This window comes from Primulina eburnea, chromosome 1, assembly GCF_022965805.1.
Source record: "Primulina eburnea isolate SZY01 chromosome 1, ASM2296580v1, whole genome shotgun sequence".
NCBI classification, from domain to species: domain Eukaryota; kingdom Viridiplantae; phylum Streptophyta; class Magnoliopsida; order Lamiales; family Gesneriaceae; genus Primulina; species Primulina eburnea.
The window spans coordinates 48,978,085-49,122,263 of record NC_133101.1 but is presented as its reverse complement, the minus strand read 5'-3'; the positions used below and the strand labels follow the sequence as shown (position 1 = coordinate 49,122,263).

General features: G+C 37.2%; 1 protein-coding gene, 2 long non-coding RNA genes and 1 pseudogene across 3 annotated transcripts; all 4 read right to left on the bottom strand.

The window, feature by feature from the left end:
• Positions 1-47,461: 47,461 nt before the first annotated feature.
• LOC140830233 (phospholipase D zeta 1-like) lies at positions 47,462-78,158 on the bottom strand. The gene is given in 21 exon segments (XM_073193518.1): positions 47,462-47,924; positions 47,997-48,058; positions 49,173-49,238; positions 49,419-49,550; positions 50,815-50,916; positions 51,419-51,616; positions 51,695-51,841; positions 57,192-57,302; positions 60,237-60,425; positions 60,428-60,757; positions 60,837-60,993; positions 61,323-61,472; positions 61,571-61,710; positions 62,185-62,301; positions 62,407-62,649; positions 63,211-63,384; positions 69,187-69,357; positions 70,513-70,654; positions 70,737-70,852; positions 71,028-71,129; positions 77,700-78,158. Coding segments are annotated over 21 exon segments (3,297 nt in total). The 5' UTR covers positions 77,895-78,158; the 3' UTR covers positions 47,462-47,671.
• Positions 78,159-108,174: 30,016 nt separating this feature from the next.
• On the bottom strand, positions 108,175-127,865 carry LOC140807606 (uncharacterized; annotated as a pseudogene).
• A 6,426-nt stretch (positions 127,866-134,291) lies between these two features.
• LOC140812291 (uncharacterized) lies at positions 134,292-134,945 on the bottom strand. Its single transcript, XR_012113639.1, has 3 exons — positions 134,909-134,945; positions 134,556-134,826; positions 134,292-134,478 (listed from the first exon to the last, which is right to left on the bottom strand). It is a non-coding gene; the product is annotated as an uncharacterized lncRNA (long non-coding RNA).
• A 213-nt stretch (positions 134,946-135,158) lies between these two features.
• Positions 135,159-136,107, bottom strand: LOC140812285 (uncharacterized). The gene is made up of 3 exons (XR_012113638.1): positions 136,032-136,107; positions 135,391-135,952; positions 135,159-135,300 (listed from the first exon to the last, which is right to left on the bottom strand). It is a non-coding gene; the product is annotated as an uncharacterized lncRNA (long non-coding RNA).
• Positions 136,108-144,179: the final 8,072 nt, after the last annotated feature.

The window sequence follows — 144,179 nt, the reverse complement described above, 5'->3', positions numbered from 1 at the left end:
GCATGTCATGATATGTAACGACCTCGACTTTTTTTCCCTGATCATAAATCATAAACTCGAAAATACTAAATAAATAAAATAACTTAACATTTCTAACAATCATAATAAAATAACATATGAAATCTCAAGTGCATAAAATAAATCATAAATCCTCAACTAATCAAAACTCCTAAATCACCTTTAAAAGATCAACTAACCATAAAACAAAGTATAACAATATCTCTAATAAAAATCATTAACATAATCTTTTAAATCATTTATCTATCTAGCTGGCCCTCGGGTATGTATTGTTGCACTCGATCAACTCAATCATCAGTGTCTCCCATAAATCATCATATCCTGCATCATACAAAGCTAGTGAGTTTAATGACTCAGCACGTTCTAAACATGAATAGCAAATCATACATATACAATCAAATGCATTAAAAATCATAATTTCAATTAAAATAGCTTTTGAACATAAATAAATCATTTAAAATAATTTAAGCATAACTAATTCGTATTTCGTAAAATCATTTAAATATTTTTGAGCATAAATAAATCATTTTAAAATAGATTTAGAGCATAAGTAAATCGTACGTACGTACTTTACACTGAAATTTCGGAAAATTAAAAATTTATAAATAAACATCCATCGTCGCACCCATCATAAAAATATTTTAAAATAATCATTACCATTAAAAGTTGAAAATGACGCTGTCTCAAACATTCCATTCAAATATAAAATCAGTATTAAAATGACTTAAAACAAAAACTTGCGGTTGGGTTTAGCTGCGCTCAGCAAGCCGACCTTGGTCGCCCCTCTGATTGTTCATCGACTCAACTGCATGATCAAGTTGAGTCTAGTCCACTAAACTGGGGTCCTTGGCCCTTTAAATAGGACTACTCTAAATTGAACTTGCATAAACTTCAATTTGAAATAAACTTGAGCTTGAACATACATACTTCGACGTGCCATGATCATAAACTTTTCTTAAACATGCTTTCATACTTCAACATACTTAACTGCATAATTTTACGTAGACGATGTTTCAAAGCAAGTGACCATTAACATGATAAACGCCTGATCAGACACACCACAGTACTGGGCTGACAGGGACGTATCCACTGCCGCATACATAAGATCCCTGTTCATAATTTAACAGGCCAGTTGATCCACGTTCATAATTTAACGCTTCACAACCACGATCTAACCCGTTCATAATTTAACGGGCGGATTGGTCCCCGTTCATGATTTAACGCTTTCCAATCCTAACTTTCTTTGGTCACAAGACAATTAGCATACCTCGAAACTTAAAACATTTCCTTTGCACGTCATTCATACTTACTTGGCGTTGAGGGATTCGTTGGACTTCGACTGAGGTCGTCGCTGCGACATACTAACATGAATTTCATACTTAACTTGCATAGCTTAGACGTAGAAAAATTATACTTACTCTCAAGCTCGATCATATCTTAGGACCTTCTATAACTTCCCATGACATGACCTTACTAATCCTTGCTCTAAACCATGGCATCAAACCTTGAAACCAAAAATAATACTTTTCCCAAACAGTGTGTACACGGACCCCTAACCCGGGTCCGTGTATAGGTCCGTCTACCTACGGTGAAGGATGTACTCGGAAAGAAAAAGGGGCAAGGACCCCGTGCCTGCCTCCGTGTAAGGGTCCGTGTCCACTCGGAACTTTGACACTTGTGAGAAAGTGAAGGCACGAACCCCGTGCCAGGGTCCGGGTAAAGGTCCGTGTATCTGCGCAAATTTGACACTCACGAGAAAACAAATGCACGGACCCCGTGTCATGGTCCGTGTCAAGGTCCGTGTGGCTACTGTCGGTCGAAACTTACGAGATTCTGAACATGTTTTTGCTTAGTCTTCTAGACTCGATTCCTCGGACTATGAACGTCACCACGAGACACTTCTTAGAACACTAAGGTATTATACCAAACCCAAGTGCATAAACATCACCCCGAGGATAACAATTCACAACCAACGACACAACAACGAATTGGACATCAATGATTGTTCCTACGACTCTAGAACCATCTTAGTGCCTATCGACACGAAACAAAACATCGATGACCATTCCAACATCATAGCCGAAGTACCTATGTGCAGCGACGATCACCCGTCGAGCCCCAACGAAGCCTGCATCGTAAAACTTCAAGAAACACATCAATAACACATTTTCTGAAAATTACAGTTTGAGCAGTCTCACGAAAAACATCATAACTCACTCATTTTTCGTCCAAAAATCTCGAGTTTTATGTCAAATCGAAGGCATCAAAAAGTTCTACATTTTTCTAGTTGAAAGTTTTCTCAAAATATGAATAGAAAAATCGCAGTATTTGAAAAGACAGCGAAAACGAGTTTTAGATCTAAAACTTTTCCTTCGAAATTGATCCGATCTATGATCCGCTCAAACTACTAACATCATACATAACTTTTACGCATAAAAACAACGCAATACAATATATGACTTGATCGACACAGCAAGAACAGAATATACGTGCCTTACTGAGGATAACGTTACCGAAAGACGACACCGAAGTGGAGATGGGAGCGAGGTTGATCCGGGACGAACGTGGCACTGTTTCTCTTGAAATAAAATCACGAAATCTGCTGTAATTAGAGAGGGAAGGGGGACGGCTGCTATGCTCTTTGAAGAACCCTAGTTTTCTCTTTTTTTAAAAAAAATAAAACTAGAATGAAACTTGTGTGTGTGATTAGGCGTGAGTTAGTGTGTGTAAAAGTGTGTTTGTATGTGTGTGGCGTGTGTTTCAGATAAATTAGGAGACTAATTGTTTAATTAAAATAATTATCTACTAATCAAACACTAACTCCCCTATACCTTTTAAATGAAACTCTATAATTAAAATACAACACACCAACTAGACTTTTAAAGCTAAATCATAAACTCACAAATAATCAAATTTAGGATTCAAAAGAAAGAATCTACATCTCATATAAAATAACTAATTTTAAAAGTTTAAACTCTTAAAATACTAAAGAAAGATTTAGGCTCAAATGCTTAAACTCACTAATTATTTTAAATGCCCCCAAACTCACTTGAATAAAATACTCTTTCATGCCAAAATCGTCCCCCGTCTTTTGCTCAATCCCGCCTCGAATAATGCCTTAACAGTGAACTCGAAAGACTTTTAACGTGCATGTACTAACCTTAATAAAATTGAAAGTAATTGCATTGAAATATATGCATGACTAAACTCTTTTAAAGAAATTATGCTTTACAATTTAAATACATGCATGGGTTTTTACGTGTCGAATTGGGCTCTAAACAAATCATATTTCATAAAATCATTTTAATTGTAAAGTTTTCAATCATATATCATTTTGGGTGAAATTTGATCCTTGAAAGTGATTAGCTTATATCCTCCGGTCGACTGGTCAGTCTTTAGTTCCAAATGACCCAAGGGGGTGTGCACTATACTCCACCATGTAAATACGATCTTCGGGGTCCCTCTGAGGCTTTTTCCAATAGACGGAGTCCCTCTGGGGCCTTGGCTCGTAAACAGGATCCCTCTAGGGCCTTGGCCCGAATATGGGCTCCCTTTGGGGCCTTGGCCCTCACGACATTTCTACAAAATTGTAAGTTCACTGTTCCTTCTTAAAACGAATCCCCAACATATCATATATCATTTGTCACAGTCAATTCACATTCCTCAAAATATTTTTCATCTTTTTTTAAACATAAAATATCATAGCTTTCCAAAAATAGCATTTTAACAGTAAAATTTACACAGCTTTATCATAAATGATAAAATATCATATTTTCATAAAAGTCATCATAATGTATCATTTAACTTGCGTTATGATCCTTCGGGACGCTGCCAACCCTTAATGTACTACCTAGGTGTAAAATTGTCGTTTTGCCCTTGGACTCTAAAATTCTCGATTTTGACTTTTTCTTACCTTTATTGACTCGAGCCTATCTCATAGTATCATATAAGCTTAAATTTGACTTCTAGTATTTTTCTTATACGTAAACCCGAGCCTTTCTATTTATTAACTTACTTATTAAATCGTAAGGCGTTTTAATCCCAAAATAATTCAAAACTTGAATATTTTAATCCCAAACTTTCACCATAGCCTTTTCATCACTAATCTACTGTCCATGCCCATAACCAAGACCCGAATCATGCTCGAACCACATAAAACTTGAACCTGCAGCCCATGAAATAAACGGCCAAAGGAGACGCGTTTCGACACATAAACGCTTCTAATGACTTCATGCTTAAACTGACTCGAACCGAACACGAACCAGGCCCTAGACTCGACCCTTAGACATAACGTAATACCATGGTTAAGCCCTTTTTAACTCAGAACCGGCGCCTAATCCCCAAAAAAATCAAAACCATGACAGCAGCTACAAGAGACTCAAACTATGCAGCTTTCATGTTTCTGTTTGTACAGCTTTCTCCAGCCAACCAAGCCACAAAACACCTTATTAGGCTCTTCCTAGGACGCTTAGAGACTGCCTAAATCATAGCCAAGAGCCCTGATACCCCCATTAGGATCCGGGTCAACACTAACCCGGTTTGTTACTTGGATGACCGAGATCATGAACCATGTGCATGTTAAGTTTCCTAAATATCCGGGCAAGTCTTCTCTTCCCAGGCATTGTGGCTCTGCCCGGGCTCTCTACCAACATGCCCCAGCCCTCACAGAACCAACTGGGCGCTTCTCATCTTCCCGGGCAGTCAAGAGCCCAAGCTGTCTTATGAGTTCCTAGGTACATCACCACTTGGGCAATCTCGAGAATTGCACCACACTCGAGTATGATTGATACAGGTCGTCTAATCTGTCAGAAAAACTTGGGCTTGCAGTGTCTTAGAAGCCATCAGAAGCTAGAGTATGGCAACCGACTTACCATACTTAGTAGGTGGCACTGGGATCGAGGTACCTACTTAATTTTCTACTATAAATAGCAGGTATACTTCTCATTTTAAGGATTCAGAAATCTTTGAACTCTCAAGCATTATACATATTTTCTCTCAAATATTGCTTGTGTTCTTCTTCAACCTGCTGACTTTAGCATCGGAGTGGCTACGTCGGACACCCCTCCGACACCCATTCACGAGTTACTTTCTTGTTTGCAAGTGTTAGTCCAAGCCATTATCCTCACTCAAAATTCCTAAACATTATAAATTGTTGATCAGATCCGTTGGAGCTTCTTACCCGGCTCATCCATTTCAGCGAGATCACATCATTGGCACCGTCTATGGGAAAACTTGAGTTCAAGGCATCGATATGGCTCGTACTAGAAGAACCAACGAAAGATATTCTCGAGCCCAGGAAGATGGAGGGAAAACTTCGAGACAAGTTGAAGTTAATAATACCGGGCAAAATCCCATCACCATGACCCCAGAAGTGTTGAATAAGATTATATCAGATGTCGTAAAGCAAGCTATGGCCATGAAAGAAGTGTCTGATCATGTTACACCACCCGGAAACAGACAGGAGCAAGAGCAAGAAGTAAGGGAGGAAGAGGAGGTAGGGGGAGAGGGCGAGGAGTCCAGCTAAGACATAGGTCAAATCTCCCACTGTGGCAGAGGATTTGGTAAAGCTAAGACAGAAGATGAAGGTTCTGGAAGGACAGTTGGAGAGTCGGGGCACCTCCCGTGTAGTCGTTAGGGGATGCCCGTTTGCTGAGGCCATTGTCCGGGAACCTCTTCCCGGGAATTTTAAATCTGCCAAAATAAAATACTATGATGGCAACGCGGACCTGAGGAACACTTGGCCAGATTTTTAACATGGCCATACTGCAATGTTACACTTACAGAATAAAGTGTAAAGTATTCTTGACAACGCTGGTGGATTCAGCCCAGAGATGGTTCGAGGGATTGTCCCCTCAAAGAATACATTCCTTCAAGGACTTTCAAAAGGTGTTTTCACACCATTTTAGCAGTAGCAAAAAGTACAAAAAGACTGCTTTCAGTCTTTTCGAGGTCAAGCAGAGCCCAGAAGAGAGTCTAAGGGCTTATATCAGGAGATTCAACAGAGTGGCTTTGGATGTCCCTACTTGTGCCACTGAAACAAAGACAACTGCATTCACCCAGGGCTTGAGGGAGGGTGAGTTTTTTAAATCATTGACCAAGAAGCTGCCCGGGGATTTCGAGGACTTGTTGTCCCGGGCATAGAAGTATATTAATATGGAAGAGGCTCAGAAGCAGAAGAGGGAGGCTGTTAAGAAGCAGAGAGGAGACCGGGTGTCTAAGCCCGAGGAGAGGGAACAGAAGAGAGGAAATTTAGGGCACTTTTCCCATCACGTGCCTTTGAAGATTTCCCGGGAGAGGGAAGTTCAAGAATGTAGCATAGACTTGGCCCCGGACCATCAATTACCCCGGCCAGAAAAGAGAGGATTTTGTTCTCTCCACAAAGTGTGTTACCATAACACAGAAGATTGCAAAACATTGAAGGGAAATTATGTCCCATCTCCCATCCCCAGACCAAGTCACAACAGCAGAGAGTCGAGATTGCCACCTTGGACATCTCGGCAGACAAGGTCCAGCGCCCGGGGAGGAGGTCTGAGGAATAGTCCTAGAGGAGAGCCCGGGAGAAGAAGAGAGCCCGAGCTGGAGAGAAAAAGAATTCACCCCCTGCTACGGGGTTGATAAAAATGATACCAGGAGGCTCTACTGACGGAGACTCCAACCGGGCGAGGAAGTCGAGAAGTAGGAGAGAATGTATGGAGGTAGAGGGAAGGAGGAGGAGCGAGGCGGTCATCAGTTTTGGCCCAGAGGATTTAAAGGGGGTGAATCTACCCCACAATGATGCCCTGGTTATCTAAGCCCGGGTGACGAACTATGACATTCTGAGAGTCTTTATTGACTCGGGTAGCTCTGTAAATGTAATTTTTAAAGATTCCTTTGTGCAGATGGATTTGCAAGGCTATCATTTGGAAACTGACTGCCCTCTTTGGCTTTGCTGGCCATATGGTTTACCCCGAAGGGGAGATTGTCTTACCGCTAACCCTGGGCTCCCAAGATCTCAAGAAAACGGTGATGACTTCTTTCACTGTGGTGGACTCCCCATCATCTTATAACATCATTCTCGGGAGGCCGGCCATGAATGAGCTGAGGGCTGTGGCATCTACTTAACACCAAAAGATAAAATTTCCTGTGGGAGCCAGGGTAGGAGAAGTCCGGGGAGATCAGCCATCTTCTCGGAAATGTTATGTGGAGGTGGTCCAGGCGGATCAGAGCAAATCCAAGAGGAAAGGGAAGAGAGCCAGAGTGGATGAGGCAGGAGAAAGAGTGGTGGAGAAAGGGGAAGTGCATTTTGTAGCAAAGAAGAGCAGGAGATGGTAGAAGTCGGACCAGGTCAACAAATCCGGGTGGCTCAGAATCTTAGTGAATCCACCCGGGTTAGTTTAGTTAACTGTTTAAAATCTAATATCCATGTGTTTGCCTGGTTCCAACAGGAGCTGACAAGGATTTTTCCTTTAATATCGGAGCACCAACTGAACATTCTCCCGAGATCTCACCCGGTAAAGCAAAAAAAGAGACACTTTGGTCCTGAAAAGGACAAAGTTATTAATGAGCAAGTGAAAGAGATCCTGAAGACTGGCCACATTCGAGAGATTAAATTCCCTTCGTGGATCTCGTATGTGGTCTTGGTGCCCAAGTCTACCGGGAAGTGGCGCATGTCTGTAGACTTTCGCGATCTTAATAAAGCTTGTCCCAAGGATCATTATCCTCTGCCCCGCATTGATCAATTGGTGGATTCCACATCGGGCTTCGATTTGTTAACTTCATGGACGCTTACCAGGGGTATCATAAAATCCCCCTGGCCAAGAGTGATCAAGATAAAGCCAGCTTCATCACCTCGAGAGGTACATTTTGTTATATTGTAATGCCTTTCGGGTTGAAGAATGTAGGGGCTACTTACCAGTGTCTGATGAACAAAGTCTTCGAGAAGCAGTTGGGGCAAAATGTGGAAGTCTATGTGGATGATATTCTGGGCAAAACCCGGGAGGTTGCAAGCTTTATTGGTGATCTGGAAGAAACTTTTGCCACTCTCATGCAGTACGGGATCAAGCTTAACCCTGCCAAATGTATTTTTGGCGTAAAGAGTGGCAAATTCTTGGGATTCATAGTGACAGATCGGGGGATCGAGATGAATCAGGAGAAAGTCAAGTCTGTGCTGTGCATGCCATCTCCCCGATCTGTCAAGGAAGTACAGAAGTTGACTGGGAGGATTTTTTACCTGTCTCGATTTATTTCCCGGTCAGCGCATAGAAGTTATCCTTTCTTTCAAGTCTTGAGGAAGGCCCAGCAATTCGGATGGGATGATAAATGTGAACAGGCCTTCCAGGACTTGAAGATTCATCTTGCAGAACTCCCTGTATTGGTGAAGCCGGAGCCCGAGGAGAAATTATATGTCTATTTGTCTACCACGGAGTATGTTGTCAGCTCAGTTTTAATAAAAGAAGAAGGCTCCGATCAAAAGCCTGTTTATTATGTCAGTCATGCTCTAAGAGGACCCGAGCTCCGGTACAGTGAAGTATAGAAGATTGCTCTTGCCTTGGCCACTTTGAAGTGTTCGGGCGTATGGTCACGTGGACAGTAGAGTTGGGAGAGTATGACATTGAATACAAACCTCGGGTGGCCATCAAAGCACAAGCTCTGTCAGATTTTTTATCTGAGATATGGAGAGTATTCGTGGATGAGGCGTTTAGCCTTGCCGGGTGCGGAGTAAGGGTTGTGATAATATCTCCCCCGGGGGAAAAGATTAAACTCGCACTTAGAATTGACTCCCGGGTAACCAACAATGAGGCCGAGTATGAGGCTGTCCTGGCTGGTATTCAAGCTGCCTGGGAAGTCGGGGCTTCCCGGATTATTTTATATTCCGATTCGCAACTCATCACTCAACAAATAAAGGGCGTGTATGAACAGAAGCTTTTGCGGATTCGGGTATTGAACAAATATCCCGAGAAGAGAATAGTGAGGCAGATTCTGGCAAAAATGGCTGCTTCTTTGTCAGAGGTAAATACCCGGGAGGTCTTGCGTGTTTCCTTGTTGATCCTTTCTACTGAGGAAGAAATGTTACCAGAACCAGAGGACTCCTAGATGACACCTCTGATCAAGTTTATGGTAAATAATGAGTTGCTCGAAGACAGAGCCCGAGCTCAGAAAACTAAGAGACAAGCTCCCAGGTTTGTTCTCTTAAATAATATTTTGTACAGGAGATCATTCCACGGACCTCTTTTGAAATTCTTATCTGAGAAAGAGGTGGATTATTTCCTCCGAGAGATTCATGAAGGTTGTTGTGCCGAGCACCTCGGGGGAATGTCTTTGGCCCGAAAAACAATGCTTGCTAGTTTCTGGTATCCAACTTAAGTCAAGATGCTGCTAGGGTGGTCCAAGCTTGTGAGGGCTGTCAACATCATTCGAATTTTAAGCACAGCCCAGCTACCCTCATGAAGCCTATTTAGGCATCTTGCCCCTTTGATCAATGGGGCATGGATATTGTGGGCCCTTTCCCCATTGCCCGGGCTCAGAAAAAATTCTTGTTAGTAGCTGTTGACTACTTCTCCAAATGGGTAGAAGCTGAGCCCTTGGCAAAAATTACCGAGCAGGAAATATTGAAGTTTTTGTGGAAAAGAATCGTGTGCCGGTTTGGAGTGCCCAGGAGACTAATCTCAGATAATGGGAGACAATTTCAGGGCAAAGAAATTACATCATGGTGTCGGGAGATGAAGATCACTCAGTCTTTCACCTTCTGTTGCCTATCCTCAAGCAAATGGCCAAACAGAGGTAGTCAACAGAATCATTGTACAAGCATTGAAAACCCGGCTTCAGGGCAAAGAAAAAGACTGGGTGGAAGAATTACTCAGTGTTCTCTGGGCTTACAGAACTACTCCTCGGGCACCTACTCAAGAAACTCCTTTTAACTTGGTATATGGTTCTGGAGCAGTCCTTCCAGTAGAAATCGGGCAAACTTCTTCCCGGATAGCATCTTACCAGGATGACAATGACCAAAGCCAGGCCATGAAATTGGACTTAATAGAAGAAAAAAGAGACCGGCATTCATTCGAATGGAAGGGTACATGAGCCGGGTTATGAAATCATATAACAAAAAGGTCCGAATCCGAGACTTCCAAGTAGGGGATCTAGTCATGAAAAAAGTCAATCCTGCTGGGGAAGTTGGGAAGCTGGAAGCTCGGTGGGAAGGGCCTTACAAAATCACTCGGAGAGTCAGCTCGGGATCTTTTTATCTAGAAAATACGCAAGGACGCTCTCTTAAAAGGCCTTGGGATGTATTTAATTTAAAGTAATATTATGCCTAACAGATGTAATTGATTAATTGAAGGTATAATGAAGGATATATTTTTCCCAGAAAGAAGTGTTATATTATTTCTTGTATCTTAAGCTCGGGAAGTACCAGTTAAAAAGCCCAGGGCACTACACCCTGGCTCGAAGAACCACACCTCGACCATTCACAAGTCCCGGGACATGTTCCCCGGCCCAAGGCTCCGCACCTTGGTTCTTAAAAAGCCCAGGGCACTACACCCTCGCTCGGAGAACCACACCTCGAGCATTCACAAGTCCCAGGACATGTTCCCCGACCCAAGGCTCCGCACCTTGGTTCTTAAAAAGCCCAGAGCACTACACCATGGCTCCGGGAACCACACTTCGACCATTCACAAGTCCCGGGACATGTTCCTCGGCACAAGGCTCCGCACCTTGGTTCTTAAAAAGCCCAGGGCACTACACCCTGGCTCGTGGAACCACACCTCGACCATTTACAAGTCCTGGGACATGTTCCCCGGCCCAAGGCTCCGCACCTTGGTTCTTAAAAATCCCAGGACACTACGCCCTGGCTCGGGGAACCACACCTCGACCATTCACAAGTCTCGGGACATGTTCCCCGGTACAAGGCTCTGCACCTTGGTTCTTAAAAAGCTCAGGGCACTACACCCTGGCTCGGGGAACCACATCTCGATCATTCTGGATCCCGGGATTACTCTCATTGAAATCATAGCGTCTCGGTTGTTTGTTAAAATATGAGTTTCCTGTTATCTTATATAGACTTAAAGCCCGGGTACTCACGAGAAATATCTGTAGAACCCGTAAATTGGACTGCGTATAAGCCATGCATAATTTCTAGTAATTAAATAAAAATGATTTTTATTGCATGAGTATTTAAATTCTTTTCTTTAAATTTATTTATTTTACGAAGTAGTTTAATTGTCACCTTTTCAATTAAATAAGTGAGGCCGGACTGGAGATGGAGTATTGAGATAAGCTAATAAAGATTTATTTCAGAAGTGGTAATTTAGCATGTTTATTTCATTAATTTATGTTAATTATTTTTATGCATTTTAGGCATAATTCATGCATGATAGGATTTGTTTCATGAAATTTTAAAAGTTCGTGCTTTAAGATTTTTAAGTTGCATTTCACGTTCGAACGAGGATCGGAGATCGGGGAATTTTCAGAAAATTATTTTAATTACACGATTAATTTTCATAAATTAATTTAGAGCATTTTAAGTGTATTTTTCTAAAATTGGATTTTATTAGGGTATTTCTACTCGCGAGATTTTATTTTTAACGGTACGTAAATTTTAGCGAATCGGGGGACTTTTTAAGGGTTCGACTAATATTTTAAAAATCTTTTCAACTCGATATATTTTTCGGGAGCGTGTTTGGATTTAATGGGCCTACTTTTAAGTTTTTTGGACCTAAAATCCTTCCTAGCTTTTAACTAAACATTTTAGGGCCCATTAGCTAATTGTGTATTATATAATTAAGCTACTAAACACACTTAACCCTCAACCTAAAGATTTTAGCAGCCGACACCCTACCCCAGCTGCCTCCTCTCTCGAGTTCAGTGCCATTCTCCAACAAAAAAACCGTCGGTGGTCTCTTGTCCTTGCAAAGGGTTCTTCCATTTCTCGTTTTCGATCATCAAGCATCATAAGGCACGCGTGGTAGCTTTGTTTTTCTCTGTTTTTGCATCACTCGTGTTGATAATACTGATATGTATGCATGTGTTCATGAAAGCTTTTGATCTAGCCAAGAATATGAGAAATCCATCGGTTTTGGTCCACTGTCTTGTATTTGCTGTTGTGTGGTTCACGTTTTCTGGTCTCTTGATGCAAGGGGCTGCTGTGTTGGTTTGTCAAGGGTAGGGACAGATCGGGAGTGAGAGCTGTAGGTGCAGGTGCGTGAGTTTGATCGGGTTTGGATTCGAAAGCGTGAGGCTGCAGATCGAGGCTTGGTGCTAAGGGTTCGATCCATGTTTCTGCCACGCCAGCTGAGCGAAGGCTTTCTCCAGCCCTGGACCAGACCCTGGTGGGTCTAAGTCAGGGTCTGGGATGGCTCGAGCCACGCTGGAAGGGAGGAAACGAGCAACCAAGCAAGGGAGAGATGAGATGGTTCGGTAGGAGCATTTTCGTTGGGTCTCGGTTCCTAGGAGCCAGTCGCGTGAATGAGCTGTTAGCGTGGGTTCAGTAGGCTTAAGAATGTTAGTGGGTGGTCTAAGGAAGGTTAGTGGGTGGCTGGAACCATCGGCTTTGATGAAAGTGAGAGATCGCGTTTCGTTTTCTCGGCTAGGGTGAGGAGTGAGTGCTGAAACTTCCTTCTTTTTACAGCAGCCTTAAGTATCGGTTGGAATTGTTTAGAAGGGTTCATTAGGTTCCTAATAGTGGGATTTAAAGGATGGGTAGGTGTTGAGAATGTAGGGGACCGAATGGTTTATGATTATGGGGGCCATGTGTTGTTAGGTGAAGGTAGATTAGGTGTAGCCGAGAGATTTGTTCTTGTTTTGATTTTTTGGCCGTGAGTTTTGGGTTTGAAATTTCAATTTAGGATCTTGTAAGTTTTTTTAAGAATGGATAAAAATTTGAGAATTTTTCGGGTGGTTTTCGAGTCGATTCGGGTTAAAACCGAGCCCCAAGCCCAAATTTTAAAACAATTCTGTTAAGTTATGAATGGGGCTCGAATTTACGTCTAAGAATATTTTTAAATATGTTTCGGGACATTTTAAGGAGTTTGGTAAGCTTTGGGTCAATCTTAGAGGTCCAGGGTTGAAATGATAATTTTTGGGTTTCTAGGGACAAAATGGTCATTTTGCACCCGGAGTGAAATTTTAGTCCTAGCAGCGCCCTGAGCACAAATCATGATATTTTTAAATGTTCATGCATCACGTTTACAATTTTTACGCTATTATAATAATTATGGTGCATGCTTAACTTAAAGGAATTAAGTGAGAAAGTTAAGAGCACTCCGTCTCCGCCGCGCCGCATCGTTGTTTCGTTTGTTTTCTGTCAAAACAAACCAAGGCATGTTTATATCTTCTTTCACTCTTCAATCAAGTCATATAGGTATTTTTAAATATCGCAAGTACATGATTTTAATGCAAGAAGATCGAAATTGTTCATATTTAATGATGTTATTTAATTATATTACGTGCAAAATATTCATTTTAGATTTATGTGATATTGCTTGTGGCCATTTCACTATCATGGGAGCATTATTTTACCCGGTCGTCAGTTACCGATCATGGGATCATTACTAAACCCGGTCGTCAATTATCGGTCATGGGATTATTACTTCATCCGATCGCCAGTTACCGGTCAGTTCAGTTCAGTGCAGGGGCCACTTGCGTAGACCATAATTTCAACAGAAAATTATAACATGCTATTTCAGTACAGGGCTCCGAGGAGCAAACATTTTCACTATGATTTTCAGTTCAGTTATGCACGTATTATAATTGCTCATGATAAATTATTTTCACGATTATGCCTCATGACATGATAATTTTACTTCCATGCAAATTTTACTATATTATTTACTCGTTATTTACGATATATGCATGCTGAGTCTTTAGGCTCACTAGACTTGATTGTTGTAGGTACTGATGAGGTCGGGGCCGAGGGCGGGGACCAGTGAGCTAGCTCGAGTCGGCAGTAGTGAAACCCGAGGACCCCATTTCAGCATTTACTATTTTTAATTCAAACCAAGTTTTTATGTCGCTGAATTATTTTAAGTCATTATTTTGCAAACAATAGATTTCTTCCGCTGCTATTTTGGATATCAAACATTTTTAGCAGTTTAACTTATGATTGAGACATTTTAATTATTTAAAAAGAAAATTTTTAATTTTCCGCAAATTTTCAAGCACAAATTTTCGGGCCTTTACATTACCAATCAAGTTCTTAACACTTTGAAATTTCTGGTAACCTATTAAATATCTTGGATATTTTGAAGACAGAATATGGAGTATTTCTCAAATAAATTGCACATTGATTGAAAGGAGCAAAAATTTCATTAATAAAATCCCGGGTACTCACGAGAAATTACCAATCAAGTTCTTAACATTTAGAAATTTCTGGTAACCTATTAAATATCTTGGATATTTTGAAGACATATTATGGAGTATTTCTCAAATAAATTGCACATTTATTGAAAGGAGCAAAAATTTCTTTACTAAAAAGCCCAGGGGCGAAGAAATTACAAAGAAAAGATAATTAAAGAAAGTACAATCTTATTCTAAATCCATCTGCTAGGACGCTGGCTCCTGTTCCCCCTCAGAATCCTCCTCCACCTCTTCCTCTCCCTCCTTGGCAAAAGACGCAACCGCCTGTCCAAAGTTGGGGAAGTTTGCCCTATCCTTAGGCAGAAGCCCGGCTTCTTCAAATTGCTTCCGGCATTTCTTGAAGCCCGATTTGAAAAGAGGATAGGCCCGATCTTCGACCGCTGCTTTAAATTCGGCAGAAGAGAGGAAAGAAGTTTTGAACTGCTCCCTGCTTAGCTCGGACTCGGCCAGGGCCCTCTCAGCATTTTTTGCCCGGTTCATCTGCTCTTCAATACCCTAGGATAGTGCTTTATTGTTGCCCTCAAGGGCCGACTCCCTAAGGAGCCCTTCTTGGATCGCAGCCCGGGTTTGGGCCAGATCTGCTCGGGCTGACTCCACAACAGATTGGAGGGTGGCTACCTCTTCTTCTCGAGCAGTCTTCGCCCGGGCAAGCTCGGCCTGAAGTTGATCATGAAGCTCTTGAAGAGCCCGGGATTGATGATTCTTCTTGGTGGCCATGGCAGCCACCTCTTCAAAGGCCGAGACAATCATTTGAGCAGCCTGTATGTAACATGATTAAAATAAAAAAAAAAAGAAGAATGAAAGGAAAAGAGAAACGAGGACTTACAGAAACAAGGAGTTTCGAGCCCTCGAGGAACCGGGTGGCCGACAGGGAGCTCTTTAAGTGGGCCTCCTCCTCGGGAATAAGCATCTGCTTAAAGAGATAAACCCCGGTAGGGAGGGACCTTGCCTTGAAAATACTTACTCAGGTGGGTTTCTCGGACAGCAGGGGCTTTTGGAGGAACTCCCGATTGGACTGTTGACCGGGAGGGGTGGGTGATTGACTAGCCCAGGAGGAGCTTTGACCTCTTTCACTCTCCGCCAAGACTAACTCGGGGCTCGAGATATCTTTTCTTTTTCTCTGGCGAAGAGGAATATGATCTTCAGAGTCTTGAGGCTCTACCCGGGAGGATTGCTGCTCAGGTGGAGAGCCTGCCCGGGTTGACTCTTTCAATCGGCTTGCTTCCTCAGCAGCTGCTCGTCGGGTAGCCAATCTCTTCTCCTTAGCTATCTTCACAGCCTCCATTTTCTTTAGAAAGGCCTCTTGCATTTTGTCTACGTAAAGAAGAAAAATGAGTTAGAAAAAGAGATAATATAAGATAAAAGTATGTAAGACAGGGCAGAGAGAGAGCAATTACCGGGTTGAGAGCCCGAGTCAGCAACCTCATCTATTATCCGGTCCAAGGGGTCCTCAACCCGAGCACTCAACCCATGCGCAACTAAATTTTCATCCGAGATCAGGACGGAGGAGGAGTATTTACGCCTTTCCACCAATGTTTGGCTTACAAGAAAGGGCTCTTCAAACTTGTAAGTACTAGGGAGGGAAGGTTGTTGGGGAAAGGAAGGGAGAAACCCGGTCAGACAAGGAAGAGGACCCGGGAGTTGAATATAAAAGAATTTTCCTTTCCATATCTTTTGAGAAGAAGGGATATCATCAAGGAATCGGGTGTTTAGCCGGACAGTCAGGAAAAACACGTTATCCCCGAGCCGACAAGAGAAATAGTAATGAAGAATCAGGGGGGTGATGAGAAGCTTGTTCATTTTGAATAGGACATAGGCCGAGGCCATAATCCTAAAAGAATTGGGGTGGAATTGGTTAACCGGTACACCAAATAACTTGGCCACCGCAATGTAAAAGGGGTGAACGGGAAATCGGAGACCATTCCAAACCTGGTCCTGAAAGAAATTTGTGTACCCGGGAGGAGGGTTATTGGCTTTATCAGAGGGCCCGGGTATCAAAATAGAAAAAGTAGAAGGAATAGAGCCCAGGACTCGGAGTTCCTTGTCTTCCCCCGAGCGCAACGTGCTACTCATTGAGGAGAACCAAGGAATTCTCGGGGTCTCCGTAGGAGGAGGACTTGAAGCACGAGCTTTACCTTTACCCTTACCCTTGCTTTTCGCAAGAGCTCGGGAAGGGTCAACAGAAGGAAGTTTCGAAGATGTTGGTTGGGTTTGATGGGCGGAGGGTTTCCTAGAGGGCTGGGTGATGGAACGGCGAGGGGGAGAGAGGGATGAATCGGAGTGCAGCGCGGCAGACTCATGACTTGATGAGCCCCGCGCATTCACTCCGGATGTCAAAGAATTTGAATTAAACATAGTATAGAAGAAACTTACGAGTTTTTGGAGGAAGACGTCTGAGGATCGTCGGAACTAAGTGTTTTCACGCAGAGGAACTTCAAGGAGAAATTTTGGAAGAGCTTCACCAAGATTTTGAATTTGCAAATGTTTTTTTTCGAATATAGGGCGGCCAATACTTATAGAAGGAGGGAGTTAATCTGCGCTGTTGATTCGAATTGAATCGGATGGTTGAGCTGAACCTTGGAAATTGTGCGGGTATACGAAAGGACACGTGCAATTATTAAAGTGTCAGACTTATCGGCTCTTCGGAATGCGAAACGTTCCTGACCGTTGGAATGGAAGGCCACACGTCATTATGACACCACATCAATAGCCCGGGAGATTTGAGGCACCGGCATCTTATTTAAAGCTCGGGAGATTTGAGGCCCCGACATCTTATCAATAGCCCAGGAGATTTTAGGCCCCGACATCTTATTTAAAGCCCGGGAGATTTGACGCCTCGGTATTTTATTTCAAGCCCGGGAGATTTGAGGCCTCAGTATTTTATTTTAAGCTCGGGGGATATTAGGTCTTGGCATTTCATGCTGTCATTTATTAGTTATTCACATTCATTTGATTTCAGTTTGTCATTTATCAAAAAATAAAAACAAAGGTAAACGAAAGAAGCGTTTTATTCATTAAAAGAAATGGGCCTTAAGTACATTAAGATATTCTTCCTCAACGACAGTGTAACGATCATGGGCCATTAGGCTGAACCAATAAAGGCCTCGGTCCATACCCACGCACCACTACTAGTCATCCCTCCATTTATTTAACCAACCGGTTAAAACTCCGGTGGAAGTCTTGGCAAAGCTATCAGAACCTGCTATGTCTTGCAGGATCTTCATCTCCTTTTGAAGCATCAATGCATAGACACCTTCATGTGTGAAGATATCCACATAATCTGCAACGTGGAGGCTCCGGCGGAATTTCCACATAAGAGCCACCTGCTCAAGAGTGGGAATTCCCTTTACGTACTGAGAAGATTCAAGCTCGTACAGCCCTTCCCAGAATCGAAGCACTTATATATATATATATATATATATATATATATATATATATATATATATATATATATATATATATGGGGAGGAATCAATCTCCACCGTTGATCCAGATCAAAATCGGACGATCAGAAGAAGTCTAGGAAATTGTACAGGCAGATGAAAAGACGTGTAGGGATATCGAGGAAACAGGCTCAGTATTGCCTTGGAATATGTAACGACTTTCGGAGCTACAAATGCTAACGCATGCATCGTAATGACACCCCTTGGACTTCCCAAGGATAATAAATGACAAATATTCAAGGCCTGAGATATATGGGCTCCTGGTAAGGATATTCAAAAACCCGATGCTTTTATTTACTCTAAATTATGTTTTAACATAATTACAGGTATGACTGATCGGGACAACGAGTCAAGCTCTAGCCCGACTATTTTAGGGATGGGTGGTGATACCCCCATTAGGATCCGGGTCAACACTAACCCGGTTTGTTACTTGGATGGCCGAGATCATGACCCATGTGCAGGTTAAGTTTCCTAAAGATCCGGGCAAGTCTTCTCTTCCCGGGCATTGTGGCTCTGCCCGGGCTCTCTACCAACAGCCGGGCCCTCACGGAACTACCCGGGCGCTTCTCATCTTCCCGGGCAGTCAAGAGCCCAGGCTGTCTTATGGTTCCCGGGTACATCACCACTTGGGAAATCTCGAGAATTGCACCACACTCGAGTATAATTGATACAGGTCGTCTAATTTTTCAGAACAACTTGGGCTTGGAGTGGCTTAGAAGCCATCAGAAGCTAGATTATGGGCAACCGACTTACCATACTTAGTAGGTGGCACTGGGATCGAGGTACCTACTTAATTTTCTACTATAAATAGCAGGTATACTTCTCATTTTAAGGATTCGGAAATCTTTGAACTCTCGAGCATTATACATATTTTCTCTCAAATATTGCTTGTGTTCATCTTCAACCTGCTGACTTTAGCATCGGAGTGGCTACGTCGGACACCCCTCCGGCGCCCATTCACGAGTTACTTTCTTGTTTGTAGGTGTTAGTCCAAGCCATTATCCTCACTCAAAATTCTCAAACATTATAAATTGTTGATCTGATCCGTTGGAGCTTCTTACCCGGCTCATCCATTTCAGCGAGATCACATCAAGCCCCAACGCAGCCCCTGGCCGAAACCATAAGATCAAACACCTACAGCCCCTACATGCACCCCAATCCTGTGCAGATGTAGTTTTCTATTTCTAGCCTTCTATACAGCCAACCACCACACCAAGACTCATCCTAGGACCCTAAGGCATGCCCCAAACCATAGCCAAGAGCCATGGACAAGCCATACGCTGAACAACAAGATCCAATACCTACAGCCCCTACATGAACCTCAATTCTGTGCGGCTGTATTTTTCTAGTTCCAGCAACCTAGATGCCACTCCAGGCCATAAACCATCCTGACAAGACTCATCCTAGGACCCTTAGATACTACCTAAACCATAGCCAAGAGCCCTAGACCAGCCCATGTGCAGAATCGAACAACCAAACCTAAACTCGAAAAAAAAGAGGCATGTATTCTCCCTTATCCCATACGCAACCAGACCCTTCTAAAACATATCTAGCCCATACCAGGCTCCTAACATGACCCTAACTCACGTATCTAACCACAGCCACAAGCCCTATATCTCAGGGGATTCAGTCGAACCAGAACAACAGCTAGCCTCTACCCCTTGAACCCTCCAAAAACATGAACACTAAACCTCAAAAAACCCTAGCCTAGGTCCATAACAGCTTGAACCAGTCGACTCGTGGCCATGTTATCATCCATAAAAACTCCTTATAGCCTCTGGAATTCACTCCTAAACTCCCCTAATGGCAGCAACATCCTTCGGCAATCACAACACTTCAAAACATGCAAGTATCTTTCAAAAATCATTAAAAATGTGATCTGAGCATAAAATTCAGGTTTTTCATGCAAAATATCGTGATCATGCATAATATGATTTGAATGGTGCAAAAATAAGGTTTAGAAACGTGCATTTGCGTTAAAAACGCTCGAATATTCGATAATCGTTGCGTGGAAATCGGTGGGCGATTGGAGCGGCGTTTCGATTGTTTCTTTGCGTAAAGTTGGCGTGGATCGATAGTGTTACGTATGAAGGATCGGTGATAGTGGATCGAAGGAATCAAGTCAAAAAAATCAAAATCATAGGCTAGAAACTCTCGGCTGCTTGTGTGTGTATTTAGTGTGTGTTTTAGGTGTCCTTTACGTGGATTGTGTTTGGGTGTGTGAGTTTCCAACTAATAAATACTTAAACATAGTTTAGGTTTAAACAAACTCTAATAAATAATTTAAACATTAATTAGATAATCAAGTTGACACCCAAGTTTTATTTAAAAAATTTAAATACCAAGATCAAGATAAACTCCAATTTAAAATATTAATATTTCTATCTTCAAAATTTGCCATACAAAAAAACTTAGATTTCACTTAAATACTAATTAAATAAATTGATTAAGGCCTAACAATCATCATAAATATTTCACAACAATTTCAAGAATTAAATCCTTAATTTTCAAAAATTAATATTTTAAAACACTTAAAATCTTATAAATTGCCTAATAATTACATTAGACCTCAAAATACAAAAAATCGTAAATCATTTATATTACTAATTTTCTTGGCTTAAAATAAATATAACATTCAACTTTTTGCACCTTAATCGCCTCCGATCTCCGTCCCCCGGTCTGACTTCGAATATCCATACAGAAAATCATAATTTCATGAATTCATGTAAAATAATGTAATTAATCATTTAATCATAATAAAATGTACCATTTATTCATTTAAATAAAAAAAACAATTTAGCTAATTCTCATGTATGCGGTTTACGTGAACTGATTTTCCGGACGTTACAACTCTCCCTCCCTTAGTAAAAATTTTGTCCTCGAAATTCGGTTATCCTCGATAATCAAAAAGCTTAGAATCCTCATTCTAGCATCATAAAAGCATTTAAAGCATATAAAAAAAATTAAAGCAATAAAAACTCACATACTTGAGGCGTGACTTCTTGAGCTTTTCGGAGTGACAGTACACAACCCTTTGGAAAAAACATTTGCTCTGATACAAACTGAAAAGACCTCGACTTTTTTTTTTTGCTAATCATAAATCATAAACTCGAAAATACTAAATAACTTAAAATTTCTACAATCATAATAATTAACATATGAAATCTCAAGTGCATAAAATAAATCTTAAATGATCAACTAACCAAAAGTCCTAAATCGACCTTTAAAAGATCAACTAACAATAAAACAAAGCATAAAAATATCTCTAATAAAAATCATTAACATAATCTTTTAAATCATTTATCTATCTAGGTAGTGCGGAAATAAATGGCCCTCGGGTATGTACTGCTGCACTCGATTCACTCAATCGTCAGCACCTACCATAAATCATCATATCCTCCATCATACAAAGCTAATGAGTCTAATGACTCAGCACGTTCTAAACATGAATAGGAAATAATAAATATATAATCACATGCATTAAAAATCATACTTTTAATTAAAATATCTTTTGAACATGAATAAACCATTTAAAATTATTTAAGCATAATTAAATCGTAATTCGTAAAATCATTTAAAATAACTTTTGAGCTTAAAAAAATCATTTTAAGCCAGAGAACGTGTCCGGACCTCTCCACCCAGTAAAGCATGACCGGGTTTTGATCGGTTTGGGAAGCGGTAAAACATGACCAGGGACCAATCCACCCGGTAAAGGATGACCGGGGATCTTATGTATGTGGGAGTGGACGTTTGGTCGAAAGGCTGTGATGATCTCTACCTGCCCTGTACTGTGTTTTATTCTGATCAGGCGCATTATGTTATGGGTCACTTGCTCTGAAATATATCTCAACGCAAAATGATGATGTTTAAGTATGTATGATGCAGCACGTTTATGAAAACGTTTATGAAATGATGGCACATCTATATTTATATAAGTATGTTCAGAGTTTAAGTATGTATGTGCTACTTTATAATGCATATGATTTTATTATGTATTACTTCATATTCTCAATTTATACATATTGAGTCTTTAGACTCACTAGACTTGATCGATGCAGGTGAGGACGAGTACGAGGGGACGAGAGATGGGGACTAGTGAGTTGGCTCGTATGGTGCGGAGGCCTAACCCGAGGACCGCTTAAGTTTTCAAGAATTTTATGCACGAAAAATTCATTTACTTTGATTTTAATGGAATTATTTCATGTTGTTTAAACAAATAATTTTGCAAACTCATTTTAATTTTGACATTGATGACACGGAAATAATTTGTACTCGTTTATATTTCAAATAATTAGTGAAACATTTTATTTATGTTGCATTTTGAAACATTATTACTTATCTAAGAAAATTTTTTTATTTTCCGCAAATTTTTAAGTAGTTTTAAAGTACGGTACGTGACAACTCGTACTAAAAATAAAATTAATATTAAAACTCCACCATTTTAAATCCCACGACCATAAAATCCAAGTTAAAAACATCCACCGTAATTTGAAAATCCAACATAATATAAAAAGTCTCAACTTAGTAGTCACCAATACTAAGTCATAAAATTTGAGAAAATGGTTTTAAACGTGCATAATAAAAAATCTCGCGAACTACAAAGCCCTCGGGTTTGCACTGCTGCTAATCCGAGCCTGCTCATTAGTCACCACCTCCCGTCTCCTCAACTACATCATCTGCATCGATCAAGTCTAGTAAGCCAAATGAATCAGCATGCATGAATAACAAATAATAAGTAATTGATAAACATAAAAATTGTACATTAATTAAATGTTTTATAATATAAATATATAGTTTTTGTTTTATTAAATGTTTAAATATTATATGTTTTATAATAAATTGTATAAAATATAAGTTGTTGTGTAATTATATGTTTTTACTATTTTTTACAGGTTCGATAAAATAAGAATAAACTTGGCGTTGCAAATGTGATTAAGATGATTCTTGGACCTGTAGAAAGTTGATGTTAATATCTACAATATTGGTGGCAAGCATGAGATATAAATCTTCTTCACCAGTGGGATCAAATTAAGCAACAATTAAAGTTACCAAAGGAGTGGCAGTTTTACCATGCTCTAGTATTTTGACCATATCTCTCAAATTACTTGGTCAAATGGTGTGAAAAAATACCACAACTCAACAACTCAGATATCTACATGTTTTATTTTATGTGGAAAAGAAAATTCGGATGGCAAGATTTTCAAAAGTAATGTGCATTAAAATATAATTTCTTGGGACACCAATGAAGACTTATGTGTAAAAAATAATATTTTATTTGTGGTTGTCTCCCCAAATTTGGCTATAAATAGGGGTGCATTGTAATGAATTGAGATATCCCTCATTCTATGAACAAACCTTTGAGCTCATAATATTTCTCTCTATATTTTTCTTTTATTTCTTCATTTAAATATAATTAGCATGTTAATTTCATATTCAAAGTTTTACACTTTGAATAATGAGTAGCTAACTTCTTAAAATTGAGATGCAAGGTGAAACTCTTGGCATGATAATAAGGTTACTAAAAGGTAAGAATCTATGTTTTATATTATTTAATCATTATTTATTGTTTATGTTATATTTATTTCTTTAAGCATTTTTATACCCTACTTATAAGTGGGAGTTTTGATTTATTGTTGTTATATGTTACACTAAATTCTTGGAACCATTTAAATGTTAGTTTGGTATTACCAACCATTTAAAGTGGATGCCTTGATTTATTATATATGAATATATGATAATATTAAATTACTTGGAACGATTTAAATGTTTGTTTGGTTTTACCAACCATTTAAAGTGGGAACCTTGATTTACTATATATAAATATATCATAATATTAATTTCTTGGTACCATTTAAATGTTAGTTTGGTTTTACCAACCATTTAAAGTGGGAACCTTGATTTAGTGTTTACAAATATATATAGCACAATAAATACTTGACAACATTTATAAGTTTTGGTATATATTATATACTTATAAGATAATAATATATAACATAATATAAATATGATTATTTAATATATTAGAACCATTTTATTAAGTGAATTTCAATAATGTTCGTTAATGTTAACTTTATTAAAATACCAAGAGTGGATCCTTTAATCTCAACTACTTAAATTAAAATTTGAACAATTAAAAATTACCAATTAAATATTCAAACAACTAAAAGAAAAAATAAATAAAAAGACATTGTAGTGGACTTGTAATTACCTTACCTTCCTCGTGGATACGATATCCGAACTCATCGAATTATACTACTTGTGGACAACCTGATCTTGGGAGTGCAACGATCAAAGTCGCAACAAGTTTTTGGCGCCGTTGCCGGGGAAGTATAATTTAATTTCAAGTTTATTTAATTTTGTTTATATTTTATTTTTCTTTATTTGAATTTTTATTGCTTTTGTGTATTTTTATTCTTTTGCATTTGCATGAGCATTTGGTCACGTACACTTAGTGGTCGACTCATTCGAAATAACCCTTTATTTTTACAAAACATGACAGAAGAACCCATCCAAGAAAATGAAGATTAAATTCAATCTCAACATGATCATGATGGACGAAGAACACTTAGAGATCACATGAATCCTACACGTACTACTGCACCTTCATGTCTAGTTTTTCCCCCTGATACATCTCAGTTCAATTTTTTTAAGCCTAATATTATCCAACTTTTACCCAATTTTCATGACTTAGATTCTGAAAATCCATACATGCATTTACGAGAGTTTGAAGAAGTGTGCAACACATATAATGATCTAAATTGTAGCATGAACACCATTCGAGTTAAGCTTTTTCCTTTTTCTTTAAAAGATAAAGCTAAAACTTGGCTACAAAATCTTATATCGAGATCCATTCGAACATGGGATGAATTGCAACAACAATTTTTGAAAATGTTTTTTCCATCTCATAGAACAAATTCTTTCAAACGGCAAATCATCACTTTCAGTCAAAAACAAGGAGAAACTTTTTATCAGTGTTGGGATAGATATAAAGAATTGTCCACATCATGGTTTTGAAATTTAGAGAGATGTTTCTCAATTTTATGAAGGCTTAACACCTAAAGATATTCAAATGGTTGAATTTATGTGTAATGAAATATTTGAAGATAAAGATTCAAATGAGGCAATTGAGTATCTCGATTCATCAGCTGAAAATGCTCAAAATTGGGACACTGTAGGTACAATCGAACCATCAAACAAGATTCAATCTCCTACATCTGCTGGAGGTATGTACACTCTCAAAGATGAACATGATCTTCAAGCTAGATTTACCTCTTTGGCAAGAAAAGTTGAGGCACTTGAATTAAAAAAAATTGCCAATTAAAAGCTATTCAAGAAATTGTGTCACATCTGTGATACAAGTGATCATTCTACAAAAGATTGTCCCACTTTGCCCTCTTTTAAAGAATGTCTCCATGAACAAGTCAATGTTTTGAACAATTTCAGAAGGCCAAATTTTGAACCATTTTCTCAAAATTACAATTCAGGTTGGCGAAATCATCCAAATTTTAGTTGGAGGAATGATAATGCTGCAAAATTTTCACAGCCACATTTCCAAAATCAATAAAATTTTCAAAATTATGCACCTTATGTTCTTCCACCTAAAAGAAATTTGGAAGATACATTGAATTCTTTCATTGCAAAGCAAGAGTCTATCAATACTCAAACTGCTCAAACCATGACAGATTTGAAAGATACTCTTGCTAAATTTGCATCTGCACTTAATGTTCATGAAAAAGGTAAATTTCCTTCACAAACTCTGCCTAATCCCAACGATCATCATTCACAAACTGGAACTTCTGGAACTCAACCGATGGATCAGGTAAAATCTGTTATTACCCTTCGAAGTGGTAAGGTTGTGGAAAAATATATTCTTGAACCTTGTGAAGATGATGATAAATCAACTGTAAAGGGTAAGGAAGTGGAACCCATAACTTGCGAAGAGGAGGTTCAACAGACAGTGTCACCACCATTCCCTCATGCATTGAAAAATACAAAAAAATAAAATTTGAATTCTGATATATATGATATTTTTAAACAAGTAAAAATTAATATTCCTTTATTATATACAATAAAACAGGTACCATCATATGCCAAATTTTTGAAAGACTTGTGTACTGTGAAAAGAAAATTGAATGTGAAAAAGAAAGCATTTTTAGCCGAACAAGTAAGTGCAATCATTCAAAATAATAATACTTTGAAATACAAAGACCCTGGATGTCCTACTATTTCATGTATTATTGGAGAACGAAAGATTAAAAAAGCCTTGCTTGATCTTGGAGCTAGTGTGAATTTACTTCCATATTCAGTTTATCAAGAACTCAATCTAGGCGAGTTAAAATCTACTTCGGTAACACTTTTAATTGCTGATAGATCTGTTAAATTGCCAAGAGGTATGATAGAAGACGTGTTGGTCCAAGTTGATAAATTTGTATATCCTGTCGATTTCATAGTTTTAGATACAAAACCTATCGAAGCTCGTAATGCAATTCCTGTAATTTTGGGTCGTCCATTTTTAGCAACTTCTAATGTCCTTATAAATTGCAGGAATGGAATAATGAAGTTGTCATATGGTAACATGACCTTGGAGCTCAATGTTTTTAATCTTTGTAAGCAACCACATGACAAAGGAGATGAAAGTGAAGATGAAAATCTTATTGAAACTCTTGTAGAAGAAAAAATTCAAGAAGGGAGTACTCGTGATCTATTAGATATTTATTCAATTGAAACTGTTAAAGAAAATATTGAAATTGATCTTGATTAATTCATCAGGTATCACTCGTTACCAGGATCAGAGAAAGAATTTGATGCAAAATATGAGAACAAAGACGAACCACCCATATTGGAGTTAAAACCCTTGCCAGAAGAATTGAAGTATGCATTTCTTGGAGAAGATGAAACATATCCAGTGGTAATTTCTTCCAAACTAGAAAGTGATCAAGAAGGTTAATTAGTTGATATGCTTAAAAGATATAAAAATGCAATTGGTTGGACACTAAAAGATCTCAAGGGCATTAATTCACTAATTTGCACTCACAAAATTCACTTAGAAGAAAATGAAAAAACATCTCAACAACCACAAAGAAGATTAAATCCACACATGAAAGATGTTGTGAAAACTGAAGTTTTCAAACTACTTGATGTTGGGATTATCTACCCTATTTCTGATAGTAAGTGGGTAAGCCCAACACAAGTAGTTCCAAAAAAATATGGCATTACAGTGATAAAAAATGAAAAAGGTGAATTATTAACAAGTCGAATCCCGTCTAGTTGGCGGATGTGTATTGATTATAGAAAATTAAATGACGCCACTAGAAAAGATCATTTTCCATTACCATTTTTGGATCAAATTTTAGAAAGTGTAGCAGGTCATCCATACTACTGTTTTCTTGATGGAAATTCAGGTTATTATCAAATTCCCATTGCACTCGAAGATCAAGAAAAAACTATATTCACATGTCTTTTTGGAACATTTGCATTCAGAAGGATGCCATTTGGTTTATGCAATGCCCCAGCAACGTTTCAAAGATGTATGCTAAGTATTTTTTGCGACATGGTTGAAAATTGTTTGGAAATTTTCATGGATGATTTAACTGTCTTTGGGAATATATTTGATAATTGTCTTGAAAATTTGGAGAAAGTTTTAAAAAGATGCGAGGAAAAAAATCTTATTTTAAATTGGGAAAAATGTCATTACATGATTACTTCTGGAATTGTTTTAAGACATGTCGTGTCATCTCATGGAATTGAAGTTGATAAAGCAAAAGTTGATGTCATTGCCAATTTACCCTCTCCAAAAACCATTAAAGAAATTCGTACATTTTTGGGGCATGCTGGATTTTATAGGAGGTTTATAAAGGACTTTAGTTTAATCTCTAAACCCATTTGTAACCTCTTAACAAAAGACACTGCATTTGAGTGGACTCAAGAATGTCAAAATGCTTTTGAAAAAATTATTCGACATTTAAAATCAGCTCCTATCATGCAACCTCCTGATTGGTCTTTACCATTTGAAATCATGTGCGATGCGAGTGATTATGCAGTTGGTGCAGTACTGATCGAGCAAAACTTGCACAGTAAAATCTCTAATAAAAATAAATAAAAATTCAGGCTCGAAATAATCGCAAGTGCACGATGTCAAGTTATAGTATAACGTATGAGGGTACGAGTATCGATTCCACAGAGATTGATTAGACAAATTTACTTTAAATTAAATTCTTTAATTAATTAAAACGACAATTGAATTACTTATTAAATAATTAATACTAGAACAATAAATTGAAACAAACACATTAAAAATACCATAAACTGAAATAATAAATAAACGAGTGTTAGGATCTCGGTTCACCTACCCGTCGTTAATTTAATTACTTAATCTCGACACTGATTTACGTTTTTGACAGGATTTCCTAAGCAATTAACATACTCTTTCGAGCTATGCTAAACTAATTCTACACGAAAGAATAATAAAATCTCTTTTATTATTTACTAACGGTGAATTGCATGTCGATCTGTGAAATCCCTTAGCTTTCTCTCTACTGGACTATGACTACCAACGTGTATCCAACTTCATATCTCTATGTAAATTGTAGATCCACGGATTATGCTACTCGTTCCTATCGCAAGTTACTCTCTCGAACTCACCCACAATATTAGATATTATTAAAGGTAGCTAGGCTTTAACAATTCAATGTAAAATAATAGCACAATCAAGAATAAATCAAAAGTCGAGAATTAAATAATCAAACAACGGTTCGGGGTCGGATCCCCTAAATCCTAACTACAATAAAAGAGTAAAGAGAAAACGTTGTCGGGTCTTTGTTCCGGTTGAATTGATATGCGCTTGCTACAGTGATGCTCTGTCCTCGTGCGTCGCGCCTTCTCCTCCCCAAGACCTCTTTTGCTGCTGAATCTTCCTCCCCCCCAAGACCTCAGAAGTCGTCCCCCTTCCTACCATATCAGCCTTGGCCAGCAAATAAGGGAAGAAATCATCTTCAAAATCTTTCCAAAAATAGCTGGCGCTCGGGCGGTAGAAAAGTACCGCTCGAGCGCCACACCCTCTGTAATTCTCCTTGGCACATGCGGCATTCGCGCTCGGGCGGTAGAAATATACCGCTCGAGCGCCATGTCTTCTGTAAGTTGGCCTTCGGATGCTAATTCTCGCGCCCGGGTCGCAGAAAATTACCGCTCGTGCGCCGACCTTTCTGTTAAAATCTTCAGCTGTTCATCTATCGCGCCCGGGCGGTAGAAAATTACCGCTCGGGCGCCGCTTCTTCTGTCCATTTCCTTCTGATTCTGTACACTTTTCTCCACTTTCAGTTTTTCGGCCATTTTACCTGCAAATTCGTCACACACCAGTGAGACATGATACTATGCAAATGATTACTCAGAAATAAACAAAACGTAAATGAAATGTACGCATGCACAATGCAAACACACCTAAAACTAATGCAATAAAACACGTAAAAACCACACCTATCAAGTACTGGGTCAAAGAAGAAACGGTAAGCCTTATGTGATATATTATGCAAGTAGAACTTTAATCAATGCTCAAATGAATTACTCCACAATTGAAAAAGAACTACTTTGTTGGGTGCAATAATTGTCCTTGCTTGGTAGAGCGATCGAACCATGGTGCTTGTACTGCTGTGCGGTTTAAAAGATTTGAGTTGCACCATTACCACGAGCTATAGCTTTTGGTAAAGCGGTAAGCACTCGGTCCTACAATTGGTATCAGAGCCAAGGTCATGGGTTCGATTCCCATTGATTGCAAGGAGTGCAATTATTGGGAGGGAGATTGTTGGGTGCAATAATTGTCCTTGCTTGGTAGAGCGATCGAACCATGGTACTTGTGCTGCTGTGCGGTTTAAAAGATTTGAGTTCCACCATTACCACGAGCTATAGCTTTTGGTAAAGCGGTAAGCACTCGGTCCTACATACTTGCTGTAATATTTGCATTAGATAAATTCCGTTCTTATTTTATTGGATCAACGACAATTGTGTTTACTGATCATTCTGCTATTAGATATTTGTTGACCAAACAGGATGCAAAGCCACGACTGATACGATGGATTTTGTTGCTTCAATAATTTGACATTGTGATCAAAGATAAAAAAAGGAACCGAGAATGTCGTAGCTGATCATTTATCGAGACTAGTAACAGGATCATCTTGTGAAATGACACCAATTAACGATAATTTTCCTGATGAACATCTATTTTCAGTTACTACTATACCTTGGTTTGCTAACATAGTAAATTTTCTTGTGACTAAAAAATGCCACCGCAATGGAGTTCCCAAGATAAAAGAAAATTTTTGAATGAGGTAAAAAACTTTTATTGGGATGATCCGTATCTGTTCAAGTATTGTCCAGATCAAATTTTTCGACGTTGCATACCCGACAATGAGGTAAGTGTTAGGATCGAGAAAGAGTTAAGAGGGGGAGTGAATGAACTCTTTCACATTTTCTTATTTAAAATGTATTTTCAACCGTTTTTAGGCGGTTCGAAAAACTCCTTTCTCAAACGGTCGAAAGAGGTGAACCACTAAAGTGTGCGGAAGACGGTTCACTTCCTTTTGACAGATATTTCTTAAAGATTTGACAATCTAAACAACAAGGATATGAATAACAGATAGCAGTTTGCACAAGATAAGAGACACAGTATTTTTATGGATGTTCGGAGATTGAATACTCCTACGTCTTCTTCCTTTGGTAGGAAGGATTCCACTAAAAGACTTTGACTTTACAAATCGTTTGTAACAGCCCAATCCAATCAGGACTTATTCCATTGCCTGTTTTGGAACTCCTAGTGATCACTTTACACTTCTGGATTTTTAAGAACCCTTAGTTCACCAGACTTCCAAACTTTAATCAAATAACCACAGGTTATTGATAGAACAGTAGATTGTTTTGGTAGCACGAAAAGATCCTTAAATGATCAAATATGTGTCTGTGGAGCTGCATGCAAAAGAGCGATAATGGAAAATGTAGACTGTGAAAGCGCTCAAAGATCTCTATGAAGGCAAGATGAGAAACTTTTTCAATCGATGTTAGAGTTGTGTAGCTTGCTTGTAAATAACTTGCATTCCTCCCAGATGATATAGCTAAAAGATCTAACGGTCAGAAAGTACTGTTAACGTAAACCTGAGCTCCTGAAACAAATAAGTCGCTTTCATATTTATGAGCAATAAATGTCCGCATTTAATCTTCCTTTTGCTTATCATAAATTTGAGGCTCTTTACTTGAGGTTTTCTTCTTTAGGCGACTGTGCATATATCATCAGATCATGAAAACTGTCTCTGAACTTCCTTTCTAGGAAGGAGAGATAAATGCACATCTTCCTTGGAATCGATGTGAGATTGTTGACTTCAAGGTTTTGAATGCATACAACCGGTCAGAGAATGTCGTTTAGTAATAAGTAAGTCTCTTAAATGAATCGGCTGATATCTAAAGAATAAGCGGTTGAAAATCAGCGGTTGAGAATTTCCAACCGCGGTTGATTTCTAATTTGTCATACACCAAAATTCCTGAAATTTCATTTCTTAACAATTTCCCCCTTTTTGGTGATGATAAAACTGAGCCGAAATTCTGTTAGCCAAATCAGAGACAATATTGCTATTTCTTAGGTTCTGATCCTTTGGCTTCCTTTTTCTTTAGAGCGGCCAGTTCCTTTTGAATAAGCTTTTCTTGCTCTCTTTCCCCCTTTTTGACATCACCATTTACCAGAAAGTCAATAATTTCTGTAAGTTGAGCTCCTTGGGCATCCATTCTTTGTTCAATACGAGTGATTTGAGATGAAAGACCAAGGCACATATTGACAGTAGTCGACTGAATGTTGGAAACCTTTGAAGTGATGGCAGCAAAATCCTTAGATATACTACTCTTGATAGTCTGTAGATCCTCTTTTAGATCAAAATGTTTGCGGTTTAGAGCGAGGATAGACTGATCCATATTGACAAGTCGGCTTAGCAGATCCTGATGAAAGTTTGCTTCGACAACTTCTTCTTCTTCAGTTGCAAAAATTTCTTCGTCTTCAGGTGCTTTGGGATCAGCAAGAAGTTTGCCCTTGAAAGAAATTAATTTAGATGAGGTTGCTTTGGCAGATGAAGGCGAGGGGTCAATGTCAAGGGGGTCATCCGCGATACTCTCAATAAATTTATCAATGTCGTCAGTTGATACAAAAGATGTTGACCCAATGAGCTTGGATTCCTCTGGTTTGTCAATTTGATCATTGGCAGAGGAAGGTTTTGAGGAAATGTTTATCTCTGCTTTCTGAATGTCTGTCGAAGAAGCTGAGGGCTGCTTTTGAAGTTCCATTGGAGCAACAACCTGAAGAGGATCTGGTGAAGATACAATAGAGTCCTGATATGGTTGTGCAGCATCAAAGTCAGATAGAAATTGTCCTGCTTCATCGACTGAAAGAGCTGAAGCTTTGATTGACTCAACAGAGGGCTGAGAGGCAATGATGCCAGTATCAGAATGTGGTGACGAAACAACTGGGACAATTGAAATATCTAGACCGCATTGTTGTTCGGGAAAGGAAGAGTCTTCTTTCAGAAGTGTTTCAGATGGTGTAGGAACCGTGTCTTCATGAGTTGGTTGATTTGTTTCAACAATAGCCTTGGGTGATGCAGATTTATCATGTGTATCAGATAAAACATCTCGACAAGTGGGAGAGGCTAGCTGTTGTTCTGACCGTTGAGTGTCCTGAATAAGATTTAGCTCCAGCTGAGCTGTTGTCGAAATGCCTGGGGAAGTGAGTTTGGAACTAGTGCAAGGTTGTGACGAAGAAGCCTTCTGAGAGGCAATTGGTGGAACTGGTTCTGTGCTGAAGTCATCATGAATATCCATCAAAGAGTCAAACTTATTCTGATTTGCACTAGCTGGAAGATTGAGCGTATTTCGCATGAGAGAGACTGATGTAGCAAGAGACAGAGAATCCATTTCAAGTTGAGATATGACTGCAGAGTCATCTTGAGCTGTAGGACTAGATGGATCAAAATTTCTCCTTCTTAACTGTATGATGATTCGAAGAGTGCTTTCTTTCATTTGAATTTCTATGAAATCACGTCTTTGAAGAGCGGTTGGAATGTATGTTGTTTCTGCCCATTCCAAAATGGACCGTTCAAGCTTTGCAGCAGTCTTTATTTTCCCCGTTTCGATGAGTGAATCAAAAGAGACAGCAGTGCGATATTTTACCCATTTATCAAACTTCTTGATTTTGGACTCAACAGCTTCATAAACACGCTGACTTGTGAGAACGATTGCCGTATGAACTGTATGGTTTTGCGGAGGATTGGTACTCATAACCTGTTTGCCTTTGTCTGATGAAAGAATAATCGGAACTCCTGAATAAGATGATTGGATATCCTTTTCTGTAATCTGAATACCTTTTAACTTTAAAACCGAGACTGATGGGATAGGTGCAGGAATAAGTGTTGCAGAGATATGCTTGATCAGCTTAATCTTCGTTGCTTTGGCAGGAGCGGTTCGTTTCTTTTTGAACACTTGTGAAACCGGAATGTCATCCTTAGTTTCTTCATCAGAACTGGATTTCAGAACCAACTTTCTTTTTGTTTCCTTGGGAGTGGAGGCAATCGCTTTCTTTTGTTTCACAAATTCAACCCCAGTTTCTGTTTTGACTTGGACGAATTCTTCATCCGTCGGTTTGTTTTTCGAAATGAATTTGTCAACCGATACCCATGAGAACAACTTGGTTTTACCAACTTCAATCATCTCAACTGGTTGAGCACCGGCAGAAATTAGCATGTGGCAAATTGGAACTGCAAATCCTTGAGATTGGTTGTCTTTCTTTACCATGGCCACCAGAATGTTGAAGAGGATATCAGACCAGTTGATTCCTAGTTTAGAGGAGATGGTTGCCATAACAAGAAATTTTTCCAGAGTAATTTTATAATAAGCACCAGCTTTAGCAAGAATTCCTTTAGCCACAATATCAGCCAACAGTCGATATTCAATCTTTAGATCTCGCTTTTGGCAAGTTGGATGAGAGATAGGAGAGGCAGTGAGTGAGAAGGTTTGACGCCAGATATCAATATTACCATCTGGTAGTGTAGAGAAGTCAGTGACACCTGCCGTAGGTAACTTAAACAATTCAACAAACACCTTCTGGGTGAAAGTAAAGTGTTGGTCCTGAACAGAACAGAGAATTTCTCCATTTTTCATGTGAGCAGTTTCAAAGAATTCTTTCAGTAATATTTCAGAGTATGAGTACCGACAGCCCAGAAAAGTTCGAAGCCCAGATTCTTCAATTGTACGGAACATGGCCTTCATTTGTTTGTTGGGCATAGAGGAGACAGATGGAAAGTTGATAGCCACTCTATTCTGTGAAGTGGAGGCAGCCATTTGATGATTCTTGAAAGGATTCTGTAAACTGGTTCCTGTATAGTGAGCAAGAAGAATAATGAGGTGAGTAAGGGTATGTATGTCCGGTTCAAGGACGTACTAACAGGTCCACGTGGAGGACTGTTGGTGGAGAATTTTAAAAGAATATTTGAAATTTTTGGACGGCGGCAAAATGAGTGTTTTTCAAATTTCAAGGAGATAACCGTCACTTCATATAGGGGCAGTCGAAAAAGTCTTGAGTGTGGTTTACGAAAATGACGTGGATTAATTATGTCCACATAATATGAACCGGATCATTGATATTATTAGGTGGAACCGGTTACAGAAAATGATAATCATTCTTAACCATGTTCCCCCTAAACACGTGCATGAATGAGAGTGAACCGTCGGTTGCGTATGATAAACTCTTCACATTTCCCACCAGAGTCATGATGACATAAGCCCTTGACGCTTGATTTTCATCTATAAGTATCAGCCAAGATGTTAACACTATACTTCAAGTTAAAAATATGGATAGAGATAGCAGTCCAGACTTGGCTGAGGAGTTCATGAAGGATGCCGTGGCTTCAAGGAAGAAGACTATCATGGATAGAGTGCATGAGAAGCCGCTGGCCATTTGGGCAAAAGTTCAAAGATTACAGTCCGTCCTTGAGAGCGGAGAGGCTCCTTCTTCCAAAAATAAGGCGGCATTAAAAAGATATAGGCGACGGCTTCACGTCGCTGATAACGCTGGAGTCTTTTCTGATGACGGTGTTTATCTTCTTATGCTGCTTAAGGAGAGGAGAGCTCTGAGAAAAGTAGCCAACTCAGAGGAGTTCTCACGTATTGCCGTAGGAGGGATGACTGGATGGTTAGCCCTTTGGAGGTTGTACGTAGATAAGGAGATTAGGAGTGTTCGCCTCCGCCTTTTTTGATGTACTAATCTCTCCTTGCTAATGATATACTATTTTATTTTACTTGCAGATGCTTGTCTTGTTCTTTTGTTTTCTGCAAACTTAACCTGAACATTCACAATAAATAAACACATCATGATAAGTCAATCAAACCAATCATATTGCGAAAATGGGAGAACTTAGCCTCGGGTAATGGTTTTGTAAAAATATCAGCTGTTTGTTGATCAGTATGAACATATTCAAGCCGTATTTCTTTCTTCATCACATGCTCTCGAATGAAGTGGTGTCGGATATCGATATGTTTTGTCCGAGAGTGCAAGACAGGGTTGTATGTTATAGCTATTGCACTTGTGTTGTCGCAAAATATAGGAGATTCAGCTGCTTGGATTCCATAGTCTTTTAACTGTTGCTGAATCCATAACATTTGAGCACAACAGCTTCCAGCTGCTAAATATTCTGCTTCAGCGGTTGATGTAGCGATAGACGTTTGCTTCTTGCTGGCCCATGAAATAAGTCTTTCCCCTAAAAATTGGTATGAACCGCTTGTGCTTTTTCGATCAATTTTGCATCCTGCATAATCTGCATCTGAGTAACCTACAAGGTTAAAACTTGAATCTTTGGGATACCAAAGACCCACATTTGCGGTTCCTTTCAAATATTTGAGTATGCGTTTAGAGGCAATAAAATGAGATTGCATGGGATTAGCTTGAAACCGTTCACATAGGCATACAGCAAACATAATGTCCGGTCGACTTGCGGTTAGATATAGTAGAGACCCAATTAGTCCTTTGTACATTTTTGTATCCACCGAAATTCCCCCTTCGTCCTTATCCAATTTGATTGATGAACTCATTGGAGTGCTGGCCGGAGAGCAATTTTCCATGCCGAATTTCTTTAACATATCTCGAGTATATTTGGCTTGACTAATGAAGATACCATTTTCAGGCTGCTTGACTTGCAGTCCTCAAAAATAGTTTAATTCGCCCATCATACTCATTTCAAATTGTTCATGCATCATCTTTGAAAATCTTTCACACAGCTTAGTATTAGTTGATCCAAAAATAATATCATCTACATATATCTGAACAAAAAGTAAATGATCATTCTTGGAGAATGTAAATAAGGTTTTATCGATTGTACCAATAGAAAATCCATGATCGAGCAGAAATTTGTTAGTGTATCATACCATGCTCTTGGGGCTTGTTTTAGTCCGTATAAAGCTTTATCCAATTTGTAAACATAATCAGGAAAGATGTGGTTAACAAAACCGGGTGGTTGTTCTACATAAACTTCCTCATTTAACATACCATTCAGAAAGGCAGATTTAACATCCATTTGATATACTTTGAAGTTTTTAAATGCTGCAAACGCTAGAAATATTCTAATGGCTTCTAATCTAGCAACCGGGGCAAAAGATTCATCAAAGTCTATTCCTTCCTCCTGTCTATATCCTTGAGCCACTAGACGAGCCTTATTTCTTATGATTAAACCACTTTCATTCATTTTGTTTCTATAAACCCATCTAGTTCCAATTATATTAGCATCATTAGGTCAAGATACTAAGTGCCATACTTTGTTTCTTTCAAACTGATTAAGTTCTTCTTGCATGGCCTCTATCCAGTTTGTATCTAGAAGAGCATCATCAATTTTCTTGGGTTCAATTTGAGAAACGAAAGCAGCCTGCAAAAATTCACTTATCATTTGATTTCTAGTTCTAAGAGGAGCAGTAGTGTTACCAATGACCAGCTCGAGTGGATGATCATTTTTCCACCGGAGACATGGTCCATATTGATCTTCCTCGGTTGGTTGAATGATGTCATTTTCTTGTTCTGTTGCCTCTTCTGCCAGTGGTGTGTTTTGCGGTTGATAGTTGTTCTCTGGATCATTCGTTTGTTGACAGTTTTCTTGACCGGTTGGATTTTCTTTAGAAAGTGTTTCACCTGTTCTTCGTATGTCTATTTCATCATCATCATTGCTAGCTTCAAGGTTAGCAGCTTCAAAATTATTTATCAGATCATGCATGTTGCTATTGCTATTGTCATGACATATAGATGATTCATCGAATACAACATGTATGGATTCTTCGACAGTGAGAGATTTTTGATTATATACTCTATATGCTTTACTTACTGGTGAGTATCCCAGAAAGATGCTGTTTTCAGCCTTTACATCAAATGCAGTGAGATGTATTTTGCCATTTATGTGAATAAAACACTTACAGCCAAAGATGCGAAAATACCCCACTTCTGGCACTTTGCCGGTCCATATTTCATATGGAGTCTTTTCATGATTTTTATTAATCATAGATCGATTCTGAGTAAAACACGCTGTGTTAATGGCTTCAGCCCAAAATCTTTGCGAGATACCGGATTCAGCCAGCATGGTTATAGCTGCTTCTTTCAGTGTGCGGTTTCTTCTTTCTGCTACTCCATTTTGTTGAGGCGATCTTGCAGCTGATAGCTCGTGTTTAATCCCATGATCTTCAAGGTAGGATGCTAGATATTTGTTCAGAAATTCAGTTCCTCTATCACTTCTGATTCTGTTGATGTTTTCCCTTTTCTCATTGTGAAGTCTCTTGAGCAGCTTGATTAGATGATCGGCAGTTTGATCTTTGGAGCCAAGGAATAGTACCCATGTAAATCTAGAATAGTCATCAATAACGACCAGAGTGTATTTCTTTCCCCCTAAGCTCATCACTGGGATTGGTCCAAAAAGATCCATGTGAAGAAGGTCTAGACATCTAGTTGAAGAGTTTCTTCCTTTGCTTTTGAAAGTTGATCGAACCTGTTTTCCAAGCTGACAAGCATTGCATACTTTATCTTTGGCAAAATCAACGTTAGGCAGTCCAGATACTAGCTTAAGCTTACTAATGGTAGCAATGTATTTGAAATTTAGATGATTTAGCCTTTTATGCCATAGCCAATTTTTATTTCCATTTAAAGCAACGAAACAGGTAGATGCATTTAAATTTTGATCATTCCATTCTACTCTATAGGTATTTTGACTTCGATAACCAGTCAACACAGTAGAACCTGCATTAGTTTTAACCATGCATTTTTCTTTATGAAATTCAACCGTGTACCCATTGTCACAAAGTTGACTTATACTGATCAGATTGTAACATAAGTTTTCTACTAAAAGAACATCTTTGATGATGATTTTGCCATGAGTAATCTTACCCTTACCCATAGCTTTACCTTTAGAGTTGTCACCGAAGGTGATTGTTGGTCCTTTGAGGTCTACAACTTCTGACAAGAGATCTTTATTTCCTGTCATATGTCTTGAGCATCCACTGTCTAAGAACCATGATGACTTTTCTATGTTTTTCTTCTTTAGTTCCTGAAAATGAAAGATTGGTACCCCTTTTTATTTGGGTCCAGGGTTAATTAGACCCTTAGGAATCCACACTTGAATTATCCTTGCGGATTTTTTGTGATGTGTTCCAGGGTAATCATGATCGAAAGCATACTCTGGTGATGAATGCAGTATATGTTGTTTGGGCCTTTGATTATCATCATTCAATCTATACCTCTTTTGAACTGGTCGGCAATTGTAGTAATTGTTAGGTCTGATTCTTGAGTGATATCTGGTTGACCCTTCGTATCCGGTTGGATTTGGCCTGGGTTTGCGCCAATATTGTTTGGATTTATCACTCTGAACATAACCCAAACCACATCGCCTCCCATTATTCTCAAGATTTATATTTTGAATGCCTTGAACTTTAGGCTCATCATGTTCATATACCGAGCTAGATCTGACAAATTTAATTGATCTTAAACTGTCTTTTTCTAGCAACGGTTGAGTTGAAGCTTCTAAGGTATTGCAATCATTTATGTCGTAACCTAGCCCAGTTCTATCTCCGGCTGGTTTCTGCATTTCATGTATCTTATCAAGAGAAGCAGAGGACTTGTTCCACATGTTGATGGTACTTAATAACCGTTTGTTTTCTTTTAATGTAGCATGGAACACTCTTCGTAAATCATCATTCTCAGCTGCTATCAGACTTAGCTTGACTTTCAAACTTTCAACCTCTTTGTGCTGCGAACAGCTGAAGAGAGTTAATTTGTTTTTCAAGTCTTTCTTTTCTGCATCAGCTTCATTGAATTTCATATATAGTCCTTTGAACTCATTTACCATGTCGTGAAGTGCTGTAACAAGATCTTCTCGTGTAAATTCTTCAGAATTAAAATCAAATACCATTTCATCAGTGGCTTCTTGATCTTCCTTGGCCATAAGACATTCGACTCTTTCGTCTTCACTTTCACTCGAAGATTCTTCAGAAGAAGACTTTTCTGACTCTGTTTCAGCCCATTTGCCTTTGTCTTCTTCTACAACTAAAACTTTCTGATTCTTTTTCTTGATGAATTTCTTGTCGTTTTTGAATCGTCTTCTATTCTCCTGTTTCTTTTCATCCTTATTTGGCTTATTGCATTCTGCAATAAAATGTCCCTTCTTTCCACAGTTAAAACAACCTTGACCATCCTCAGTATGGTCCTTTTTAAAATATGGTTTATTCATTTGAGATTGATTTTTGCGCATAAATTTACCAAATTTTTTAACAAACAGAGACATGGCTTCATTGCTTAGTTGCTCAGCCGATTTCTTACTTGTGGACTCTTCGACCGGAAGAGTCACTGTAGCCGCTGCCAAGGCCTTTGTTTGTTGGGTTGTGGACGGCTCTTCTTCGGTTCGTATCCCGAGCTCAAATTCATATGCTTTAAGATCAGCAAATAGATCATGGAGTTCCAGTTTGTTTAGATCTTTGGATTCTCGCATGGCTATAGTTTTCACATCCCATTCTCTGGGAAGAGCTCTCATGACCTTTAAAGCAATTTCTCTGTTGGAGTACTCTTTTCCAAGTGAGGTGAGTTTGATGATAATGCTGCTGAATCGCTCATCAAATTCTGCAAGAGTTTCTCCTGGCTTCATCTTTGCATTGTCGAATTTTTGAATAGCCACTGTCAGTTTGTTTTCTTTGGTCTGATCATTTCCTTCGCACAATTGAGTGAGTTTTTCCCATATTTCTTTTACAGTGGTGCAGGTCTTGATTTTGGCGAACATGTTCTTATCCAGAGACTTATAGAGAATATCTTTTGCAACGTTGTCTAAGTTTGCTTTCTTTTTATCTTCAGCGGTCCATTCAGATCTGTGCTTCTCTATCATTTGAGGAGCACCTTCAGTTACACCAACAGCTGTGCTTGCTTTCATTATCTTCATTGGTCCATCAGTAATTAGAAACCACATATCGTCATCCTGTGCTGCTAGATGTGCCTGCATGCGAATTTTCCAATCATCATAGTCTTCTTTGGAGAACATAGGAATTTTATTGAAAGATGCCATATGATTCAAGAGATATCAATGTTTGAGAAGATCCTGCTCTGATACCAATTGTTAGGATCGAGAAAGAGTTAAGAGGGGGGGTGAATGAACTCTTTCACATTTTCTTATTTAAAATGTATTTTCAACCGTTTTTAGGCGGTTCGAAAAACTCCTTTCTCAAACGGTCGAAAGAGGTGAACCACTAAAGTGTGCGGAAGACGGTTCACTTCCTTTTGACAGATATTTCTTAAAGATTTGACAATCTAAACAACAAGGATATGAATAACAGATAGCAGTTTGCACAAGATAAGAGACACAGTATTTTTATGGATGTTCGGAGATTGAATACTCCTACGTCACCCCTTCTTCCTTTGGTAGGAAGGATTCCACTAAAAGACTTTGACTTTAAAAATCGTTTGTAACAGCCCAATCCAATCAGGACTTATTCCATTGCCTGTTTTGGAACTCCTAGTGATCACTTTACACTTCTGGATTTTTAAGAACCCTTAGTTCACCAGACTTCCAAACTTTAATCAAATAACCACAGGTTATTGATAGAACAGTAGATTGTTTTGGCAGCACGAAAAGATCCTTAAATGATCAAATATGTGTCTGTGGAGCTGCGTGCAAAAGAGCGATAATGGAAAATGTAGACTGTGAAAGCGCTCAAAGATCTCTATGAAGGCAAGCTGAGAAACTTTTTCAATCGATGTTAGAGTTGTGTAGCTTGCTTGTAAATAACTTGCATTCCTCCCAGATGATATAGCTAAAAGATCTAACGGTCAGAAAGTACTGTTAACGTAAACCTGAGCTCCTGAAACAGATAAGTCGCTTTCATATTTATGAGCAATAAATGTCCGCATTTAATCTTCCTTTTGCTTATCATAAATTTGAGGCTCTTTACTTGAGGTTTTCTTCTTTAGGCGACTGTGCATATATCATCAGATCATGAAAACTGTCTCTGAACTTCCTTTCTGGGAAGGAGAGATAAATGCACATCTTCCTTGGAATCGATGTGAGATTGTTGACTTCAAGGTTTTGAATGCATACAACCGGTCAGAGAATGTCATTTAGTAATAAGTAAGTCTCTTAAATGAATCGGCTGAAATCTAAAGAATAAGCGGTTGAAAATCAGCGGTTGAGAATTTCCAACCGCGTTTGATTTCTAATTTGTCATACACCAAAATTCCTGAAATTTCATTTCTTAACAGTAAGTAGTGTCATTAAATTTTGTCATTCAGAAGCATGCGGAGGACATTTTTCTTCAAAGAAAACGGCTGCAAAAATCTTGCAGTGTGGATTTTATTGGCCCACTTTATTTAAAGACACCCACGAAATCAGCAAGATATGTGAAAATTGTCAAAAATTGGGTGCGATTTCAAAAAGAAACATGATGACTTTGAATCCTATCATTGAAATTGAAATCTTTGACTGTTGGGGAATTGATTTTATGGGACCTTTTCCACCGTAGTTTGGATACTTGTATATTTTAGTTGCAGTTGATTATGTTTCCAAATGGATAGAGGCAATTCCATGTCGAACAAATGATCATAAAATCGTCATCTAATTTTTAAAAGAAAATATTTTTAGTAGATTTGGAATTTCTCGAGCCATGATAAGTGATGGGGGAGCTCACTTTGTTAATAAACCATTTGCTTCATTAATGAAAAAATATGGTATTATTCATAAAGTAACTACTCCTTATCATCCTCAAACAAATGGACAAGTTGAATTAGCTAATAGGGAGATAAAGCAAATTTTGGAAAAAAACTCAAATAGAAAAGATTGGTCTCTACGACTTAATGATGCACTTTGGGCATATCGAACAGCTTTTAAAACATCATTGAATATGTCTCCCTATAGGTTGGTTTATGGAAAAATTGTCATTTGCCTGTGGAATTGGAACATAAAGCTTATTGGGCGATCAAAACTTTAAATTCAAGCATAGATGATGCCAACAAATTGCGTAAATTGCAACTTAATGAACTTGATGAACTCAGAAATGACGCGTATGAGAATTTAAGGATTTATAAAGCAAAAATCAAATCATTTCATGATAAAACATTTCTTAGAAAATCTTTTGAGATTGGTAAAAAAAATTTGCTTTATAATTCTCAACTTCACATATTCCCAGGAAAATTACGATCAAGATGGACAAGCCCATATGTTGTAACGCATGTGTATACTTATGGAGCTGTGGATATTGAAAATCCTAAAAATGGTGATATTTTTAAAGTAAATGGACAAAGGCTTAAACCATTTTTAGAAAATGAAATCTTTAAACAAGAGTTTATTTCCCTTTCTGATCCTTGATTTTTTTTTTGTGTTGTATTTAAGTTTGTTTGTTTTTATTTCTGGTTTTCTAAATCTTTTTATGTGAAGAGATCTGATGAGTTTTCACTTGATTGAATATGACGAACATCAATAAATTTATTCTTCTCAAGCTCCTTGGTAAATGCGAAGAACTTAGGAGGAATATGTTTAGTTCTATCGCTTTTTATGTATCTTTCTTTCATTTGAGCAACACATGCATCATTACCTTCATATAGTATCACAGGCTTCTCGTCGAATGATAATACACATGAGATTTGGATATGTTGGGTCATTGATTTTAACCATACACATTCACGACTTGCTTCAGGTAGTGCAATTATCTCGGCATGATTTGATGAAGTTGTTACGAGCGTTTGTTTATATGAACGCCAAGAAATTGCACTGCCTCCACGAGTAAATACATATCCAGTTTTGGAACGTGCCTTGTGTGGATCAGATAAGTATCCAGCATCGGCATAACCAATTATAATTGGATAGCATCTTTTGAATACAAAAGTCTCAAGTATGTCGTTCCTCGTAGATAGCGGAATATATGTTTAATTCCGTTCCAGTGTCTCTTTGTTGGATATGTGCTAAATCTTGCCAAAAAATTTACGGCAAAAGATATATCAGGTCTTGTACAATTTGTAAGATACATAAGAGCACCGATAGCACTTAGATATGGTACTTCTGGACCAAAAAAATCTTCATCATCTTCACATGGACGGAATGGATCCTTTTCTATGTTTAATGATCTAACAACCATTGGAGTACTTAAAGGATTTGATTTATCCATATAAAAACGTTTAAGGATATTTTCTGTATAATTTTTCTTGTGAACAAACATTCCATATTCTTTTTGTTCAATTTGTAAACCCGGACAATACTTGGTTTTTCCAAGATCCTTCATTTCAAATTCTTCCTTCAAGTATGACACAACTTCTTGAATTTTCTTATTTGTTCCAATGATGTTTAAATCATCAACATATACAGCAATAATTACGCATCCGGGTGTTGTTTTCTTAATGAAAACACAAGGGCATATTGAATTATTTACATATCCCTTTTTCATCAAGTGATCACTTAGCCAATTATACCACATTCGTCCGGTTGCTTTAACCCATATAATGATCTTTGTAATTTCAAAGAATAACATTCTCTGGGTTTTGAACTTTGTGCTTCAGGCATCTTAAATCCTTCAGGGATTTTCCTATATATAAGTAAGTTGTAACAACATCCATAAGACGCATTTCTAAATTTTCAAATACCGCCAAGCTAATCAAATACCGAAACGTAATTGCATCCATCACGGGAGAATACGTTTCTTCATAATCAATTTCAGGCCTTTGAGAAAAACCTTGTGCAACAAGTCGAGCTTTATATCATATTATTTCATTTTTCTCATTTCGCTTTCGAATAAAAACCCATTTGTATCCAACAGGTTTTACACCTTCAGGTGTAAGGACTATAGGTCCAAAAACATTACGTTTATTTAGCGAATCCAATTCAACCTGGATGGCATCTTTCCATTTTATCCAATCCTGCCGATTTTTACATTCACCAAAATATTTTGGTTCATGATCTTCATTATCATTTATGATGTCGATTGCCACATTATAAGAAAATACATCATCAATTTCTTCTATATCTTTTCGATTCCATATTTTTCAGTATTAATATAATTGATAGAGATTTCACAATTCTCGTCAATTTGTGGTTCTGACAAAACATTTTCATCGTCATGTGTTTCTTCAGGAATATCATTCTCTATTTTATGATCATCATGTGTTTCTTCAGGAACAACATTCTCTATTTTGTGATCATCGTGTTTCTCAATGAATTTTCTTTTTCGAGGTCTTTTATCCTTGGAACTGACTGGCCTTCCACGCTTCAGGCGTTTTATGACATCATGAGTTTCTTCAATGGGACTTATATGTGTATAATGCAATCTAGTGGGGAGCATTGGTAGTTTTTCAATCACATATTTTTTTCCTGGTTTATATGTGATAAGACACATATATTTCTAATTCCCTTCATTCATTGTTTGAGTATCATACCCATGGGAATATATATCATTAAAACTCAACAAATTTCTTTTTGATTGTGGTGAATATAAAGTATCATTGATCAAAAATTTGTACCATTAGGTAACAAAAATTGTGCTTTACCACATCCTTTAATCAGTCTACAGGACCTGATATTGTATTCACCGTTGTTTTTGTTGGTTTTAGTTCCAAGAAATATCTTTTATCTCGGATGATAGTGTGCGTTGTACCACTATCGGGTATGCAAACTTCAGCTGTGCTCATAGCATTTTCCACATTTGAACTTCAAAAAAAATATGCAATGAAATAAAATTACTGACAATACATTTATAAAAATACAATACATATGTAAAAAATATAGCACACAATAAAACATTATCATACGAGTATATGGAAAAATAAAATGTTTTACATATTTATTCCACCAGCAAATTGATCATTGTCTGAGAAATCAATCAGAAAATCTCCGGCATCAAAATGAGTTGAATCACTCAAAGGTTCACTTTGTTCAGTGAAGTTGGTCTCCTTTTCTTTCCCCTTTATTGATTCTTTATATAGTTTACAAAGGTGCTCAGGGGCTCAACAAATACGGGACCAATATCCTGGAGTACCACATCTGAAACAAGAACTTTCAAATCTTTTTGACTGATTCTCATTAACACTCATATTCTCATGATGCCTTTTCGGTGGATGGTTTGGGACGCTCTTTTGAGATGAGTTATAAAAATAACTATCTCGATTATTTTCAAAACCACGGCCGCGTCCACGACCATGACCACTTCCACGTCCACGTCCACGTCCTCGATTTCGTCCTCGACCAAAATCTTGTCTATAACTTTGATTTTGGTTTCCAAATTTAAATTCATTTTTTGTTTACGACATTTACTTCAGGAAATGCCGTTGAACCAGTTGGTCGTGCCTGATGATTTCTCATTAACAGCTCATTATTCTTTTCCGCCACAAGGAGACAGGCGATAAGTTCAGAATATCTCGAAAATCCACGCACTCTATATTATTGTTCTAGAGTTATATTCGATTCGTGAAAAGTTGAAAATGCTTTTTCAAGCATTTCCAATTCAGTAATCTCGTGCCCACAGAATTTCAATTGCGAGATTATTCTATACATCGCCGAGTTATAATCACTGAATTTTTTTAAAATCTTGGAATCTCAATGTATTCCATTCATCCCGAACGGTCGGAAGTATAACTTCCCTTATATGTTCGAATCTTTCTTTTAATCCCTTCCACAAAGCCATGAGATCTTTTTCAATTAGATATTCACATTTCAATCCCTCGTCGAGATGTCGACGCAAGTCGATATGCAATTTTCTTTTATAGTCTCATTTAGACCCAATGACTCAAGATGCATTTCTATATCGAGAGTCCATGGCATATAATTTTTTCTCGTGATATCAAGAGCGATGAATTCGAGCTTTGTCAAGTTTAACATGGTGGTACTAAAAAAATTACGATGCATTTTATTAGTTAATGAATATTGCAATACAAAGTAATGGATAAACAACAAGTATAAGCATTTGTAAAAATAAAGAAAACACACGAGGAGAATATTCTCCAATAAATACAAAACTCGTGAGTGTGATAACCAAAATAATTAAAAATAACCTTGAGAAAGTCATCTACTTTTTTCTTCCAAAAATTTGATGAAGAATAATTTTCAGAGAAGAAGAGAAAGTTGTAGTGATTGAATGTGTTTGTGAGATCATATTTATAGGGCAAAAACTAGCCGTTTAGTTACCGTTTATGATCGTTGGTATACAAAAATAAATGCATGTATTTGGATAATTTTATGGTAATAATATGACGTATATAATATTAGACATGCTTAAATAATTATTATATCATATCACATTATTATAATGATGTGTCATAATTTATTCTGTTGAAAACTTTGTAGGCTTTTATACTTGTCGTATCGCTTACCGGAAGTGTGGGATGTCGTCTTAACATCCTCCCAGGATTTATAACAAGTTTTTGAAAAAAAATTATTTTTATTATATCTAATAATATCATTATATTATATATTAAATATATACACAATAAATAAATAATAGTAAAATAAATATTATTACTTTTGTTACATTTTTCTTCTGTTTGGAACTTGGAAAAGTATGGAGGACTTTTAGAACTTCGTGCTGATAACGTCTTATGAAAAAATAAAAATTTATGGTAAAAAATAAAAATCTCAAACTCTCAAAATTTACCAAACTACACACTTTATAATATTTTTCTCTCTACTCAATTGTGAATTTCTTCACAAATGGTGAGGCTGTTTATAGAATTTTTTTACAAATAATCCAAAAATAAAATACATTATTACCTACATCATCACACTAATTTTCAATATTTACAACTCCTATTTTCAACATTCAAATATTCGATACACACATTTTAAATATTATTTTTCAACACTAAATAAATATTTATTTTTTCCTCAGATATAACAAATAAATAAATATTTTATTATATGAATATATATATATATATACATACATACACGCACACACATACATACATATATATATATACATACACGCACACGCATACATACATTATATATGAGCGATACTGATTTATATCAAAACAACCGTATGTAATATCATTTGTGAAAACTTAAAGTTGTGTATTCTATCTTTTATGAAGAATTGTAATATATTTATGCAAGAAATCATACTGACATACTCCGTAAAATAGAGTTCATGATGTAACTGCTGAACATATATTATAAGATGATTTATGTAGTGGAAATATTCTTAAAAATGATAAAATTTATATTTTTAAAGAACATAACAAAAATACAAATTTTCTTTGCTGCAGGAGTGAATGTTCAAGTTGGTGGATCCACCCACCCTGACTTCCTACTATACATACATCTATCGATAAATGAATATATACTGTTATTATAAATTGAAGCCATCTTCGTTTTTCATATTCAGTGAAACACTTGTGGAGATGCATAAAACTCACCCTCAATAAACATCGGTCTCAAATCTTCTTCTTGTTTCATGAATTCCAAAGGAAAAGAAACAAGATGTCCTTTTATGGATTTCAACATCGTGATTGGGTCCGCAGTTATGAGTTCATCGTTCTGAAGCAATTCAACTTTCTTGGGAGCCACTCCTAAATCGATTGTCGTATTCACGAGTTTCTGCTTCCAATAATTCATACTTTGTCTAAGAGCAGATCTGAAAATCAATCTTGATGATCAGTGAATGACACAAAAGTGGGTAATGATACAAAAACTGAGTGTAAATCACCTGGAGTGGATGGTATCATTTGGAATGCAAGAGAAGACATCTTGGTAAATCTTCGTATTTGACTGGAAGTGGAAAATTAAATTGTTCGTTAAAGGAAAAATTATAAAGTAGAATGAAAGACAAACAAGCAATTATGCATTGACAACTGAAAAACTTGTGCCCATGATCTGTTTTTGCACCATTTCTCATGTTCAACATGCAAGTGTAATTGTTATATGCCTCGAGTATTCTAAATAGTTTACGTAGTGATAGAAGTGTGATTTGCCAATGAGTTGCTCCGTGTTCCACGAGTAGACAAGCGCAGTCATAATATAATCTATCAAGGATATCAAATATACTTGGCCTTGCCAGCATCATAATCACTAGAAGACAAACTTGAACTATTGAATCCCATGTTGATAAGGAGCTCAGTCAAACGACTTGTATACTGGTTGCATTATTATCTGAAACATCTTCACCATGTACGGCCACATTCTTGAACTTGGGGTAGAAATATGGTTTCAGAGTAATTCTAAACCTTTTAAAGCAAATCTTCTAGTGAAGTTTTTACACGTTTCTCTGAAAAGGCGCTCAAAATATTTTTTTAAAGAGTGTTTGCTATTGATTAATTTTGTAATTCGAAAGCACTTGTTACCATAAGAAAGGAGTAGAAAAGTGAGTAACTGAAAAAAATAATTAGTATTGTGTGGCATACATAAACATTTGAACTAAGTAGGAAATAATAATTCACCATCCAAGAGATAAATGATGAATGGGAGAACTTCTTTAACAGATTGAAAATATTAAACATGTTTTCCTATTCTAAAAAAATTGACCTCATTGTAAAGAACTTGTACTTGCAGAAATTTGAAAAGTTCAACTAAAACAGAAAAATTTGCATCCGAAAAGTTCAACTAAAACAGAATTTTCAGGATGCAAATTTTTCTTAAGCGGAGTTTTCTTATTTATCACATATAGTCTTCGCTTTCTTATATAAGTCAAATAATCAATAAACAAGTATTATGTTCTAGTTAAAGAAATCATAGGCGATAACTATTTCATACCATAAAATCGTGTAACAAAAAAATTTCTAAATGAAAAATCACACTTTAGAGAGAATTATGATAAGTCCTATGTACAGAATATGAATAAAATAATCTCAAGAAACAGGAAATTAATACGTAACCAAACCCTTACCTTGGCAATTTCAACCCAAAGGTCCTTGAATGTTGTGTCAGCTATGGGATCTTTTATTTGATCAACCTAAAACGAAAGAAATATTTGGCACCATTAAGTATTGGTAAATATGGGAGAATTATTTCTTAGGAAAAAAAAAGAGACTGTTGAGAAAATCCCAAACAATGCTTAAAATCGTCATTCATAAATTTAAAATTTGATACCTCTTTCACCAGCATTATCATTCATATTAATAATTATACCCACCTCTTCAATATTTAGACCCAGGTGCTCGGCCCATAAGGAAAGCCTGAGACTAAAAGCAAATTTTCCAGCTTTCCATGGCTTTCCATTCATGGATGAATCAACAAACTCTTTATCCTCGATGACAACAGAAATCTGTATAAAAATAAATCAAATACAAGATTATTCGTTTCACTTATAAAGAAAGATTAAATAAACAAAAAATACTAGAACTTAATAATCAAATAACCAAGATGAGACAGAAGAAAAGGAACAAGAATTTTTATCTACATCTATGTATATATGCGTGTTACAATGTGCAAAGTTTTCCAATTGAAAAGACACAATTCCCTTTCAAATGCTTGTTTCTTTCAATTGTCAAATGGCATTTCACACCTTAACTAATATGAATATTAAACACAAACTTAAATATTATTCAGTAATTATGTTTAACTTAGAGTTAATTAAACTTAGGTTTTAATTACATTCGACTTTCGAGTTTCTCAAACTAAGATACAATGGTTTTATTCTCAATAAATAAAGTCAGAAACTATTATAATATGATAATGCTAGGAATTTGAATTCTAATGTATATTTATGATTGCATTATATTATAATAATAATTTCTTAAAAGTAATCTGACCACATATTGTGGTCATATCTTCATTAAAGTAGGTTCAAGTTCTTACTGGAATGAAATTTATCGATTTGAGTGCAATTGGAAATACAAGAACAAGTAAATTCAAGTTATATCATCAACACGTCGGATGCCAGGATGGTATTCCTCAATATTACATCATCAAGGAAAAAATATTCAAGAGAAAAAACATGTATGCGCCGTACTTTTGGAGGAAAGATAAAATTATAACAGATGGGAAAAGTACAAATACTTTTGTGAGGCTTAAACGGATAGATATATCAGAAATGTTAGCTGTCAAATTATCTCCATCGACTATTGTTTCATTACTTAATGTTACTAGCATATCATTTTCATCTACCCTTACTCTTTCTAGATGATAAATAAGTTTGAAGAATAAGATGAATTAAATTTGTATTTCAAATAACTATTTAGAGTGCATTAGTAACAAACCTGGAACATGAAATAAAGTGTGTAAATTATAACAGCTTGGGAAACTACGAATAATTTTGTGAGGCTTAAACGGATAGATATATCAGAAATGTTAGCTACCAAATTATCTGCATCGACTATTGTTTCATTACATAAAGTTACTAGCATTTCATTTTCATCTACCCTTGCTCTTTCTGGAGGACCAATAAGTTCGAAGAATAAGATTAATTAAATTTGTATTTCAAGTAACTATTTAGAGTGCATTAGTTATAAACCTGAAACATGAAATAAAGTGTGTGACTTGATTCATAAATATTATTGATTAAGAAAACAGGGACGAGATTACTTCACCTCTGAGTCTCGTGATCCCAGCAAGCTCCGATCATTTATGTTGGATGATCCAATCAAAGCACAACGATCATCAACTATCATCACTTTACTATGTACATAAACCTGTTTGAGACAATAGCGAAGTTTGAGAATAAGTAAACCAAAAGACAGGAATTTGTTAAATTGTTTATCTAAAAAGTTATAGGCAATTAACTGAGAAAAGGTTGCCTATGTTCATATGCTGATCAGAAATTTTATTTTACAAAAGATGAGAAAAAGATGTGACCACCATCGAAATCATTCTCTTCCTCAGAAGCATCTTCCAATGACAGGGGCATTAGTTTTAAAAAGATTGTGACTTTAGAGATTATAAAGCGTAGAAGCTTGATAAGGTTAACAATCTTAATCTGAACATTTTCTTTTAAAAAAGTTATTAAATAAACACAGTAACATAACGCTTGGCCCATCTAATGAGAGACATCTTAAATGGTTACTTGCCGAATAAATCGGAATAGGTTAACAATAGCTTGCAGATTTAGTGAAATTTCATAACAGGAACAAATATTTTAAGACAATAAAGATACAACATACATTAAAGTTTCAAATAAGTTTCCAGAATCTACACCTGGCTCGTAACCACAGGACCACCATAAAAAAGTTTGCCATGAGTTCTTAAGCCAAAGAAACATATGAAATCTTGAGTGATGGCACCCAACTTTGAGCAAAGTTTTTGTAATATTGAACCATGTCCTCTACAAATAGTCCGATACTGCCAATGCATTATGGCTCTAACAGTAGCCGCACCACTGTCATCCACACCCCCCTGTTCACTGAAAAGTATGAATAAAAGATGGAAATGAAAACGACCAAACTGGAACTCATATTAGGACAGGAGACTAACCTGAAACCCGGGCAAGAGTGGGATGACAATTACAACTCTGAAGCACTTTTTTTCTTTGTGTGCCCGCATTATTCGGTTATACAAGGATTCAAGCACACGGTTTTGTATAACTTCATCTTCTGACAGGCCCGATACGAAAAATTGATTCTGGAATTTATCAGTATAAGAAGTAAGATAAAATTATCTTTTTAAGTTCAGTTCTGACAAAAAAAATGACGACGGATGTAGGGACCAAAGTTTTCTAAAATACACAAGTTGAATACTCATAACATATACATATACTCGATCACGCAGGACAAAATAATAAACAAACTACAGCACAAAAGAAGAATTTTCCAACAAGAACCCAATTGCAGAAAAATCTGTAGCTTGATACGATTTAGTTTTCTCATTTGGAAGTGATAGTTTCAACTAAAGTTCTATTTTTCATAGTCATCAGTATCATAGTATGTTTCAATAATCAAATTGTAGCCCTCATGTTGAGCATAATTCTGAGGGGAAAATGAGACGAATGTGCCAGGTCAAATATAATTTACAAAAATTATCTCCATTTGTTAAAATAGGCATTGGTTCTAAAAGTAGGACCATGTGTTTTTGGTGATTTGGCAAAACTCCACCAAACCGGATCTGTCAACAATTATCAAGAAAGCTTCGAGGAATTGCACACCCAATCATCCAATTATTCATTAGTGGGTTGCATAGGAGTATTGTTGTAGAAGTTAAGGTCCACCACCCGCTTACTCTCTCCACTGCAATGAAATTGACAAGATTATATGAAACAAGCACCAACAGCCCGAAGGAGGACTGGCGTGCACCCCTGAGACGCGGGCACCCGGCAGTAGCTCACCCCATTTATTTATTTATTTGTTTTTGACATGAGACTATCATAACACTAAGGTAAAAAAACAGGAGTACAAATACATTGGGCATTCCCAAAAGGTCTACAAGGACAATGATTCCTTGAAACAGCAACTAACCACCTTCCATCTAACAAACACATAAACTCATAACCTTATAAAACGATAAACAAAAATCTGTATTTTCCGACACATATCATCAACTATTTGTTCTTCATTCTCAAAAAGCCAATGATTTATGGCGTGCCAAATATGAAAAATAACAGCTGTCATAGCCATGTAGCATCCTTTTCCAAGATGAAGTCCCTCGATAAATCCCTTTGAAAGCCTTTAGCAGAGCTTGATGAGAACCCATGAGTTTGTTCATTCCTAACCATTTATTAAATGACTAAGCAGAACAGAGTTGGAAGAGCGACGCTCAAAAGGGATCTGCTTTAATTGTGATGAAAAATATGTGTCAGGGCACCAATGCAAACAGTTATTTCTATTGGAGGGTTGGAGGAGCACACTCCTTACCTGGATTTGCAAACTGATCATGATTTTAACAATTTGGAAGTTTCTATCCATGCAATTCGGGCTCCCGAGGTGCAAAAACATTGCGAATTTTGGGACAGATTCTCGGCTTTTATTTGAAGGTACTCATTGATTTGGGAGCACACATTGTTTCATCACCACAATCGCGACCAACGGGCTATGAGTTCTAGCCGAGCATAGATCAACTTCAATGTTCAGGAGTGTGCCTAATACACATATTATTCTGGGAGGGGCTAAAATTCTCTGTTGATCTCTTCCTGATACCTTCAGATGAATTGGGGGTCATCTTTCAACTGGTTGTGCACACTTGAAACTATTAACTAAGATTTTACTAATATGGAGATGCATCTATGATATCTGGAAAATGTGATCAGCCTTAAGGGAGATGATCTGGGATCGAACGATGGCCTTCTGTATATACAATCTCGGAGTTGGTCGGAAGGAAGCAAACAGGCCTGCATGAGCTACTGGCCAAATTTGAGATGAATTTTTTGGAGCCTACAGGCCTCCCTCCACATCGGCACAGGATTTTATCGACACAAGGGACAGATCACGTTGTAGTTCGGCCATATTGCTACCCACATGGGTAGAAAGACGAGACTTAGAAACAGTGTGCCAACATGTTAAAAAAGAGGATCATCTGCCCAAACAACTCTCCCTTCTCTTCACTATTATTGTTAGTAAGAAAAACGGATAATTTCTATTTGTATGGACTATCGGGCATTGAATTCAATGACCATTAAGGATAAATTTTCAATTCCGGTGATTGACGAGTTGTTGGAGTAACTTAATGGGGCTCAATATTTGACCAATTTAAACTAGATACCACCAAGTTTTGATGGAGCCAGCTTGCATCCACATGGCAGCATTTAGAACCCATCACAAACACTTCGAGTTCTTGGTTATGCCCTTAGGGCTAACCAACACACTGTCTACCTTCCATTCCATTATGAACTCTATCTTTGCCGATATTTTGGTTTACAACAAATCATGGAAGGATAACATGGATCACCTGCATATGGTTTCTCCACTTTATAGAGAAAACCGTTTTTCCTAAAAAGATCCAAGTTTTTTCTTGGCACAGATGCATATCTTGGACATCGGGTAACACAATCAGAGGTTAAAGTGGACGACAAAAAGGTTGCAGCAATTTCTACATGTCCTACATCGACTTCTATACGTGCTTTGGGTTCCTAGGACTTGCGGGGTATTACCGCAAGTTTGTGAAGGACTACGAAACTATAGCCGCACCCATGACGCATCTCCTTGGTAAGAATTCATTTTTTGATCAGATGATGCTTCACAATAATTTGAAGCCTTGAAAAAGACAATGACATCCACCCCCGTGCAGGCCTTGCCTAATTTTGGGAGCCTTTTGTGGTGGGATGCGATGCCTTGGAAGTAGGATTATGTGTTGTCCTCCTTCAGAATGGTATACTTGATGCTGCAACACCATAAATTTCCAGCATATGAAACGGAGTTGATTGGCTTCGTTAAGGCCATCCGCCACTGGCAGACTTACTTCCGGCGTAATTCATTTCTGGTGCGCATGGATCATTACAGCCTAAAATTTTTGCTGGAGTAACGTATCACTTCCACTCTAAGATTGGATTAGCAAGCTGTTAGGGTTTGATTTCCGGTTCGAATACAGTCAGAAAATCAAATGTGGTCGTCGATGCTCTCTCTCAGCTTGATGAACCCGAAGTTGGCTCCCTCTATGCATTCTCAGTCCCACACCTGGAATAGTTAGCTGCAGTGAGGGCCGGACATCACCCCAAGCCGGAATTACAGTCCTTAATAGAGAAAGTAAAGAAGGGAGAAGCTCTTGATACTTGGGATTATTCAGACGATCTCCTATGGTACAAACAAAAGATTTTCTTACTATCGGATTCTGCGTTGGTTCACTCAGGATTTTTATTGGCCTTGAATGAGTGCCCAGGTGAAGACATTTGTTACAGCATGTGTTGTGCCAACGCAATTAAGACTGAAAATTTAAAGCCATCATGTGTGAATGGATATTTCTTTGGATTTCACTGAAGGACTTCCTCCGTGGCAAGGTAAAAATGTTCTCCAGGTCATAGTTGACAGATTTTCGAAATATCCGCACTTTGTCTCCCTTTCACACCCTTACACAGCGGAGCAAGTTGCTCGGATTTTTTTCGAGAATATTTTCAAGCTTCAGGAGCTTCTTAAGTCCATGATGCGACAGGGACATCACATTCACTGGCAGTATTTGAAAGGAGTTGTTTCGCCTCAGTGGCACTCAACATTGTTTTTACTTAGCTTATCATCCTTATTCAGATGGCTAGACAGAGGCAGTTAACCATATCGTGGATATGTATCTCCGATGTTTCTCGGGATATACCCTCAGAAGTGGACTCCTGGCTCGCTTGGAATTCTGTTACAGCACCAACTTAACTTCCTCCTTACCGACTTTCCAATTTGAAGTGGTTTATGGCCGCCCGCCTCCGCGTCTCTCATTATTCAGTCCCGACATGGCTAAAGTGGAAGTTGTTGACAAGGTATTGCAGTCATGGAATGAGTTCATGTCTCTTGCATGCCAGAATCTCATGAAGAGACAATTTGGTTCTTCTCATCGCGATCTTCAATTTTCTCTGGGATACAAGGTTTGTTTACGCTTGCAACCATATCGTTAGTCTATCACGGCCGCCCACGTGAATAAGAAGCTCTCCCCACTCTATCATGGTCTTTTTGAGGTACTCATGTTTATTGGCTAGGTAGCTTATAAGCTTAAACTCCCAGACACCACTTTGATCCACCCGGTCTTCTATATTTCATCCTTAAAAGCTGTTCGAGAGGTCTACTCCACACAGCTCAGACCTGACCATGTTCTCTCCTGACGACCCCCGCCACCACAACTGCTGGATATTTTGGATTCGCGTTCACCGAGGCTGACGAGAGCTTGTAATCAATTGGGTCGGCTTCTCGCCAGCGGAAGCTTCTTCTCTCGCCGAAGACGATATAAACGAAGATACATATGGGAAGTTTAAAGCTGCATATTCTTAGCTAGTCCTTTTGGTGATAGGATTTCAAGATTTTGTTTTTGCAACTCGTTTGTTTATCAAAATAGTGAGCCTCTACAATAACTACCAAAATAGTAAGACCTTGGAGGAAATCAAATTAACACTCTAACACTATTGGGAGTGAGGATTTACTTGTCAATCGTCCCAACTAGATCCTTCGCTCGTGGGCATGACAACATATTTCTACTTGATCATAACCTGTATACCGCTGTAAGAACAATTGAATTCCGCCTCCCTAATTGTTATTTTTTAATATATGTATAAGTAGGCTCTACCTAAGCCTCACCCCTTCTGAAGTTTTAATAACAAAATATTCTATGATTTTGTACGCTAAATATTCTCAACGATGTTTTTTATTCTTTGTGCCACCACGAAACTTTCCACCGTGATGGCACATTTAACACAAATTTATAGAGTAATTGAGATGATTGACAGACACGAGGTTTTCTTGAGTAGGAACGCAGCGACAATTAACAATTTGGATAGGTTCAAAAACAACAATTAACAGCTACAACATTTAGATGCTCATATCAAATTGTGATAGATATAGGGCTGACCACATCAACATATTAGGTACTTAATTACTTATCTCTTAATTAATATGGATTTTGTAGTCAGAAACAACCCTAGAAAAAATATGTCCAAAAATTCCTTATACATACATCAGTGCTGATGAAAAACGGTTTAATTTGATAAATGCAAACAAACTGAATCTTAGAAGGCGGCATATTTGGCATGAAGTAAAATATCTTTCACAACATGTGGACATACTTTGTTGATGAGACGATGAAGATATACTCAAGTTGTAATTGAAAGATAAATCAAGCATATGTGCAAATATAATAAACATAGAAGTCAAACACGTTCTGGAAAGGAGAACAATGGTGAAGAAAACATCAGATTGAGACATCCAAAAAAAAAGCAATAGGTCCTACCCACGTATATCCTTGAGATCTCATGTTTCTGAATAATTTAACATCAGATAGTTTATGTCTTTTGCTTAAGAATGAATATGAAAGAATGGCATCATAGGTCAACTTATTATATGTACATAAATGTCACCTCGATGTAAATGAAGCATTCTGCTTCCTCAATGAGAACACAATAAGCTCTATGAATGCTGTCTTCAGTTTTGCTTGTTCCAGCAGACCACTGGCTGACACTTCTGACGACCTATTCAATTATATGTCACGAAAATGAACTCAATAAAAATAAAATTTTGCAGCTAAATATTCGAAAATTATAATTATCTCATTATTCTATATTTTTGCATGAAAAATCTGATATCATGTTATTACTTTCGTTTTTATGCTTTATGCATGGAAAAACTTGGAATTTGTGACATGAAATTCATGATCTTGATGTTGCTTAAGGGGCTGCCAGGTCAGGGATGGTATGAGCATGATTTAGGGGCTGTCTAGGAGTCCTAGATGGGGCTGTACAGGGCTGGAAAGGAAGGGTAAGGGAGCTGAACGAATTTGGGTTTCAAGGGAGCTAGGGTTTTGGCTTTTGGTTCATGGAGGCTGCAGGCGGCGTGCGTCAGTTGGGCTGCATCCAGATGACCTAGGAGGGTTGTGGCGTGGTCCTAGATGGGTTGAGTGGTGGCTGGTGCAACGGCAAAGGCTCCTAGGGTGGTTGGTTAGGGTCTCGTCTCGTTGGTTTGGGGCTAGGGTTTGGCCGTAATAGGGCAGGAAATTCAGTAGGGTTCCAGGCGTTGTTAAGGGTTCTAAATGGGTTGAATTGGGTTGTATAGGGTCTGGTTAGGAGTTATTAAGCTGTGGTTAAAGTTTGGGAAAGTGTGTTTAATTTCGGAATGATTCGGTTTAAAATCAGGACTCCGGTTTAAGTTTTAAAACGAGTTACGAAATTTAGTCAAGGGGCTTAAGTTTACGTTTAAAAAATGCTCATGGGCGTGTTTTAAGCCGTCATGGTAAGTTTGGTGGTTGAATTTTTAAGGTCCAGGGATAAAATGGAAAAATTAGGGTTTCAGGGGCAAAACAATCATTTTACCCCTGAAAAAGTTAGGGGTCCTAGCAGTGTCCTGATAACTTTAATGAATATTAAAAATGTTTATTTTGAAAGATTATGGAATTTTTATGATGAAAAATGATAAATGCTAAAAGACGTGTTGCATACTTGGTTTAGAAGAAAATGATATTTATGCATATATTTTTATAAAGTGATGGAAATGATGAAAATGTTTTGAATGAGGTGATTTGATTTTTATGGTAAAGAAATAGAAATTCGTGAGAGACAAAGCCCCAGTGAAACCCGTTTACGGGACAAAGCCTAGAGGGAACCCAATACCGGATTTCCATAGGCCACAACCCAGTGACTTTAAAGTGGTTGATGGTGCCCCCGTCAACTATAGGCTAGGGCACAGAATGGAAAAGTGGCTACTGTTGCCCCGTCGCCTGGTACCATGGTTACAGCTAAAATTGATCAATCGACCGAAAGATGAAAGGATAGTCACAATTAATGAACTGATTCCGTCTAAAAGGAAATGTATATGTATAAAGATGATAGGAAATGTTTAAGGTTATGCAAATGTTCATGTTAAAGTTATTCTATTAAGGTAATTTTTACTGTTGCATGTGGATGTATACGTATTACTATTTATTATAGTTAAGGCTTCCTGAGTCATTAGACTCACTATGTGTGAATGATACAGGTGAGGATACTTTTGTTGAGACGGGAGAAATTGATGATTAAACTGGCTGAACTGATGATGCACAGAAACCCGAGGACCTTGCTAGTTTGCCGCACAGTTGACAATTTAACGGTACTTTAAATAATTTTATGACTTTTATGCGAAAGAGTGGTTTTGAGAGGATTTAGGCCATCTCCAATCCACTGCACAACATTCTGCACTACATTGGTGTTACACTAAAATCATCTCCAACCACGTTGCACTACATTTTACACTACAATATAATATTTCAAGAATATTCTTTTTTTTCAATATTAATATTTCTGGTTTAATATTCTTTATGGTTTGTTAGTTGTCGTAGTTTGTTTATTGTTTCGTAATTTTTGTTGTTTTTTGTTCGTAATTTGTACCATTTTAACGCATTATTAATTTAATCTGTTTTTTTTTATTTTTTATTTTTACACTTAATTAATTTCTACTCACAATATTAAAAATGTTTTAATTAAAATTTCAAAAAAATATTAATCAGTTAAATATTAAACACTTAAATTAAATTATTCAAATTAAAAACAAAAAAAAAAATAAGTGGTTATACATATATATTTGGGAAAAAAATTATTTGAAATAGCACTAGATATTTATCATGATGATGATAATATCAATTCCAATTCAGACATATCATATCTTTTTCCCAACACGCACCTTAAAGTTGAACACTAACATTAACTCAAGTGTTCAACTCGGAGAAAATAGATCTCGAGGAAAACTTTCTACATTGGTGTATCTGAGAACCAATTTGCTATCATGATATGGTACATGATTTCTAGACGAATTAACTTTGACTATTTGCATAATACATACATACCGTGAGTGGTAGAAGATTTAGTTTTAGTGATATTTTGAAGCATATTCATCTCCAAGGGATTCTATATGGAATATAACTGGGTGATTATTGCGTTTAAACTAGGAAACGATAAGATAAGGTGTGGGCTAACATCTTAATAGCCGGACGACATTAACCATGTATATTGTTTGCTTATCTCTTCACTGTATCTTACTACTTTATATGCATTTTATTTTTTTATATAAAGAGATGATATTGTATCCAAATTAAGAGAATACAATAAGAATTTTAACACTTACATATTTATTTGTGAATGTATGGTTATTATCAGATCACTTAATTTCTGTATGGTGATTTTTTCTCTCTTCAGTCTCCTTATCAAAATATAACCACCTTAAAATTTTATTATAGAAACAATATTAGACCTAGACTGGAAAGTTAGTATATATTATACTTTATATAAAATATTGCGAACAAAAGAAAAGATGAACACATGCGAAAAACGATAACAAATGTGAGTCTACATAGAGATCATAAAAGCATCTTTCCACATTAGTTCAAGAGAAGGAGAACTCAAAACGCTCTTAAAAGACTTCTACTATCTTTAGCTAACCTGGCAGCGGCATGAACTACGAGGGCCAACTTGTGCTACTTCATTGGCCGATATAACCTGAAATGTTTTCTCTTTTGGCTCTGACCAATCATCTTTAACTTGCAAAGAAGATTCTAAGGCTGTCTCTGTTAACTTTCCACTATCAAAATTTGAATTACCATAAATATCAAAGAAATTATTTCTCATGTCTTAGAAAGAAGTTGGACATTTGGATTCTCTTTAAAAAATGAACTACCTTTGAAAGGAATATTTGGCTCAGTTTGATAACATCCATTTAAACTGAAGCCATTTTCTATAATTGAAGCATCTGGCACACTTGCTACATGAGGTAACAGAAGTGGGATATTTTCTGGTGGTGATTTTGGTGAAAAAGAACACTTCTCACTGAGTTTCTCAAAATTCACTTCAGAGGTCCTCCTTTTAATGTCTACCTTGCTGGTTCTTCCCATGTAATGTGGTAAAACCATGTGATGCTGAGGCATAAGCAGTGGTATTTTATGTTCATTCGGTGCTTTGCTTCTCTGGATCGAAGGTAGAAATATGTTTGGACACTGAGTTTTTTTGAAAAAAAAAATCTATAAAGAAAAACCAAACACATACCTTTGCATGGTTCCAACGCTCAACAAAGTGTCTAGCAATATCCCTGCAAGGGGGTCCCCATAGAGCACAATGAACATCATGCCATGGCATACGAGGATATTTTTGTCTATCCATTTCATCTTTCATGGCATCCTCCCAAGAATTTGGTTCTGATTCTCTGTACATTCCATGAATGAAAGATATATATCAAATCGGCAAAACCTATGGTACCTGTTCGGGATTTAATCAAGGTGCTATCTGATGATACACATTATCAGCATAATTTTCAGTCATTTACAGTTTTTCCCAGTGCTTGTAGGAGATGCTGCCATGATAATCAATCAATGATGTGTCTCTACAAATTTACTATTGTAGACAGTAAAGTTTTCAAAGCAAAAACTTACATATGGTTGTAATTTGTAATAAAATTATTTTTTATGCATAAAAGTTCAAATGCAATTGTTCACAAAGAATATTTTGGCATCAATCAAGAGAATTTTGTTCTACCTTGGATTGTAGTAGTCCTTTCCTGGCCATAATGAGGGAGGGCAATCACCTACTTTATGTTCACTTGTGTCATAACGGCCAAAGCATAAATCTAACCCTCCAATGAAGCTTATCTTTTGGTCAATGATTACAAGTTTTTCGTGATGAGACCTGCATTTTCCCATAAAATAATTAATTGTATAAAATAATGGAACAAGGAAAATTCTTTTATTGATATCCACTATTAGATTTCTGAAGCAACAACTTACCATAAGTAGATGCCAGTTGACAGATGGTCAGGATACCGCAGAACTTTAACATTTTCGTGAATATTTATAAGCTTTTTCTTGCTGTATAGGCTGTTGATTTTTAAAGCAAGAGAAACTTCCTTGTAAAGAAGAATATGTATCTGCACAATATTGCTAATAGATATGAGCAAGAATAAGAAAAAGAATCCATTTAGTACATAACTTTGGCTGGAATATTAAAAACATGAAAACAAACCAATAAAATTATCTGAACATTCACAATGATGAATGTAAATAATTGAGAATAAAATTCAATTATTCTCCTGAAAACGAGGAGCTAAATGAGAAAAATACTAAACAAGGAACCAATAACATAATAATATCCATATCCTTTATCATATGAAACAAATCAAACTAAATCAATCAGCCCCAAAAATCAGGTCACAGATTTCAATGCTCCACCTCAAACCAGATAGTAGATGTTAAGAAAACCATGACTTACACTATTATATCAAAAGGAGAGTAAAAATAATAGATAATTTCTACAAGTTGTTGAGACAGACAACTGATAAGGTGAGTCACAATCCACAAACATACCAAAGAACACCTTAATATGGATATGATTAAAAATGCACCTGAACCCCTTGCTTAGCTTTAGCCTCTAGTAAAACATCAAGGCGAAAGGAGCTGTTGTTGTGAAATGGACGTCTTAAATACAATTCGGGGCAAAGCCACCACCCAGTTATGTATATCTGCATGTAGTTTGAGCAATTTTACTGTTTCAGACTCTACATTGGGCGATTTAAGTGGCAAATTCAGCAACTAAATGTCACTGTATGTATGTTGGAAAACTTAACCTCTGAACTTGCATTCTCTATTGAGGATGCAATTGCTTCAAATGCTGCTTTGCCATCTATAAACCATTGAGCTTGGCTTCCATCCTCAACCAATCCTCTAGTTGGGGCAAATGAATTGAAACGATGAAGAGAACGCCAACTTTCAGAACACTTTGAACCAACCTCATTGATGGCAGATACCCAGTCTCGCACTTTAGCATGACTTGTGGTCCTCAACTTTATGTTCCTATTCCCACCAGAAACCTTTTCACCATTGAAGTTGGATTGCAGCTTAGTGATTGGAGGTAAAATTATTCGCTCTAATTTTAAGATATATTTTTATTTATCGAGGCAAACTAGGATAAGAGATTAGATATTTTCAGTTTCAAAGTCAAAATACATCGAGAGAATAATGAACCCCCGCATATTGTGAGGATTATATTTATTATTTCATTTACTCAAATCCTAAAACAGTTTTCAACTTTTCAATAGTAAAAGTTCTGCCTATATTTTAATTTTCTCTATAATTATATAACATTCCATGACAAATAATATTCCAGCAGAATATATTTAACCAAATGCTTCCACTTTCCTTTTGGCTACACATTCTATTGAACCTAAAAGTGACTGTGTAATTAACTTATATAAATTAAAATGCCAAAGTCAAAACTATTTTAGACATTAGGAAGCTAATGATAGGATTAAAAAAAGCATGGTACAGCAGTAAACTCAAAATTTCTAATGAAGTTTTGAAACAGATTGCTTTATATCTTTCACATGCTATTATATCCATGAGGAACTTGGAATGTGAGAGAAAATGCAAACCTGAAATGCATGACGCAAAGGGTTTCGTTGTTTTAACACTCTAGCCAAGTACACTTCATCATGGCCTTTGGCATTTGAAGCTGGTGGGGTATCAAAGATAATTATGTCTAGGAGTTTAGCTTCAAAATGATTTTCAAGGAAAGCCAAGAATCCCTGCTTAAGAACAAGCCAAACCTGGAAGCAAGTCAAAGATCATCGCTTATCTTCAAATTGAGTCATGCTACCAAGATGATGAGACAACTATGAATAGATGTCCAAAGTCTTGTTTGAAACATTACTTAGGCTATTTATCAGTAAGAAATGTTAAATATGTAACCGAAGGATCAAACAAATCTTTTGAACATATAGTCAGACCTAATCAAGGTATCTAGTTTCAACTCAAAAAAGATAGTCGAGTTACGAAAGTATAGATTTTCAACCAATTAATAATGAACTAAATTGAGTTTTTTTGAGCTACTTTTTCAAGTGCAGCCCAATATCTTACATTCTCCTACAATGGAGATATAGCTTCATGGGTTTTCTTTTCCTTTGTTCTTTCCACATATTGCTCATATCACTAACTTCGGTCATTTTTTGGATTTTTGTCACAAGCACGTGATACGGATCTGGTTACGGCCGAGTTATGGGGTAAACTGCTAGTGTAGGGTGTTTGTGTTTGTGGGATTTTCTATGTGTCGAGCTAGGATTTTTGTTTATTGCTTTTGCTAGTTTGCAATGTAACGCAGAGTAGAGGCTCTTTAGAGAGAAGCTCTCGATCTCCACAAGTACGTGATATTTTTTGGAATGAATCTTAATTCCTTTATTCAATCTGATCATGCCAATTAAATACAGCCAAACCAAGATAACCATAATTCAAACAATTGAAAGATAAACCAAAAAATCTAAATCCTAAACTGCTGAACCGAGGATCAGATTTTCCTCTTATTCAAAAATAACAACCTTGAGATAAGGAAAAGCTTTTGTTCACAAATGAGAGAACTTTTTGCTAAGGTTTTGTGTACGCGGCTTGGGCTTGCATGTGTTGGGTCATGGTAAGAGACGAAGCCAATGGGGGGCCGGTGGGCTCGACCGCCCCCTCAATTTTTTAAATTTTATTGACTAGGTACCTAAAAGTAATTATATTTTTTTCACTTTCCTCCTTAATATTTGTTTTTCCCCCCTAAAATTTTTAAAAAAATATTTTCCCCACCAACTTCTATTTTCCGGTTCCGTCCTTGGTCATGGTTCGAAGTGTCCATGACAGAGCTCCCCCCGGGAGAACCATGATCTTCCTCGAGCAAGAATGAAGGCATTGAGTCAGTTGTTGATAAATCGGGAAGTTCTGTCTCATAAGTTACACTGCTCTTGAAGGGCTTCAAGCATTAAACGTGGAACACCAGTTGTATCTTGATGGGAACAGGTAGGTCTATCTTGTAGGCTACCTGGCCAATGCATTCCACAAAGCCAGAAGGGCCATAATAGCGAGGCGAAAGGTTCTTGTTGTTGCGGCTATGCACATTGACTTCATCCTGTTAGGATCAATCTAAACCAGCCCATTATTGGGCTATCTTTCAAGTGTGAAAATGTGTGGACGAATGCGCACAAAGACCTGTTTGCCCACTTGCAACTGGACGTCGCGATGGGTTGATTGGGAGGACAACAAGCATTTACGCAGCTCAAGTAAGAACTGATCTCGGGATATTAGTGTATAGTCGATTTTATCAAGCTTGGAAGTCCCTGCACAGTAAGATAGAAGGCGAGGTGGAGGGCGACCATAAGCCACTTTAAAAGGTGTTGCCCGTAGTGAAAATTGAAAGCCCGTGTTGTCACAAAACTCTACAAAAGAGAGCCATTGTAGCCATTTGCTCAAGAAGTAGCCCGAAAAACAACTTAGATACATCTCTATAATGCAGTTCACTGCTACGGATTGGTTATCCGATTGTGGATGGTAAGCGGACGTGAAACAGAGACGAGTACCACTTAGCCTCAAGATTTCTGTCCAAAAAGGACTAGTGAACGTAACATCCCGATCACTCACAATGGACTCTGGAAGGCCATGCAACTTAAAAGTATTGTAAAAAAGATACGAGCAACCTGAACAGCCGTGTATGGGTGCAGGGCGATGACGTGGGAGTATTTAGAGAAGCGATCGACGACGATGAGGATAACATTTTTTCCTTGTGAAGACGGAAGGCCCTCAATAAAGTCCATGGATATGTCGGCCAAACGTGATGAGGTACGGGTAAAAGCTGCAATAAACCAGCAGGTTTCAAATGGTCAATCTTGTAGCATTGACAGACAAGGCAGGCAGTCACATAAAGACGAATTTGGCCTCAAATACCAGGCCAATAAATATTACGATTAATACAATGGAGGGTTGATAGCCCTCATGGCACGAGTCATGGAAGAAGGCAATTATAGTGGAAGCGAGGCTGGAATTTGAAGGGATAAATAGCTTTTTTTAATACCACATGAGATCTTCCCCATAGTCCCATGGGTCAAGGATTTCGCCTGCTTGGATCTTTTGAATAGTGGTTTGCAGTGTCGTGTCCTTGATAATGGCAGCCTTAATTTTGGATTCCCATGTAAGCCATGGGATAGATATGGCATATACCAAAAGCGATCTGTCTTCATCACGACGAGAAAGGGCATCGACATCTATGTTGGATATACCCGCCTTGTATTCCATCGTTAAGCCATAACCCAAGAATTTACTTATCCATTGTTGTTGCGGAGACTTAGTGATACGTTGTTCCAGTAAAAATTTGAGGTTATAATGGTCTGTGCGAATCACGAATGAGTTGCCCCAGAAGTAAACGTATCAGTGCCTTACTCCCTTCACCGATTAGTTCCTACTCATAAGCAGATACGTTTCCATAACGAATTGGTAGGGACTAACTAAAGAATGCTATCGGGTGAGAGCTCGAATCTCATATGGCATTGATCTTTAAATTCTTCCCAAATCAAGTCCGGTTTATCCCGTTCCAGCTGCAAGAACCACAGTTGGCCTTCACCCTCAAGATGGAAGGAGGCCAACCCTAGCTTTTCGCTCTCGAGCGTGTGCTGATGGCGAAAAAAGTGTTCGCATCGATTGAGCCATCCCAGCGGATAATATTTCCCATCAAATACTGGAAAATGTAGCTTAGAAAATTTGGGCACAAAGCCTTTTCCCTCATCCCCCTTGCATCAGTTGTCCTTGACCTTGTGATGTGATTCAAATGATTCTTCCCGGTTGTTCTCCCCTTCCTAGTCACCTATCGACTCATGCCTTGTGTTGGTTACCTGTTGCGAAAGCTCCTAAATTTTGCAGCCAAGGTGTTGTGTCATTGTTCCGCTGCCATCTTGTCCACCTTGATTTTTGTGAGATTTGCGAGATTTTCTACCGGGTCGAGCTATTATTTTTGTTTGTTTTTTTTTACTTGTTTGTGATGTAACATGGGGTAGAGGCTCGTCAGAGAGAACCTCTCGATCTCCACGAATACGTGATATTTTTGGAAAGAATCTTAATTGTTGTATTCAATCTGATCGTACCAATTATATACAACCAAACCTAGATACCATAATTTAAACAATTGAAAGATAAACCAAAAAGTGTAAATCCTAAAATGCTAAACCGAGGATCGGATTTTCCTCTTATTCAAAAATAACAACCCTAAGATAAGGATAAGCTTCAGTTCAGTGATGAGAGAACTTTATGGTAAGGTGTTGTGCGATGCTTCCCGTGTGTGCCATGCTTGTATACATGTCCTTTGGGCCTGGGCTTGCATGTGTTGGGTCATGGTTCGAAGTGTCCATGACAATTTTTCTCGCTCCTAAACATTTTATTGGTTTCTCAAAACATTTGTTGCCACACCCAATGGAAACCAGATTCTTTAAGTGTGTACACCATATAAATGCATGAAACATGCAAAGGAGAAAGATGATTAACTGGATTTGTTGCTATCTTTGCATAACAAACTCGAACTCAAACTCTTGAAAACCATCAAGTAAGGTTTTTTCCTTGGACTATATCATGAGTATGTAACTTATTAAAATATAAGATCCAGATGAAAACTTACAGCCAGTAGAGAGCAAAAGCCTACCAAAACCAAACCACAAAACCAAATCAAACCACTGGTTTGGATTGTTTTTAGTTAGTGATGGTTTGGATCGGTTTTAAAATCAATCAAACCAAAAAAATTGGTTTGGCTAAGAACTTGGATGAAAATTATTAAAATTGTATAATACATTTTGTTAAAAACTTAATTTACTATAATATTTTCAACTTCAGAAAATTAATTTGTTGTAATTGATTTAATTTCTTTTCTTAAATCTATTTATTTCTTTAATTAATTTTTAGGATATATTTTTTATAAAAATGATATCAGAGGATTATGAAGTTTTTTTTTGAGTTAAAGTAATTTATTCTGAGGTTTTTTATTTTTTATGCTAACTTTGTTATGTTAGTATCATAGATTACAGCGTTAAATGCTTTAATGTTTGTGTATATATTGATATTACTTTATTTATAATAAGTAATTTAGAAATTTAAATTATATTTAAAAATAATCACAAAATTCCACTTGAAAAGAAAATTCAAAATTTAAAATCAATCATATGAACTAAACCCCATTTAACCAAAACCAAAAATCTAGGTTTTGTTTGGTTTGGTTTTTATTTATTAATAGTTTGCTTTGGTTTGTAATCTTCGTCTGGTTCGAGTTTCTGTCACAACCTGAAACAAACCAAACTTCCTAGGTTCTGTACTTTCAAAAAGAATGGAGGTTTTCAAGATGAGGGAAACATTTATGAGATGATAACTTTAGATTATCTATTAGATACAGAAAAGATTTGCCTAGAAGGGTGTTTCGCCTTTCTAAGAACCGACCATCCAATCATTCAACTTCGTACGTACCTGAACCTACTCAAAGCAATACAATAAAGACTATACTTCTCTTCCCTTATGGTAACATGTTAACCTAAATACACTGGGCTTTAATAGTTTAGAGGTATTGTAATGGCCTTAATTGAATTGGGCCTTATGTGATTTGGAGAGGGGGAAACATGAAAGTAACGTTAGATTTTTTAAAAGGGATTAATTCATGTTTTACAGTTTATTGAGTTTACTAGCTTGAGCTAGGGTATCTTGTCAAGGATTTAATCCTTTGGCTGAGTGTTTCACTCAGATTAGTGTAATACTTTTTGTTTTGAATCAACTGAAAATTTAGTTCGTAACATAATCCCCCATTGTAAATGAATATTTCATGGCATTAGTATTCTGAAACAAGTCATCTCCCATGCATACAATTCTTGAAGGATCGCTAACATTTTGATAGTAAGGTTACAGTTAATGTCCATCAGAAAGCAACTTACACAGTGGATTCTTGTTTCTGGTAATTAATGGAAACCTCAGCAGAAGTTCATCAAACAGCATCTTGAAAAATTAATGTTTCTGAATTTCACATTGAAAAGTTAATAAAAAAGTAACTTACAGAGAGTATAATGGCTTAGTTTTTGATAACTTAATTGTCTTGATAACTGAAATCATAGAGCTCGAATGTGTGGTAATGTATTATTCCAAAATTTGGTATATGCTAAGATATCTGTGCATAAGAATGGATTAGAACCATTCTGTAATTTTCTCGCCTATATCATATAATGGAACACCTAAAAAGCATTGGCAGTGGAAAGTACAAGCTGTGAAGCTTAGTCTGAGAAGTTCAATTATTTCCAGTCAAACATGCATTGGCATGATTTAACCCTTACAATGTATCTGCAACTCTGCCACAAATCTGATCTGACTTGCTTAAAAATATGAGCCGGCAAAAGATATTGTGATGGAACTGTAGGTTTTCTTTAACAAAAAGAAAATAAACTTTAACATTTTGTTTCTAGTCATAGAAAACATTAAAATTTGAGACATGAAATCTACCAAATGTGCTGTTAATGACAGTACAGATCAGTGATATGCCACTTATTAGGAGAACATGGAAAACATTTCCAGTAGGGAACACTTACTTTTCTCCAATTGTTGTCACAACAACCCGAGCAATGACACAGACAACATATTGAACATGCCACATCCTCTGAAGGGATTGTCAAATGATTTACCATCACATAACCTTCTTTAAGTTTTGGGCCGTATTCTTGTAAAAATGATAACCTAGATACCTCCAAGAACTTGCATACCTGGAATAACGGAACAAAAGATCTTTAGTTCTTAAGGTTTGGATATGCTACATATGGTAAATATGAAACGTGAAAATGGGGTTATATAGATCAATAGTACAAGAACGAAGGTGATCTACAAACAGCTATGGGCACATGTTGACCGATTGAAACCACATGTAAGTAAAAAATTATGGAATAGAAAGAAATGCAATTGTAGGGCATTGATATGATTCAGCTTATTTTATGAACAGCCATGGGCACATGTTAACAACATCATGACATCATACTCTTTAGATTGATATGATTCAGCTTATTTTACTAAAAATATTTATTTATGTTCTGCAAAAACTCTTAGATAACGGTCAGAATTCATGAAAAACACTAAAATTCAATTCTAACAGTGTTTATTATCAATTAAGGATAAATAATATAGAAGTAAATGTAGACTTTGTTGTTCTATAAAATGTTTGTCGATATCCTTACCATAAAAAAAAAAAAGAAAAACCATCAAAAACAAAGAAAAAATTTATCTACATTTAATGCTAATTATTGAAGTCAGGACAATAATCAGCCAAACCACTGTTACGCACGAAAGAATTAAAGACGTCAAGCACAGATATTTCACTATGAATTATTAAAGTATGAAGAACATTTTAAACATGACAAACCAAAATTTTTCTTGTTTTCATGCAAATAGAAAATTTGAACAAGTTAATTTGACGGAAAAGACGTCATAAATCCGGCATAATAGCATGCTCAGCCACCATCCAAATGGAACATTTTGCAAAACTGTTAGAGAGAGAGAGTGTGTGTGGGTGGGTGATGAAGAAACAGGAGACCCTCCCTCAGAGGATATGAAATAGTTGAGATATGAAATAGATGAGGGCATAATCATTGAATTGGCAAGAATTAATCATTCATGGAAATCATATCTGGAAAGATGAGCCTAACTACAGCAACAATATCAATTTGTTTAAATCATTGCTAACTATAAAGTTTTGGCACAACTTGATGGCTAGCTGCTAATCAGACTACTGAAATATGTTGTGCACTATTTAAAATCATACAGTAAAGCAAGTGACTGAACATATCAACGATGTAATGATTAAATTCCTGGAATTTAAATAATATAAAATTACTATTCAGTGTAAATGTGAGTATGCAGTTGAGCACCTCTGGTGAGTTAATAATATCCAAGTTTCCCAGAAAATGATTCAGATAACCTTGCATAGCATTTTTTGCTTTATCTGATATAGTCTGCTGCCTGCCTATTGTTGGACGAATAATGGACAAAGCAGCACTTGAGGGAACATATCTGAAAAAGTAAATGTTATGTAAGAACCTATAATTGGATAATCTCTCCTTGGAAAAAAAAAAGTGTAATGTATTCTCATCACCTGATTTTAACACTATCTTCACTGGATATTGGCAGTGCTCCATCATCTGGCTCATCCTCATCATCCACAACGGTTGCATGATCACCTAATCCTACGTTATGAAGCCATTCCCTAACCTGTCACGAAAAGACAAAGATCATCTGCAAAACATAAGAAAATAAACCATGAATACATTGTCAAGGACCAAGTGTACAAAACTAAATATGCACTTTGACACATAATAAAAAACAGAAATATAAAAGGTAGGAATTTTCGGCAATAAAAAACATAAGCGCAGATAAGAAAAAGAACCTGCTCTTGCTTCTCATGAAATTCTTCAATTATTGCACGTTTCTTCAATGCCAGGTGCAAATAAATAACTTGGGAAGCCTTCTTCAATAAATACCACTTGAACTGTGAAAATAAAGCTCAAATTACACATTAAGAATAAAATCTGGTGCCTCATGAAAAGCATTCTTGTGCTCTCCAGATCCGAAGATGTGAATAGAAATCTAAAACAGATGGGACAATTACTGGTGAATAGAAACAAATATAAAAAAAATGAAATGAGAAACACTTCTAAAGGATTAGCAACCCGATTATAATTGAACTTCACTTAATCAATATATTAGAAAACAGAATTCAAAGATGCGGAAGCTTTTATTCTCATGAACAAAAAACCCAATTCTACAGTAGTCCATGTGTGACGTATTTATAGACATGTGTATTGACTAAAACTAGACACATAATCATTTTTATTTCTATGCACATTCTCAATACTCCCCCTCAAGATGGAACGTGTATATTATGTACACCCATCTTGGACAAAAGGCTGTGAAAACGAGACGGCAGCAATAGTTTTGTGAAAAGATCGGCTAACTGTAATTGCAAGGTGACATGCATGAGTTTAACCAATCCGGCTTGAACATTTTCTCGCACAATATGACAATCAATGTCAATATGTTTAGTACGCTCATGGAAGACCGGGTTGGAGGCGATAGGCACGGCTGCTTGACTGTCGTAAAACAACACTGCTTGTCCATCACACACTGACGAACAACACCAAGATCTTTGATCAAAGACATGATCCATAGTATCTCACACGTTGATGAAGCCATGGAACGATATTCCGCTTCTGCAGATGACTTAGACACGGTCTGTTGCTTCTTAGACCGCCATGAAATCAAAGACTCGCCGAGAAAAACACAGAAACCAGTGACTGACCGTCGTGTGTCCGAGCATGTTGCCCAATCCGCATCAGAGAAGAACGTCAGATTAAGATCAGAACCTGATTTGTACAGCAGCCCTTGTCCAACTCTCCCTTTGATGTATTTAAGTACATTCATTGCAGCTTCTAGATGGGGAACTCGTGGTTTGGAAACATATTGACTCAGCTTGTGCACGGCATAAGCTAAGTCTGGCCGAGTAATTATGAGGTATAGAATTCTTCCAATTAATCGTCTATACAAAGCTGGATCAGAGATCAACTCCCCTTCGTCTTGAGACAGTTTTTTATTAACATCCATAGGTGTGGACCAAGGTTTACACCCAAGAAGTCCAAAATCTGTAAGTAATTTGAGCGCATAATGCCTTTGACAAATGGATATCCCTTGCTTTGATCTTGCAATCTCTATTCCCAAGAAATACTTTAGGGAGCCTAGATCTTTTAGCTGAAACTTATTGTCCAAAAACACCTTCAAATCTGAGGCTTCTTGCTCACAGTTGGTGGCTATTACTATATCATCAACATAGACCAATAATGCCACAAAAGCGCCTGCTCGAGTTCTGGTGAAGAGAGAGTGATCAGCTGGTGATTGTGTGAAACCAATGCTTAGCAAGGTAGAAGAGAAATTTTCAAACCATTGTCGTGAAGCTTTCTTAAGTCCATAAAGTCTTGGAGAGTGACATGAGAGGGCAGTACTCTGTCAAAAAAAAAATCAGGAGGAGGGAGGGCTTTAAAGTCCTTGAAAGGAAAGACATCTTCATGGAAGATGACATCTCGCGAAATGTATGTTTCATTCGTGTCAAGATCTAAAAGCTTATATCCCTTATACCCCGGTGGATAACCTAAAAAAATGGACTTGATAGCACGAGGAGAGAACTTATGACGAGAAAATAGGAGTGTGGAGCTATAGCACAAACATCCAAAAACTTTTAAATGAGCATACGAAGGATACTTACAATACAACAGCTCAAATGGTGTTTTATGTGAAAGAATTGAAGATGGTGTGTGATTAATGACATAAACAGCAGTAAGAATGCAATCACTCCACTAACCTAGTGGCACATTTGATTGGAACAACAGAGCACGAGCAACATTCAATATGTGTTGGTGTTTTCTTTCAACAACGGAATTTTGTTGGGGGCGTTCGACACAAGAATGATAGTGTACAATGCCCTTTGCCTTAAAAAACTCAGCAAAGTTAAGCTCGGGTGCATTATTACTTCGAACAGCTTTAATGCGAGCATTAAACTGGATGAAAATCAGCTCGCAAAAGGATGGAAAATTATTGAACACATCAGATTTGTTCCTTAACAAATACACCCAAGTGAATCGCGTATGATCATCGACAATGGTCAAAAAATATTTGTATCCTTCGACTGATATTGAAGCAAAAGGACCCCATATATCAATATGCACTAGATCAAAAGAATGTTCACTCAATACATTGTTCGAAACAAAAGGTAAACGCCTTTGCTTCGAAAAGTGACAAACAGGACGATGTGACAAATCTTTACGTGTTGTGCTAAATTTCAACTCATTGTTTACAACAGAAATTCTATCAAAATGGGGACGTCCCAATCGAAAATGCCACAGATTAGTATTAATGGAGGACACTAAGTATCAAAAACGTAGAGGTTGCCAACTCGTCTACCCATCCCAATCGTCTTCGTGTGATGAATATCCTGAATATCACAAGTATCATTCAGGAAAGACACTAAGCACGGAATTTGATTCGTGAGTGTGGGGACCCAAATCTAATTCATTTTCTTAATCCTTATTAAGATCCAATGTAATAATTAAGTAATGTGGGACATAAATTTTTTTTATAAATTACACGAGTGCGCAACAAATGAAATAAATCTTATTTCATTTACAAGATCAATATCCAGATCTAATGTACAAGTCTTGTACAAAAGTGATTCATAATAAACTACTGTTTATTCACTATATGTCAGGTGATGAAACAGATCTACTTCTAAGTCCGGATCTCCACGCTAATCTTGAATCTCTCATCCTCTTTTAGAACATGATCCTGTCCCACCTGTTGTCATGCACACATACATACACAACAACAGCCGTATAACTCCGGTGAGAAATACATCCCAGTATGAACAACGTATACATGCAATTATATAAACAAATATAAAGCATGAAACACATATCAATAGAATTGTATCAAAATCTGAAAACATGAAATGATATAACACTGTAAATCAACTCGTGACTCGTCATCTCAGACTCGACTCATCTCTAATCTAGGGATCCCGGTTCCTAGACATTGACATATATATCGAATCTCAGCGATAGGAGTCGATCTACTCCTAAACAACATCGATATAATTCAATCATCCAGTGTCTTGGCATATCCGCCACAGACATGGCATATCCGCCAATGACTAGGCATCTCCGCCCATGACTCAATACACGCTTTGCTATAAATCAATAGACTAAGCATATCAATCTCATTTAATTGCAAACATCAATGTAATAAAGTAAAGTATGTGGTTTTTGGGAAACTCAAGTCCAATCTGACTCAAGACGATCTCCCGGTTAACATTGATTTATACTTTTCTTTCTGTCCATCTGACGAAGTCGAAGTCTCGAATTCGAAGCCTGTCAATACTCAATCTGGCAATGACAATATCGAGGAGTATAATAACAATACACCGCTCAAATCAATACTGGATATAATCAGAACTAAATCAAATTTTGTTTCAGCGGCATAACTGCACAATCTCAATATACCCAACAATACAAATATCAACCAATATCAATCTCAACTCATAATCAATAACAATACAAATCTGATATCAAATCTCAATCAAATCCATTCGGAAAATCATAACAATTTCATATGGTATCCGTTCTTCAATCAGGTTCAAATTATACGATGTTTACTATGTCAAAACACCATATATGAATCATATCCGATTCTGACAATATCATAATTTCAAATCATAACAGAAACAATAAAACTTACGTCCGTGTGAAGCCGCTAGCACGAGGATCACAGAAATATATTCAGATCGAAATTCTGACGGACGGATTTTGCTTAACCTTCAAATTCCTAAAATAAAAGGCGTAAGGATTTTTCACACAATTCTTCTGAACCTTTCTCGTTTCTTTCCTTTCTGCATGGTGAGAGATGAAGTTTGTATATATATCATGCATGGTGAGGGGCAAGTGGCTCATTCTTGGTTCAGCACGTCTACGCATATGCGCGACTCTCCTCGGCGCATATGCGCGAGACCTACTGGTCTCGACACATTTCTTCTCGGCAGCTCGCGCATATGCGCGCACCATCGCCGCGCATATGCACGAGGCTCTCTGGACTCGGCATCTTGTCAATACACCTCCTCGCGCATATGCGCGAGGGGTACTGTCCTCGCACATTGAATCTTACATGCAAACTCAAATCAAGTCTCGGAGCGATCCTTCTAATCACATCAAATCATAATTCAATAATCGTAGATTAACAGCAAATAAATCTCGGGCATTACAGTGAGAGAGCTGATAGAGAGCAAATTGAACTGAAAATTGGAGCATATAGTACATCAGTGAGATGAAGATATTTTGACAACCAAACTGTCCCAATATGTGTGACCGAGATAGTGAAACTATTTGGCAAGATAACCTTGGAGTCAATTTTCTTACAAGAGTGAAATGAGAACATTTTGCAACAAATGTGATGAGTTGCTCCAATATCTAGCACCCAATTTTTACATGATATAGAAGTAAAGGAATGAGACAAAGAATTGATACCATTGAAACAAGATACAATAGGCCCTTGGTGCTACTGTGAATCTGGAATGAATCCAGCTCCAGCCTGAAGTTTGGTGGTTAGGAAGTCAATGAGCTGCCTACATTGCCCTGCAGTTAGGGAATCGGCCAAAGAACTTGTTGGCTCTGGAGCAGGAGCTTGACATACATATGCTCTCTCTTTTTGTTGTTGTTGATTAAATTTTGGATGTTCAGGTGGGTATCCATGAAGCTAGTAGCATTTATCAACTGTGTGCCCAGGGAAGTCACAATGCGAGCACACTACTGTATCACGCTTTCCTCCTTTCACATTCTGGAACTCCTTAAGCGCAATAACCGAAGCCGGTGATGCAAGAGCCAGTGGTTGGTCTACCACTGCTTTGGAGGAATTTATACAAATAGAACGTTACCTTTCTTCTTGAACAACTAACGCAAACACCTTCGAGATCACAGGAAGGGATCTAACATAAGTACCTGTGCATATGATTCATTTAATCCCATCAAAAATTGCATTACACACTCTTGATTGTGATAAGACGCCAATTCCATCATCGAACCACAGGTACAAGTTGTCACAAGTTGATAATCCGTCAATTCATCCCAAAGGATGCGCAGTTTCGTATAATAGGTGTTTACATCCATGGATCCCTGATGCAAGCTAGTCGACAACTTCTTAATCTGGAAAATTTGCGGAGCGTTGCTTTCAAGGAATCGCTCCTTCAAATCTATCCAGACATCACGAGCAGTAGACAGATACATCAAGCTATCCGCAATTTCTTTGCTAACTGAACTCAATATCCACGAGATGACCATGCTATTGCATAGATTACATGCTCCATACAATAGATCATTAATATGTGGCTGAATGATGTCTCCATCAATAAATCCTAACTTATTTTTAGCAGTCAGTGCCATAGAGAACGATCGACTCCAAGTATTGTAGTTCGAACTTGTCCAATTGATGAGAAACGAGCAGTAACCCTGGATTATCTCCATTGTGAAGGAAGAATGGGCTATCGAATCCTCTGAAATACCGCGATTAGGCTGGGGATTAGCCATATTGTTGCCTTTCACCATTTGCGGTAATCGAAGGAGAAGAAAAAGAAGAATAAATCAGGGAAGCGAAGCTCTTCGCTCTGAAACCATATTAGAAAACATAATTCAAAGAAGCGGAAGCTTTTATTCTCATGAACAAAAAACCCAATTCTACAGTAGTCCATGTGTGGCGTATTTATAGACATGTGTATTGACTAAAACTAGACACATAATCATTTGCCGACCGGCCAGGGCTCGAGGGCGAGCTTTCGGGGCTTGGCTTTGAAGCCGTAGCTTGCTGTTTCTATGCACATTCTCAGTACAATAATTCAACCAAATAATAGAAGGTTCTCTTACCGACACGCTAACAAAAGGTAATGTATAAACTACAATTACATCTAAAAAATCCTGGGAGCACAGTAAACTGCCCTACTTCGATAAAGCTTTCTGCAAAACCAATTGCATTAAGTTACCAATCGTTGCCCCAAGGCCCAACGTCTGATCTGATATCTCAGAAATAGGACCTTAATTTCATCAGACACTCAGAATAATGTATTCAAGAATACAGTTTCTTATCTTTCTCTAAACGAATCCCATTTTTAGTTCTTACAAATGGTTAGCCAACTGTATAGTTCCCATCCATAAAACGTTGAATATTCCATTATTCAAAGTTATCGCAGTGAGTTTTTTACCAAACTAAAATCAACTTTCACAATCAGTGTCGTTTTGTTGCACAGTTACGACACCTGATCTACACCAACCATAATAATTTTCAAACGTTGATAAAATATGTAATCACATTAACATTGAAGTAATTTTGACGCAGAGGTATGATGCAAACACGTCCACACTGCATGGTAACGCACATGCAACAAATAAAAAAATAAAACAAATTCCACGCCCCAAACGAAAGCACGTGCAAACTAAATGTGAGTTAAAATATTTTTATTTAGCTGTCACCTTACCTGTTTGTACCGGAGTTCAATAGTGTATGACAAAAGCAACGGCGTGATGTCACTCGCATCTGGCCGCGATACCGAAATGATAGTAGCCGTCGGCAACTCCTCGAAAATCTTCACCGTATCTTCTTCCGCAAGCCGAAGAGAATGCGACGAGGAAACCGCAGACTGACCGCCGGATATGAGCCTCTCCGACGACATTTCCGTCGAAAATCACCCAGCTTCCGAATCAAAATTGGCGCCAAACTGCCTAAAAGCTCCAAATTCTGACGTGATCGAGAAATAAGAGATTCGATTTTGCGGTTAAGCAAAAGCCGAAGGCGTAATATAGTGCGGGAATGGGTAAACTGCGGATGACCAGGATTTCTGATAGACTCGAATCAAATCGAGACACGTGTACTCGTAATGGCTCACCGATAGGTTGAACTTCGTATCGTTCGGTGGAAGTCCGGTGAGCCCTTTTAGCTGCGTAGATTTATAAGTTGGAGACGAGGGGGCTTTTGTATGTCAAATGACAAATATACCCTTGCTTCTATTATAATTTTGATTTGCCTAAATATTATAAAAACTTGCAACTTTATATTATTTTATTGATATATATTTAAATTAATCAAGTTGGATTAACTTTTGGGTCAGATCTGAATGTCAAATATTTTTTGGTTCATAAATCATCATCCTACTTGGCAATCTATCCTTAATATTTTATAAATACTAAGCAGTTAAACATATGAACAACAACAAAATATGCGTCAATTTTACTTTTGAATATGATTTGTTTTGTTAATAATATAAAGTTATGAATAACATTTGGTTTGATTTGTGCACTTGTATGGTCGAATTTTTAGCTGAAAAAATTAAATTTATCAAATAATTATTTACTTTTCAAACTAGTATATATGATTAAGTCCAAAAAAACTATGTTCTATGGATATTTTTTAATTTTAATATAAAAACTGAAGCCCTTATAATTATTAGATTATGTCTGATATTTTATGTCATATCACATTATAAATAAAATAAAAGATATTAAAATGATTCACTTTGCAAAAAAAAACAATAGATTATAAAGATGAATTATGGACGGTAAAAATTTAGACAAAAATTTGTGTGAGACGGTCTCACAGGTCGTATTTTGTGACACGGATATCTTATTTAAATCATCCATGAAAAAGTATTACTTTTTATGCTAAAAATATTACTTTTATTGTGAATATCGATAAGATTAACCCGTCTCACAGATAAAGATTCGAGAGACCGTCTCACAAGAGACCTACTCTTTTATTGATCTTTATGAGTGTATGGTAGATTGAATTGTTAATATTTGTCTTAGTTTTCCTAACCTAAAATAAAATATTTATGCAACAAGTTAACTGTTGCGTGCAAAAAATGAAAATGATCCCGTGAACTTAATTTGCAGCGGTTGATTGCACTGGATAATAAAATAAAATAGGAAGATTAAGCAATGAAATAGGGTTGAGGGTGATTTGGAACTTTCATCGATGACATGTCATCGAGTCCAAATTGCCCACGACATATTGGCTATCGAATCAATCGCAGAATATCCAAGTTAGTGCTGGCCTACAGGAATATGCTGTGAGCATAATGATGTTAAAGGTTATTTAATAAATATTTATATACCATACATCCAAGGGACCCTTTTAGTTTATTATTATATTAGTATTTCGATACTTTTCTTTCACGGAATTTATATTATGCCTTTCTTGTACTAGGAGTTCATTTAGAAGCATATAATTTTCGCTTTTAGGTCCAATTGAGGCAACTAGTGTATTTTAAAATGAAAAATTATTTTTATAAAATCTTAACTAACTGTATATAATTACAAAGTATTGTAATTATTTGAAAAATAGGTTTTTTGTGACACGAATTGACTCAGGCCACATATGAAGTACAAATATGCATGACTGTAAATTTCCCCGACTTGAATGAACATTTTTTATAAGTTTTTTATGGATGATTTTTCTATTTTTGGATCTTCATTTGACGAGTATTTTCATAACATGAATTTGGTGTTGATGAGATGTGAGAAAACGAACTCGATGTTAAATTAAGAGAAATGACATTTTATAATACAAGAAAGAATTGTGTGGGGGCACAAGTTCTTGGAGCAAGCAAATTGAGGTGTATAACTGTATAAGGACAATATTGAAGTTATCAAAACTTGTCATCTCCATCATCGATAAAGGGAGTTATAAGTTTCTTTTGACATGCTATTTTTTACCTACACTCAATTAAATATTTTTCCAAAATTTCCAAACGTTTATCTTTTTTATAGATGAAATATGTGCATTTGATTTTAATTATGATTGTTTGCAGACATTTGAGAAATTGAAGGAGTGTTTGGCAACTACACATGTCTTGGCAATTTTAGATCGCGACCTATCTTTTGAGGTAATGTGTGATGCTAGTAATACTATTATGGGTGTTGTCCTCGGTCGAAGAGAAGACAGGGTATTTCATATTATATATTATGCAAGTAAAACTTTGAATGAATCTCAACCTAATTATACTACTACTAAGAAAGAATTGCTTGATATAGTATTTTCATTTAATAAATTTCATGTGTACCTCGTTTTGTCTATAGTTACTGCATACATCGATCACTTTGTCTTGAAATATTTTCTTCCTAAAAAAGAAGCAAAACCAAGATTTATTAGGTGGATTTTATTGCTGCAAAATTTTGACCTTAAGATTAAATATAAGAAAAGTGTAGAGAATGTTGTGGCACATCACTTATCTAGACTAGAACACATTAGTAGTAACTGTCGATATAATGACATTGATGATTGGTTTTCTTATAAACAGTATTGTGCTTACAAACTGTAAAGTCCCGAAAATTTGAAGGTTCACGTAAATCACATTCATGCAAATTATAAATTTTTTTTGTATTTTATTAAATTGTTATAATACATTAAATGCATCTTTATTTCATTAATTTGTGTTTTAATTCATGATTTATTTAAAGTTTCATGCATTAGGATTTTAAGTTGTATTTCGTGCTCGAACGAGGAACGGAGACCGGGGATATTCAGGAAAAATATTTTTATTAAATAATTATTATTAATTATTTAGTATGAGGTGTTTTTAAGTATGATTTTTGAAATTGGGTCTTGGTTGGGTATTTTTACTCGACGGGTTATATTTTTAGCCGATACACAAATTTTATCGATTTGAGGGACTTTTTGAGGGATCGGGCAACATTTTAAAAAACGTACCCAAATGAAATGATTTTCGGGAGTGTTTTTGAGCTTGATGGGTATATTTTATTGCTTAATAGGTCTAAAATCATTTTAATCCCTTTTATTTTTAATTAAAGGCCCATTATTGAGTTATATTTTGAATTAAATACCTCATTAGTAAACCCTAACCCTAAGCAACCCTTGTGGCCGCCCCCTCCTCCCAAGACCAGCAGCCATTTTCGAAATATTATAGCATCACCTTCATTTTCTACCAAGGTTTTCAAGAAAAATGCTTCCCTGCTCCTCCGGTGCTAATCTCGCGCGTATTTCTTCAAGTTTTTCATCACACAATCACTAAGGCACGCCTTGTAACATCCTTTTACTCATCATTCACATTATGTATGTTGATATGTGTATTTTTGTATGAAGAATTTTTCGGTCAAGCATGGAGCATCGATCTTGTTCGGTTTTTACTCGATTTCATGCATGTTTTTTTTTTTATCACAACTCATGTTTTCATGTTTTTGTGCGAGGGGCTGTGGGTTTTTGGTCACTAAGGGGCTGTACTCGATGGTATGGTGGAGTCATGAGGCTGGTGTCAAGGGGTTGGTCACGTTAGGTTGAGGGTCGAGAGGTGTTTTGTCAAGGGATGGCTCGTTTTTGGTAGAGATCGGGTGAGAGGTGGAGCTTGCGGTGCAAGGGCTGAAACAAGCCATGGACCAGACCCTGGTGGGTCTGAGACACGGCCAGAAAGGCTCAACCACCGCTGGAACCAACAATGGAGCCGGCCGATCGCATGAAGGGAGATTGGACGCGGGTGGTGTGTTTGGGTTGCTTCTCGGCTGTTGGCGTGTTGCAGCATGCATGGGGTTATGAGCTTAGGTTAGGTAGGTCCAGTAGGTCCTAAGTTGGGCTAGGAAGGGTTGGTCCAAGGCTGGTCCGAGCCGATAGAGCCTAGGGTCGATAATTTTCAAGTTTAGCGTATTAGGGTTTCGAACGTTGATAAGCACGAATTATATAGCGTTTTAGGGTTTTTATTTTGTCGTTTTCGTGCTTATCTGGCATGTTTTATTCCGGGTTATGCGCTTAATTCGTACTGTTATGGCAACTTGTAGGTTTGACCAAAAGAGGATGAAAGCCAAAGAAATGAAAGAGAAGTCAAACTCCGCAATGCCACGTCAAAAATGCCGGAAAAATAACAAAAGTTGACATCCGGACCCATACACGGACCCCGTGTAAGGGTCCGTTCATCAGAAGCCAAAGGAAGACATTTACAGTATGTATACGGACCCCTTGCCGGACCTTTATCCGGGGTCCGTGTCGCTTGCATCAAGAAGAAGAAAATTACAGTATCTATACGGACCTCAGGACGGACCCCTACACGGGGTCCGTGTCCACCAATCCGGAAGAACGCTTGGGCAGAGTCTACACGGATCCTTGCCCGGATGCAAGCACGGGGTCCGTGTGCGTAAATTCAGATCGCGATTTTGGAAAAGATTTGCACGTAATCTAGAGGGAAATAAAAGGAAAAATCGGAAAAGAATCAGGTTGTTAAATTTCTGGGAGATAGCAGCCGACTTTGGAGCTTTTCAAAGGAGATTTGATATTTGTTGAAGAAGGCAACGGCTCGGGGAGAAAATCGAGGGAGAAACCGACGCGCTTCACACGCAGATCTGCGCGCCACCGCTGAGATTTTCTCGTCTCTTTTAATTTCCTAGTTTTTATTCATGAATTCAATTATTAAATTTGATTTTGGTTTTGAATTTATGGAGTAGTTTTCTTTTGTGATCGGGACCACGATAGGAACAAACGATTGATTTTTGTTATTCATTGAAGTGTTTGATTTATAAAATCGTTCTATGTTATTGATTAATATTTGTCTAAATTTCGTGCTTTTAATTTGGCCAATTATTTGCATGTTTGTTGTTTAATCTTGACTCGAAAGAGAATTGATTAAATTTAGCTTCAAAAAATTTTAATCAACACGTGGTTAAATCGACTAGAAATAGTATTCGGTTTCAGTGTGCGATTTTAGGCGACTTCTATCGTTGATGAATGCGTTTTTGTTTAATTAAATTCAATTAGAAATAGTTGAACTGTTAAATGAAAATAGGATTATAAATTCTAGAAATAGATTTATAATTAATATAGAGAATCGCATCGTGACATCAAGTGATCTATAGTTAAATCATTTCATTGCATGCTATTAATCAAAAGTCTGTTATCATCGTGTGTTCCCGGTCATTTCATTTAAATTTGAAAATCCCCAAGTTTCAAGCATCTCGGATATTTGATTTAGTTATTTAATTAGCATACATTAGTTTAAAAATTTACTTAGCTGAAATAATAATCAATCACTCATTTTTGTTTGCCTAGATTAAATAAAATAATCGAATCTTAGTAATTAAATAATAGTCTATGTGGGATCGATACTTGGACTGTTAGTCCATTTACTATAACTTGACCTAGTCCGCTTGCTAGAATTATTCCCAACCGAAATTTTCGGTCAAGTTTTTGGCGCCGTTGCCGGGGACTATTTATTTAATATTAGGATAAATTATTTGTTTGAGACTAGGCTTTTATTCTTAGCTTTAAATTTTTCAGTTATTCTATTCTTTAGTATTTTGATTAATTTTGTTTCAGTTTTTCTTATTATATATACTCTTTTGGAGCTTAAATTGTGCACTTAAATTTTTGATTTCAGGGGTTAGCTCGTGTTATATGAACCATGCTCAGGACGTCAAAAATCTAGTGCCACTCGATCTGGAGATTGAAGCACCCTTCGAAGCATCCGCAGAAATCGAAGGAACAACAACTTGTCTTTTGAATCCGAGTCTGAAGCAGAACCTGAAATAGATCTTAAACCAGAATTCGAAGGAATGGCCGGAGAAGAGGATAACCGTACATTGATGGAGCTTCATCGACCAGCATTCGAAGGTTATGGGTCTAGTATAATCCGCCCTACGATTCAGGCAAATACATTCGAGCTGAAGCCAGGCATCATCCAAATGATCCAAATGCAAGTAAAGTTCGGTGGAGCACCATCTGAAGACCCTAATGCACATCTGGAGAATTTTCTGTCAATCTGTGATACGATCAAGTGCAATGGGGTGAGTACTGATGCCATTCGACTCAGACTATTTCCATTCTCCTTGCAAGGAGAAGCTATGGAGTGGCTTCGCGACCTTCCAGCTGGTTCTATCACTACTTGGGATGGGCTAGTTGAGTTCTTCATGCACAGGTATTTTCCCCCTACTAAGATTACACAACTGCGAAATGAAATCACTTCATTTAGACAGAGAGATGGGGAATCACTGAATTCAGCATGGGCGAGGTTTAAAAAGATGTTGAGAATGTGCCCGAGACATGGTTTTTCAGTAGGCCAGCAGGTGGAGACATTTTACTATGGGGTAGATCCTTCTGTGAGAGCTATGCTTGATGCGGCAGCAAATGGGAGTCTATACAGGAAAACGCCAACCGCCGCACTCGAAATCATATCTAATATGGCCGAGAGCAATGTGGGTTGGCAAGACAACCGCAGGGAGAAGAAAGTAGGATTCCTTGAGATGGATGCTTTGACAATGATTACAGCAAAACTTGATGGATTGACACATCAGATGTCACAGTTACAAGCGCAGAAGTCAATACCAGTCAAGTCAGTGAATCAGATCCAAGGAAATGCTGAAATAGTTGGTGGTCCATCTTGTGACATGCCATTCATGCCAGATATGCCTTGTGAGGAAATACAGTGTTTTGGAGGGGATTCAGTAAATTATTTGGGAAACCAGGGGCGTCAGCAAAACAATCCATACAGTTTCTCGTATAATCCAGGCTGGAGGAATCATCCAAATTTCGGGTGGAGACAATCAGAAAATGCTGTTATGCCATTACAGTTTAATCCTCCACAACATCCTATGCAGCAAAAGCCTCCTCAACAACCACCTAAGCCTCCACAAGGTGTTGGACCATCTATGCCACCCGGTTTCAAGCCACAAGATGGCAAGTCAAACCTTGAGGACATGCTTGCAAAGTACATAGCAGGAAATGAGATGAGATGGCAAAATCATGATGTCATGATGCAAAGAGTGGAGACTCAACTAGGGCAGCTAGCGACACAAATGTCTACACGAGCTCCGGGTTCACTACCTAGTGACACGGAAAAGAATCCTAAAGGTGTCAATGCAGTCACGGTGACGTCTCCCATAAAGCAAGAGGTGATTGATGTCGATAAGTATGCGAAGGAGAAGGAGTCATCAAAGCAAGGATCTAATGACACGAAGGAGAAAGGTAAGTCCCTAAACTTGAACTCTCATATTGATATTAATTCGCTTCCCTTTCCCCAAAGAGCTAAGCAACTGCAATTGGATACTCAATTTTCAAAATTTCTTGAGATTTTCAAAAAGCTGCACATAAATATCCCATTTGCAGAAGCTTTAGCTCAAATGCCCTCATATGCAAAATTTCTTAAAGAAATCTTATCAAACAAGAGGAAATTGGTAGACTTTGAGACAGTTAAGCTTTCGGAGGAATGTTCTGCTATTTTACAAAATAAATTACCTCCAAAGCTTAAGGATCCAGGTAGTTTCTCTATTCCCTGTACCATAGGAACTTCATTTTTTGCTAAAGCCTTGTGTGATTTAGGTGCAAGCATTAATTTGATGCCTTATTCATGTTTTGAGAAACTAGGAATAGGTGAAGTGAAACCAACTACAATTTCTCTACAGTTAGCTGATAGATCAATTAAATTTCCTAGGGGAGTTGTAGAGGATGTGTTGGTGAAAGTCGATAAGTTTATCTTTCCAGTAGATTTTGTTGTGTTAGACATGGAAGAGGATCGTGAGATTCCTCTTATTTTGGGAAGACCATTTTTAGCTACTGGGAAAGCTCTGATAGATGTACAAAAGGGTGAGTTGGTGTTGAGACTGAATGATGAGAGTGTGGTGTTTAATGTTTTTCAGTCCATCAAATATCCTAATGATAAATCTGATTGTTTTAGAATTGATGCTACTGACGAGCTTGTTGAGTGCAGTTTGCAGGAATTGATCGGTGAAGATCCTTTGGGGGTTTGTTTGACTGAGTCATGTTCAGGAGAGTTGGAGAATGAGGATGTTAAGGAATACATGCTTTATCTGGAAGCAGGCAGACCGATCTCGAGAACGGTAAACTCTAGGATTGGGGAGCTTGGGCATGTCCCAAGACCTTTAAGGTCATCCATTGAAGAAGCCCCAATCTTAGAGATGAAACCTCTTCCCTCTCATTTGAAATATTTATTTTTGCTTGACAATGATAAACTGCCAGTAATTGTTTCATCTATTTTGACAGGTTTGGAGGAAGAAAAGCTGCTGCGAGTTCTGAGGGATAATATCAAAGCAATTGGTTGGAGCATTGCAGACATCAAAGGGATCAGTTCATCCATGTGTATGCACAAAATTCTGATGGAGGCTAACCACAAAACTTCTACCCAACCTCAAAGACGACTGAACCCAGCTATGCAGGAGGTAGTAAAGAAAGAGGTGATTAAGCTACTGGACGCAGGTATTATTTACCCGATTTCTGATAGTAGGTGGGTTAGTCCAGTGCAAGTAGTTCCGAAAAAGGGTGGGATCACTGTTGTCAAAAATGAGAATAATGAATTGATCCCTACTAGAACTGTTACAGGGTGGCGTGTTTGCATTGATTATAGAAAACTTAATGACGCCACCCGTAAAGATCATTTCCCCCTCCCTTTTATTGATCAAATGTTGGAAAGGTTAGCTGGGCATCCTTTTTACTGTTTCCTGGATGGTTATTCAGGTTATATGCAAATTCCTATTGACCCTGAAGATCAGGAGAAAACCACTTTTACTTGTCCCTATGGGACATTTGCATATAAACGAATGCCATTCGGTCTATGTAATGCACCAGCTACTTTCCAACGATGCATGATGGCAATTTTCCATGATATGATTGAGGATTTCATTGAAATATTTATGGACGATTTTTCTGTATTTGGCTCTTCATTCGATACTTGTTTGAATAATTTGTCTAAAGTTTTGGAGAGATGTGAGGAGTCAAATTTGGTGCTGAACTGGGAAAAATGCCACTTTATGGTGAGAGAGGGGATAGTGTTGGGGCACAAAATCTCTGAAAATGGGATTGAGGTCGATAAGGCTAAGATTGAAGTGATAGAGAAACTCCCTGCCCCAACAAATATCAGAGGAGTGCGTAGTTTTTTAGGACATGCAGGGTTTTATAGACGTTTTATCAAAGATTTTTCCTGCATTTCTAAGCCGCTGACCAATTTGCTGATAAAAGATGTGCCATTTGATTTTTCTGATGAGTGTGTGCAGGCATTTCAGGTCCTGAAGGAGAAGTTGATCACCGCACCAGTGATGATAGCACCTGATTGGGGGTCGCCATTTGAGGTGATGTGTGATGCAAGCGACACAGCGCTAGGGGCGGTGTTGGGACAAAAAAGAGACAAATGCATTCATGTCATCTACTATGCTAGTATGACATTGTCAGCCGCCCAACTGAACTATGCCACCACAGAGAAGGAGCTTCTTGCCGTTGTTTTTGCTCTGGATAAGTTTAGATCGTATTTAATAGGGAGCAAAGTTGTAGTGCACACAGATCATTCAGCCTTGAAATACTTAATGTCTAAAAAAGATGTAAAACCAAGGCTAATTCGTTGGATTCTTTTGCTGCAGGAATTTGACCTGGAAATAATCGATAGGAAGGGCACAGAGAATCAAGTTGCAGACCATCTTTCTCGTTTGGAAAACCAGAGTCAAAGCAATGACATTATTCGAGACAGTTTCCCAGATGAGCAACTCTTTGAGATCACCAGTCTGCCATGGTATGCTGATTTTGTTAACTATCTGTCAAGTAAGTTCATTCCTCCCCACTTTACTTATCAGCAAAAGAAGAAATTTTTCTCCGATTTGAAATACTATTTGTGGGAGGATCCTTATTTGTTTAGAATATGTGCAGACGGTATAATCCGTAGATGTGTTCCCCAAGAGGAGGTAAGCGAAATTTTGTTTCATTGTCATGCTGGTCCGGCTGGAGGCCACTTTGGGGCGACTAGAACTGCGTCCAAAGTCCTCCAGTCTTGTTTTTATTGGCCTACTCTGTTTAAGGATGCGCATGAATATGTTACAAATTGTTCAAATTGTCAGCGCACAGGTAATATCTCTAGAAGACATGAAATGCCTCTTAATAATATTTTGGTATGTGAGATATTTGATGTTTGGGGTATAGATTTCATGGGGCCGTTCCCGGTTTCTTTTGGGAACAAGTATATTTTGGTGGCTGTAGACTATGTATCTAAGTGGGTTGAGGCGGCTGCATGCAAAACTAATGACTCTAGGGTTGTCGTTCAATTTCTTATGAAAAATATTTTCTCACGTTTTGGCACACCTAGAGCCATCATTAGCGATGGGGGTACTCATTTTTGTAATCGTCAGTTTGACAGTCTATTGGCTAAGTATGGGGTCCGACATAAGGTGGCCACACCCTACCATCCCCAAACTAGTGGCCAAGTCGAGGTTTCGAACCGAGAACTTAAACGCATTCTGGAGAAGACTATCGGTGCTTCGAGGAAAGAATGGTCTAGGAAACTCGACGATGCACTTTGGGCTTACCGCACTGCTTTTAAGACCCCCATTGGCATGTCCCCTTTCAAATTGTTGTATGGAAAGTCATGTCACCTACCTGTCGAACTTGAGCATAAGGCCTATTGGGCCACTAAATTTCTGAATTTTGATGCTAAAACCACAGGTGACGCGAGAGTGCTGCAGCTAAACGAATTGGATGAGTTCAGGTTGGAGGCGTACGAGAATGCCAAGCTTTACAAGGAGAAAACCAAACGCTGGCATGATCAGAACATCGTCGGTCGAGAATTTTTGGTGGGTCAACAGGTATTATTATATAATTCTCGACTAAAATTGATGCCAGGTAAGTTGCGTTCTCGGTGGTCCGGTCCTTACACCATCACGCAAGTTTTTCCATATGGGACAGTAGAGATCACTAGTGAGGCGACTGGATCTTTCAAAGTGAATGGACATAGGCTGAAGGTCTATCATGGTGGTGCCATACCCGATGAGCCGACCACAGTGGATCTGCAGGATCCCAACTGAATCAAGGGAGTACAGTCAGGCTATCGACTCTAAATTTAGCGCTTGCTGGGAGGCAACCCAGTGTTCAGTTTTATTTTTCTTTCATGCTTTAGTTTATATTTTTTTTTTTTTTTTTTGTTCTAGTTTACTTTCTTTTTGTTTTTCTCGCATTATTCGTAAGTTAATCTCAGTGAATGGTGGTGCAGGTAATTTATCTACTGACGGTGGGATTTCTACAGTGTGGGAGAATTTATCAAGGCGATCGACTTTCAATATCTCGAACAAACCGGGGAAGTTTCTGTACAATTCGTGCATCTTGTGTGCTTGATTGAGTTTGAAATTTGTGTTCTAGATTTATAGAATTGTACATGCATTGGTATAACATTTGGATTAGGGTAGTATATTTGAAAAAAAAAAAAAAAAAAAAAAAAACTTGAAAATTTCGATTCTTATACAGTAGGTCCACGGACCCGTTCCCGGACCCCTACACGGGGTCCGTGTATTCTACTTCCCAAACTGCAGAAATACAGTAGGTGCACGGACCTCTACACGGACCCCAGCCCGGGGTCCGTGTCTCTTATTTTCGCACCACACCAGAATAAATTCGCGATTTCTTCTACCCAAAATCGGCCTCCTCCACCTTTCAAAATCGCTCCCGTCGCCTCCGCCGCAACACCGCCGCACCCCTCCGTCGTCATCTCTCACATTATCACTTCCTCTAGCATCCTTTTGAGCACCTCACCCCTCCACTTTCACTTTCCTACAACACACACACCGGGCCACTTCCTCCCGACGCCGTCGCCGACCACCGCCGGAGCACAGCCCTTCGCCGAGTTTTCGTCCTCACCGTCTTCGAGTTTATGGTAAGAGTGGCTACCCCTCGTCTCAAATTAGCAATTATCAGTGTTGGGAAATTTATGCTGCTGTAGAAGAGATAATCTATTGCGAATTGGTCCGATTATTGCTTGGGTTTCATCTCTCGTGTGTTGGCTTGTTGGACTTTACTTGAGGCCTATTCTATCTTCATGTTGATGTTGATTTAGTGTTGAGAGTGCATTGTTTTGGAAGCCATTGATCGTGAATTGAGGGTGTGTTTCCTACTTCGTGAGTTGGTGTTAAGTTGTGCGTTGTTTGTGTTTGCTTGGGATCGGTTGAATTGTGTTTCTGAGTTGGGATTGCTGTGTTTCTTTGTCCGCCCCTTCGAGTTCGGCCTTTCACGTCATCATGCCTCCTCGTCGACTGGTTAGTAAGCGTGCACGAAGCGAGGCTTCCTCATCATCCCGTCGCGCCAGAGTAGAGTTTGACTCCTCCAGATTCACATCCCTCGAGAACTCTGATTGGTACTCTGCCTTGCATGAGAACGCAATGATTATTGAAAAGTCTATTCATCCCCGTATCGACGCCGAGGTACCTTTGAGGGCGGAATTCGATAAGTTTGGTTGGGGTCCCCTCTTAGACATCTCCGGGCCATACTACCCTGATCTGGTGTGGCAGTTTTATGCGAATTTTGAAGAGAAGGACAAAACAGGGTTGACATCGATCCGTACTTACGTCAAGGGCATCCCCATCGGCATTTCTAGCGATTATCTGGCCTCGATTTTGGGAGTCCCCAATGATGGCCCTTGGGTGGAATTTAACCAGATCGATTTTTTCCACTCGGACAGCACGTACAGAATCCCACAGGCACGGGACCGCCTCGACTACGATACGACCCCAACCGGGTCCCGCTCCAGCATCCTCCCGACGTCCATCCCACTACTGGACCGTTTGATCTGTTATTTCACTGGGGCCAACATTATTCCGAGAAAGGCGAGCAACAATGAGGTCCGTCACATGGATCTGTACATCATCGATAAGATGTTGAATGGATTGGGGGCCGTTCCTGCTATTCCGGTGGCGTCGATTATCATCTCACATATGCGTTCCGTCGCTCACATTGACCCCACCAAGAATAAGAAGCCGTATGCCCCGTTTCCCATCATCATTGCTCGGATTTTAGCAGCCCATGGCGTCGACTTCACTGGTGAGACATCATTCATGCCTACCTCTACCCAGATGCTCACTGCTCAGGCCATGCAGGGCATGTTCTTCATTTTTCGACAGGGAGCGTGGTATCGTAATCCTGGGAGTCGACACATCGGTCATCATCCCCGGGACCCACCGGTGCCTCCCCCTGCCATCGCTGACCGGGCCTGGGAACCTCGTATGGAGGAAGAAGCGGCTATGGATGCACGCGCTGGCCCACAGGATTATGCGCCCCCACGACGGCGTGCACCGAGAGGTATCCGTCCAGTCTTCTCGGCCATCTTTGACACCATGGACGACATCCGCACCCGCTTGGCTCGTATCGAGCATTATCAGCAGACGCAGTCGTCTACCGCCGATATTTTTGCGCCACCCTGCGACCGATCTGCACTTGACGGGCTGGAGGACTTGGAGCTAGGATCTGATGAGGAGTAGTTGTTTCATTTTTTTATTTTCAGACTGTTGGAGGGTTGATTTTTCTCTAGCTTTGATTATTACTTTCCGATGCTTTTGTTGATGTTCTGAGACTTGTTTATTTATGATTATTCTCTGCTGGCTTTACTTATGTGCATGATTGGTTTTCCTGTTCATTTTTACGTTTCCTCGTGTATTCGATGTCGTGTTTTTCAGGAGTTGCTGATTTCTACCACATTTTTACCACTTACTCAACCTGTGTCCAGGGAAGTGTTTTTGCTTTACATATCTTGATCATCCAATTTTTTATATATTGTTTTCCACTGAGGGCAGTGTCGATTTCAAAGTGTGGGGGTAGGTCAGTTTAGTTTCACATCGTTGCACACCACTTCACAGCACTTTTCACGTAGGATGAGATTATTTTTAGACAACGAACTCCTGTTTCACTTGATATTCTGATTAATTTGTTAGATTTTGGATCACCCGGGAAATCGTTTCACGCCTAGTATTGAATGAGAGGAGTCGTAGTTGCAAGGAGAGGGCCCGACACGAACCAGTTTTGTTTCAACATTTTGTTCAATGCACGAGGTCAAACTTTTACTCGTTGATAGTGAATTGGTGAAATGTGAAAGAAAAAAAATGAAAAAAAAAAAAAAAATCGAACAACGAACCCTAGAACTTGTCTGATTAGTCCTCGAAGCAAAAATACGAACGATGGTGACTTAGGGATGATTTAGGCGATCGTTGGACCGTTTGAGCCTTTCAAGCCTGACCGATACATCATTCATTGCCCCTAGCGACCCCTTTTGAGCCTGAAAAAAATCGAATGGTGTGTGTCAATGACACACAGTTAGCCCCCATTCGTCAGTTATTCAATGTCCCACATCAACTACCTGAATCATAGCCTATACACTTTTTCCTACCTACATGTGAGAGAAATAAAACTCCTGTGCACATTGAAATGTTTGAAATACTCCAATAGATTGAAGAGATATGTGTCAAAGGAGTCGATGAATTTTTATTCAAAAAAAAAAAAAAAAAAACAGTGGAAAGAAAAGGAAAAAAGAGGAAAATGTATAGTGTTGAAAGCACCCGAAACAAAATTTTGTGGGTGAAAGTGGGTAGACAATGAGAAAGAAAAGGAGACGCTAGAGCTCTGGAATTGATGAAAAGACAATAACTGTTGACGGGTCGAAAGTTGAATGAATGTGCTACAGGAATAATGTTTATTGTATCTCACTTTTGATTCCCTATCTTTTATTGTAGCCGTGAGCCTTGGCCTTACGTTATAAGCTTAAAAAGACCTATTAACCAAGTCACTGTCGTTCAACATTTAGTAGAGAGGGGTATGAAAGTCAAGCATATGGGGCGTTTCGATAACAAATGAAAATAAGTGATCATGAAACCAAGTAGCTGGAGATGAGTACGAGTCTGACATGCACACTACACACATCTTGTTCCGTTGATCTTTACTGGTGACTGTTTTTAAATTGCAACGAAAACGAATCTTGTGATTTGCGAAGCGTAATCTTTTGACCGGGGGTGAACGGATTTAACAAATTGAGAAGCTCTGATTGTGTCACTTGAGTTCTGAATCTGAAATATTTCTCATCCTTATTCTTGTCTGATTTGTTCGAGGATGAACAAAGGTTAAGTGTGGGGGAGTTGATAAGCACGAATTATATAGCGTTTTAGGGTTTTTATTTTGTCGTTTTCGTGCTTATCTGGCATGTTTTATTCCGGGTTATGCGCTTAATTCGTACTGTTATGGCAACTTGTAGGTTTGACCAAAAGAGGATGAAAGCCAAAGAAATGAAAGAGAAGTCAAACTCCGCAATGCCACGTCAAAAATGCCGGAAAAATAACAAAAGTTGACATCCGGACCCATACACGGACCCCGTGTAAGGGTCCGTTCATCAGAAGCCAAAGGAAGACATTTACAGTATGTATACGGACCCCTTGCCGGACCTTTATCCGGGGTCCGTGTCGCTTGCATCAAGAAGAAGAAAATTACAGTATCTATACGGACCTCAGGACGGACCCCTACACGGGGTCCGTGTCCACCAATCCGGAAGAACGCTTGGGCAGAGTCTACACGGATCCTTGCCCGGATGCAAGCACGGGGTCCGTGTGCGTAAATTCAGATCGCGATTTTGGAAAAGATTTGCACGTAATCTAGAGGGAAATAAAAGGAAAAATCGGAAAAGAATCAGGTTGTTAAATTTCTGGGAGATAGCAGCCGACTTTGGAGCTTTTCAAAGGAGATTTGATATTTGTTGAAGAAGGCAACGGCTCGGGGAGAAAATCGAGGGAGAAACCGACGCGCTTCACACGCAGATCTGCGCGCCACCGCTGAGATTTTCTCGTCTCTTTTAATTTCCTAGTTTTTATTCATGAATTCAATTATTAAATTTGATTTTGGTTTTGAATTTATGGAGTAGTTTTCTTTTGTGATCGGGACCACGATAGGAACAAACGATTGATTTTTGTTATTCATTGAAGTGTTTGATTTATAAAATCGTTCTATGTTATTGATTAATATTTGTCTAAATTTCGTGCTTTTAATTTGGCCAATTATTTGCATGTTTGTTGTTTAATCTTGACTCGAAAGAGAATTGATTAAATTTAGCTTCAAAAAAATTTTAATCAACACGTGGTTAAATCGACTAGAAATAGTATTCGGTTTCAGTGTGCGATTTTAGGCGACTTCTATCGTTGATGAATGCGTTTTTGTTTAATTAAATTCAATTAGAAATAGTTGAACTGTTAAATGAAAATAGGATTATAAATTCTAGAAATAGATTTATAATTAATATAGAGAATCGCATCGTGACATCAAGTGATCTATAGTTAAATCATTTCATTGCATGCTATTAATCAAAAGTCTGTTATCATCGTGTGTTCCCGGTCATTTCATTTAAATTTGAAAATCCCCAAGTTTCAAGCATCTCGGATATTTGATTTAGTTATTTAATTAGCATACATTAGTTTAAAAATTTACTTAGCTGAAATAATAATCAATCACTCATTTTTGTTTGCCTAGATTAAATAAAATAATCGAATCTTAGTAATTAAATAATAGTCTCTGTGGGATCGATACTTGGACTGTTAGTCCATTTACTATAACTTGACCTAGTCCGCTTGCTAGAATTATTCCCAACCGAAATTTTCGGTCAAACGTGCATTGGGCAAAAATTTCCCGCAGCACGTGGCCTTGTTTCCTTGGGTCTTAGTGGGCTGGAAAGTGTGGTTTTAAGGCTGGTTTGGTAGGTTTACGACATGATTCAAGTTTGGGAAAATTTGGTTTAATTTCGAGTTGATTTAGGTTAAAACCGGGAGACCCCGGTCCAAGTTTTGAAAGAATCGATTAGGTTTTGAAATGGGCTCGAGTTTATGTCTAAAAAACACTTATAAATATGTTTTGGGATGTTTTAAGGAGTTTGGTAAGCTTCGGGTCAAAATTTAGAGGTTCATGGGTAAAATGGTTATTTTGGGTTTCCAGGCGCAAAATGATCATTTCGCACCCGGGTTGAGTTTTTAGTCCTGGCAGCGCATTGAGCACAAATTTGTCATGTTTTAAATGTTTATGTATCATATACATGATTTTTATGTAAATATGAAAAATACGTTGCATGCTTGGTTTCAAAGAAAATTTACGTTTATGTATGATTTTATTAAGTGATGAATATGATTACATGTTTTGAATGATGGGAGTTGGTTGTGACTAATACGATGACACGATGACATGTAAGGCCAATGCTCAGTGGACAAGTAATGTTGTCGGTGATGCCCCCGTCGTCGGGTACCGCGGTTACACGTAGATGGATCCATCGATTGACATGATGATACGAAAGTCACAACTAATGAACGGAATTCAATTAAAAGAAATGAACACGTATATGATGTTATGTTGAGATATGTTTTGACACATATGTTTTATTATGTTTACGTTTACTCTTTAAAGATCATGAACTGTATTTTTATTACGGTACTTTTCACTGTTGACTGCATGTATATGTACTTTGTAATAACGTTACAGGTGTGTTGCATGTATATGTACTTTGTAATAACGTTACAGGTGTGTTGAGTCTTTAGACTCACTAAGTGTGGATGATGCAGGTGAGCATGTTGATGAGGAGGCTGGAGATGTCGAATTCTGAGTAGGCATGGCTGGATGTGCGCATATGACCTGATGACAATATTTTCTGCACATCACATGTTATGAGTTTTGAGTAGAATTGATCAGCTTTATTCGCTTGTTATGATAATTTGAGGATTCCCATGATTTTTACTTGTTTGATTATTGATGGTCGTGTTGGCAAACTTTAAACTGCAGTATTTTATTTGTCATTTGATTGCGATTATTTTTAAAAGACGTATTTTTTAGCAGTCCTGCATGCATGCATTTAAATGGAATTTTTGTGTATTAGTTTTTTTTAGAAAAAAATTATTAGCATTTTTAAGCAGTAGATGTTTCACAAACTGTCCTTGGTATGTGAATTTTTCAAATTTCCTTGTCATATGCACTCTCCTTCTAAATCTAGCATTTCACCAACAAAATAATTTTTTTTCCCTGACATTAAATATTATTTTTAGGAGGAACCGTTTTTCGTTTAAATTGTGTGGAGATTCAATGATAAGAAATATGTTGCAGAGGAAGAGATTGGACAAAATATGAGTCACTGCCATGATCGTGAGGTAGGTGGTCATTTTGGACCAACAAGAACAACGTCAAAGGTATTTGAATATGACTTTTATTGGCCTAGCATTGTTAAGGACGCTTGTCCATATGTTCTTGCTCATCATAGATGCCAACACAATGCCATTAAATAATATCATTGTGTGTGAAGTATTTAATATATGGGTGTGGATGTTATGGGAATGTTTCCCACTTCTTTTACGAAAAAAATAAATTTTGTTTGCGGTTGATTATGTGTCTAAATGAATAGACGTATAAGCTTGTGTCTCTAATGATGCTCATGTGGTGTTGAAGTTTTTGAAGAAAAATATTTTTAATTCAATTTGGTCACCATGAGCAATCATCAGTGATTTTAACTGATGCAAGATACAAAGAATGTGGAGTTGGCTTTCTTTAGCATCTTTATTTTCCTAGAAGGTTCGTGGAAGAATAAGCTTCTTGATTTTTACTCGAAGTTGCAGGAATTTAACAATGCAATCAACATATCCATGGTAAAGAAATCGGGCATTGAAAATATCCATTTGATTTATGTTTTTTTTTTTTTTGATAACAAGTTCTTCAATCTCAGTTTTGAGTTCATTATCTTTGATTTTGGCCGGAGGGTGGAGGAATTCATAGAAGATCGAATTTCAAGACTTAGCCTTGAGGACAAGGCTTATTTTCAAGATTACGGTATTGCAAAGGACCTGAATGAAAGGATTTAGTGGGACATTTTAGGAGAGGCCCATGTTGACCTAGCCACGGGCCGGATTGGACATGGACCCAGACCCGAACTCGGAGCAGACCTGAAACGTCTACTCATTTTAAAATGCGGAACTATTTTTTTTAGAGCTCTCATTTTAAAAATAACATTTTAAATGATCATATTTATTTAGCAATGAAAATATCGCAGTTAAAAATAACCAACATCAATGTAAACGTAAATGAGTAAAAATCATGAAAATCTTCAACGTAAATAAAATGTTTAACTTCTCTCCAAAAACCATCACTCCATATGCGAAAAAAAACGCACGGTCCTCGGGTTATGTCACCGCACCAGGACTGCCTACTCAGAGCTCAGCACCTCCTGTCTCCTGATCAAAATGCTCACCTGCATCACACACGCCTAGTGAGTCTAAAGACACAACACACATGTACCAGTAATAACTAGTACATATACGTAGCACACAGCAGTGAAAAATAGCATAATCAACATACATTTCATGAGCTTAAAAACATGAACATAAGCGTGTCGTATAAAATGGTAACGTGTCAAAACATGTCTCGTCATGTAATCATATCGTATGCGTAACTGTGACCTGTCAAAACATGGTAATAACACGTATCATCGTATCAACATATATGTGTTAAAATCTTAATTTGAATTCCGTTCATTAGCTGTGACTTTTGTATCATCGTGTCATCATGTCAGTCGATGGATCCATCTACGTGTAACCGCGGTACCCGGCGGCGAGGGTCATCAGCGACGACATTACTCGCCAACTGAGCCCGGGCCTATCATATCATGTCATTAGAAATACGATCGTCGGGCTCCCTCTGGGGCCTTCTCCCGTAAACGGGCTACCTCTGGGGCCTTTTCCCTCACGATATCTCCAATCATATCATCGTGTCATCGTGTTAGTCACAACTAAATCCCTGCCTTCAAAAATGTGTCATCATTTTCATCACTTAATAAAAACATGCATATGCGTAACTTTTCCTTTAAACCAAGCATGCAACATATTTATCGTAATTCCATAAAAATCTTGAACGTGATGCATAAACATTTAAAATGTCATAAATTTGTGCTCAGGGCGCTGCCATGACCTAAATCTTACCCCGGGTGCAAAATGATCATTTTGCCCCGGAGAACCCAAAAATTATCGTTTCAACCCTAGAACTCTAAAATCGACCCGAAGCTTACCAAACTCCTTAAAATATCCAAAAACATGTTTAAAAGTATTCCTAGACGTAAACTCGAGCCAAATTCACAACTTAACCGATCGTTTTAAAACTTGGACCGGGGTCCCGGTTTTAGTCCGAATCGAATCGAAACTTAACCAAAAATTTCCCAACTTTTTATCACAACTTAAAAACATCTAAAAGGCCTAAAAACCCAAAAAAAAACAAGCTCTTAAACCTTCGGACCACTCCCGCCCCGCTACTGAAAAATCCAGCATCTACCTTCACTACACACCCTTGTCCAACTTGTCCCTTCATGCGCTATAGCCTACGCTTGAGTGATCCAGACCCGACTCAGCCGTTTTAAAACATCTTAAGACGTCCCTACACCTACTGAACCCATGCAAATCATCCCAAGCAAGCTGCAGCCGCCTACAAATTGCTATTCTCCAAAAATGGTTAAACCGAAGCCAATCCTCTACCTTCTCGATCCACAGCGCTTGGGGTGGTTCCAGAACGAGCCAAGCCCTTCCAAGCCTTGTCTCAGACCCACCAGGGTCTGTTCTAAGCCTCGACGAGGTCCCTGTGGTGCTGGTCGAACCCTGCACGCTGAAGAACCAAAGACCGTGCCAACCCCGATGAACCTTCCTCTCGTCCCTTCAGCTGTAGGCGTCCAACAACATTCTAAACCCCATGACAACATCTTAACACCACTAGCAGACCACAAACAAACAAAATCGCAGCCCCCTTGCACCAAAATTTCAGAAAAACGTTAACAACGATCATAAGATGCAAGAAAACGAATAGAAACCGAATTCCTTTCAATGACATGCTTGGATCGGAAATATTTATGCATGAACAGAAACATCAGTATAAAAACGTGTGTGATGCGTAAAGAATGATACAAATGCGTGCATGCTGATTTTTGTGTGAACAAATGCTAGAAGAGTCACGGCCGAGACACGGGGAAGGCTTGATCTCAAAGGACAAAATGAAACCGTCTCCTTGCTGATGCAACTCACGGGGAGAATTGTGAGTGGAGGGGGTGGGCGGCTGTTTAGTGGTAATTAGGTTTAGGGTAGGTTTAGCATAATATTTAATTAGTTAATCAAAATATGGGCCTAAATTTGGTTTTAAAAGATATTAAAATGGGTTTTGGTCCATTTAGCTTAAAAATAGGTCCATTAAGTCCAAACACACTCCCGAAAAATATTTCGTGTTGGAAAGCTTTTGAAAATATTAGCCGAACCCTCAAAAAGTCCCCAAATCGATAAAATTACGTACCGTTAAAAATATGCTATGACGGGTAAAAATACCCAACAAAGCCAATTTCTTGAAAATACCTTTAAAACGTCTCATAATAATTAATAAAAATTAGTCACGTAATAAAAATAATTTTCTTGATAATTCCCCGGTCTCCGTTCCTCGTCTGAACGTGAAATGCACCTAAAAACTCTAATGCGTGAACTTTTAAAATTTCATGAATTAAATCCTATCATGTATGAATTATGCATAAAATGCATAACAATAATTAAACACAATTTAATAAAATCAACAAGCATTTAATGCTTTAAAACAATTTAATAAAATACCAAAGAAATTTAATAACTTGCATGCATGTGGTTCACATGGACCTTCAGATTTTCGGAACGTTACAATCTACCCCCTTAAATTGAATTTCGTCTCTGAAATTCGCTTATACTAGTTAAATAAAAATTTTAGACTTAGTTCTAGTATCCCAATAGTCCACACTTCCGCTGCGCTACTCTGATAAAATAAGTGTTGACTTGTCCTTACGTCTTCTCAATCCTAACTAAATTGCCTACCAAAGTCCTCGTTTGCGAATCGTAAATTAAAAAAACTTATGGTGACTTAGTTCTATTCTACTATGGCCTCGAATTTTGACTTATTTCACAATTCTTCATACTAGAGATGGGTGTACAAACTTGTTGCACTTTACTTTTCTCATACTATGCCCATAATATTCATCAACCTATTACATTAGCATTTATGCATTTCAACTCAAGAAACCTTAGCATCAAAATTTACTGATCGACTTCTATCCTTGGTAATACACTTAAATGTTAAACCTTACCTCAACCACATAATAATATTAGCCTAAGATTCTTAAATCGAATCTTTATCTTACGGCACCAAACTTACAAACTTAATTATTTACAAGTACATCCCAAATATTAAATTGTCGCAAATCTTAAATTTCGAGTTAGTGATAATTCATAAAACCTAAAATATGCAATATCGATCTTCTACCTTAATAATAAAACCCTTCTAGTATCACATACATGCTTAAACTATTTTTTTTCCAATTACAATAAAGTTGATGCCTAAGACCCTTGGGCTTTTCCTCATTGGAACGAATATTGCATTCTTAATGCTTAATTAATTCTAGCGTATAAAACTTAATAAGTTATCCCATGTTAGCCTTTGACTAACTCTGATAAATCAACTTCACTTATAGCCTCTAGAGTTCTAGAATCCCCATATCACGATTTTAGATTTCTTACTCGGTAAAAATCTTAACATTCGTTCCTTGATAACCTATGCTGAATACAACTAATTCTCTTTTGTTTTTATTTCCCTAAAATTTTCCGTACAAACACCTAATTCATAAACTTAAGATTCAAGCTTACGCAACCCAAATAGTATTAGATAACATAATTCCAACACATATAATCACTTATTCCCAAGTTTCTTAATGACTTACCAAAAATTCCTCAAGACAAGGTGTCTACCTCGATTCTTACATGTGTATATCGAGTAGCCTAACCATCAAAAGTACCCAACTTTCTAGAAAAATCAAATTCCAACAAAAGTATACATTTAACTCTTAAGATCATGATTAAAACTTATGATACATCAAACTTAAGTTCCCAAAATTTTGTTAGCTCAATATCTACTCTTATAACTTAACTAACTGATCAACTTCACCTTAAATTGTCATCACTTTAAATTTTTAATTTGACACAACATTATTTCACTAACACTTAAGTTTTCAATCCCAACATTGATTCATCCTACAATGTCATTGATTATCGTTTCTTATAACATTATAACTCAGATATCTCAAGGTTCCTAATATCGCTTCAAATCTAAATCATCAAAAATTCCGGTCATTTAACCCATACGCCTCTCACTTACTGCTAAACAAATCTCTCAAATTTCTTAAAAATTGCAAAATTAGTTCTTACTTTCCTCTAATATTATCTGATTTGTCCTTAATCTCAAGAATCCAACAATTACCCATAAGTTCTTGACATTCCTAATCCCACTTTATAGGTTTATCAGTACATAAATTTCAGAAATTTTAAGTTCATTAAACCCATAATCAACTCCCAATACCTCGAAAAATTATTGATTTAACCGTGTTCCAAAAAGTTCGAATTTAATCCTCAAAAATTTCGGACTTTGCAATTTGGTCCTTAAAGTTCTCAAAGTTTACATTTTTGGCCCTACAACTCTTCGAAATTTATATTTTTGTCCCCATAAAATTTTCGATTAGACCCCATTAACCTTAAAATTCTCGAGCTCAAAATTTAATCCCAAAATTTGGTAAATTCGAAAATAGTCCCCTTAGAATTTTGTTTTGCACATAGGTCCTCAAATTATTAGTTATTACAATTAGTTCCTTAAAATTCTCAATTCATGCAATTAAATCATTAAATCTAACTATGTAGAGCATGCATCCTAAATAAATTCTACGTTTTTATACTTACAAAGATAGTCGTAGTCCCAAATCATTAATCCTCACATGAAATTCTCAAAAATTAACTCAACTAGCAACCACGAACCATCCGTAATTTCTTAGAAAATCTAAAAGTCCCAAAAGCATTCATAATTGTCAATTTTACTTATGACCCACAAGTAAAACATCAGTACTAATAACCAAAAATTAATATAGTCAAATCATTTTCAATCCTTTCTTAATACCCAAAAAGCAAAATTCTTATTCATATCCAATTCCACCACAAAGCCAGCATGCATGAAAATCATATAATTTCTCACTTCATATCATAACATGCATAAAAAAAATTTAAAGCGTCTAATCTCAAAACATAACGACATATAAACATGTCCCGTAAAACGTATATCATGTACACCAGCAGGTGATCGCATTAAAAACATTCAAAACCTTAAAACTTACAGACTTGAGGCTTGAAAACTGAACGGCAAAATCTGACGGTGGCACAACCCTATACAGAACCCTTGCTCTGATACCAACTGAAACGTCTATTCATTTTAAAATGCGGAACTATTTTTTTTAGAGCTCTTATTTTAAAAATAACATTTTAAATGATCATATTTATTTAGCAATGAAAATATCGAAGTTAAACCAACATAAATGTAAACGAAAATGAGTAAAAATCATAAAAATCTTCAACATAAATAAAATGTTTAACTTCTCTCCAAAAACCATCACTCAATATGCAAAAAAAAAAAAAAACGCACGGTCCTCGGGTTATGTCACCGCACCAGAACTGCCTACTCAGAATTCAGCACCTCCTGACTCTTGATCAAAATGCTCACCTGCATCACACACGTCTAGTGAGTCTAAAGACTCAACACACATGTACCCGTAATAACAAGTACATATACGTAGCACACAACAGTGAAAAATAGCATAATAAACATACATTTCATGAGCTTAAAAACATGAACATAAGCGTGTCGTATAAAATGGTAACATGTCAAAACATGTCTCGTCATGTTATCATATCGTATGTGTAACTGTGACCTGTCAAAACATGGTAATAACACGTATCATCGTATCAACATATACGTGTTAAAATCTTAATTTGAATTCCGTTCATTAGCTGTGACTTTCGTATCATCATGTCAGTCGATGGATCCATCTACGTGTAACCGCGGTACCCGACGGCGAGGGTCATCAGCGACGGCATTACCCGCCCACTGAGCCTGGGCCTATCATATCATGTCAATAGAAATACGATCGTCGGGCTTCCTCTGGGGCCTTCTCCCGTAAACGGGCTACCTCTGGGGCCTTTTCCCTCACGATATCTCCAATCATATCATCGTGTCATCGTGTTAGTCACAACTAAATCCCTTCCTTCAAAAACGTGTCATCATTTTCATCACTTAATAAAAACATGCATATGCGTAACTTTTCCTTTAAACCAAGCATGCAACATATTTATCGTAATTCCATAAAAATCATGAACGTGATGCATAAACATTTAAAATGTCAAAAATTTGTGCTCAGGGCGCTGCCATGACCTATATCTCACCCCGAGTGCAAAATGATCATTTTGCCCCGAGGAACCCAAAAATTATCGTTTCAACCCTAGAACTCTAAAATCGACCCGAAGCTTACCAAACTCCTTAAAATATCCAAAAACATTTTTAAAAGTATTCTTAGACGTAAACTCGAGCCAAATTCACAACTTAACCGATTCGTTTTAAAACTTGGACCGGGGTCCCGGTTTTAGTCCGAATCGAATCGAAACTTAACCAAAAATTTCCCAAATTTTTATCACACCTTAAAAACATCTAAAAGGCCTAAAAACCAAGCTCTTAAACCTTCGGAGCACTCCCGCCCCGCTGCTGAAAAATTCAGCATCTATCTTCACTACACACCCTTGTCCAACTTGTCCCTTCATGCGCTATAGCCTACGCTTGAGTGATCCAGACCCGACTCAGCTGTTTTAAAACATCTTAAGACGTCCCTACACCTACTGAACCCATGCAAATCATCCCAAGCAAGCTGCAGCCCCCTACAAATTGCTATTCTCCCAAAATGGTTAAACCGAAGCCAATCCTCTACCTTCTCGATCCACAGCGCTTGGGGTGGTTCCAGCACGAGCCAAGCCCTTCCAAGCCTTATCTCAGACCCACCAGGGTCTGTTCTAAGCCTCGATGAGGTCCCTGTGGTGCTGGTCGAACCCTGCACGCTGAAGAACCAAAGACCGTGCCAACCCGATGAACCTTCCTCTCGTCCCTTCAGCTGTAGGCGTCCAGCAACATTCTAAACCCCATGACAACATCTTAACACCACTAGCAGACCACAAACAAACAAAACCGCAGCCCCCTTGCACCAAAATTTCAGAAAAACGTGAACAACGATCATAAGATGCAAGAAAACACATGGAAACCGAATTCCCTTCAATGACATGCTTGGATCGGAAATATTTATGCATGAACACAAACATCGGTATAAAAACGTGTATGATGCGTAAAGAATGATACAAATGCGTGCCTGCTGATTTTTGTATGAACAAATGCTAGAAGAGTCACGACCGAGACACGGGGAAAGCTTGATATCAAAGGACAAGATGAAATCGTCTCCTTGCTGATGCAGCTCACGGGGAGAATTGTGAGTGGAGGGGGTGGGCGGCTGTTTAGTGGTAATTAGGTTTAGGGTAGGTTTAGCATAATATTTAATTAGTTAATCAAAAGCATAATATTTAATTAGTTAATCAAAAGATTATGGGCCTAAATTTGGTTTTAAAAGATATTAAAATGGGTTGTGGTCCATTTAGCTTAAAAATATGCTCATTAAGTCCAAACACACTCCCGAAAAATATTTCGTGTTGGAAAGCTTTTGAAAATATTAGCCGAACCCTCAAAAGTCCCCCAAATCGATAAAATTACGTACCGTTAAAAATATGCTATGACGGGTAAAAATATCCAACAAAGCCAATTTCTTGAAAATACCTTTAAAACGTCTGATAATAATTAATAAAAATTAGTCACCTAATAAAAATAATTTTCTTGATAATTAACTGGTCTCCGTTCCTCGTTTGAACGTGAAATGCACCTAAAAACCCTAATGCGTGAACTTTTAAAATTTCATGAATTAAATCCTATCATATATGAATTATGCATAAAATGCATATAAATAATTAAACACAATTTAATAAAATCAACAAGCATTTAATGCTTTAAAACAATTTAATAAAATACCAAAGAAATTTAATAACTTGCATGCATGTGGTTCACATGGACCTTCAGATTTTTGGAACGTTACAAGACCTCACCTGTGGTTAACCAAGCCAACGGTTTTGGCCCGGAATCGTGACTGTAACCAACCAAAGGCTGTCTGGTTACAATTTTGGGATAAAAAACCCATTGAACTCGGTGGATTGAAAATATTTAAATTTATTTAAAATATATATATATGGCCATGATGAAGTGACAGTTTATGATCAACGGTCCCGACCAGGACAAACGAGTGGACTGTTGAATTTTTTTTAAAAAAATCTGAATTCAACTAGATAAATACCCCGTGCCCCTTTTATTTCTTTCCACCCAATTATTTCTCAATTCTCAATTCAAACTTTAGTTTTCTATTATCAAAATATTAATTGTTCATTTATTTTTCAAATTATTTTCATTTTATTTTCATACAAATGGTCGTTTCAAGTCGTAGTGGTAAGGGCAAGGGAAAGAGAATCATGCCTAGTTTACGGGTCATGATTTTCTTATCTTGATTTTTTCGATGAGGAGCAACAAGAAAAAGAGGCGGCCCTATAAACACATCATCATCCAAGTCAAGAAAGCATAAGCAATCTGATGACGCTAAAAATCGAGTGGTGCCAGACCAGACATCTAATATTTTCACCAAACATTTCGAAAAGGTGACACTTCCGATAATTTGCAAGCCAAATGCAAATATTGTTCGAAAACTTAGAAATTTCAACAAGTAAATTGTTATAAAACTTTAACTCAACTCGGCGAGAAATCATCCCGTTAAAATTTGTATTGATCTTTATAAAACTCAAATTTCGGAATTCTCGTCTCAAATGGGTAACGATTTTAATCTATTAAAATGGGTAAATTTTTTCATATTAGGTGCACATGTTATATTTTAAATTTATATATTCAAGATGAATTAAAAAAAATTAGAATTGCATATTAAATCAATTAAGATTGCAATTCATTATCTATGGACATATTTCCAAATTATGAACAATTGGACAAATTTTGCAAAATCAATAGTGTGAGGTCTAATTTGCACGAGACGTTTGAACACATTGGAATTCAACATATAAATTTGTTTTATCTTCTTTTGAATATAAAGATTTATTATGTTTATTTTTCATAAACATATTCAAACTCGTCATATTTATTTGGCAAATCAATGGAACATATTCACTAATATTTTTGAAATTTTAAAAGTGTTTAATTATGTTAGTGACCAATTATTCAGTGTTTATTATTCTATTTCTTATTTAGTTTTAATACATTGTTTAACGTTGCATGAATTTTTAGTGAATATATTAAATATAACCAGGGGCGGAGGCATATATGGGGCTGGGTTGGGCTCCAGCCCCACCTAATTTTTTTTAAAAAATTAATATTTTTTATTTTAAAAAATTTATTGATTAGTCCAAGTTCCAATCTGTTTTTTCTCTTTTTTCACTTGTCTGATACGTCATGTCTATTTTTAGGTACTATATTTGAGCCGATTGATGGTATTGATAATTTTAAATTGTTGATTGTAGGTACTATATTTGAGCCGATTGATGATATTGATAATTTTTGGAAATTTATTTGAGCATTATTTCGAATTTACTGATTTTATATTGGGGATTGTCGATTTTTAATGTTGATTATTTAGTATTTGGATGTTTAGATGCTATAGAAAATATAAATGTGTATTTATGGAATTTTGTAGGAATTTTTGAAAAATTCAGAATTATGTAAATGAGATTTTTGAACTTATAAAGCTGTAAAAATTTTATATTTAAATATGTTATGCCTTAACATTGTCAAATGTTAACTTCGGAATTGTTTTGGAATAATTATAATTGTTCGAGGTTTATTGGATTAAAGTAACAATTATTTAGTGTTGGTAATGTTGATTTGATTCAGTTAGCCATAATAAGTTAAACTAAAGTGACATTTTATATATTTTTATCTCTGTCGTTTGCTTAGTTATCGAATCTGATATATTTATTTAATTGACATGTTAATTCGTCTTGTTTTAACTCTCCTCGTTTTTACAACAACAACGAAACGAGCATTTTCAGCAATGAAACTTGTTAAAACAGCTCTTCGTAACAAAATGAAAGCGGAGTTTTTCGGAGATTCTATGGTAATCTACATCGAACGAGATTTGATTGAAAAATTTGATAACGATTTAATAATTAATGAGTTTTATTCTAAGAAAAATCGAAGAGTACAACTTCAGTAGTGTTTTAACTCCATGTTTTTGAAGGTATTAAATATTAAATACTCTTGTTCTATGTTTTCATGAAATCAATGTTTACATATTTTTTATTTTATTCAATATAGTATGGGACGGAGCCAGCCCCAAGTAATTTTGAATCCTGGCTCCGCCCTGAATATAACGATGATATTTTAGTTCAATATATTTATATCGTTAAAGAAAAATGGGAAAAAATATTTTTTTATAAATTGCTGAATTTTTTTTATGTTATTTTGTTTTAGATCATTGACTTAAATTCGATGGTTTACAAGAAATACTAACATTATATTATGATTCTTTATAACATACTACGAAAATGGTTTCATGTGCCTCATTGATTTTATTTAATAGTAGAACTCATTTATATGTTATTTTTAATTAATATAGCACCAAATATGGTGGATAAATTGTTCCACGCGAACCACAATCTACTAGTAATATCGCTTTTTAATATACTAAACCTAAACTTTTATTAAGAAAATGGACAAAACACCAACAAAAAGCATCATGTTCTAGTCAATAATTTGATAACTGTATTACCACTACTTTTGATTTTAGTGATGCATTTGATTTTAGTAATGCAGATGACGACACTTTCGTCATATTGCAATGATGGTCGCAAAAAACGCAACTATATCTAATTTTATCTATAATTACAAAAGAAATTTTAATTTGGTCCATTTCAAATGTTACAGTTGAGCAAACTTTTAGTATAAGAGGAAATATATTAGATGAAGACGTTATAGTTTAAGGACGAAAAATTTGAAAGCCCAATGTTTGATCAATTATTAGTCAAAAGCCCTTACCCAAACACAAGATCGTAAAAGTGATGAAGAAAACTAAGACGAAACTGAAGGAACATCCGGAACAATAACAAGAAGAAATGTGAGTGATTGAACAACATCACTCTTAAAAATAAGTATATAAAGAAAGATAAGCAAACCTCCAGAATTTTGATTCCTCTACATCAAAAAAAGATATATAAGCAATTTATATAGTTATATATTAGTGCAAGCTTTTTTTATACATATTTTTTATTGTATGTGATACCTTGAATTTGAAAACTTTAATATTTGTTCATGTAACAGAGCACTGAGCCCGTGGGCAACCAAATTTGGCCATCCGAGCGCGCCTTCGCTTCCTGAAAAATGGCTTGCTCTTAGCCATCGTTTTCATACGGATTGTTATTTTCACCCAAGTCTTATTTGCGTCCTCGTATATATCTTCAAAATATTGTTCTCTTAGGCTATCCTTAAAGTCATTTCGTTTCTCATCCTTTGAAATTAAGCTCAAGGCAATGTGGGGAAAAATTTAACAATAAACAGATGTTTTATATAAAAAATAGTAGAATGATTTTTTTTATATAAAAAAAAATTTCATCATGAAATTACTTTTAAATTTTGGAACATTATTTTCCAAACAATTTTATATTTGACTTTACAACGGATATTTTAAATAATACTAGTACAACGACGCACGCGTTGCGTGCTTGTACGATATGTTTTTATAATTTATTTGATTTATATTTAAATGAGGATCAAAATATATTTATAAGAAATAATGAGTGACTACATTATAATTTTGATATATGAACTAAAAAATAAATTAAAAAAGAATAAGAGACCCAAGGGTATTTTAGGTATTTTAAAAAACAAACCAAGGAAAGTTACTCTAACCTACTCAGCCTTAATAAATAGTAAGAGATATCTAATCAAGTATCCTATTGTAATCCCAAAAAAAATTTTGAGCATCCAATTATATATATTCTTATACTATGACTCTCATTGCTACAGCTTCAAACAAAAGATATGAAAGGATGTGACCTAGTAACAAGCCGCGAGAGGTCGTCCCTTTGATTGTATTGCCTTGTAACACAAAAGGCTGCAAAGAGGGAGATTCGACTTCGAATCTCTGTATTTGTACTCATTTGTACATGAAGGACCGGCACACTTTTCTCTTGGTGGTGGATAGCTGAAATTTCCAGGAAAACCAGCAAAAAACCAAATCACATAAAGCAAATCTGACACAAACTTGAACCCGAATAATAATATGATTACCAACCATCTTTTGCCAAAGGTTAACCTGATTTGATACCTGCAAGGCTTAGGTTCAAAAATACTTGGGAGGCCAATCTCGTCAGGGAAAGTGACGATGGTCCCTGAAGGTCCCATAATCCATCTAATGACATTGGATGCAATTTTAGCAGAGTTCGAGGTCCTCTCCTGTACCGTGATGCAAGAAAAGGGTGTGAAAACGGGAAGTTTACTAAGATAACGATCATGTTGATGACTATCATGTTACCTGTGCTCGGTTATCCTGTTGTTTCTTGGTTTTCACCCCTCGTTTTTTCCTGCTGGAATCTTGACCCAAGATTTTCCTAATTGCCTCTGCCTATACATTTCAAGCACAATAAACGTGGAAAATGTGGAAGCCAAGACACAAAATGTACAGAAATATGTACCAAAAGATATGAATACAAACCTCAGATTCACGAGCGGCCTTTTCATTTTGCATCCTACGCCTTTTTGTTAGAGTAGATGCCCTGCAAGCCAACGGTTGGCTAGGGAATTTATTGACTCAAGTGAAATAAACAATCTTTATTTTAATATAATTTATTTTTTTAATGGTTTCGTGATACTTTATCTGTATACCCATACAATCAACATAGATAAAGTCCTTGATTATGCTTTAATACAAATGAATCGTAATTCGATGTTGAAACTCATTTGTAAACACTGCATATTCTAAATTCGTTCCTAGTCGATTCAGCCGCCTAAAACATGGATAAAGGTCGCTTGAGCTCGAGACTAGCATCTGTGATGTTGTGTACTGCGTTTCTTAGTAAGGGCATAGAGATGTCCAAACATGCAGATGGGTAATCATATGATGATTATACCGAACAACCCTCCCTCGGACTTTCCAAGTGGTTATCATTCATCGAGAGGATAAGTCCGTGGTTATGATTGTACACCATTAGTCCTTACGACCCGGGACAACACTGAGGCTCTATATGCTAGGGCTATGCTTTGACTCGTTTACCGGCTCCAGGAGAGTCATCAGGTGGCGAGGTTGGGTATAGTTGCGACACATATAGGAGCCAGTGCATTGTAGTCGGGGATTCACCGCTCATGAGATGTATCCCTTATGTGCCATGGCTATTCAAATGTAATAATTAGAAATAGTGGGAGATCAAGACTGGAAGATGGTGGGCCCGATGATCAAGACGAAGACATGTAAAATATTGGAAGCTTTTGTAATAAGTTGCATTTGCATCCCTGCATTCACCTAGGTTTGGACCTGGATCCATGAATGGCTCACATGGATCTAATAGTGTTGGCGATCGATCATCCTTATTTATTGTTGAATGTCATATTATGATATATGCGATATATAGTAGTATGCATGTATGTATATTATTAGATAATATAGTTGCATGAATCCGGCAAACATACAAACTCGTGGCACGCGTTTTTTAAATTAAAATGATGAGACAATTTTAAAATTAAAATCCCTCATTTTGAATATGATTCAAAATTTATATCAAACCGGAAAAGTAAAAATTAAAAGAGTTTAATTTTTCCTTGCCTTCCATCAACCGTGGTTGCATGTTGATCGCTACCCGCGGACAGCGTCTGGCTCATATTATTGGGGAGGCCTGTACGCCGGAAAGCTGTGACTTCCACCGGACATATGATGTGAATTGAGTGGAACTCCCATAACTTCGGCTCATATTATCGGGGGAACTTATGGCGACCGTCTACTACAATTCAATATTGATGGGTTGGTTTGACACGCGAAAATAAACGACGTCATATTATTGGGTCCTTATTAAACGTGAGGCAAAACACGCGGAGGTTGCATAGGGATGCAATTGGACTCTACCTTTTAGAAATTATAATTGGCTGATATTATTCGGGATTATAATTGGCTAATTGGACTCTACGTGCCCACTAAGGAAATACGATTTCTCTTTTTCATCAGAGGGTGGTGAAAATGTCAAAATAGTGGGAGGAAGATTTATAAAATAAAATCCATATTTTATATCTTAAAATTATTTTAAAATAATCAGCAACCATTATTCTGTTTCCGTATCAGTATATTTTCGATTTCGTCACATAATCCAATTTTGTTATGAACAAGCTAACCGAATCTAATTTTCAAGACTGGTTGGGAAAATTGTTCTGAATTCGGAGAAAATGGCATACACACTAATGTCAGTCCTGCTGAACTGACAAAGCATGCAAGATGGTAGGACCATAGTATACAAGCTAAAGTGTAACATGCTCGATTCTAAGTCAAATGAACTGTAGGGACAGTTTGAGGAAATTTTGAATGCTGCTGACATTCGAATGCATGTGCAAGAGTTGCATGGTGCATAAAACTATGCACACCACTTTCAAGGAGCTCATGACTACACGCATGCAAGATAGAGCTTTGGCCCATGAGCGTGGTGTACATATGACTGGGCTTATTGAGAATGTGGTGGGCCTGAAATATGTGATTCCTAACGAGTTACTGGATAACATCAATTTGTTGTCTTTCTCTTCCTCATTTGACGGGAGTTATGGTGAATTGAATAAGATAGATGATAGCCTTGAAGAGCTAGTCATTACGTTTATACCTTATGAGATCACTATAAAATAGAAAATTATTGTTTTTCTAATTGGCTTTTCGTCAGACGAAAAATGGCCCACAAAGTAAGGGAAAGAAATGTTCCGCCCCTCACAAGAAAAAACAAACCCAATAAGAAGCAAACTCCGAAAGACACTTAAAAGGACTACAAAGCCCGATAAGTCAGAACATATTTCACTGCAAGAAGTCCGGACATAAGAAGTTATATGCGCCAGAAATGTTCTGGAAATGATGAATGAATGTCCAAGTAAACAGGATTTCAACAACAAACAAAAGAAAGTTAGATGATCCAAATCCCGCACAAATATGGCACGCTAGACTAGGTCACATTTCTCAAAGAAGGATGCACAAGCTAGTGGGAGAATGCATGTTTGACTTGTCAAACATAAATTCTATACTTACCCGTGAGTCCTGTCTGAAAAGAAAAATGACCAAGACTCCATTCGATGGAAACGTGGAACGTGCGCATGGTCTATTGGATTTGATCCACACAGACAATTTTGGCCCGCTAAGTGTTAGCACAAATATGGGCAATCCTACTTCATTACCTTTACTGATGATCATTCGAGGTATGGGTATGTTTATGAAACACAAATTTGAAGCATTTGAAAGGTTCAAAGAATTCAGATCTGAAGTAGGAAAACAGCTAAAACAAAGTATTAAGACACTTCGATCTGATCGAGATGGAGAATACTTGAGTGCTGAATTTTTGGGTTATCTAAAAGAGAATGTGATTCTCACAGTGGACTCCACCAGCAACACCACAATTGAACGGTGTTTCTGAACATTGTAAGCGAACCTTGTTGGACATGGTTCGATCAATGATGAGATTCACTGAATTGCCTACATTGTTTTGGGGCCTTGCGCTTGAAACCTCGGCAATATTGTTGAATAATGTCTATATTAGAGCAGTGGATAAAACACCATATGAGATATGGATGGGAAAAACTCCCAAATATTCTTACATGAGAATATGGGGATATCCTGCTTACGTGAAGCAGACAGTGGGAGAAAAATTGGATAGTAGATCCACTTTATGCTACTTTGTAGGATATCCAAAGAATTCTGTTGGATATTATTTCTATCTTCCTAATGAAGCAAAATTGTTTGTTTCAAGAAATGCCACCTTTATGGAAAGGGAATTTCTATTAGATAGAAAAAGGCAAGATGATAGAACTTGAAGAAATTCAAGATACTCCCTCAACTATAGTAGTTGAACCTAATCTCCAACAACCAGTAGTTGAAGTACAAGCTCCTAGGAGGTTTGATAGGGTTATTAGACCACCTGCTAGATATACGCTTCTTCATGAACAAGACCATGATGAGTCTTGTGTTGGATATGATCCAACGAACTTTAAGGAAGCAATATCTGATACTGATTCAACCAAATGGCTTGAAGTCATGCAGTCAAAAATGGACTCTATGTATTCAAACCAAGTCTGGACATTGGTGGATCAACCTGAGGGAATCGTTCCCATAGGGTGCAAATGGATCTACAAAAGAAATCTTGGGGCGAATGGGAAGGTAGTGACCTTCAAAGCAAAGTTGGTTGCAAAAGATTATACTCAAAGACAAGGAGTTGACTATGAGAAAACTTTTTCACCAGTTGCTATGTTTAAGTCCATTAGATTACTACAAGCCATAGCATCATGGTATGACTATGAGATATGGCAAATGAATGTAAAGACTGCATTCCTCAATGGAGACATCAAAGAGGAAATTTATATGTCTCAACCTGAGGGATACACATCAGTAGGAAGTGAGCAAACGGTATGCAAACTTCAGAGATCAACATGGTCTCAAGCAGGCATCAAGGAGTTGGAACCTCATATTTGATAGCACTGTCAAAGAGTTTGGTTTTGCTAAGAATCCTGAGGAACCGTGCATGTACAAGAAGGTTAGTGGGAGTGTAGTGACATTCCTAGTACTTTATGTTGATGATATCCTACTCATTGAGAATGATGTAGGATTATTGCAATCAACTAAAGTATGGTTAGGAAGTAAATTCTCTATGAAATACATGGGTGAAGCATCCTATGTATTGGGAATACAAATCTATAGAGATAGATCAAAAAGATGCTGGGGCTCGCCCAAACGATTATCGATATCATTCTAAATAGATTCTCTATAGAAGAGTCCAAGAGAGGATACTTACCAATGTGTCATGGTGTTACTCTATCTAAAGCTATATGTCCCAAAACTGATGAAGAGATAGAGATTATGACACGTATTCCATATGCGTCTGCCATTGATAGTATCATGTATGGTATGATATCGACATGTCCTGATATTGCTTACGCTATGTGTAAGGCTCGAAGATTTAGTTATCATAATCAGATGGATTCGTTGATAATTAAGATGATTGTAGATGTATTTCATTGGACTAGAAAGGAAAGGGAAATGTATAATAAAGATGTGAAAGATAGTCAAAAGAATAAGTAAGGTCTAAGCTATGGCGCACATGCGCGAAGAAATGCGCGCATATGCATGAGAATTCCAGTAGCATTGGCGCATATGCGCGGAAAGAGTGGCGCATATGCGCGACATGTACAGCAGCCTTGGCGCGCGCGAGAGTAGTGGCGCATATGCGCGGAGCGTCCAGAACCATTGGCGCATATGCGCGAGTTTAGTGGCGCATATGCGCGAGTGCTAAATCTGCCGAGACAGTAGGTTCGGCGCATATGCGCGAATAATGCCGCGCATATGCGCGAGACGTGTATTGCAAAGAACAAGCCATGTGTTCGAAACATGCAAAGTATATATATGATTTGCCTCGATTCTTTCCTCCATTTCAGCAGAAGTCTTCGAAAAGGCTGAGGGAGAAGCTTCATTTCTTCTTACTTTCAAATTGTGTTCTTGCAAGATTTAGCAACCCAAATTCAAATCCGATTTCGGTTTTGAGATCCTCTCGGTATTGGCTACACAGTGATGTAAGTTTATTCGATTTCAGTAAGTTTGGAAATTCAGATATTGGGGAAATGAGAATATGATAGTTATATTGTGTTCTTGGCATATTGAGCATGATATATTTGTAAACGGATCAAAGAAAGGATATCATATGCATTTCCTATGAATTTCAGTAAGATTTATGAATTGTTGGGATAGGATTTATTGTGTTTTGGATGGATATTGTATTGGGTTATGAATTAGAATGATTGAGGATGAGATAATGTTGATATCTGTTAAGATTTGGATTGACCGGTATCGAGAATTACGTCGTTATGCCGTCAAATTGTATCAAGATCACGTAGTGACTTGGTTATGTGTTGATTTAGATTAGAAATTGATAGAGTGCGTATTCACATTTCCATTTCAGATTCGTATTGGCGACCGTGACAGCGATTCTACGACGAAAGGTATAGTACATGTTTTGTTTGGGGAATCACGACTCAAATGAGATCACATTTGAGTTTCCCAACCAAAATCACATACTTGTTTTATTGTTCATACCTTGATATGATTATGATTGTTATAGAACTTGTATGCAGATCTTGCTATGCTTTGTTTACAGATCGTGTAGCATTGCATTATGCTTGTTTACAGATTTTGTATTCATGCATTAAGATAGGGCAGTCTGGAGATCAGGCAGACAACTAGATGTTCGGCGATATCTCAGCTTAGGGGAAGATCACCGCCCCTTTGTATACGTGGATACAGATCAGGCCGAAGTCTAGGAATAAGACGTACAGCACCTCGATTGGTAGGGTAGGTGACAGCCAGTGACGTCTTATTCACAACGGGATCCCTAGAGTTCTAGTCGAGTCAAGTCTAGACATGATTAGATTCACATTGCATGATTTTATATGAATGACATTCATATCAGCATGTTTCATGTTTAGATTATTTATATGCATGTTACATGTTTATACTGGGATTTGTTCTCACCGGTTTTCCGGCTGTTGTTATGTCTGTATGTGTGCATAACAACAGGTGGGGCAGGATCTGGGTCGAGACAGAGATGATCGGGATAGCGTGGTGATCTCGGGCGCAGCAGAGGACTAGTGGTTCTTTTGTTAGACTTGTACTACCGGTTGTTTATAGATGGTATTGAATACTAGTTGTAAGAACAAGACTTGTACTTCATGTTTATATTGTATGTTAAGCTAAGAATTATGTTTGTTTAGTTACATTTGATTTAATGTAAAAGCAAAAAAATTTGACCCACATTTTAGAATAATGATCCATTTAATACCAAGAAAAAGAATTAGAGCCCGGGTCCCCACAACAGGTGGTATCAGAGCAGATAGTTCCTTTAGACTGAGATAGGATAGAATGAGCGGGGTAGATCGAGTCTTCTTCCTTGCTTGATGACGTGCTAGCATGATTATTGCTTTCCTTATTACATGTTGTTGTTATTTGATTTCTTTCAGCATGTGATTTACTGAATCAGAACTGATTCTAGATCAGAGGTAAGTGACTAGAGGATGGCTGAGACAGTAGTATATCTTGTTTACTAATCCGTTGGTTCATTAGATATGCCTCCTAGAAGAGCAGCCGTACCTCTACGACCAGCAGCGCCAGAACAGGGGAGCACATCCGGAGATCCTATGGATGTTACGGCGACCCCTATGGAGACGTTGCTGAAGCGATTCCAATCCTTTCGACCTCCCACATTAAAAGGTACCGAGAATGCCATCGAGTGTGAAAGCTGGCTTGAGGATATTGAAATGCTATTCGACTCTTTGAAGTACAGTGACGAGAAGAGAATAAAGCTAATTGGCCATCAATTGCAAGATATAGCCAAGAATTGGTGGTTGAACATTAGGAGAGCTTTAGAGCAGCGGGGTACCGAGATTACGTGGAAGGGATTCAAGACGGAGTTCTATTTACGGTTCTTTCCCATCTCCTACCGTAAAGACAAAGGTGCTGAATTTGCCAATCTGAGGCAAGGGCAACTGAACATCGAAGAGTACGTCGCTAAATTTTCCTCTCTGCTTCGTTTTGCACCCCATGTTTCAGGAAATGATGAGGCCATGGCAGATCAGTTTATAAATGGCCTGAATCCAGATATCTTTACGTTGGTCAATACTGGGAGACCCGATAATTTCTCGGATGCATTGAATCGAGCCAAAGGTGCAGAAGCAGGATTGTTGAGGCAGCGGACTGCTCCTTATGTTGCTCCGATACCGAGACCGCCATTACCTACATCCCAAACTCCTCCTCCAAGATTTGATAGTGGCGGTAGTAGCAGTGGCAGAAAGGAACAGCTGAAGGCGAAGGGGAAACAGTTTAAGCGACCTGGGAGCAGTTCGTCCAGCTCCAGCGGATCAAGACAGACTGGTTTTGATCAAAGTTCAAGGACTTCAGGTGTCTACTGTAATTCTTGTGGAGGTAGGCATGCGACTGAACAGTGCCAAGGAGTTACAGGCCGATGTAACATTTGTAGGCAGCCGGGGCATTTTGCCAAAGTCTGTCCTCAGAGGAGTGTACAGCAAGGCCAGAGTGGAAGAGCATCCGGGTCAGTACCTCAGTTTGAGCGGCAGGCATCATCGGTCCACTCCTTTCAGCCTCCACCAGCACAGACCCAACCCAGAGCTCGAGGTAGTCAGACGGTGAGTCAACCTCCGAGGCAACAGGCCCAAGTGTTTGCATTGACCGAAGAGCAAGCACAAGATGCACCAGATGATGTTATAGCAGGTAACTGCTCTCTTTATGGTTATCCTGCTTATATCTTGATAGATACAGGTGCATCGCATACATTCATTTCAGAGCGATTTGCATTGTTGCATTCTTTGCCTGTTGAGTCTTTGCTAGATGTTGTGTCTATTAATTCTCCGTTGGGAAGTGGATTGATATCTATAACTACGGTTAGACATTGCATTCTACAGTTTGAGGGGCATGAAATTGACCTAGAGTGTATAGTGTTGGGTCTAGCTGATTTTGATTGTATAGTCGGTATTGACATGCTAACAAAGTACAGAGCTACCGTGGATTGTTTCCACAAGATTGTCAGATTCAGACCCGAGATGACAGACGAGTGGAAATTCTACGGGAAGGGTTCCAGATCTCGGATTCCCTTGATTTCGGCTCTTACTATGAACAGATTGTTACAGAAAGGAGCAGATGGTTTCTTTATTTATGCTGTAGATATGCAGAAGTCGAGCCCGGCGTTGGCAGATATACCAGTAGTGCGGGAATTTCCAGATATTTTTCCAGATGAGATCCCAGGATTACCTCCGGTTCGTGAGGTAGATTTCAGTATTGATCTTACACCAGGTACCGTCCCTATTTCGAGAGCTCCGTATAGGATGGCACCCATCGAACTAAAAGAATTGAAAACACAATTAGAAGATCTTCTGGCCAAGGGATATATCAGACCTAGTGTATCTCCTTGGGACGCTCCGGTGTTGTTTGTGCGGAAGAAAGACGGTTCGATTCGATTGTGTATAGATTATAGGCAACTGAACAAGGCAACGATCAAGAATAAATATCCTTTGCCTAGGATTGATGATTTATTTGATCAGGTGCAGGGATCCTCTGTGTATTCTAAGATTGATTTGCGTTCTGGATATCATCAGCTTCGAGTTCGAGATGTAGATATACCGAAGACAGCATTTCGAACCAGGTATGGACATTACGAATTTATTGTCATGCCTTTTGGTTTAACCAATGCTCCTGCGGTATTTATGGGCTTGATGAACCAAGTGTTTCAGAGATATCTAGATGAATTTGTGATTGTCTTCATTGATGATATTTTGGTGTATTCGAATAATAGAAATGAGCATGCAGAGCATCTCAGAATTGTGTTGCAGACACTGAGAAATGAGAGATTGTATGCTAAATTGTCAAAGTGTGAGTTTTGGTTGAATCGAGTTGTATTCTTGGGGCATATCATTTCTGGAGATGGTATTTCTGTTGATCCAGGTAAAGTGGAAGCTGTGATCAGTTGGTCGAGACCGACTTCTGTACCAGAAATACGCAGTTTCATGGGCCTAGCCGGATACTACAGAAGATTTATCAAAGATTTCTCCAGTATTGCAAAGCCAATAACTCAATTGACGCAAAAGAATGCACCATTTGTTTGGTCAGAGGAGTGTGAGTCTAGCTTTGTTGAATTGAAGAAAAGGCTGACCAGTGCTCCAGTACTGACGATACCTTCAGGTACGGGTGATTTCGTTGTATATTGTGATGCTTCTCATAGAGGTTTGGGATGTGTTCTTATGCAGCGAGGCCATGTGATCGCATACGCCTCGAGACAATTGAAGCCACATGAGGTACGATACCCCATTCATGATCTGGAATTGGCGGCTATCGTATTTGCATTAAAGATTTGGCGTCATTATCTCTACGGCGAAAAATTTGAGATATTCTCCGATCACAAGAGTCTAAAGTACCTATTCTCTCAATCAGAACTGAATATGAGGCAGCGTAGATGGCTAGATCTTCTGAAAGACTTTGACTGTGAAATCAAATATTATCCACGGAAGTCAAATGCAGCAGCAGATGCCTTGAGTCGTAAGGTATGTTCTTTGTCCTTATCGACGATAGGTGTTAACAAGTTAGTTGAAAATTGTTGTACATCTGGATTAGAATTTGATACAGATAGTAAGCCACTGCGACTTTTTACGATCCAAGTTGAGCCCAATTTGATTATGAGGATCAAGGAAGCACAAAGAACCGATCAGAATGTGCAGAAATCAATCCAAATGGTCAGATCAGGGCATATATCAGAATATCAGGTACGAGATCATGTGTTATACGTGAATAACCGTCTAGTTGTGCCAGATGTTGCAGATTTGAGATAGCAGATTCTGACAGAGGCACATTGTAGTCGGTTCAGCATTCATCCGGGTGGCAGGAAGATGTACAATGACTTGAAGACACAGTTCTGGTGGAAGCAAATGAAGTCAAACATTGCCGAATTTGTGTCTAAGTGTTTGAACTGCCAACAGGTGAAAACTGAGAGGAAGAAGCCTGGTGGATTACTTCAGAGTTTAGCCATTCCAGAATGGAAATGGGATCACATTTCCATGGATTTTGTGACGAAGTTACCACGATCATCCAAAGGCTGTGATGCGATTTGGGTCATTATTGACAGATTGACCAAATCTGCATGTTTCATCCCATACAGAATGACGTATAGACAGGATCAGATGGCGGAGATTTATATTCGAGAGGTAGTCAGATTACATGGAGTGCCGAAGTCTATCGTATCAGATCGTGATCCACGATTCACTTCACACTTCTGGCACAGTTTACAGCAGGCCTTAGGTACGACATTACACCTGAGTACTGCTTACCATCCTCAGACAGACGGACAGTCAGAACGGACTATCCAAACATTAGAGGATATGTTGAGAGCCGTCGTGCTAGATTTTGGCATTGGTTGGCAAGAGTCTCTACCTCTTTGCGAATTCTCTTACAATAATAGCTATCAGACGAGTATCGAGATGGCACCGTTTGAAGCTTTGTATGGCAAGAAGTGCAGATCTCCGCTATATTGGGATGACGTTTCAGAAGTACCAGAACTTGGGCCAGATACGATTCGTGACATGACAGAGAAGGTGAAACTCATTCAGAAGAGGATGAAGACAGCACAAGATCGACAAGCAAAGTATGCCAATATCAGACGTAGACCGTTAGTATTTGAGGCGGGAGATAGAGTATTCTTAAAGATTTCTCCTTTCAGAGGCGTTGTAAGGTTTGGCAAACGCGAGAAACTATCTCCTCGATACATTGGTCCTTACGAGATTCTTGAGAAGATTGGCGATCGAGCTTATCGACTTGCACTTCCTCCTTCTCTATCTGGGATACATGATTTCTTCCATGTATCAATGTTGCGTAAGTATATGCCAGATGTTTCTCATGTCATTCAACCTGACGAAGCTGAACTTGATCAGACATTGAGCTATGTGGAACAACCGATACAGATTCTTGATCGGAAAGAAAAGAAACTCAGAACGAAGAATATTCCCCTAGTGAAAGTCCAATGGAGTCGTCACGGCGCTGAAGAAGCGACATGGGAGACAGAAGCCAACATGCGACAGAAACACCCCGAATTATTTCAATAATGTAAGTATTGATCTAACTTTGATATTATTACTTTTGATGCTTTCATTGATAGAATGATATGCGATTTCGAGGGCGAAATCATTTCTTAGAGGTGGAGAAATGTAAGGCTCGAAGATTTAGTTATCATAATCAGATGGATTCGTTGATAATTAAGATGATTGTAGATGTATTTCATTGGACTAGAAAGGAAAGAGAAATGTATAATAAAGATGTGAAAGATAGTCAAAAGAATAAGTAAGGTCGAAGCTATGGCGCACATGCGCGAAGAAATGCGCGCATATGCATGAGAATTCCAGTAGCATTGGCGCATATGCGCGGAAAGAATGGCGCATATGCGCGACATGTACAGCAGCCTGGGCGCATATGCGCGAGAGTAGTGGCGCATATGCGCGGAGCGTCCAGAACCATTGGCGCATATGCGCGAGTTTAGTGGCGCATATGCGCGAGTGCTAAATCTGCCGAGATAGTAGGTTCGGCGCATATGCGCGAATAATGCCGTGCATATGCGCGAGACGTGTATTGCAAAGAACAAGCCATGTGTTCGAAACATGCAAAGTATATATATGATTTGCCTCGATTCTTTCCTCCATTTTAGCAGAAGTCTTCGAAAAGGCTGAGGGAGAAGCTTCATTTCTTCTTACTTTCAAATTGTGTTCTTGCAAGATTTAGCAACCCAAATTCAAATCCGATTTCGGTTTTGAGATCCTCTCGGTATTGGCTACACAGTGATGTAAGTTTATTCGATTTCAGTAAGTTTTGAAATTCAGATATTGGGGAAATGAGAATATGATAGTTATATTGTGTTCTTGGCATATTGAGCATGATATATTTGTAAACGGATCAAAGAAAGGATATCATATGCATTTCCTATGAATTTCAGTATGATTTATGAATTGTTGGGATATGATTTATTGTGTTTTGGATGGATATTGTATTGGGTTATGAATTAGAATGATTGAGGATGAGATAATGTTGATATCTGTTAAGATTTGGATTGACCGGTATCGAGAATTACGTCGTTATGCCGTCAAATTGTATCAAGATCACGTAGTGACTTGGTTATGTGTTGATTTAGATTAGAAATTGATAGAGTGCGTATTCACATTTCCATTTCAGATTCGTATTGGCGACCGTGACAGCGATTCTACGACGAAAGGTATAGTACATGTTTTGTTTGGGGAATCACGACTCAAATGAGATCACATTTGAGTTTCCCAACCAAAATCACATACTTGTTTTATTGTTCATACCTTAATATGATTATGATTGTTATAGAACTTGTATGCAGATCTTGCTATGCTTTGTTTACAGATCGTGTAGCATTGCATTATGCTTGTTTACAGATTTTGTATTCATGCATTAAGATAGGGCAGTCTGGAGATCAGGCAGACTACTAGATGTTCGGCGATATCTCAGCTTAGGGGAAGATCACCGCCCCTTTGTAGACGTGGATACAGATCAGGCCGAAGTCTAGGAATAAGACGTACAGCACCTCGATTGGTAGGGTAGGTGACAGCCAGTGACGTCTTATTCACAACGGGATCCCTAGAGTTCTAGTCGAGTCGAGTCTAGACATGATTAGATTCACATTGCATGATTTTATATGAATGACATTCATATCAGCATGTTTCATGTTTAGATTATTTATATGCATGTTACATGTTTATACTGGGATTTGTTCTCGCCGGTTTTCCGGCTGTTGTTATGTCTGTATGTGTGCATAACAACAGGTGGGGCAGGATCTGGGTCGAGACAGAGATGATCGGGATAGCGTGGTGATCTCGGGCGCAGCAGAGGACTAGTGGTTCTTTTGTTAGACTTGTACTACCGGTTGTTTATAGATGGTATTGAATACTAGTTGTAAGAACAAGACTTGTACTTCATGTTTATATTGTATGTTAAGCTAAGAATTATGTTTGTTTAGTTACATTTGATTTAATGTAAAAGCAAAAAAATTTGACCCACATTTTAGAATAACGATCCATTTAATCCCAAGAAAAAGAATTAGAGCCCGGGTCCCCACACTATGAGTGTTACAAGCAGGTATCAGGCGAACCCTGGTCCTATGCATAGGAAGGCCGTGAAAGATATTCTTAAGTACTTGAGAAGTACTAAGAATTTGTTCATGGTCTATGTGGGTGGAGAATTGAAATTGGAAGGCTACACTGATTCTAGTTTTCAATGTGACGTAGATGATTCGAAATCGACCTCTGGTTTTATATTCATGCTATATGGTGCGGATGTCTCTTGGAAATGTTCCAAGCAAGACACCGTTGCGGATTCCACCACTGAAGCTGAATACATTATTGCATCTGATGCAGCCAAAGAGGTAGTTTGGATGAGGAATTTTGTCCAAGAGTTGGGCGTTATTCCTAATGGAGTTGATCCAGTCTCGTTGTACTGCGACAACACTGGTGCCATTGCGCAAGCAAAGGAACCAAAGTCTCATCAGCGATCCAAACATGTACTGAGGAAGTTCCACATCATACGGGAGATTGTGGGAAGAGGAGACATATCAGTCGAAAGACTCCCCTCTGCAGATAATGTTGCTGATCCACTTACAAAGCTCTTGCCATGACCATTGTTTGAAAAGCATCGCGAAGCAATGGGATTAAGGGTAGTTGGCTCTAGGGCAAGTGGGAGATTGTTAGAGTAGATGCCCTGCAAGCCAACGGTTGGCTAGGGAATTTATTGACTCAAGTGAAATAAACAATCTTTATTTTAATATAATTTATTTTTTTAATGGTTTCGTGATACTTTATCTGTATACCCATGCAATCAGCATAGATAAAGTCCTTGATTATGCTTTAATACAAATGAATCGTAATTCGATGTTGAAACTCATTTGTAAACACTGCATATTCTAAATTCGTTCCTAGTCGATTCAGCCGCCTAAAACATGGATAAAGGTCACTTGAGCTCGAGACTATCATCTGTGATGTTGTGTACTGCGTTTCTTAGTAAGGGCATAGAGATGTCCAAACATGCAGATGGGTAATCATATGATGATTATACCGAACAACCCTCCCTCGGACTTTCCAAGTGGTTATCATTCATCGAGAGGATAAGTCCGTGGTTATGATTGTACACCATTAGTCCTTACGACCCGGGACAACACTGAGGCTCTATATGCTAGGGCTATGCTTTGACTCGTTTACCGGCTCCAGGAGAGTCATCAGGTGGCGAGGTTGGGTATAGTTGCGACACATATAGGAGCCAGTGCATTGTAGTCGGGGATTCACCGCTCACCTACGGGTGTGGATATCCTATGTGATCTAATGAAATAATAGTGCATGGAATCTCTGGCCAGAGTACGAGATGTATGTTGGAGAAGGAGTTCTCCAAATAGTGCACGCGATGCCACTATTATAGTTATCACATAGTTATCGAATTAATATGCAACCCTCGATGAACCAATGGTTGCAGATTCGATCGGGATATATGAGATGAAGGGACCGTACTGTACGTTAATCATAATCGACTGGTTCTTGCAGGCACTATCAGTGATACCTAGGGGATCATGGGGCGATGCTACTAGACGCTCTTACCATGATCCGATGGGTGCAATCAGAAATGAGTTCTGACATTCTTGATCAAGGTGTTGATGAAAAGAATGGGGCTAACTAGGGTAAGCCCGAATAAAGGATTATGTCCTGAATCACAAAGAGTTGTGAACCCACGGCTAGCTGTATCCTTGAACCATTGAGGGTCACACAAGTATTGGATCGTTTGTTCCCGTTGAGAGAATAAATTCAAGAAATTGAATTTATATTATATAGTAAATTCAAAGTGTTGAATTTATGATAATTAAATTTTGAGAGAATAAATTCAAGTAGTTGAATTTAATTTATTAAACTCAAATGTTGGGTTTATTAAATATTAAATTTTGGAGGTGATAAAAATTCAAGGAGTTGAATTTATAATTTAAATAATAGATTCAAATGTTGAATTTATAATGTATTTAATTTATTAAGCTCAAAAGTTGAGTTGATTAATTAATAAATTAAATATGATGGATAATATGTTTAATGGGCTTGTAGGGGTATAAGTCCAACATATTAAATAATTAAAGTTTTAATGGACTTTGATTAAATTAATTAAACTATTTAGACTAGCCCAATTAATTAAATCAAGCTCATTAATGTTAATTATGTAAGTAGATGAGCTAAACCTTAGCCTCCAAGAGACCACAAGTTTTCGAAAATGTTTCGGTAAATTGGAAAGGAAAAGATTTGGTATGCAATCAAATTATTTCATTGACTTAATTAATTAAATTAATTAAGAAAATGAATAATTAGTATTTAAAATAAGGATTTGTTTATCCTTAAGAGATTGCATCAAATCATGAGAATGAGATTCTCAATTTTAAAAAACCCCCTTTTCGGCACTTCCAAGAAGTGGATTTTTGGTTCTCGAGAATTCCTTCTCAAAAGCATGAACATTCGGCCACCTTGATATTTTTAAGGGTTTGAGCCGCCTCTCAATTATTTTATCTCCTACGAAAAACTTCTTTTAATTCTCTAGTGCGAGTTAGAAGAGGAACAAATCATCTAGTCGTGGACCTGATTAGAAGAAAGGAGTCTCTTGAAGAAAGTTCGTAGGGATTCATCAAGAGCTATATCTGTCTTTACCAGATCAGTTGGTGCCACGTGATTTATTCACAAAAGGTATAAATTTCTAAACATCCTATGAATATTGATTATGAAAATCATACGAGCGTCCAAATAAAATATATTTTGATTGTCAAAATAAAATAAAAATTTTAAAACTTCCGCTGCGTTTGGGCGTGTAGAAAACCAGATCCAACACTTTTAGCAGCCTCAGCTCTTTTCATTTGCTGCTCCACTTCAGAGAGTTGCTCGTTTTGCTCTGCCGGAAAAGTAACTTACAATAATAGCAGTACATTTACCATAAAATAATTATGGAACGAGCAAATTTATCCAGTGCAACAACAAGTTTTGCTCACTTCTTGATGTGGCAGGTGACAAGGTTGGAAAATGAGTTGGAACAGCACCTAAATCAGGTGAAACGTCTCTACCAGTCAGAATAGCCCTCCTACGTGTAGTTATTGAGCTTTCCATATTGGAATATTTCGATACTTCAATTGATTCCTGTCTCTAATTCTTGTTCTTTAGATCAGTCTCACAGTCAAATACTGAATCCTTATCTTCCAAATAATCAGGCACTTCAAATGATCTAGGAAGTTGGGAATTCATACTTTCTTTACGTAGATTTGAAGACTCGTATTGTCCGATAACTGTCTCATATCCGTACGTATGCATACCTGTTACTCTAGATATCTTCCGCATTTGCTTGCCTATAGTCTTATCTTCATATTTTGTATTAGAGCAAACTGAAATATTTGAAATTTTCAGCTTTTGAAGGTACCGAATCTCATCATCATCTTCATCATTATACAATTCATCAAAAACATATTTCTTAGTAACAAATTTCCTTTCACATGATCGTTCATGCTTTGAACCTTGCTCGACAGACTCCCCAGTCATGTCTAGCCCAGATGAATCCATTTTTTCAAAACTAAAACCAATTTTGGAAAAATCTTTCCACGGCACGCCACACAAGCCTACTTTGTCTCCCATAAAGCAGATATCTGAGTTTTCCTGCTCATTAATGAAAGTACTTTTATGATTCAATGATTGAACTAAATGGAATCAAAATCAAATACTTCCAGCAAATTAAGAAGAATTTATATCAAAGGCTACGCTTCTGAACATGAAACACATGATATTAAAACGGAATTTCAGGGGATGGAAAAGCAGCTTTGAGTAAGATAATAAAAAAAAAAGACCTTATAAAATAAACTAGCAGGAAAAAATTTACATTCCAACAAATGGGAAAATTAGTCAAAGCAGTGTCATAAACTACAAAATTACACCTTAAAAATTATATCAAAACAACCAATTTATGTGGGAGCTGACAGAATCTTGTTGTCATTCAGTTATTTTTAGGTTATTCAGGAATTGGAGCCATTAGCAAATGAAATCAAAGTTCCACGAAAGAGAAAACAAAACCTAGGATTAAGCTTACGAGAAGAATAAACGGCCTCTGAATGAGAAGACTTCATATTGGAAGTTCCAGATATAGAAGAACCATCCAAGCTCTCCCTTGCATGAATTGTATGCGTAACGCCCCCAAGCTTAAGTTTGACCACCTTGAATTTTCTCTGGTTCCCAATTCCATCATATGCTGATCCTGGTTGCCCAGATTCATTAACTTCTCCATCTTCATCACCACTCTTTAAAACTATTTCAGCATTAGCAAGATTAGCATATGATAATCTAGAATTATGCTGATCTGAATTCAAGTCCTTGGTACTGTCTTCAATCAGGGCGCCCCTGGTTTAGTCAGATGGTGTTGATGAAAGAGAAACAGAATGGCACTCTTGAGGGGACTCTGATTCAGGACGGCGATTCAAATTGCTCCTCTGCTTTCTAGAAGTTTTGGAGATAGTACTTAGCCCCGAACCTCCCGAATTATCCATCTTCTGGGAAAAAGTAAACCAGAAAAGTTAACAGTTTCATTTTCTCAACGTAAACCAAAAGGATATGAGACAAGTTGCAATTACAAAATTTAATTCACGAACCAACACCAAGTGATTTCATTAGTCCACCCAAATTGTGACCAAAAAAACTAAAAGGAATATTGGTCAGCGTTGATGATAATATTGAGTAATAAAAAAAACATGACCACAGAGTGCCCAACATTTATTTAAAAAATAGTAACATGTGATACTATTACAGAAAGTCCTCAAATAAAAGGAACAGAAACTTGATAAACATCAAACATTAGAAAATATAAGTAACAAAGCTTAGCAAATGGACGCAGACTCATCAAATGGGTTGATGGAAAGACAAATATCGAGCAAAATCAAGAACTCTCAACTCAAAAACTGATTTCAGGATATCATCAAAACAAAGGGCATCGGTCAAATAGGAAAAGTAAATGGCAAGAAGCTCATTCACAAGAACCAATGCAACAGATTACACATACAACTAGCCCAATATGCCAATGAGCCATAATTAACATCCAACAACCTTTATGTTGGTAGAAAATGAATAACAGTGCATTTTAGGAATATAATTTGAATTTCACGAGTAGCTGTGTAATTTTTTTTAAAGATCGAACTCTATATGTAATTTTTTTACATATATATGACATTCACACAAGCTTTTTGGTTCTCAAAAGATTTTTAGTTTTCTATAAATACATGATTGAAAGCTTAATGCAGAAGAAACTTGAGAAACAAGACAACCAACAAATTAGGATTTTCTTTAGTTTTTATTGGTTTAAGGTTAGAACTTATGTTAGTTTTATTCATCATCATGTTTTTGGTTTTTCAGAGGTTATACTTCAAAATATTTTTTGGAATTGTTGTTAGTTATTGTACGTTTGTGCAAGTTTATGAGTGATTTTTGTTTGTGGTTTGTTATTTTAATGCATTGTCAATATATCACTTTTTTGTTGTATAGCTTAGTATTCTGCTGTTATAGTATTGTTGTACTTGATGTAATCGATTTGTTCTGTTTTTTTTTAAATTTTTTCTAGTTTCTCTTCGATTTATATTGGTTTCATCGAATCATGTTGGTTCTATTCGAGCTTTGTTGTACTTTAGTGTTGTTATTAAATCATATGTTATCACTGATTTTACTTTGTCGGTATTGTATTTTGATTATATAGTCTTATTTCTATACTATTAGTGGATTTATAAATACTTTTATTAGTTTTGGTGAACATTTTATGAATAAGTTTATGAACAACATTTTTTTTAGTTTTTGTGTGATTTTTTTTTTATAATTTTGTGTTCAGTAAAAATTTTTTCTTTTATGAAATTTTTATCCATTTAGTTGATGCATGTTTTTGTTTGATTTCTTGGAGAAATGGAATATGGATCTGGATTATCAAATTTTTCATTCCTGGGTAGCTGAGAGTACAAAAATTAGCTCTATATGATTTCAATCTTTAATAGCTTCTGTCTAACAGAGTTGTTTCTTAATTTTGGGAGAAAATGTACGGAGATTCCCAACAAAATATTATCTTGCAGTATCTAGCCCACCATCAGAAGATGTATGTGATGTTGAATGACGATGATGACGTCCGTATCATGACCCATCTTCACACATCTATGAGACTGACAATAATTAACACGAGAGCAGTGAGAAAATATCAAATAGGAGGCCATAATATTGGGATATAAAAACTCATGTCTTAGTTTTGACTTTCCACACGGTTTTTGTTGATGTTTTCTTTTTGTTTTTCTAGGTAATGTATTTCGAAAGTGAAACCACTTATGATAACATTTTTATTGTATTTTTCATGGAGATCTGTTGTGAATGTGCTTCTTGTGAATCTAGATTATGTGTCAATTATATTTTTCAATTAACTGGTCATTTGCATTGTTATTTAGAACATAAATATTATTTAACATATGTTATAGTAATAATTTCTTAAAATGTACAAAATGTAGGTGTTTAAAAAATTTTACATTACTTAAAATATGGCTGAATCTAAAAATGACACAATGAGTAGTAATGACAGTCATCTTCAAGTTGGTTTCTTAAAAATTTCCATAGACGTTTGGAGTAATTGCATCCGTGGAAAGGGTCAAATATTCAAGGGTGCTGCTGAATTTCGAGTTTGTGTTAAAAATTATGCAATTGCATGAGACCTTCTTTTTCGTACATAAAGAATGATAATGAGAAGGTTACTCTCGTATGTGTGTAAAAAACTGTTCTTGGAGAATTTATACTTCAAGACACAATTCTGACAATCTTTTTGGCATTATAAATTGTAATATAATCCATACAAGTATATATGAAAATCTACGTAGTAGGGTGTATTCTAAAGCTGATGCTGCCTGGGTTTCCAATGTTGTGATGGAGAGATTGAGGGGAGAGCCGTCGTATAGACCATGCATGATGTTGGAAGACATAAAAGGGATTATGGGGTCGAGCTCAATTACCACAATTTTTGGAAAGGGAAAGATTTGGCTATGCATGACATTCATGGCGTAGATGATGGGTATTATGATAGATTAAGATGATATTATAGTGCCATCAAAGAAACTAATCCTAGAAGTATTGTTGAGTGTGAAATTGACATTTGTAGTAATAAATTTAAATTATTATTCATTTGTTTCAATGCTTATGCAGCTGGTTTTGTCACTGGATGTAGTCCCTTGGTTTTCTTGGATGACACTCATATAAAGAATAAATAGAAGGGAATTATTTTGGTTGCTATTGCAAAAGATGCAAAAGATGATCTTTTTACATTAGCATATTCAGTTGTGGATGCTGAAAATGATGATAATTGGAGATGATTTTGTTTCCAACTTAAAGGTGCTTTGATTTTACATACCTCTATGGGGTTCAATGAGTACACTTTTTTCTCTGATAGGCATCCCAGAATAATCAAGGCTATTGAGTTAATATTCCCATGCAGTCATCATGCGTATTGTCTGCGTCATTTGGTAGATAATTTCGTGAAACAGATTTGTAAGTAAATATATATATTTCTGTTGGGAAACATTTTTTTAAAATATTATTATATGTATTCTGTTTTTTAATATTTTATCTTTTTTTCAAAATATAGATAGTGCGAAGATACTCACTTCACAAGAAGAAACACTGGTCACCTGTGTTCAAAAAAGCTGCATATGCCCCATCAAGGCAGGAGTTTGAAATGCATATTAACAATATAATATCGTCAATGTCACTTGCCATAGACTTTATAGTCAATTCCTCTCTAGAAAGTTGGGCAAATGCATGGTTTCTTGGAAATCGGCTAGTTTAATTGTAAAGGCCCGAAAATACTTGCTTTGAAAATTTGCGGAAAATTAAAATTTTCTTTTTAAAAGAACTTAAATGGCCTCATTCATAAAATCACTGATGAATCAAGTTCAATGTTCAAAATATAGCAGCGGAAGAAAATAAAGTTTGCCAAAAATCACAATTTAAAAATATCCAACGACTGATAAAATGTTTTCGGAATAAAATAACAACTGCTGCACTGAGGTCCTCGGGTGCCACTACTGCCGACCCAAGCTGGCTCACTGGTCCCTGCCCTCGGCCCTGGCCTCATCAGTACCTACAACAATCAAGTCTAGTGAGCCTAAAGACTCAGAATGCAAATATCGTAGGTAACGAATAAATGCTACAATAAAATTTGCGTGGGATAAAATATCATGTCATGAGGCATGCTGAAAATAATCCGTACTGAGCAATTATAATACGTGCATAACTGAACCGATAATCACAGTAAAAATGTTTGCTCCTTGGAGCCCTGTACTGAAATAACTGGTAAAATTTTTCTGTTGAGATTATGTTTTACGCCTGTGGCCACTGCACTAAGCTGAAACTGATCGGTAACTGGCTACCGGGGAGGCTGAAACTGAACTGATCTGGCCGGTCACTGGCGACCGGGTGGTACCATACTGAACTGATCGGTCACTGGCGACCGTATAAAATAACACTCCCACATAGTGAATGAACCACAAGCCATATCGCATAAATCTCAAAAATAATCATTTTCTGTTTTCATGCACGTAATATAATTTAACTGGCATAATGAAAAATCCTGTAATTTTACCAACTGGATTGGATTGGATTGGATCGTCCCCCAGGCTCGCTGCAACCTAACTGTGCTATGAAAAATATGCAAATGCTAAACCTTGACCAACTATGCAATTTAGTTCAAAAGATGCGACTATAACGCCTAATGACTTCGTATTTAATCATGACTCCGAGCCAATCTGAACCGACACTGAACCGATGTATATTCATTATTAAAATACGCTGAAAAATCATAAAATAATGCTCCTAAAATGATAGGGTCGAAATCTAGGTGGAATGGAGGCCAAAACATGAAACGCTCTTTCGAGAGTCAATTTGGCACATTGCACCGTAAATTCTCGTACGACCTCAAAAATGATCCGAATGACAAACGGTCGAAAACATGACCTTACTAACTCAATAAGGCATTGTCCAGTCCAAGGCCATGGGCTAAAAGCCAACCAAGAACTCAAACGAGCCTTCTAAACGACACAGCAACCTGCTGTTTTCCAGCAGCTGCGCAACTACAAGACTTGCGTTGGTTTCGAGCCTATCGGCCATTAGGGGCGTGAACCGCCGACCAGAGACTCTTACCAACATCCCAAGGAGTGATTTGAACCATGGCTAAGGGCTTTTGGCCAGCCACAATTCGAAGCATACCAGAAACAAAACCGAAACTCCAACCGAGAACCAACGTGCATGCGTGTGTAGTGTTTAGCTTTGATCGATGTCTTGCGTCGTTCCAGTGGCCATTTGATTGACCATGGCACGATCTAAACATCTAGGGGCATGGTATGAACCGTGGCTAAGGGCCATAGGCCAACCAAGATCCACATCAAACCACACAATTCGAAATGCATATGCTGAAATTTGAAGGGGGCCGAAGGAACATGGGGCTGTTCTTGATGTTTTTATTAAAAACCGAGGAGCCATGGACCAAGCCACCAAAAGGGCGACTTAGTCACGTCTTAGACTTGCTAGGGGAGTGATCCAACCATGGCTATAGGCCCTTGGGGCAGCCAAGATCAGATCATTCCTCCATGACAACAAACTGAATTTTTTTTCGAACAAGATTCTGCACTAATGGGGAGGTTGCTGTCATGTGCTCGTTCCAGCATGTATGGAACTGAAACTCACGATCTATCATGGCACTAACATGTCCTAGTACATGTCTATATGTAGCCTCGAGCCCCTGGAACGATCCATCCCTGAAATCAAAAGGAACATGCCCAAACGTGAAGCATGAAAGTCGATAAAATCTGTGCAGAATTTTCTTTCTTGTTTTGCTGAAAATTTCGGTTTTTGAAATGATAAAATCTGATCATGTACTGAAAAATAATTAATAATATGACTTGATTGAGGTTTAGAAAAAGTATATACATGCCTTGGATTCGTTTGAAATAGAAACGAAAAGAAACAACGACGACGCGACGCGGAGGAGACGGAGTGGCTAGCTTCTCTACCTTGATTGCTCGATTTTTTTCTCCCTTTCTCCCTAGCTATTACTCACGTTTTTTCTACTGAAAAGGGGTCTGATTTCGGTGGGGAGGGAGTGTGATGGAGTGGTTATGAGGGGTGAGGAGGATGGTGCAAGATATAAGGATCATATCAAGACCAAGTCTTCATGCAATTGAATTTTGAATTTGAATTGCTATCAAATGATCCCTTGGGTGATTCTAGAGTATAGTGGCCGATTTTATCCTGCCAATCAAGGTTTAGGATAGTGCTCTAACATTAATTAATTAAGGTGGAACAAAATAATTAAAAAAAAACTTAACATCTTAAACTAATCAAGAATGGGTCAAAGTTTGATGAGTTGGCAAATGCATTGCCTATCACTATGGGGCGGCCGAATATCTACTAATAAAATGAGTGGGAAGTGTTGGTTATCTAGTCAACTAATAATCCTTGAAAGCCTTACTAATCCTTTAATTAATTTAGTGAGCTAACCCCTTAATTAAATAACTTAAATGAGTTCATTTCTTAATCACCTCAAATAATTAAATTAAATCCTCAAACCTCCCTTTTTAACTTAAATGGACTTACTTGCTAGCTAAATTAACTCCCGAAAATATTTCTCGAATCTTAAATTCTATCTCAAACTCCAACTCCGGTCCGGCCTCACTGAAATAACTGAAATGCTAAAAATCAACTACTGAACTGAAATAATGAATAATTAACTTCAAGGAAAGCATTTAAAATAATCATGCAATGAAGTCAATTACATTTTTAAAAATCTAGAATTATGCATGGCTTATACGTAGACTGATTTACGGGTTCTTCATTAATAAACAATAATATAGCTTAGTGTTGGAATCTTTGGGTTAAAGCAGCAAGATTTCTTCATATTGTGGGCATGGTGGACCACATACACATTCAAATTATGGACATGATGCACAAATGAGGTGAAGTGTCAATGAAAGTTCTTGCAAAAACATATGTTGAATCTCGATGCTTGCAAGTGCGTAAGGCATGTGGTTGGAGTTTTGAGGTTGTGGATGAGGATAAATTATTTGCTGTTGATTTGTTTTCTACGAGTTGTTCATGTAGAGAGCATGGCAGCTTAACAAACTTCTATGCAAGCGGGCATGTGGTGCAATAGAGTAAAAATCAGTGTCTTTATATGATTTTTGTGACAAATACTTTACGATGGAGTTGTATTGTAAAACTTACAAAGGAATCCTAAATCTGATTCCTACGTTTGAGATGCATGAATACAATGCAAATCATGCATTAGTAATCAGCCCCCCACCCCCAATGTTCGAAGCCAGCCGGGCTGAATAAGATCTGAAAGGATACCATCGCAAGTAGTTCTTCGGGTGTTAAAATGTGGTCGGTGTCATAAAAAAGGCTACAATTGACGAGCATAACAATCTCTTGATAGTGTTCATTTTGCAATCTCTTTAATAGGTCCAAGCTTCATCGCCATCACGAGCATAGCAATCCACCCACAAACATAAGTAAACACCGCAATTCATATCAACACCTTGTTGTCGGCAAAAAACTTGGTTCACATACTCCCTCGTTTTGTAATCGAACATAATCCTCATATACCCAACTAAGAAAATAGCCTAAAAAATGACAAATAATACTCAGTTAATATGAACAAGATTCTTGTAATTAAATATGCATTCAAATATTAATTTACATAAGCTCTTGCGGTTCCAAGTGACATAGTTGTGTATATCAAGTTTCTAAATTCAAACTCTCTTTTTTCAGTATTGTAAACAAGCAAGAATCAATTATATTTGGCGTGAATTGGGAACAAAAAAAATCTACAACGATCCATCAACTTTCTATTTAGTTGTTCTAATTTTCCCCTTGAATCATTTGTCAAACATGATAAAAAAATCATGTTAACCATCATCTTTCAACTTCTGCTTTTTGTTCAACCTCTGTAATGCACCCAATACCTCATCCTAAGCATGGAAATTAACATATTATAATATTTATATTTCATATATACAAACCAATTATTCAATGTTTTTTAAAAATACAAACTTGGACTGTCGTATCCATGCAAAATATGTAAGAACCATTTTTTCCACTATACCCACTCACAATTGCATATAACAATTGATGATATTGTTGAATCTCCAAACAACAAATCACAGAATTCAAAACCACAAATTTTGAATCTTTCTCCTTCCCACACAGCATCACTACAAAAACAAGAATATGGTTAAATCCAATAAAAATAAAAACATGAAATATATTTAAAAAATTGCAAGAGGTATACCTTAATTTTCCCCTGTAAGATAATTTATTATGATGTTCCGCTCTTTGTCCGAGACTTCTTCGCAAACACAAAAATCTTCTCTGCCTCTGAAATTTTTAAGATTTGACTCATCTTTATCAGCAGATATCTTCTCATCTTCTATGCTTGTGTCTCCCTATTGAACAACCAAAATTTACCAAAAAATTAAATAAATGAAATTTCATACAAAAATAAAAAAAATCAAAACAATTAGAATGCAAGATACCTCGTCAGTAATTACACGATACTCTTTGCATTCTACAACAGACTTTGTTTTGCGTCTTGGGGCGGAACTTGGAGGAGTGACGAACTTATTTGGATTTCTTTTTTTTCACACGATTAGTTCTTGTCATTACATTCTTCACTATTGAAGATATAACATTATTGACTTTGTCCTCTTGCGAACCAGTGACACCATTAGCATCATCTATTTCATCAACTACATCTCTCGAAGAATCATCAGTGTGAACATTATTTTATTCCATATCCAACTTAGTGAAACCAACATCATTGCATTTAATCAAATCTGTCACAACATCAACATCATGGACTTCATTGTATCCACCTAAATCTGTGTCAAAATCTTCAAACAAAACATTCTTGACGTCATTTTTTCCCTCATCAAGTTTACCATCTACCCGACTACCAACAACATCCTTTGTCATATTTCCATTAGTTTGACAACACATTTGTCTAAGCATTTGAATATCATGGAATTGGTCTTCCACAGGTTTTTCCAATCTCCTAATTTCGCATGTTGTTTCCTCCTCCTTCATTTTAGATTACACCTGAATATTAAACACCTGAAAAATTCAACACCAATTCTCAATACATCATAAAATAAATTTGGTGAATTTATTTGTTTACCTTTACATTTCTTCATCTCTCACCAAATAAAACTCCAATTCCTCACCAAATGAAATGATTTCAAACACCTTTTAGAAATGAGGAAAAAAATAATTTGTCACATTTGCTATACTAAAAAATATTCTTAAAACAAAATACCTTCGTACAATTAATTTTTTTTAGCAAAGTCTTCGCATTTGAAGCTTTTATCCAGATCTTGTTTTCACTCCACTTAAACAAACGTGGATATGTACGTGGAGATCGGAATACCATGGAAGGATTTTTTCGTACACCCAAGCCTACATAAATAAATATACAAATGTAATAATATAATATTAGTTTGAAAAAATAATAAAACTCACTATCACCCTGACAACACAACCATCCAAGTATGTTTTTGTGACGAACCGTGTCTTAAAATACAAATACTTTAATATTTGCGAAAAAATTTGAAATTTTCTTATTAAATAATTTATCATAAATATAAATCGTAAAATAAATAATGGTCACCACTCATACTACAATAAAATTAATATTAGAATTCCATCATTTTAAATAACACAACCATAAAAACTCAATTTAAAAATATCTACCATAATTTGAAAAAGTCAAACATAACGTAAAAATTTCAGCATGCAAGTCACCAAAATCAGTGTAATAAAATTTGTGAACTACAAGGTCCGAACACTACCGCTAGTCCGAGCCTGCTCACTGGTCACCGCCTCTCGTCTCTTCAACTACATTATCTGCATCGATCAAGTCTAGTGAGTCTAATGACTCAGCATGCATAAACCGTGAATAATGTGTAATACATAATAAAATTCATGCATTTTAAATTTAGTTCGTACATAAAAATTATAAGAATAAATATGTATAATGCAACTTTTCTGCATAAACAATTTCATAAAAATCATATTTTCATACTTGTCATGCATAATCGTAAACGTAAATAAATTTTGCTTAGAGTTCTGTTCAATGCAAGCGACCCATACATATAAATAGTTTGATCAAACTAAACAACAGTACTGAGATGACAGGGATCACCACAGTCCTTGGACTAGATGTCCGCTCCCTAACATATAAAAAAATCCTCCACAGAGGTTAGAGAGTTCACTTGACACGTTCTCCAGCCTCCAAATATGTAACATAATTTGGCCACAAGACAAATCACTTAGCTCAAAAATAATTATTTTGCACGTGATACATATTTACGAACATCGTGGACTTCGTTAGAAAGTCCTTGGACTTGCTCCCATAACATACTAAAATTTATACCCAAAACATCCCTAAGGAGCATTATTTGGACACGTATGACTCCCGAATTAAATTGAACCACTTAGGACTTACCAATCCACTCGGGACTTGACCCATACATAAAATACATCCTAAACTACTGCCCAAGGCCCTAGAGCAGCCTTGAACCATGCCCAAACCTCGTACCATGCACAACAAACAATCTAGACACAAGCTGCCCAAAGAGTGACGCTATGGCACTTTTGTGTTCCGTATGACTTCCTATAGATACTAACTCGAATCAAACCCAAAAAAAGCTCTAGAATCGACCATTAGACATATCTTAAGCCTCTGTTTCAGCCCCTAAAACACCATAGCCCCTTTAACAACCCAAAATCGTGCACCCTAGCCGCACATCTCCATATGCACGCATGGTGTTTTCCCAACTCTAGCCACTATTCCAACCAACCAGCCCTCAACTGACCTGTAACCAGGCTTGTGCAGGACCGTAAGACTCCACCTAGACCCTAGCCATGCACCATGGTCCAGTCTAACCAACCAGCCCGAATGGAATCAATGGCTATCCCCATAATACGCGCAATGAGCTTCCTTTGACTCCTACTATACCAGCGGCTTATCGGCCCTCACGTACCACCTAATGACACCTAAACACATCCCATAATGTGATCATACATAACAGCAAGCCATAGGATTGTTCCAGCGAAGACGGTGATTAAAAAATCGATAAAACAAATAAGTTCAAGTGTAATATGTATTGAAACAAGTTTTAATCAAGTTATATTATACATATAATTAAACCAAAGATTTTTCATGCATATTTTATATAAAAATACAATATATAACATGATCGATGCATAAAATAAAGGTTTAGACATGCCTTTGCGTTAAAACGAACGAAATATCGGCAAACGAACGCACGGAAAAACGGAGGCCAAACAGAGACGGATTGATGTGTTTTTTGGCTTTAGAAGTGGCTAAATAAATCAAGCATGGTAGGGTGATGATCCCTTTAAGTTGCTGCTGGAAGAAAGAAAAAATTATTTTTCCCTAGCCTCACAAACTCTTGACCAACTTAGTGTGTTTTCGTGTGTGCGTGTGTTCAATGTGTGGGTTGTGTGCGGCCATGGGTTTTATGTCTAGGATATGGTCGGATTCTTGTATTTAAATGGGATAATGATTAGGTGTTTTAGTTTGATTAAAACACTAATTAAATTTACTAATTAAGCCCTTACAATTTAAATTACTAATTTAGCCTTCCAACTTTTGAAATTAAGGGTAATACACATTTTAAATTCTACCCTTAATTAAATACTATCTAATTTAATTAATTAAGTCATAAAAATAATTATTAAAATATTTAATTTCGAGTGGACGTATTTAAATCTCTTATTTTCTAATTTTGCTAAATAAACTGCTTAACATTTCTATTTCACTCGATTAATTAAATTTGGCCATAAAATGATAAAATTTATAAATCTTTTAAAATACTATTTTCTTGACTTAAAATAAAAATATGTAACTTAAATTTTTAACCTCTTAATTGCCTCGAATCTCCTTTCCCGGTTCGGTATCGAATATTCGTCTCAAAACTAAAACTCATGAAAACATTTAAAATTACTTAATAAAATAAATATATGTACTGTTAAGATAATTTAACATCTAAGATCCTTTGCTTAAATTATTAACTAAATAAATAAATTAATTCAATCATGCATGTATTTACGTGTTCTAGTTTTTGGGCACTACAGTTTTCCTTCCTATTGCTCCTTCCGAATTTCCAATATGTCTTGAATTTTATCGCATATAAATCTATGGGCAGTGTCTCTTCATGAACATCCAAAAAAAATCGGCAAATCATCAATGTAAGAAAATGCAAACCAGGGTGTCAAAATTGATAATTAGCGGAAATACTATGCAATTCAACGAACAGAGTAAACATTCTAACAAAATCATCCAATTGTGATTCATCATCTGATTCAGCTAATAATAAGATATTTTCAGAAATCATCTTCCTCATTGCTTTGCTAAGCTTCCATACAAAATAACGTGATAAAAAATTTGACTTTGTTATGAGCTCTTGGTTTACAGATTGACCCCCATGAGATAGACCAAATAGGAAACTCGAATGATGTAAAAGGGACGACAATGCCCTTCCCAAAGACAAAGGAACAAAAGTCACAGTTGAAACTCATTAACATCACATCAACTCTAGTACTGTAGATGGAGAGTTTAGGCGTCTTCAACTGTTTACCAAAAGGAGTACTAATGATCCTTGCTCGTTGCCTCTTAACGAGTTTTGGTTCAAACTTGTTCATTACTTTTCTAAATTAAGTAGAAGCACATTGTGACATTGCATCTTTTCTGCTTTGCATTACTCATTACCATTGACATTTTTTAACCATTTCTGCACAAAACAAAACAAAATTAAAAAATATTAATAGAACAAATAAAAACCTCGTAAACTTCTAAAGTTATTTCAAACAACACGTACTATCAAAATTAGTAACAAAAAAAAGACAAACAAAAGCAATGCAAAGCATATTAAAAATTGATGAAAAACATTTTCTTGTTGTCACAAAGAAGAAAAAAGAAACAAATGCTTGTACATAACTGACCGAAGGGATGATTATACGACCTACCATTTAATCATAAACAATAAATTCATAAAATACCTACAATTAATTTCAGACTTTGAAAACAAATTGAACTTAAAAAACTCATATTCTAGATTAACTCCAATTACTTTAACAATTTTTCGTGCAACAACACCGCATGAAAAAACCTAATTGTAATATATATCGTAACGATACACACGAATATTAATAATAGACCGAAAAATGGAACACATAAGCAGAAAAAATAAATTATAATCAAATAAAAACATTATACAAATTTATCACCCAACTTGCCCATAGGTCCATCCTGCTAACCCTTCTATCATTATGCCACAACCGACCTCAGCAGAAACAACAAAAATAATTACCTTTCCCACCCGTGCTTATCTCCAATTCGCTAATCCATTCTAAAAGAATTGACAATCTCAACATCTACATAATATTGGGTAATGGAACAAAAAGGTATGATAGTTTGAACCTCCTTGAACAGGGAGACTCACCTTTAAACCTATTCATCATAATAGTCCAGAAAATAAATAAAACGCCTACGAATATACTAAATCTTGCTCCAATCCATTTCTCACAACAACAATGTCATAAAGCTACAGAAAAATGAGAAGCACGTCAAAATCCAAAAATTTCAACTTTATAGAGCATAGCAACAACCGCACCAATCAATTCATGATTATATCTTGAGCAAAAATGAAAAGTACTAGCAAAGTTATGAAAGCTAAAAAATGAACAACCAAATTTAGTATATAAACATATATCGAAGAGATCACAAAACTAAGGTATTTCTTCAAACAAAAGTGGACCAATGATTTTTGAAAATTTCGAAAAACGAAATTCCTCTGGTTCTGGCCCTCATATTTCAGTCACACGCGTACAGGGAAGATCTGTGTGCTTTTTAGCCAATTTTTTTTTTTTGGCTTCCAGTTGCCTTCGCCGTCCGTGGGTGTCGAGGTGGTGGGTTTTGGTGCTAGGGATTTACTGTCGAAATCGTGAGAGTAACATAAATCAATAACAAATGTTGTAACAAATAACAAATTATTGGAAAAAGCGAGCAAAGAAAAAAGAAGAAGAAACTCACTTGCTTTGTTTTCGTGATTCTCCAAGAAATTGTTTGTCAATGTCACTTGGTTTTCTTCCTTTTCTACCTTATGTAAACCCATTTTAAATCTTTGCCGTCTAATCCATGGGTTTTGTGTGGCATATAGTCTTGAAGGAGGTGGTGGAAGGCTAGGGATTATTTTGGGTCGACGGGAAAGAAAATGGGAGAAGTGAGAATGGGTTGTGGTGAGAGAGGGAATGAGATTTGGGATAAGAAAATATAAGACAATAGTAGAAAATGAATAAAAATTGAGGAGGGAGTTTTAAAAAAAATTTCCCCTTCTCTCAATAGTAGAAAATGAATAAAAAATTGAGGAGGGAGTTTTAAAAAAAATTTCCCCTTCTCTCATGTATTGCAGACAAATTTGGACTGATGTGTGGACTGAACACAAAGTTGTGCTTGTGGGTGGGAATTTTCCAACAATTTCCCCTTTTGTTAATTTATTGATTTGATTATTGATATAATAGCTCAAATTATAGAGTAAGAATGAAACACGACTTTCATAATAAATTGCCGAAATTTATATATCTGAACTGTGTAATTTATTGATAAAGTAGTACAAATCAAAGTAATACATATAATTTTAAAAATAATACAACTTTCAGTTTCAAATTTAATGTATGATTAGCACAATCAATGTACCAAATTTTTAACAAGTCGTCACCTCTTCTCTAACCCTCTCAAGATATTGTTGGACTTGATTATGACTTATTTCGTTATAAAATATTTGAGAGCTTATAAACTTTCGATTTTTTTCCGTAAATTTTTAAAGAAGAACACATAAACTGTCAAAGTAAAGTGTTGGAATATTATAGATTTCAGAGTTATCCGTAAGAAGAACTGAAGAATATATAACCGATCGAAAAGTCAAATAAACGTAACTGAAGACTCAGGTTGAACTGAGCTAGGAAAACCTTATCCAACTGAAGTATTCTTAACTGATAAGACATCAGTTACAATTGATAATCCCAGGTGAATTGATTGGCTGATCATTTGACTTCTAATCAGTTGGTCATGTCATCAGTTGAAGAATCAGCAGACAGACTGACATGTCGTACCAAAACAAAATAGTTGTATCAGAAAAGATTAGTCTAAATACCTCGTAAAACTATAAGATAAATTAATTATACGACGATTCAACGTATATTTGTCATTAAATGTTCATTAAATGAATTCAATACGACCGTTGAGATCGAAGACGACATATAGCTGATCGAATAAGTTGAAGAGGGTTGGAGACTGAAAAGCAAGCAAAACACACAGAGCAATCAAATAATTTATGATACACTTCACGAGTATATTCTGAAGTTCACAGATCACACATTTAAGCATACATCTATTGTATTTATCAGTAGCATTCATGATACCGATTTAGAGCGTTTTAGTTACTAACTGTACACAAGTTGTTAATTTAAGTGTTTCAGTTTAGCAGTATGTAAGGCCGACTGAACTGGAGTATTAAAATTTGTTGTAATATAACTAAATCTTTTAGTAAAATCTTATCCTTGTGATAGAAGAAGTGACGTAAGAGCATTTAAAGTTTCCGAATATCCATAAAAATCCGTGTGTTCAGCTCATTTACCATTTCAGTTTTACACTATATTTACCATAAGTATTCAATATATATTTCAGTCTGATTCCGCACTTTTAACAGTTGACTAATCTATATTGATAAACGAGATTTTAGGATTACTTTCTCAAAGAACTGATTCACTCAGCATAAAAGAGTTCAAAAATCCTAAGTGTGTATTCAACTATCTCCTTCTAAACACTTATATTTCCTTAACCGATCGTATCATAAAATGTTTTAAAAAAATTGTGTTTCCTAACTTTTTTTTAATAAGATTTTATTTAAATATTTTTAAAAGTAAAATCGTCCTCATTACTTTTATCACTATCTACCCTTACATATATAATTAATTATCATGCAAGTTGATTTCAAATATTAAAATAATAATATAACAAAAACAACAATCACCACTATAATAATATATAATAACTACAATCTAATAATACAAATTAATGCTATATTAATATTGTAATAATATTTAGTTATTATAATATCGAGTGTTTGTCATTTTATTAAAAATTATAGTTGATGATAATGATTCAACTCTAAATATTTTAAATTGAACAACCTACTCATCATGCTCCGATTGATCAACCCTCATGAATAATTATTGAATTTCAACATTCATCATCTCAATAATTATTTTTTCAATTCATGAGAATCAATCACATAACATTATCTCTTATATTAATTATGGAACTGATAATTTTTTTATCAAAAATTACAGTTGATGATAACTGTACAAATCAAATCTTTAAAATTGTGAAGCAGCACAAATAAAAGGCTTTGATTGCTTTTTCAATAGGGGTAATTAATAAATCTAATAATGATTATAATAATTATATTAAAAAATGTTCGATAATTATAAATTATTAACGAGGGCCTCTTCCGTTGTAACGAGGGCTTTTGTAACTTGTGGGGCATAGGACTCTTCTTCATTTCTTGTTCCTAGTTCAAACTCGTATACCTTTAAATCGACAAACAGATCATGCATTTCCAGCTTGTTTATATCCTTGGACTCTCCTGGCTATGGTTTTGAAGTCTCAATCTTTTAGTAAGGCTCTCATAACTTTAAATGCAACCTCTCTGTTATTGTAATCCTCCCAAGGGACGCCAGCTCGATAACTATGTTGTTGAACCTTTCATCGAACTCTTTCATCATCTTTCCAACCTTCGAACTTCTGAATGGCGACACCAGCTTGTTCTCTTTTGTCCAGTCATTTTCTTCACAAAGTTGAGTTAGTTTTCCCTGATTTTTTCAAGAGTTGAACATGTTTTAATTTTACTCAACATATTTTTATCTAATATCTTGTAAAAGGTTAGCTTTGTTTTTGTCTTCGACAGTCCACTCCATCATTGGTTTCTCTACCATTTGAAGAACATCATCTGATTGGGCAACATTTGTGTTTATTTTCTGTAATATTCATCGGTTCATCTGTGATTACATACCACATGTCATAATCTTGAGCTGATAGACGTGCCTGCGTTCAAATTTTTCAGTCTTTCAGTTTCTTCTTTTGAAAACATGAGAACTTTGTAAAAGAAGGCCATTAGATATATCATATATTCAGATATTGAAATGAACCACTCTGATACAACTTGTTAGGATAGAAGATAAC